This window comes from Oreochromis aureus, linkage group 17 (assembly GCF_013358895.1).
Source record: "Oreochromis aureus strain Israel breed Guangdong linkage group 17, ZZ_aureus, whole genome shotgun sequence".
NCBI lineage: Eukaryota > Metazoa > Chordata > Actinopteri > Cichliformes > Cichlidae > Oreochromis > Oreochromis aureus.
This window is the reverse complement of record NC_052958.1, coordinates 23,709,183-23,836,628: the sequence shown is the minus strand read 5'-3', so window position 1 is coordinate 23,836,628 and position 127,446 is coordinate 23,709,183. Positions and strand designations below refer to the sequence as shown.

The 127,446-nt window shown below is 38.4% G+C and overlaps 4 protein-coding genes and 1 long non-coding RNA gene across 6 annotated transcripts in view; 2 read left to right on the top strand and 3 right to left on the bottom strand.

Moving 5' to 3' along the window:
* Positions 1–9,310: 9,310 nt before the first annotated feature.
* Positions 9,311–26,202, bottom strand: LOC116313792 (desmoglein-2-like). Its single transcript, XM_039601231.1, has 14 exons — positions 26,078–26,202; positions 22,166–22,294; positions 20,794–20,949; positions 19,578–19,719; positions 18,931–19,094; positions 18,030–18,164; positions 17,393–17,578; positions 14,392–14,801; positions 14,167–14,309; positions 13,841–14,062; positions 13,409–13,651; positions 12,710–12,843; positions 12,280–12,579; positions 9,311–12,034 (listed from the first exon to the last, which is right to left on the bottom strand). The coding sequence occupies exons 1-14, from the start codon at positions 26,120–26,122 to the stop codon at positions 11,024–11,026; spliced, it is 3,420 nt and encodes a 1,139-aa protein (XP_039457165.1). The 5' UTR covers positions 26,123–26,202; the 3' UTR covers positions 9,311–11,023.
* A 20,912-nt stretch (positions 26,203–47,114) lies between these two features.
* On the bottom strand, positions 47,115–49,079 carry LOC120433808. The gene is made up of 3 exons (XR_005608770.1): positions 48,942–49,079; positions 48,362–48,550; positions 47,115–48,259 (listed from the first exon to the last, which is right to left on the bottom strand). It is a non-coding gene; the product is annotated as an uncharacterized LOC120433808 (long non-coding RNA).
* Positions 49,080–49,276: 197 nt separating this feature from the next.
* On the top strand, positions 49,277–109,993 carry LOC116313794 (ephrin-A2-like). Its single transcript, XM_031731598.2, has 5 exons — positions 49,277–49,438; positions 49,639–49,828; positions 96,793–97,085; positions 101,468–101,533; positions 105,997–109,993. The coding sequence occupies exons 1-5, from the start codon at positions 49,303–49,305 to the stop codon at positions 106,119–106,121; spliced, it is 810 nt and encodes a 269-aa protein (XP_031587458.2). The 5' UTR covers positions 49,277–49,302; the 3' UTR covers positions 106,122–109,993.
* A 12,676-nt stretch (positions 109,994–122,669) lies between these two features.
* Positions 122,670–125,909, top strand: calua (calumenin a). Of its 2 annotated transcripts, none has more exons than XM_039601311.1 (7): positions 122,670–122,803; positions 123,077–123,308; positions 123,765–123,958; positions 124,051–124,217; positions 124,291–124,351; positions 125,030–125,229; positions 125,310–125,909. In XM_039601311.1, exons 1-7 carry the CDS (start codon positions 122,794–122,796, stop codon positions 125,412–125,414), a joined length of 969 nt encoding a protein of 322 aa, XP_039457245.1. In that variant the 5' UTR covers positions 122,670–122,793; the 3' UTR covers positions 125,415–125,909. The 2 variants fall into 2 exon arrangements, with proteins under 2 accessions (XP_039457245.1, XP_039457244.1); XM_039601310.1 differs by having other exon boundaries at positions 122,696–122,818.
* A 22-nt stretch (positions 125,910–125,931) lies between these two features.
* The window catches only part of opn1sw1 (opsin 1 (cone pigments), short-wave-sensitive 1), a 1,691-nt gene continuing 176 nt past the window's right edge, over positions 125,932–127,446 (bottom strand). The window contains exons 1-5 of the mRNA XM_031731553.2: positions 127,283–127,446; positions 127,038–127,206; positions 126,802–126,967; positions 126,383–126,622; positions 125,932–126,262 (exon numbers count right to left, since the gene is read on the bottom strand). The exon at positions 127,283–127,446 is cut by the window's right edge and continues 176 nt beyond it. Coding sequence (XP_031587413.1) covers positions 126,170–126,262; positions 126,383–126,622; positions 126,802–126,967; positions 127,038–127,206; positions 127,283–127,446 — 832 coding nt within the window. The 3' untranslated portion in view covers positions 125,932–126,169. The remainder of the gene's footprint in view (positions 126,263–126,382; positions 126,623–126,801; positions 126,968–127,037; positions 127,207–127,282) is intronic.

The following is a 127,446-nucleotide window of genomic DNA, read 5'->3' as shown; positions in this document are numbered from 1 at the left end:
ACGCAGCGGGAGTATCCCTCCAACTGTATTGTTTTCGTTACCTGTCCACAAGTTCGCGTCACACCCTAATAAATGTGGGTCAGTGGCGGTGAAGTCCACTACACGTTTCTCACAGGAACGCAATGTTTCCCACCTACAAGGGTGCAAATAACTGTAAATCTCTGCCAAACAGCCAGAACTCAAGTGGTACATTTTTCTATAACCTACCGTTCTAACAGAAGGCTAGGGGGCCCGCATCAAACTTTCATAGGAAGAAGTTAAAAGTGCCAACTTGCCCGGCTTGGACCAAGCGCTTGCAGTTTCAGGTTTGCTAGAGAATACCTAATTGCCCATACCTGAGCTTATGAATAGGACAAAGACCAGCTCCGCCTACCAGGGGCGGTTCCCAGACTCAGGTCTCACCTGTCACAAATACATAGCATGTTGGATGACAACCCTGGAAGTTCTCTGGAAGTAAAAAAGGGAAAAGGGTTCAGACTCCAACTGACAGAGGAGCTCCAAGGACAACGTCTTTACTTCAGTCACCTTGGCAGAGGAACTCCTCAGACGAAAACTGGCACAGGGGAAACAACCCAGAGCTACCTCCCCAGCTTCTCCAGTTGCAACAGAGGAAGATTTTGTTGTCTGTCTTTGGCTTCACCAAAACTACCACGGCAATATCCCACATGCCAAAGCAATGGAGGAATGTGGTTCTTTTGACAGCAACACACAGGGAACCAGCAGTCAGTGATGGGGAATAGAGGAAGCCTGGAAGCAAGAAGCAATCCTGGACTACAATAGGTACAAATACAGCTTGGATAACTTAGAGAGGATGTTGGCACCCCGAGTTGTTGAAGGAAAATAACTGATGAGCTCGGGCACATGCTGGTGACCTCAACAACTGCAAGACGGCCGTGTCCCCGATTCTCAGCCACTTCTGCCATTGATCTCAAGATACAGTAGACTGAACCAGTGTGAACCACACCACCAACAAAATGAGAAGAAGGTGCAAACGGCGCACCTCCAGGATTGGGACAGCAGCCCCTCGCACCAGGTGTAGAAAGTGTGCCTACAAAAACCACTCTACTGTAGTTAGCACATCTTGCTGCTAATGAGGATGCACACAGAAACACACACACTGAAATATACATTTTGATCACTAACACACCATGTGTGATTTTCTTTTAGGCCATTCACCGTTACTGGTACTGACCTGCAATGATGATAAAAAAATATATATATATTAGGTTTCATCATTCATATGCTAAAAAATGTGAACTTCATTGCTATTTCCCCCCCCAAAACGTGCTTATTTAAAAAATCAAGTCAATGAAAGTAGAAAAATGTTTTAATATATATTAATTTTATAGCATTTTGTAAACATAAACAGGGGGTGGCCATTTTTGGCCACGAACAAGCTGAGAGGGAGTGTTTTTGTTTTTCTGTCACTGCACAAAAAATAATAATGCATATATAATCACTCATACTTTTAATTATTGCTATGCATCTAACCTCCATCATGATTATGAAATAAGTCAGTTTGCATGTATTATTTAGAAAAAAAAATAGGGATTTTATGCTTTTATCCCTATGTAAATCATTATAATTATGTGATTTAACTGGTATTTAAAGGGTTAAAATTCTGAATTTGAATGAAATTTTGATTTTCATGAACAGCACTGATGCTAATTTAAAAAATCAAGTCAGTGAAAGTGGAAATGTTTCTTAATATATATTAATTTTATAGCATTTTGTAAACTAAACAAGGGTGGCCATTTTTGGCCATGAACAAGCTGAGAGGGAGTTTTTATGTTTTTGCTCTCCCTGCACAAAAATAATGCATCATAATCAATGTTGATGTGAATCAATTACATGTCCCAGACTTAACTATTAATAATACAAGAAATTCCAATAGCAGTGCAAATATATAAAATTGTGAGATTTGAGGTTGTCTTCCAGCTAGTGCAGTGGACAAACAAACTGGTGTTTAAAGGGTTAAAAATTTAAAAAGTAATAACTATTTTATATTTAGTTATATTTAAAAGAACTGAAGTTAGTTAAAAGCTTTATGCAGAAAAAATGGCAAAAAAACATAAAAATAATAAAGATTACAGACTTAATCTGTTGGTGGCCACTTTTGGCCATGAACAAGCTGAAAGGGTAGTGATTTTGAACAAACCCAGAGGGTTAATGCTCATAGAACAAGATTGTTACAATAAATTGTTCTAATGCCAACAGGAAAAAAATAATCAAGTAATAAAGTTGCATCTAAGAATCTATATTCTTTATTATTGATGCTCATCAGCGAAAGACATTACATGCTACTGGGAAACTTTAGACCCTCCCACTGTTAATGCAGAGAATTCAAAAGGATCTTCCAGAAATGGTGACCCTATTTTTCTTGAGTATTGATTGGTTGGTACCAGATTAGAACTTAACCTGCTCCAAAGCAGGTTAAGTTCATAACACAAGTTACCATGGTGCTTTACCCCGGTAAGAATTGAACCACCTTCTTAGTACCCAGATAACCCTGAAGTTACCTGGGTGAGCTGAAATCCTGCTTCCCATTATAGGCCTCAGTCATCTGGGCCCAATACATAAACAGTTTTTTCCTGTCTTGATCCTGTCATGGTTCCTGGTCCTCCTGGGCCAACTAGCCCATTCTTTCTGTTTTTCTCTCTCTATCTCCCTTGTCAGTGTGAATGCTTTGTCTTTCAGAGGCAAAGTGTGGTTGAGGTCTCCGTCCAGCTAATCACACACCTTAGCCTCATACCTAAATATGCACTCTCATGCAGCTGGGCGTATTTCATCCTAGCACAGATAATGGAAAGCATATAGAAATTGTGCTCCTCATCCCTCTCTCTGTTATTTCTATACCTTTTGAAGTAATTGGTGTTGATATAGTCATACCAGTTGAATGCAGTCACACAGGAAATGAGTTTCTTTTGGTCATTAGTGACTATGCAACCAGGCATCCTGAAGCCTATCCTTTTGAGAGAAGTCTTAGCTCAGCGAGTAGCTAAAGCAATGCTAAAGTTTTTCAGTCAGGTACAAATCTCCAGACAGATTCTGACAGATCAGAAAGAAAAATTTCTTAATAAACATGAATAGTTACTAATACTCTATTTTTCATACAATCAATGTCCAATCTTTAAAAAAATATTGTTCAACAGTTTTAACATAAACATGTCTGGATCTCCTCCATACCTGCTTCATGCTCTGGGGGACGGGGCTATGGCTCCCCACACTCCCTAGCAGATCGTTACATGGAGAAACCTTCTGAATACAAGCGTGCTGTTCCACACAGGTGTACACACAGGTGTTCACAGACACAAACTACACCTTTCTTGGCTGCTACCTCAAAGCACATTGTGCGCTGTCACAAATGTTCATTTCTCACATATCCATTGAGAAATGAACTTTTTTGCCAAACCAATTGGATGGAAAACTTCAACGCTTCATTAGACTTCATCCAGCCATCACTACTGGAATGTTGGGAGGCTGCTTTGCTCCATGTTGCCACTATCTTGGAGGTACAGAGCATCAAACACGAAGTGCCAAGTGCCAAGTCTTTTTATATTGGATGGATTTGAAAGCTTACCAAGTAGTTAAAAAAGAGAGGGGAGTTTGTCAGTCTTTTGTTTGGTATTTTTATCATTGTGAACTAACTTCTATATTTGTATAAAATCATTAGAAGTAGTAAATAGAATATCTTTGTCATGATAATAGATAAAAATATTGATTAATGTTAGTTGATTGATGCTTGAATGGTTTGTTCTGGGGAGGGGGCTTAAGCTTTAATATGTCTTTAACCTGGCAAGGTGGCACTGTAGGATTCAAGTTTTGACTCGTAAGGTTATTATCATTAATGAAAAACAACAAAATAACTAGAACTAAATAAACACTTTCGTTAACTCAAATAAATACAAACAGGGGTTTGTGAAAAAAGGAAAACTAACTGAAACTGTATTGAGCGTTCCTAAAACGAATTAAAATCAACAAAAATAATCTAGAAAATGTGCTTAGTTTTTTTTTTTAGTTCTTTTTTTTTGTGTGCATCAAACAATAGTCCACGGTTAATGTGAAGTCCACTTTCTATTTTTGTTTTTCTTGTTGTCCTGCATTATGCCAGCAGATGGCAAGTGCATCATCATGTCAGGAAAAGTTGGGAGAAAGTGCCTAAAGAGTCTAAATTGAGATTACTTTGAATATGACTGTTTTTCTTAGATAAAAAACAAGTGTCTTGTAGTGGAATGAGATAAAATATGTGGGACATTTCTAAAGGAAAAATCTCAGAAACCCTTAAGTCCATGTGAAAAGCTCGCACAAGTAGGTTAACCAAGCCAACCTTGAGAAGGTAAGGGAGCAAGCACAACCTTCATCCCAAGAACAGAAACTAACCCCAGGCAAGGCACCGTGATGCATCCCGAGACAACCCCACAAAAAACAGAGTGCTTTTTTTTTTTGTTTAACATTTTATTTATTTATTTTTTTAAATGCAGTGCTTCTAACAGCAACCCGATTGCTACTGCTCAATTCGTAGGAACATCACAAGCAAGCGGAGGCATTGAGGAATATGTTTATTGAGACTGGGATATCAACATAACTATGTGAGTCAATTGCCTTCAAAAAGTTCAAAAAACACTTCACTTGAATCAAAATTCACAACACTCGATGCTGCATGAATCAATGGTCTCATAGGGACTAACATTGATATTGCAAAGCAGAAATAAAAAGAACTAATAAAAGAGGCAAGAAAGCAAAGCCTTTGTGTAGCTGGCTGAAGCATAAGTGTGATGATTCTGGGTCTTTGACTCAGTGGTTTGTGTTTGTGGACTTCCTCCATTGTGCCTGTGGCTCTCTTACAGTTATGGATTAAGAAGTTACACAGTCAGTGATGTGGGGAGTTCCTTGGAGAGGTGGCAGAGATATTGTAAGTTGTTCAAGGACACAGAAACACACACACACACAAACACACACAAAACACAAAAAACACTTAAGGTCAAGGGGTTACAGAAACACAAAGAGGTCTACACAGAAAAAGAGATTATTCCAAGGCTGAGACTAACAACAAAACATGACATGAGAGTAGAGTTGGATGTCTCGAGACCGGTCTTGGTCTCGAGACCACTTTTACGTGGTCTTGGTCTCGTCTTGGTCTCGACGGACTTTTGTCTCGGTCTCGGTCTTGGTCTCGACGGACTTTTGTCTTGGTCTTGTCTTGGTCTCGACGGACTTTTGTCTTGGTCTCGGTCTTGGTCTCGCTGTTTCGGTCTTCCGTTCTCAAATCGACATAGTGTTCGGGAGATTTGGAGTCAACCACCAACGGAGCGAGGGGGTGGCTTACTGGGCTTAAGCCCGGGTCATTTTTTCAGAAGCATGGGGTCTTTTGGAGTGTAATTTGTTAGTTAGATGCCTGGCTGACAACTGTATAAAACAAAAACAACACACGAAGCGCAGAGCGCACCGTCGTAAATTCCCCCTAATTTTGGTATGATCCGAGCTCAGGCAGTAGGCGACTGAGCACAGCACGCATGTGAGCGAGGGGGGAGAAGCTGCTGCCTGCAAGTTTGCTGCAGACAGAGGAGAGCTTAAGTTTGACCAGGTACCAAAGCAAATCATTCGTACTGTACAAATAATGTAAATATGATGGTGTATCACAAAAGATTGATATCAAACTGATCAGTTGGTTGCGTTACTTACTCTTCGAGTGAATCAACAAATGGATAAATAAAAAGCCGAACGACAATGCTGATTTTTTTTAGAGAGTCTTAGCTTACATTTCATATTTTCAGTTCTTACCCTCCACGGCTAAACAAACTCTCTAAATCGGTTTCAATTGTGTACTGATGAACACAACAATGGACATAAGGAGCTTCTTTCAAAGAAAAAACTCAGGTAGATGTTATTTTATATATTATGCTTTGTATGTTGTTCAGTATATCTATGCAAAACAAGAGGAATTTGAATACACAGCAGTATATTCACAGCTGAAACCAGATATTTACACTTTAGGTAGAAAACATAAAAACTATTTTTTACTGTTAAACATCAATTTAGAGTAAACTTTTGTTTTAGATAAATAAATGTTGAAATATCTTTTGAATTATTTAAATGTCAGAATAAAAAGAGGGAGCTGTCTATTTTAATCACTTTCATCAAATTTAGGAGTACATATACAAATTTCCCACGTGTGGGACTAATAAAGGTTATCTTATCTTATCTTATCTTACACTAAGTTTATTGTTAATTAATAAGAAAACTCCAGACGATTCCATTCTGAGTTGACGAAGCTTCTGATAGGATAGTAGAGTCCATGTGAGTAAATTGGTGGCACACCTGTGGATGCATATAAGGCAAAACACAGAGCCTGTTTCTTTGACATGGAAAAATCAAGAGATGTCAACCAAAACACCAGGAAAAGAATTGTGGAGCTCCATAAGTGTGGCTCAATTTTGAATACAATTTGGTGCCATTTGCAATTAAGAAATACAGATAGTTTCTCTCTTTACTCTTAAAGTTAACAAATATGTTTTTATATTTATCAATCTAAAAAAAAAACAAACATTTAGTCTGATTTGATGTTACAATTAAATAAGTGTTTGTGTTTTTATCTGAAGAGTATGTAAATATCTGGTTTCAACTGTATATTTGATGATGTTGGTGTTTGGCTTGATTGTCAGCACAAAGAGGGAGAGAGAGGAGCAGAGAGGGAGAGAGAGGAACAGAGAGGGAGAGAGAGGGAGAGAGAGGGGCGAATGAGGACAGAACAGAGATGGAACAAGAGCAGGTGAGACACATGCTAGTCAAATGGTTGTTTGCCAAAACTCATCAGAACATGTATCTCGTACCTAGTGTTTCTTTTTAGATACCATTTGTTACTTTTCAAATTCTATATTTATTAAGTTATGCAGGCTTGTTTGCACAACAAGGCTAAATAATTATATAAACTTTTCAGAATCTAAATCGTGTACTTTGGTAGAATTAAAAAATAAGTGTAGTGCAGGTCTATGATGATTTTCAGTGCTACTATCATCTAGTTCTGATTCTGGTTCTGTCTTGGTTACTGTTGTAGTCCTGTTTTAATTCCGGATCAGTTCTGGGTCTGGTTGAATTGGGGTTTAGTCCCTGTGTCTTGATACAGGCCCGACTTTGTTCTGCCTTGCTGCTTAATTAAAAAAACTAGTTTAAGGTGTCCTGCATATGTATATAGAAGTAATATATATATATATATATATATATATATATATATATATATATATATATGAAGTCATTCTTTTTGAACAAAACTCAAAACAGAGCCTAATAATCTTTCAGTCATTTCTACCCTCACTTAATTTCCTTTCGCTGCTCAGCTCTCACACAGTGGCTCAGTTATGCTCCAATCCCTCCATATTGTGGCCAATCACATGCGAGGATATAGGATAATATCATTATGTGAAAAACAGAGAGGGTGAGAGACGCGACAGTCAAGTGGAGCATCTGTCTGTCCTCTCAGTAAGTGAGTGAGACAGTAGACAGCGGTGAGGAGGGCTGTGCGAAAGCAAAAACACATAAATATGCCTGACACCCGTAAACGAAGCAGCATCTGGCTGCAGTTTAAAGACTTTTTTTGTCTCGGTCTTGGTTTTGGTCTTGGTCTCGTCTCGACTTGGTCTCGGTCTTGGTCTCGTCTCAACTTGGTCTTGGTCTTGGTCTTGTCTTGGTCTCGATACCCTCTGGTCTTGGTCTTTGTCTTGGTCTCGATACCCTCTGGTCTTGGTCTTGTCTTGGTCTCGGATTAGGCGGTCTTGACTACAAGTCTACATGAGAGACAGAGAGAAGAAATAAGGCAGGCCAGCATGAGAGCACTCAGGGACAGTGACATAAAGCAATGAAAAAATAAATCCCCCACTCGCCCTTGCTAGGTTTATTATGAGAAAGAAGACAAATATGCTTCAGTTATGAGTTTTCACAATTTTATATCAAACGGTTAGAATTTTGAATTTTTTTCCATGGCACCATGGACTTCAGTCTCTCTGGTTCAGAGTGTCACTCTCAGCAAACACTTTTACTGCGGGCCACAGAAACAAAATGTTAACGTAGTTTGATGGGCTTTAAGTCTGGAGACTGTGCTGGCCACCCCGTGTTTTCAAGCTTACCTTCTTGTTCTTTTTCCCTGAAGTAGTCCTGGCATAGCTTGGACTTATGTTCTGGGTTATTACCTTCCTGTAGGATGAACCCCTGGCCAACTAGGCACATGCCAGAGGTATTGCATGGCGCTGCAGAATGCTGCAGTAGCTGTTTTGGTTCAGGGTGCCTCTCACTCTGTACAAGTCACGGACCCTGGATCCAGCAAAACAGGCCCAGCCCATCACACTTCCACCTCCATGTTTGACAGTTGAAGCCACACACTGTGGAACCATCCTTTCACATTTAAATTTTGCTTCATCAGTCCATAATAACATCTTCCAGTCCATGGCGGTGTTTCAGGCTGCTCTGTTGCAGACCAGGGAGCAAAATAAACAATGTGCAGACCGTCTTTGGACCCCTGAACCCTGTTATTAACCTGATCACAAAGTATGGCTCTCTATCAACTATGTTCCCTTACACACTGAATAATGCAAACTCTCATCTAACCTTATTAGACCTTTGAAATAGAGGCTCTGATCAACCCTGACACTGTGCAGCTGAATCTGTCACTCAATATGTGCATTCCAAGTGTTTTTCATGTATCTCAGTTAAAACTCACCATTTCCAGTCTCCTGACTTCATCTGACCTGCCCGGCTCATTGGCGGCCCCCCAGTGTACATCGTAAGGAGGACTGTGGACAAAAGAAGATTCCTGGAGTCCACAGGCAACTGCTCTGGACAAGGCCATGCTCTGGGCCTTTCACCGCCTCCACATTGATAAACATGGTTGCCAGCATGTTCCCGTTAGGAGAAGGGGGTTCCTTCATAGCCCACCAGTCCTCCTGTGTGTGTGTGTGTGTGTGTGCGCGTGTGCACATTAGTTAACCACACTTTACTTTTACTCCACCTTCTTCCCATGCATACCTGTGGTAATCAACCCACCTGTTTGTCACCTGGTGATCAGCTGGCTCCTTTGAATGCAGAGGGTTTTCTTTCAGTCTTAGACTGAGAACTTAGACAATGTAAAATAATCAGTGTGTTCTAACCCACTAAACGGTTTACACTGAATCAAAAATTTCAGTTTAAATGTAAACCCCAAGCTGGCCAGCTGTGGTGAGCTGGATGACGCTGGAAAGCAGCAGGACAGGAGCCCCTTCACCACTTCCAGCAGAAAGGTGGCACAATTCCCTGTAAAGTATAGGCTTTACAACACTGGTCATAATTTAGAATTTTATATGTTTTTATTGGCAAAAATATTCTTCACAATCACATAACACCCCAGATATTATATATCAATGCAGCCACAAATCCTTATCAATGTAATATAAAACCCCCAAAATTTAAAAATAATTCTCTGACTGGGGGGTCAGCCCGGAAATACCTATATCACCAGAAGCAAACCTATTTTATTAAGCATTGCATGAATGTTTTAAAGCTCTCTTAATCACAGTGTCTTGTTGCCTGCACTGGCATGATGGTATATATGGCCACACATGATTGTATCTGTCAAAGGTCTATTTGACCTTTGATAGGTCAAGGTCACCAAATTATTCAAGTTCACTGTTAGTAGTTATGCCTATGGTATCAATTTGAAAATTGTAAGTAACTTTTTTCTTGAGTTATAGCATGCACCAGATTTTCAGAAAAGAAATCTGCGAGTTTTAACAGATGCAACTTCCATCCATCCATCCATTCGCTTCCGCTTATCCTTTCCAGGGTCGCGGGGGGCGCTGGAGCCTATCCCAGCTGTCATAGGGCGAGAGGCGGGGTACACCCTGGACAGGTCGCCAGTCTGTCGCAGGGCCAACACACAGGGACAGACAACCATTCACGCTCACATTCACTCACACATTCACACCTAGTGACAATTTGGATTATCCAATTAACCTATCCCCTTAAACTGCAAGGGGACAGATGCAACTTATGGTATCAATTTGAAACTTGTAGATGACATCTTTATCAAATTGTTAAATTTGCAAGATTTTCCAAAAACTTGACCTCTGTCGCCAAGATCTGAACTTGTCCGAGACTTTCAGTAGACGCACCTATGGTATGAATTTCTAAATGCTACATCACGTCATTCTTGAGTTATTGTGTTCACAAAATTGGGTTGTCCATGCTGCAGTATCCATCAGTCTAGGCTGAGCAATAACAATCAAATTCAATGACCTAAAAGATTTTAATGTTTTTCTTTTATTAGTGTAAAAATGCACAGATTGTATATACGTATAAAAATAAAACAAGACAATGAGAGCAGTGATGAGCTAAAATATAACATGAGAATATAACAGTTGATATCAATTATACCCACACACATAATGCACTGTTAACTTGAGAACAGAGAAGATCAGGTAAAGTTGATAGTTACATGATAAGATGATTTCCTGATATTGTAGGGAGCATTTTGTTGTCATGGTTTGGGTCCACTTGTCTTCTTAGAGGCAAAGTTCATTCCAAATCATAACCACATTCTGATTTATCAGCTTTATGATGTGATGAGTAATATGAAAGTAGTCTCTTCGATGACATAAATGCACCATCCAAAGGAGATTATGGATTACTGAATGGATTGATTATTCCCACAGGTCTAAGTGCAACTGTTTTGCTTGATAGTAGCAACATTTCAAGGTGCAACATCTACTAAAATACTAAAACGAAATAAGGGTATCCTTTAATCTGTGAAATGATTATATTTCAACCAGGAAAAGCTGCACAAGCTGCATATCCCTCCAGACACACACATGCGCGCGCCACCACCCTTCACCACCACCATTTGCTCTTACAGGCTTCCCATGAAAATACTGAAAGCACAAGATTAATACACTATTTTGAAACTAAAAAAGGCCATTGGTTGTCCAGGAATTCATCTGCCATTTAATGATTTTCTCTTGTCACCTTAAAAACCAGTAGGTGGGTCACTATAGTGAATGCTCTACTGATTTGCCTTTAAGGCAGTAGATTGGCTGCTCCTGCTGTAGATGACCTTTTCAGAGCCAAAGACCTCACTCTTCTTTGAAAGACCTCCCTCTTGAACCAGCTGCTTGTTGCTGATAGTTGGCATGCCAACTGTCAGCACTTTCTTAGATCCTGAGACCCCTTCTGACAGTAGAGTACTTCCCTGAACAAGAAGACCCTGGCTCCCCTTTAGCACTTTCATTGACCCTGAAGGGGCCTTGCCTTTGACAACCATCATGGTCTGGGACCCAGACAAGCTCCCAGCTTGGATCAAGCCATCACTCCAACTATGGGTGTCACCATTCTCCACCAGCACCATTCCAGGGCCCTGGGCTTGTCCACTGGACATTAGTGTCTGTCCCTGAACAAATACTCCTTGGGCAGGTCCAGTCTGTGGGTTGTTAACCAGCACCATGCCTTGAAGGTTGGTGGTTGGCGCCTCAGCCAGCAGCACAGTGTTGTGGACCTGTGGCTGGACTACATAATGCATTGGCTGCAACACAGGAGTGGTGGTGTAGTACACAGGCTGCTGCTGCTGCATCAGGAGCATCTGGCCTTGATTTGCCAACCCTGCTTTCATTGTGTTTATCTCTTCCTTCACCTTGGCTGTACTTTCCTTTACAATTTCAGAATGCTCAGTTGTCTTCATGACCACACTCTGCTCCACTTTGGAGATGGCAGGCTCCAGTTTGGGTGGAGGGGAGAGCTTTTGTGCACTCATCGAACTTGATACTGAGGTTTGAGTATTGATGTAGGCATTAGGGGTAGGGGGTAGCACTTGTTTGTCATCACAAGAAATTGTCTTGCCTCTGCACACCTCTGCGAGAGTCTTGAACTTTGGTCCGAGGTCATCGAGAAACTGAAGGTCATTGTCTGACTCCAAAATGCTGCTGCAGCCTACTGAGCCAGCAGAGGACCCTTGGCCCTCATAGTCATACACCAACAAACCGTCCTTCACGCCAAGGTTGTCATCTCCACTGGCTGTCTTCTGTATTTAAAAAAAAAAAAAAAAAAAAAAATCAGTACATTTTCAAAATAACGAAAGACATATTTATTGACGACAATGACAGCCAATAAAAAGTGAATAATATCCACATAAACATTATTAGTTGCAACATTAACACATGTGTTCACATAACATCATAAGTAAAGCTACTACATATCATGTTTAGTGTTAAAACTTTCCATTTAATTGGATTTAGTTGTCCATTTAGTTGTCAGCTAATTTCTCACCTGAGAGTAATACTGTGCCAGGAAGTAATGTGGCAGGGCCATGCTATCAAAAAGTCCACCTTGACTTGATTCTCTGGTGTTAAACTCAGAATGGAAATCAGTGAAACCCCTCATTTCTTGTCCGTAGTCAGTTGAAAAACCATCTTGATAGGTGCCCCATTTCATCCCATTAATGTTAGTGAGAGATGCCTCGTAATCCAAAAAACTTCCCGCTGGTGCTGCTACATTTTTAACTGTGCCAGTAGTCACAAGGAGGGGATTCCTATCCACTTCTTGGAGTGAATTCACTAGAGGCACTTCCTATAAAAGTCATACAATTGTTAGAACAGTGAACAGTTTAAAAATCACTTTGATGGAGCTTTCACAAAGACATCATCATCGATGCCGAGATTATTCTGGTTTTCAGGACTTAAGGTAGTTGCAGTCTCACCGTATTTTCTCCCGGCCCTTCGGTGCAGTAGTTAATAAGGTGTGACTTGGTCTCACAGTCAGGCATGTCACTAAAGAGGTCTGGAAACTGTTTAGTGGATCCACATAGGCAGAAGAACAATAGCAGAGGAATGACTGTAAAAAAAAAAAAAAATGTTTTATTTCAAGTTAAAGCTACAAATGTGGTGTGAGGTCCAAAGAAGGAGCAACAGTTTTTCAAAAATGTGTAAAATCCCTAAAATATATGTAATTACTAGCGATTCCTTAAAGCTTTGGTAAGCTTTGGGGGATTTTAAATTGTTACACAAAGCTAATCTGTTTAATTTTTGTAGTTATTGCTAGCAAGTGTAGAATAGTTTGGTCTGTAATTACTTTTGGCTATGTATTTCCTATTGGGAGAGACACAGGGTTTATTAGGTAAACCCTGCTAGTACCAGTTTATGCCTCTTCCTCACCTGCCTTTATTCTCCATAGATTCCCCATAGATGGTGTTGTGATGTGATTGGCTTATTATATATTTATATAATTAAAAGCTGACCAAGTCTACCGATAAAGTAGTCAGTACCTACCTATAAAGATTTATTTAAGTTTTTAGGTAAGAGAGTTACATTTTGGTATGGTTCGGGTATCAGTATATTGATTTCATTGTCCTTTTTTATCTGATCAAAATTCTAAAATAAAATAATCACATAATGCTTACTTAAGAGCAGTAGTAGGCCCGCTAGTATTAGCCCAATGGCCGCAGGTCCTAATGATGTTGTTTTGCTAGCATGACCATTGCTGCCTCGCTTTCCACACACAACTCCATCCTCGCAGGTGCAAACTTGGACCCTCATTCTCTGAGGTTCAGGGCAGGCGTGTCCCTGCTGATCCTTCACCACAAATTCCACTTCATAAACACCAGGCCAAAAAGCCTCCTGAGACCGCAAGATAGCTGCAGTGTCTGTCAGAAACCAGAAAAATGTGATGTAATGCATTACTCATAGATTTACTCTTAGTGTGTATATGACAGATTGTAATCCACATTTTTATCTCAAAATAAAATAGTTTTCTTTATTTAACTACTATATCTAAAAAAATAATAACCCCAACAAAAACAAACATACAAAAAAAACGGAAATCATCATCTCACCATTTAGATGCTCCATGTTCCATTTCCCTTTTGTGTTTTCTGGGATGATCTCAAACTGAAAAGGGGGGCCATTAGGATATGCGTCTTTATCATTAGCATTCACAATTACAGCATTTGCTGTGGTGCACAGAGTCTGGAAGTTGCTGGTCAGGGTGGGGCAGTGGTCATTAGAATCTTCCACTTGGATGGCTATCGTACCAGTGGCTGTTTTGCCAGGCATGTCTGTGGTGTAAAACCAGAAACAAACATATATAATCCAGTATTTTCTTTTCTTTTTTTTTTTTTGCTTTGATATTTCTCCAGAGTGTTCAACATTCATGCTGTACCATCTGAAATGCAGAGTATTTTGGCAGTATATGTCCCATTGACCAGGTATGGAGATTCCCTGTCAGGCATCTTGTTCAGTTTGATCTCAGCTGTCTCCGGGTCAATAGTTAGCCAGTTGTCAGGGTCTGAGCCTTTGGCATATCTACAGCAGAAATAGACCAGTTATTAGCATCACTATTATTGTGCACAGAAAGAGAAGCTGACACATGTGTATGTGGACTGACTTGACTGCTTTAGCTGGTTGTCCAGTATCCCCATCCACTGCAGGGTAGCTTGCAATAACATTTTTAATGTTAAAGGATTTCCCTCCCTCTGAGACGGGAATAGCTTTGACTTTAGGATTGAAACGTGGCCCCTCAGGCTGGTTCTTCACATTGATTTTGATAGGATAAGTTTTAAATCTTCCACCGCTTCCGCCACTTGCTCCACTGGCTCCACTGGCACCACTGGCACCACCTCCACCTCCACCACCTCCACCTCCACCACCACCGCCTCCACCACTACCACCACCACCGCCTCCACCACTTGTTCCAAATGCTGCACTTGCTGCACTGCCTCCACTTCCAACTAATGGATTCTTGTTCCTGACGGCTAAGCCTAGTTCAAGGTTCTTTACATCCTCATAATCCACAGCCTGTAAATGACAGATACAAGAACATATCTTTTAGCTCAAAAAATAATTAAAATGATTGATGACACATAAGAAACAGTACAGTGTTTTATATGCATTTATAATTGGAGTGTTGCTATTGTTGTTACATTTTTGCTTATTATAAAACAAAAGGTATTATGGATTTTATATAAACTAACCTGCAAAGTTATGCTCCTGTGCTATGTGTTATGAATGTACTGAAAAAAGTAGTTAAAGTAATGGGCAGTAGTCATATAGCAATGCCCAGTAAACCTCATACAGTGGTAATAGTTTTGTCTTCCAGCCAAGTACTACAGGGTAGTACTACAGGGACTTGACGCAAGCTGAATAAGCAAGTCAATGACAGCTTAAAATATGTAAGGCAAAAATTAACGACTCCGGGCTTTAATAGATAAGAGACACTTATCAAATTTTGGAATACTTTCAGTCTAAGTTCTCATTGTAGGGTGTAATGCGTTCCAAAGTAACAGATTATTGTAATGACATTAAGTAACTCTGTAACAAAGTAATGAAATGTGTTATTGTACTAAATTCAATAATTTGATTAAAATTTAATTACAGCTACAGTTATGCTGTTGCTTGCATTACAGAGGTGCATCAGTTATCTGAATGACAGTTAGATAGAACAAAAAAAACCAAAACAAAACAAAAACAAAGCTGAAAAAAACAAACCAAAAAAACCCCAGAATATCTTTTGCTTCCTGTGTATTTATGAACTTTGGACATTACTCTTATTTTTATTGCCTGAAACAATAAGAGCACAATAGTAATGTACAAACTGCATCTAGGACAGAAACAACTACATTACATTCCTAATACAACGTTTTCTTTTTGCAAGCATCTCCACAGACAGTATACTAAAACAAAGCTAACAAAGAATCCTGAGTGATGTTAAAGCATAACATATGCTGACCCCAGGTCAGGTTGATCTTCAGCAGGTAACAAAAGAAGTGATTATTACATGTTTATGTTTCTAAAGTAGAATCACTGTGGCATTCACTTTAATGTGTCTTTGGGGTGACATTCAGCTTTGCAATTTGTTGTCATTTTTGTGTTCATATGAGACAACAAAAGAAGCAAAGTATGTGTCCTCATTAGGATACATATTTGTGTCAATGTGTGGCACTCTAGCCTCTGGTTTATATTATCAGCTCAGATAGTTATGTTTTTTATTAGTAGGTTTATATAACATAATTATTAGGTAATTGCACGGAAATACATTTCAGTATATGTTACAGAGTAACGCAAGTAATGTAACAAGTTGGGTTATGAAGTAACATGCTGCATTACTTTAAAAAAAGGTAACAGTAATGTGTAATACATGATTTCTTTTTAGAGTTATGACCCCAACACTGGTCCCCATCTACTAGCCAGATTAGGATTTGCAAAATTCAAAGCAAAATGTTGTTTTCTTATATACAGTTTAAATTTTAAAAATTGAATAACTAATCATATACTAAAGCCACTTAAATCTCCTCATTTTTCCAAATTTGATAGAGCAGAACACAACAATGGTTCATTTTAATCATTAAGCATTAAAATTCTAATCAATGACTGTGACTGACTCAACTTTTATAATTGTTGCACAGTCCTGTTGCAGAGATTGATTTTGGGAAGTGTTTTCTGTGTTTCTCAATAAAGGGTTTTATTTAACTTGAATTATTGAATCATTTTCTTTATGTAGTCAACAAGAGCTCATATTCCCCTAAGAGAAGCAGCAGTATTGAGAATAGTGGATATATTAGTAGGTGGTGCTTAGGAAACACAAGGTTTTTGTCTTGTTCAGTGAAGGGGCTTTGTTCCACATAGCCCTCCAAGTTATGCATGTGCAATAAATGCAATATCGACTAGATGAGTCCCTAAAGCTGATTAACTGAAAACTTAATCAGTTAATCAGTATAGTGAGACACACAGGGCACCTTTAGTGTGGGGAAATGTGGGTATTTTTTTGTCAAACATTGATTATTGACTAGAATGTTTAATTTTATTTTTTTAAAACAATTAAAAACTTAAAAAGAGGTTTTTTTGGCGCTTATTTAAAATATTCTGCTAATAATTTTAACCCTGGTTCCTCTGTCTTCTTTAGGGCTTCCTGGTGGCAGCCAGTGTGCCCCTAGGGGTAGGCAGGGTGAGTTGGGGTGAGTAGTATTTTTAATAGCAATTCACACTTCACTTTCATTTTCTAACTAAATTACTAAAGGAGCAGTGCATTTGTCTCTTTGTTATTTGATTTAATTTTTATGTTTAATCATATGTATAATCAAGGTTGTAACAGTGTTTCTTTAAAATTAAATTAGTGTCCATCTCTCTGCAGGTTCACATTTAATTTAGTCTAATGTCCACGGGTTCATTTAAACCAAAGTAAAACAAATCTTCATATATGTGAATAGCACTCTTGTGAATGGCAGCATAGTCAACTATAGGAAACAATCATCATCATGCAGTGATCAAGGTTCTGATCCTTACCTCATTCATAAGAGGGCCAGTTGCCACAAAGTTTGACTTTGCACTTGCCAGATAGTAAAAAAGCAGAGTAACAGCACATAATTTCTTCCCAATTAAAAAGACTGTACCTTGTCAAGCATTAAGATGCCTTCATTGGTGTTGGGGTCTGTTTTAATGCTGAAATACCCAGCCTCATTGCCTTTGACAATGTCAAACACAGCTTCCCAGTTGTCTGTGCCTTGTAGATCCATGTCCTCTGCTTTGATTCTCATTACCTCCACACCTTGTGTGTTCTCCTCAATGCTTCCTTCATACTGTAAGTGAAACACATAACATGAAATTAGAGTTCAGCTGTGTGCATGTGTCTTCACTCTACACTAATCTCCTCCTGTGTATATACTGTCTGCATCACTCTGTTCTTGGTCACGTCCTCACTCATGTTGAGCCTCTGTCAGTCTGTTCTGTCAGTCCTATCCTGCACATTACTTGTTTTCAGTGCCATTTGAAATAACTTTTTGATCTCAGCCAATAAAAACAGTTATTTCACTCACTGACATGCAAATCAATTCATAAATCTAAGTAATGTTCTTTTTTTCTGGATTTTTGGTTGATATTTTGTCTCTCCCATTAAAATGAAACCACCATAAAAAATAGATACTTTTCAGTTCTTTCTAAGATAGGAAACTCACAAATTCAGCAGGGGGTGAAATAAGTATTTCCCCTACTAGATATGTTAATATAGAGGAATGTAAGGAAGAAAGGTACCTGCTCTTTTTCCAGTGTGGGAGAATTATCATTCACATCAAGGACATTTATGATAATAGTGGTAGTTCCAGTGTTTCCACGGGGGTCACCATTTAGATCTTGACCTTGTATCGTCAGAATGTACTTACTACATGTCTGAAATTAAAAGACATCAAAATAGTCATTGAACAAATAGGTTTGTACAATAATGCAGTTAGAACAGAGAATTGGGATGTTATCAATATGTTTCATCATTTTTGTCATAGGATCTAACTGAATGGTATATTTTCAAACTGTGTAAAAAAAAAATAAAGAAAATGAGTATAAAAAATAGAGTTTAGCTAGCAAAGAGGATGTTGTTGGCAATTTTCCTGTGCAACCAAAGGAAAATAATCAGTGTTATCTTGTAATTACTTTTCTAAAATTGGTTAAATGATTGCAATTTCATTAACACAAGCACAATAGAGAATATTGTTGATGAAATGGTCAAAAAGTTAAAAGATTTGTTAAATAGGGTAAGATGGACTTCACTGTATCCTGAATATTTGTGCTTGGATGTTTGTTTGTTTACCCCAGTAAGCTCGTTCAATAATAATAATGGCTCTAAAGGCCCATTCTGAGGACACAGAGACCGAGGAATGCATGCAACAGGTCATCGAAAAACAAAATAAAAAACAAGCTCAATTGTATTGAGGGCTGTGGTTTACTGTTCCACCTGCCCCTTCAGCTGTCACTGATCTCTATATGCTCCAGTGTATCATCAATATGTTTTTTTTCTGATAAATAGGAAGGTTTTTTTTCTCTCTATTTAAAATGTCCTTACGATTAATATCTCACCACTATCCCGTGTTATTAAAGAACTTTCTTGAATCACATAGCCAAACATACAGTCTAAACTGAACACTGTTAGTATAGTTCATACCTCTCTGTCCAGAACAGGCCTTTTAACAAAGATGGATCCATTTTGTCTGTCTATGTAGAACACATCTTGCGCTGGATTCTGAGCTATGATGCTATAAGCAATCTGAGAATTGACATTTCCTGGTTCATCAGCATCAAATGCATCGACTGTCGTAACAAAGGTACCTGTAGCATTAAATGAAAAAAGTCACAAAACTTAATTTCACGTTCATTGACACTGTACATAAGAAAAACAGACATGTGGATCGTCATATTGATATTGTTCAGTGTCTTGCTCTGGTTTTAAAACAATGATACAAACTTGTTAAGAAGAGCTCCTAACTGTTGTGTGCCATTGTAGTCTCAGTTTAAGTAGGTTATTATGCTATTTACATAATGGTTACAAATGTTTACAGAAAATTGTTATTTACAAGGTTAGACAATAAATAAATATATAAATAAATAAATAATAATAGTGAAATAACATGAACTACAGAACGCAGGCTGTCTGTAACCTCCAGCAGCTCATTGGAAAGAGTTTACCAATTTGATCACTTTTACACAAACACTATTACAAAATCAAAATCCTTTCTTTAATTTATAATTCAATCATTTAGTTTTACACCGCTCACTACTATTACAAATTTGAATGAGATTCACACAACTGACCTTTAGGACTGAGTTCATCCACGTCAGCAGGATCAACATCTGGAAATACTGGAGAGTTGTCATTCTCATCTACAACCTTGATTCGTAAGTCAATTTTTTTTTCTGCAATTGTGCCATCATTGAACGTAGCAACACCAGACAACTGAAAGAGTAGTAGATAAAAATGTAACCATTGTTGTTCGTTATTTAGCTTGACATAAACTACAACACCTTGCAGTTTGCATTTACCACCAGTAAAGGTGTATTTTACAAGCTTAGGTGACAAAGGTTAGTGAAACCAATGTATCAGAGCAAATACTATATATTACAGTGAGCAACGGAAAAAATATCTTTATAGAACATTATATTATCATGGTAAAGTTGGTCTTTCTTCTTTTCTATAAAATGCCATCACTTCATCTTTCTTTACACTATGTCACTACTATGACTGAAAATGGTATCCTGTAACCTTTAACATGTTTCTAATTGGCCACTGATGTAGTCGACAGCTGTGGTCACACGTTCACATACATTCATCATAGGCATGAATGCCAAGGTAGTTTGGAACTTTTAATTATTTCTTTTAACTGGTCCAAATTATATATACAGGCTTTTAAGCACAGTCCACAAATTTTCAGAAATCAGTGGCCTTTTGGAAGACCCAGGTGCGCCCAAGCTTCATTCTTACTGATGATTTGAAGTGAAAATGAAGAATTTGACGTTAGTTTTTCTTCTTTATTATTCCATTCAATGTATCAGCAGCACTGGGAGCAAATAGTTCCAGAACATGGTGCTACCACCACCATGCTCACCATGATTGCACAGCCGAAATGCCGTACAATCATTTGGAAAATTATTAGTCTGTTTTTACCTGGTTAAATAAAAATCTAATTTCCAAGAGATACCTGGCATCATGGCAGCAAAAGTCAAAAATACATGTAACACATAAGTACATAAAAAGAAGAGTTCAAAGAAATGACCCAAAATTGCCATGACATTCATTCTGATGATGAGCATTTGCAAACGTCCACCACAGCTGTAGATAATTCTTAAACTATGTAGAATAAAGCACCGTATGAATGTATTGCTTAATGTTTTTTATAGTCTGAGGTGATCATTAAGACTAGGAAAGGGGTATATAAATGGCAGTCCATTTTCAATTATCTTAATATTTAATGTATTTAGGACAGCTGTTGAATCTTATTCAGTACCAATGAAGAACTACAGGAGGACTCACGTTGTAAGTATCGATCTCTTCCCTGTCAAGCAGTTTAGTGACACTAACATCACCAGTATTGGGGTCAACCACAAAGACATGGAAAGGATATTTGTTTGCCCCAACACCTTCCAGGGAGTAGCGAAGATTTGAGCCAACTTGAAAATCGGATCGAATCTGAAACACAAGGTGGACGACTTCATTATTTCACCACATATGCACCAACAAAACAAGAGCACTAGTAATTCAATCTAGTGACAAGTGTCACCAGGTCTATGAAATGATTATTTCTGTCAAACAAATTTAAATATTAAACACAGATAACGCATGTAAACACAAAATGCAGTTTCTAAATGGTGTTTATTATTAAGGGGGTAAAAAATCCAAACCTAAATGTCCCTGTGTGAAAAAGTGATTGTCCTCTAAAGCTAATAACTGGCTGTGCTTCCCTTAGCAGCAACAACTGCAACCAAGCTTCTGAAAACTGGGAACAAAAATGGTGACTAAGTTAAGAGATAACTCTATAACAACTGTCACATAATTGAAGTTGTCTATTTCATTAAATAATTTGTTTTTAACATGAATTCTTATTATGTGTGAAACTGATTTATTCTTATTCTTACAGCTGGTGGTGTTAAATTGTCAAATAATAAAACATTTTTTAAACAGTATGCTAATCATCAGAATCAAAATATTTCGATACAAAAAGGAAACTAGGGGGTCACAGGTGCTCCAAGACAGTAAGAACAGTAACTAACTAAACTAAATTAAATAATACAAAAAAGAAATTAAAGAAAATAAGAAAGAGAGGTTAAAGCATCCACAACTAAAGCAGGCTGCATGACGGTTGACACATGCACACTAATTATAGGTAATAAGTTTATTACAATTCTTCAGTGTTCTCTTCTATATTTTTGGTTGCATAACTTTCAAATAATACTCTGAATGCATTTAAAATCACTGTCAGCAAGCAAGAAAATAACGGGGGGTTAAAGATCCCTTCATAAACAATAAGATAGTCTTTATATTTCATGAAAGCCCTCTTACAATTGGCACACCCAGATCCAATAGGATCCCTATTTTGACCCAGCACCTAGGAATGCTAATGCTATTCTTCAGAGAACTGATTGCCCAGTGGTTTCTTACAGTCAACGCCTTATCTATGACATAAAATGTTTCAGAAAAGTTTAGGCGATACCTGAAGAAAAACCATCTTGGTCGCACTAAAAAGTCATGGTTAAACATTAAGTTACTTCACTAAGGCAACACTCACATATATGATTTATGTCAGCACTTGATGACAGCCTGATACATGGGTATGTTTTGCTTATGACAGGCGTTTATGCTTAATAATCAGCAGACAAAATTAAAGTAAAAAGTATCAGTGACTTACCTTAGCAATCGACTTCTCTTTAGTGTAATCGAAATTTTCTTTAAGAGGTTTTGGAGGAAGAACCCATTCTCTTCTTTTTCTTACCAAACTGTCTCCAGAGTTGTGACTCTCTACAGCAAGAGCTTGGAGCTATAACACAACAGATGTTATTATGTCAGCATGATGGCTTATTTAACTGAAAATCTACATACAATTAAATGGTGCTAAATGGTGTTAAATATCCTTACATGGGAGATCTTGGAAAAAATATTTAAAAACAAAAAAACTTCAATGTTCTTACATAATAGCTTTTAGAAATTTAAGGCCACCAATATGTTTCAAAGGAGTTAACTGAACATGACTGTCATGGTCCTGTGTCTGTGACCCAGCGTTTATGTTTTGGGCATTTTTGACCTTGTTTACTTTTATTGTAGTGATCTGTGATTCTAGTTTGCTGGTGCTTCCTAGCTTCCTTATGATTTTCTAGTTCTTAGTTTCTTGTTCGTTTAGTCTCGTCCTTTTTGTGTCATAGCTGTCTGTCTCATGTGTTCCACCCAGCTCGTCACGCCTCCCTCACTTTCAGTCTCTGTGTTGTGTTTCCTGTTTTATTTTGTCTGGTTCTTTCTGATTGGTTCCTCGTTCCACAGCTGCCTCCACTTCCCTGATCATTCTCCTGTGTATTTACTGTGTGAATTTCCCTTTGTCCCTCGTCAGATCATCTATTCATCTCCTCTCATGTTTCAGGTCTCAGGTTTCACGTTCTTTGTTCAATCGTTTAGTTTTGCCCCGGTTAGTTTTTGTTAGTTCTTCATTTGGGTCCACTCTCTTTCCACTTCACACGATCGGCCACTGCAGACCGTGACAATAACATTTAGGGCAAAATTAGAGTTCTAACTAATCAAATCAATATTTAGTATGATCACCTTTAGTTTTTAACTTTCTTGGGCAAACTTTCTTGTAATTTAAGTAGTTTTCAAGAACAATGCTTGTCTCTTTTGCCTGCTAGCTGCCTTTTGTCTCATTCTCTGTTAAGATGGTGTTGAAGTCTCTAACCTCTTAATACCTAGTTTGACATATTTCAAAAGTTCAAGAGTTTCAAAACTTCTACATTATCAGTTTGATTTTTTCCCCCCTGAAAAACCTAAACAAGTGGCACAATACACTTTAAGTAATTTTAAAAAATGCCAGATGTAGCAAATACAATACAAATTAAAAGTCATATATGGAAGTTAAAGTCTTATTAATTTTTAAACAGATTTGTCAAATGGTTCAATAAACTCGCAATTTTCCAAAAAAGTCAACTTTTCTGGCAATTATTTCATCATTTACTGTGGGTTTTTCTATCCAGTATCATATTTTTTTTTATCATATTTTCTATCCAGTATCATATATAATATATTATATTGTATCATTTTAGTGTACTGTCAGTACACTAAAATGATACAATATAACTGTCACACAGAAAAGTGAAGCCATTCAGATGGTCCTGGCTTTACTTCTGCTCTGTTTTCATAATTCCATCAATTTTGACAAGAGCTTCCACCATGTTTAACCATGGCTGTAGACACTCACTGTTCTACTTCTGTCCTGACCTCCTCTGTACGTACAAAGATTTAAGACAGAATTTTCAAATGTGGATCCATCATTCCATGACCTGTTAACACTGATATTTACTTAATTCCTTGTGTAACTTGGAATACCTCAGCCTTTTCTCCCTGTTTTCCTATTTTAAGAATGACTTGTTAACAGCCACCCTTCCACTAGGACCATTTCTGAAAAGGCTTCAGTGAGCAATAGATAGACCAAATGGAGTGTGAGATTCGTCTCCTAAGCCTTGCGTCAGTTTTTTCTTGAGTTTTTCCTACTTCTTTAGACATAGCTTTAAGATGCTGTCCATGTACTGCACATATTTTTTTAGGCTGGCTACATTATTTTTTGTCCTTCACTTTTCTAGCTCCTCAAATGTGTTAGTGACATACTACTGATATATATGCCAGCACTCTTAGGACCCAGTTTTATATTGATATAGTTTATTTTTGTTCTCACGTTTACACAGACTTGTTCTTTATTAGTCAGGATATACGTTAGAAAGCCTTGCACAAAAAAACTGTTTGTCTTTGAAAACATATAGAGGACTTCTGCCTTGTTTTAATCATCCTAATATGAATGATGCATCACTTCAAATTGCAGTCTTGGATTACAGAATCTGTCCTCGCTTGTTTTTGTGGCTTTAAAAAGTTACATTATAAAAACATTCTAAATTCCTTTTTTTTTATTGCTACTGATACACAGTAATTCACAATAATTATCACTGGTTCATATTCACAGATTAAATAAAAGTGGCATTGGGTCATGTTCCTTTCTAACCTTATTGATGTCTCTAACTGAAATAAATAAATAAATAAATAAATGTTTTTAAAAATTGCTACTTTTGCTGGAACCCCATTGATAACTATAGGGAAAATCAACCTCATACCTTGTGACATGCGTTCGTTGTCACAAAGTATGTTGATGACAAATTACTTTTTGTTACAATTAATTGCCAAAGAATGTAAGGATCGTCATTTTGAGTCAGCACCTTAAGCTTTGAGCTAATGAGTTTATAAAAAGATGATCAGTGAAAAAGTTTTAATTTTTATTTGACTTACAGAAAGAGAGAGAGAGCGCGAACTCACTGCCACCATGATGATGATTATACAGGTTTGTGAGCTGTAGCCTAAATACTGTATTTTATCAACATCAAGCTGTGCCAAACTGTGGTGACTGAATTTGGCTTCTATACCCTGTTTCCTATACAGCTTCACTCTGATTGCATGTTTATGTACACTCACTGTTCACCCCTCTGTTACGGACTCTCTAGCCTTAACTGGATGTGGGTTATGTCCTCCAATACTGTGTACAATCGAGATTATTAAGGATTACTAACTTCACCATTTTTATATCTTTACCACTAAAGGTGTATCACTTGTATTGCCTCCGATATGTGCTATTATGCACAATTAACAATATGAGTGTAATTCTAAACATTAAAGTAATAAAAAGTTTCATTACTTTTGTTATAATTTTGCAAATTACTTTCTAGATGTTTTTGAATAGATAACACAAATGGTTAAACAGAGAGACAGACAAGGAAACCTGAACAGACATCGAAAAGATAATGAAACCAAAACGAGAAAAAAAACATTTTAAGTGTATCTGATATTTGTGTGTTTGTGTTGCTCCTGTAATATGAAAATAATGCTAGTTCAGGCTCATCATTGCATTTTATGTTATTAATGTTGGTTTACTAGTGATAGTTTTTAAAAACGATATCGTCATTATAGTACTGGTCCAGGATCAGCATCACAACTGACCAATGGCAGTAAATAATAGAAACAACACCAGCACACTTCATCGCATACACCCCTGTATGTCATACCTCTCATTAATCTAAATGGAAAGCAGCTGAAAGTAACTTTAATATAAATGGCACAACCTTTACATTTTTGAATCTAATTTTTTGAAATTAGAATCACCAGTTAATCTAACATAAGTAGGTAAACAGCTTTCTAGCTGGTAAATTATTGGCATCACAGGAGAAACACACCCAATCACTCCATCTAGAGAAAAATTTCACATGGAATACTTCAAGCTTCCAGAGAAGGGAGTGCCTTCACAATTCTAAATAGAAGATGCACAGCCAAGTATGCAATGACAGCTAAACATTTTCAGTTACACTTAGTTATAACTACTATCAGTGAGTTGGATGAGAAAATGATGTCGTGTTTCTATATAATAGCAACAGCTCATTTGCTGAAACATCTTCCAGAATTCAGATAACAGAAAATAAACAAAGACATTTCAAAACCAGTTTGGTTAAGTGGTGAAATATCTTTTTCTTTTTTGTTTTCTTCTTCTTTACTTTTTAAATTAAAAAAAAAGCACTGAACTCACCGCAAACACCAACAACACAAACACAGGAAAAGAAGCCCGAGTCATGATCGGGGAAAACTCCAAACGAATGTTATCCGATCAAGTGAATTCTGGAGGCTATGCTTCCTGAATGTGACAGTTGGAACGAGATGAGGTGGCTTATCACAGAGCGTATCAAGGAGGAGGGACTCTTTCTTCCTCTCTCTATCTCAAATAGACAAAGACACACACCCCACACAGTATCAAATTCAAGAGGAACATAGATAGTCGATCTTTAACATGACTGTTCGTGTAAAGATGCCTGTTTAGGTATGTGAAGTGAGGGCAAAGCCAGGGCCTTGTAATATGAAGCATGTTTACCATACCCAAGCTAACTTTAATGCCAGCTTTATCTGGATTCATTTACCACAACATCAGCAATCAATGGTTACATGTAGCTGGATAACAACATGCTAAGTTAACCCAGGTTTTATTGTAAGCATTTACATGACAGTTGGCATTGGCAGCATGTGGCCATTCACAACTATAAATAAGTGTTGTGCCAGCAGAGCAACTGATTTTACAAGGGCAGATAAAACTTTGTAGCCATATAAAGGTCTGTAATAAATAATAAAATTATTAATAATAAAAATGTTGGACAGTAGTTTAGTAATAAAAGCCTTTTCAAATGTTTGTGTGCTTTGGTCAAGAACGGAAAAGAGCTACTATTTTTGGCCTATGTGTAAGTTAACAGACTTCAATATGACACTGATATAGGCGACACCTTCATAACATATACCTATCATAGGTTTGAGGGATCTTTCAGCAATGATGGCACTTTTTTCCAAAGAGATCAATAGATGTAATTCTGTACCTGCTGATTGTTGATCTGAAACTTCACCTGCTCTGGAGCAGGTGAAGTTTGAGAAGGAGACTGCGACACTGAACGGAGGGAGACAGACAAAAAGGGCGAGACAAACAAACCTAAAGACAAGAGTGACTTAACTGCGAGATGGAAACTAGAAATACTGATCAACTCAAGAGTGCAACCTAACTGAACTAGGAAATAGAAGACACACAGAGAACATAATAATGAATAAAATAGACTCAATTGTGTAAACAGAAAACACTGGGTCAGTGATCCAGGTACCCTGACACCTAAAGCATGGGATTTTTAATTAAATTTTCACTTGGACCACAGCTTATTAATTATATGTATTTATTTGTATCTATGTACTATATGTTGTTTTCCATAATACGTCAATATAGTGAACTTGGAAAGTGCTGACCGAGGTTCCATGCAGTCTGATTTTTGTGTTTATTTTTTGCACCATGACAAGTCAGACCCTTCTGAAAGAAAGCAGATTTAATTCACTGCACACACTTACATTAATTATTAATCATTTCTTCGACTTTTCCCATTCAAGTTTGAAAGAGTTTTTCTGTGGGCTTACCGGTCAAAATGTGAAATTCTTTTTGAAAATAAAATCCTCTCTAAAGATAGGGACTGTCCATACTATGAACTATTTGTTTTTAAATAAATGGTAAATGGTCTGGTTCAGTAGCACTTTTCTACAACTTTCCTCTTTTTTTTAATCTTTTTTTTAAGTGCGCTAACATTCCCACACATGCATACTTTGACTGACGCATCACAGATGGTGCAGCCAGGGATTGAACCACCAACCTTTTGATCAGTAGATGACCTGCTCTACTACCAAGTCATTATTGTTTATCCAGGTCTAAATTAATGAATGTGTCGAAAAGATTAGAACAAAATGCATGATTTTAAAGCAAACCTGAATTTGTTGGATGAAAATATTAAGCAAAGAACAACAGTGCTCACTGTTGGGTTTGATAATGTGTGCCACACCCAGACAAGTGATGTAGTCTAAACATGCATGTCATTGTTTTTGGTTAGGGTGGGGTTTTTTTTTTTAGGTATATACCTTTTTTTTTGGCATTCAGATATATATCCTTATATGCTGCCATGAGTATTTCCCCCTCATGATTTGGATTTCTTCTGTTAGTGTACAGTATAGTGGCCTTTGTTGAGTGTGATCCTTGTTAATCCTTGTTTTTATTTTAAGCCTGTGTTCTATTGTCATATATTCACCATAGATATGGTTTGTTTGTGTAAAGTGCTACAGCCTGAAGATAACCTCCTGGCTTCTTCCAACAGGAAGGGGTGTGCTGATATATTCACACAATGTATAGCACCATCTATAGCTCAGGTAATAGCATTTTTCTAGTCTTAGTAATCACCCAAAGCACTCCAGACTAACACCCAGATTTTACCCATAGATTTGGATAGCACTTCTTTCTGTACATTTCTACTTTTTCATCTAACTCATATGATTAACTAATTCAGAATCACCAGTTAACTCAAGACATGGCTTAAGACATGCATTTAGACTGTGTGAGGGAGCAAATCCCATACAAGTGCAGGGAGAACATGTAAATTTTTTACTTCTTATATTTATCTAATGGAAAAAGCAACTGAAATGGGAGAGAAATTCTGTGGAACTCCATAATCAACTGAAGTGTTTGGAACCGTCCAAGACTGTCATAGCCAGGAAAGGTGTGGTGTTTTTTCCACTTCAAAACAGGTGTGTCTCTATGAGTCATCATGCTACAAAACCAGTTTTTAATGGCAGTGAGTTTCCATCTTAGGGCAGCTACTGCCGTTGGCAATTTGGATTGGTTTAGCTAGGGAAAAAAAAAAGAATGTTGGCTGCAAAATACAGAAATAAAAGCAGCAGAATAAATGTTTTTGGCATGGTTAGATTGTTTTTGTCAAAACACAGGGAGGGGCCAGTCAACCAGATTCAGTGTTCTCACGTCCTGTTCCAGGAAGTTTCACAGTGTTTGTAGATTTTCAGTGAATACATTTGTAGTTTATTGTATGTTCATGTTATAGCTTTTAAACCTGTTGCCAGAAGCGTGTATTTTGACAACAGGAACACGATGACTAGGTACAAATTTCAATCTTGAAATTTTTTACACTATGATGAGCCCTTGCATGCAATAAGTTTGTTCCTGTTCCTGTATGTTCCTGGTATAAGTGCAGTAGAAAAACTGGGTGAAGTAGAGAAATCACATCATCAGTTGCCTTGTATTGTAAGGTAAAGACCCTGTAATGGGAAAGGCATGGTTAGCAATCATACTGAGCATAATACTCCGAAAGACAGTGACATTTAAACAATACTTAGTTGGTAACAAGAGGCCTGAAGTGTGCCAAGAAAGGATCCCCTACACCAGTATCACCGGTCTTCTGCTGTCCAGTTTTGGTGAGCACATATTGATTGTGGCTTCAGTTTCCTGTTCTTAGCTGGTCAGAAATACTCAGGTGAGCATATCTGGCAAAACAACCACACATTCAAAGTCCAGTAAATCTCCTTTCTTTGTCCTTTGTACCAGGTTAGATCATTACACGCGTGTTAGCTGGCTGAAGCAATTATAAGTATGCATGTAGGTTTCTGGCAGTGAATTATTCTGTTCTGTTCAGGGGCTGGTTGAAGTGGGTCAGAAATCATTGGATAGAGTCATGTGTTTCAGACTGGTTGAGAAAATGGTGCTTCAGTTGGCTGGGTTTTAAAGGGTTCCACCTATCAGTTGGCAAAGAGCTGTTTACTGTCATCAAGGGATAGTACCACAAACAACAGACTGGTGGGCTACTTATGCTTGTGCTGTGGTTGCTCCCTCTGTGAGTTCTGGAGAAGACAATAGTTATAACATCCAAAAAGCTAAAGTGAAACTAAGTTAAAGAAAAGTGAAAAGATGCCACTGCAACCACCATTTTTTGGAAGACTGCACACGTACACATTTGCGTAGGTTGCACGCTCCTTCACTCCAGAGTGCTTCACTCTGCATAGCCAAATACCTATGCAAATGACACAGTCACAGACAGAGACGGTGTGGTGTTTTCTTTCACTTGAAAACAGGTGTGTCTGTATGAGTCATGGTCCCAGAAAATGAAAGTGTCTATAACGTCAGTTAATGTCTATCTTAAACATCTATTTTCATGAATTCTGCATGAAAAATAATTTAAAAAAGACTATCAATAGGAGTAAAAAACACTTTTCACTGACACATAACAGGATGGTGAACGCATTAGAAAGTCAACTAGGCAGCCAGAGTCTGGAATGTCTGCTAGTGACTACCCATCAAAGCAATGTGCAAAAGTGAATTTCTTCCTGTATGGACATGCTTTTAGACATTCACTGTTAAATGAGTGACTAAATTAAAGGAGGGCGGTTCTTGCTGTCAAAAGGTCCACTGAATCTTTGGGAAGACCTAAACAAAAGGTTTTTGTGCCAAATGATGATCACACACTGAGTCAAATAGTCAAAAGTAGGACAAAAAATGTCTCAGAATCAGTTTCCTCACCAAATCCAGATTTTGTGCCTCCATTAATTACACTAAGATTGTTGTTGCTCTTTTGCAACCTATGGCCATTGGTCTTTGTAATTTATAAATATTTTATCATTATTATTTATTATTCATAATGGTCGTGATCAGAAGAAGAAGAATTTATTAATTATAATACATTGGGAATCTGCTTTATCACAGTAGCTAAAACATGAAAAACAATGAAATAAAAATAAAGAGACTGACTGAATAAAATAATGTGTAATTAAGTGACTTACTGAGAAAAAGTGATGTTCAAGTACATCAAGTAATGATGGGAACATTTTAATGGAACCAGAATGGTTCTACAACAAACATGAAAACACAGGGTGTAAGGACTGTGAGGTGTGTCTGTCTGGTTTTTCAGGTTAGGCCTTCTCTGTTACGTCCCCGATCCTCTTCCTTTGTCCTCTGTGCTTAACTAAGCTCCCTCCCCACTCGAGCTTTTACAACATTGCCTCTACAGTTTAAAGAAACCTGTTGTACATTACCATGTAAAATTACATATGCCACTCAAACAAAGATGATGTCTTTCACAGAAGACCTTTAAATTTTGTGTGGTTATGGTAGTCTTACAACATTATTTGAAAACAATGAAGTGATGATTTATGTAGAAATATACTTTACTGTAGCCCAATTATAAAACACTTACTTCTGCTCGACCACATTATCAATAAAAGTGCCATGTATTTTATAAATGAACTATAATGGCAAAAAGACAAAAAGACTGTAAAATATCTGTGTATGTATATAAAACATTATAAATAAATGCATATGTTAGAAGTTTTTAAAAGGCAAGGACACTGAAAAGTCTTATTATTAATTAATTATTAATCCTTATGATTAATTGCAGAACCCACAATATGTTTCTGTGTCATGTTACCAGCTTGTGTGGACTGAATTAATGTGATGTTTAGTTACACAACCACAGAAATGTTTGGACACATCTTCTCATTTAATGATTTTTCTTTATTTTCATGACTATTTACATCGTAGATTCTCACTGAAGCCATCAAAACTATGAATGAACACACATGGAATTATGTAGTAAACAAAAAAAGTGTGAAATAATTCAAACCATGTTTTATATTTTAGATTCTTCAGAATAGCCACCCTTTGCTTTGATTACTGCTTTGCACACTTGTGACATTGTCTTGGTGAGCTTCATGAGGTCGTCACCTGAAATGGTTTTCCAACAGTCTTGAAGGAGTTCACGGAGATGCTCAGCACTCTCCACTCTAGCAGTGGAGAAATTATATCCTTAAACTTAGTTACAGCACTTTCAGAAAGACATTTACTGTGATGGGTGAATGTATTGCCCACTGTTATGTAATCCGTTATTGTAAATTTAAATGTTATTAGGAAATAGACAGAAGTGGGTTTCAGGGAATACTGTTAAGTGTTCAGTTTTTATACCATATGTCAGAACAAGATCTAGAGTGTGATTGAAGTGGTGGGTGTTTTCTTTTACATACAGAGATAAGCCAGTTGTGTCTCATAATAGATTAAATGCTCATTTTCAGTATCTAAGTGAATGTTTGTGCACCCTATTTGTATATTATCTGCTGAGCACCAAATCAGATAAAACGTCTAAGAAATCAGATAGAAGCTCTGAGTAAGGGCCACGTGGATTATAGACAAATAATTATTGCATTTGTTAGGTTTTTAATCAGGGTGCAAAAGTCTAACCATTAGGCTTTGAAGTTAATTGAAACTCTGTCTGGGTCTTTGGTTGATTAATAAGCTGGAGTGGAACATTGCTGCCACCCACCTTTCTTGGCCTGTGCTTCAAGACCCAGTTTTCCCCAGAAAGTTTTTCAAATATCTATAAAGCCCACATCACTCTTTGTACACCACTTAGACAGACAGCAATTTAAGGAGAACATGCGGCTCCTGGCCTGATTGGAACTGTTTTGAGTCCCAGTTGTTTACACTGGGAATCATTAATGGTATTAAGACAATGATACCTGCTAGTTAGATGGCATGTATGTGTATGTATATAGATGTAAGCGTGTATGTGGAAATATGTGTGTGTATGCATGTACGGATGCAAATATGTATATATACATATATGTATGTATGTGCGTGTATGTTTGCAGGTGTATGTATAACTTGTACATATCTTTCTTGTGTAAATGTAAATTTGTCTGTTATTGTGTAAATACTTACGCAATTGTGTACTCCACAGACATGGACAGATGCCAAACTGCCTTTCACTGTTCTTGTAACAGTGACAATCAAAAGCTATTCTATTCTATTCTATTAGACAATGCTTTTTGTTTTTGTTTTCAAAAAGAAAAATACTAGTGCTAGTGCATACTAGCATTGTTGATACCAATACTGATACCTTTAACCTATAAATGCAGCTTATATAGGGGAGGACAGTGTATCACTCTTATCATGCTAGTGTCAATCCAGTACCAATACCAGCATTACTATTGATATTTGGATCAACTACCCACGTCTGTTCTACACACCTTTACCTCGTACAGAAGAAATGAAATTATTTTGTAACTTGTGTTTTTGATGTTGCCATAATCATTGTTTCCTGTGTCTGAAAATAAGTTCTGAAATAAGGCTAAACTTATCTGAATAAGTGAGGGTTAATTAGTTAATAATAAATATGTAAATTAACAACTATCTACTTACAAACAAGAATTAGAACTACTTTATTTCTATGAATAATTGGTTATGTAATGTAATGAGAATAGGTGGGTAGACTTTACATTTCTTTTAGCATTTCATAGCTTTTTTTTTTATTTTTTTAAAAAGGTACTATTTACTAAAAATATGTCCCTCTGTGAGTTCTGGAGAAGACAATAGTTACTTAAAATAAATAAATTGATGATTGACTGACTTGTTGATAGACTTATATATACTATATATATATATATATATATATATATATATATATATATATATATATATATATATATATATATATCTCATCATAGAAAAAAAAGTGTTCTTATGGCGTTTATTTGAGTGGATATAAATTGAAGTAATTTTGGACTAGGATACGACCTTCAGGGTGTAGACTAAACAAACATTTAAGACTGCTTTCTTTCAAATGCACAATAAAAAACAAAACAACCTTTCCACTAAAAAAATAGTTATTCAGCTACCGGTCTAGGTGGAGAATACAAGACAAAAAACAAAAAAATATATAGATAAGCAGAAAGCTATTTTTTACTGTAGTAAAATGACGACCACACTCAACCTACTCTGCTCTCCTCTACTCGACTAGACTCTGCTCCACTGGTGCTCCTGTGTAATCTCCCGTTTCTGTTGTGTTCTTCTTTATCATTTTTCTCTGTCTCCTGGCTGATACCTCGAAACTGCCTCCAATTAACTCACTTATGAGCAAATGACCAGTAACCTTCCTGCTGTTTAAGCGAGATACTTAAGACCAAATCAGTTGATGGCAGATTGCTGCACCAACTGTGATAGTGTTGTTTGGCTCCTATTGTTCTGTAGCTTAACACTGTTTCTTTGGATATGCTTACCTTGGACAATTTTGTGGACCAAATTGTAGAGAGATTTCTGTGGACTAACAGTCTGCCAGCTGCACTCTGAAAAATACCCACTTGGAATATTTCTATGTTTTGTTTTGTTTTTTCAAAATAAATCTATTAAACTTTTACTTATGTGACAAGTGTTTGAGGTTAGATCTGAATCTTGACAACTTTATATTTGTAATGTTGTCTGCTAGTAGGCTCATTGTCTTATTGGCCATTGTTGAAAATGTCCTAGCTTTTACTTCTTCTATATTTTTCTATATTTAAAGCTATCAGGCTATAATAGTATTACATTTATTGTTCAGACAAATTTTAATTTATGTATTCAAACTATACTGTATGTCAGACATAAGGTGTCTGAAAACTTGAGGAGTGGCCATATCAACAGTACATTTTTAAAAGAGTGAATTCAGTGGCTTGGTGAATAACACCAAAAAGGCCTGAAAGACTACAGAAGACACCTGAAGTATATGATTAAATAATTATTTCCATGGTTAAGAAAAACAATTTAACATCTGACCAAGTCAAGAACAATCTTGAGCAGGTAAGCGTATCATTGTCTACAATCAGTGCCATCTACAATCATTTATGTAAATAACAAAGGTTTCCATCTATGTAAGAATCAGCCCAGTCGTGGAAAACAATCTTTGTGCAGCTTGAGTTAAGACAAGGAGAAAAACAACTCAGTATCTGAAATGAAAAACATAATCCTTAAAACACGGTGGTATGGGCATGTATGGCTGCCAGTAGAACCAGGTCAGTAGTATTTATTGATGATGTGACTGTTACTAGAAGAATGAATTTGGAAGCACACAGACGTACAGTCTCTGCTCAGGTTGAGCCAAATGCTGAAAAAGTCATTGGATGGTGCAGAATAACCTAAAGCATATTGCAAAAACAAACCAAGAGTTTCTCACAGCAGAGAAATGGGATATTCTTCAATGGCCAAGTGTCTTGTTCTCACCCCAATATGCTATTATGCTATTATTTATTAAATAAAAAAACACAATGTAGAAAGACCCACAACAACCAGCAACTTAAGGTGGCTGTGAAAAAAAAGACCTTACATGACTGAACATGTATTACTTGTTTGGAAACCATTCAGGTGCCATGTTAACAGTTCACTGGAATTCTCTTCAGCGGAAAAGAACAAAGCTGTGACAGGTTGGTTGTTAAGTCTTGTTGCTTTTATGTAACATAACACTCATTTCCAAGAAGGAAGTGGATCAGCAGTTAATTTCATTTAATTATAGCTCTTCTGTGGAAGCCACACCGTCAACTACATCAAGAGATAAGATATAAAAACACACAAATATAACAACACTCTGTGGGTGCAGCTGAAACATCCTTAACCAGTACATATATGTATGTGTCATCAATGGAAGTCCCCCAGTATTGATAATGCCCTCGTTTAACCTATTAACTCTTCCACAGCATGCATTTTTAATTTCTCTTTGATATTTGGGCTGATTGGGACCCGATGAATGTAAAAACAAAGAATTACCTGATGTTTTTTAACCTGATTTTTGTTTCTAAGAAAAATGTGAGCTACATATGAGGGTATTTGTTCAAAATTTCGATAGAACAGTGGCAGTATAATGTCCTCGTAAGTGGATATCAGGCCGTTGTAGCGCAAATTGAGTATTTTGGTCTAAATAACCCAAAATGTGATGTCCACATATGTGGACGCCAGGTCCTAGGAGGATAATGATGAAATAATATTGGCAATGAATATTAAGTCTTATCTGTACAACTATATATTTTTTAAATATACGTGTAAAAATCTTTATGTATGTTATTCTTTTCAGCTCCATGTCTACTGTATAAATACATGTATGATTGCATAGATATATATACAAGATTGTGTCTGTGTGTACTGTATATGGCTGAGTCTGGGTCTGAGGTTTGCTGTGCCTTGACCCCTGTGGGACATTGTTATGGAGGGTGGAGGGTTGCCACTCCGTACCAAGCTCATCTGGTTGTTGGTGCTCTCCCGTTTCTTTGTCTTCTCCTCTCTTATTACGAGTATGACTTTTTTATAATCTGGATGGTAGGACATTGCTAAAAACTTTCATTTCTGTACAAATGTAGAAATGAAAAACATGAAAAACATTTTCACTTTGGTTCTGAATGCTGAAATGAACAAGGGAGTTAGGGGAGGGAACATAAACCCTGCATGTATTAAGTGAACATTTTTAGTGCGTGTATAGCACCATCTTGTGCCAGTACAAAATGCGATGTCACTGGATTTGTTTGGTGCACCAGTGGTACACTGGACTGGCAAGCTGGAATCAGACAGTGTTTGATTTTTCAGCAGGAAACTGACTGAATTTTTGATTGGTAAATTTAGATATCCCTTCATTTTTCTACTCATTTATTCACTGAGGTTGTCAACCAGCAAACTGCTCTTTAAATCCATTTTCTAAATTATTGTCCACAATAGGATCAGATATGAGAATTAACAGGGGATACTCATTGGCTGACCACAAGCAAATGCCTTCCCAGTGAATTCTAAAAACAGATATCAGTCTCATAGTGCCTACTGACATTGATATTTTACATTACCGCCATCTTGTGATTGTCTCTAGAAGTCAGCTAGACCAAAAGCTGTGGGTGTGTCTGTTCCCTGTTAAAGGCTGGAACAAAGGCAAGGTGAGAGGGGAGCTGCATTTTATGTCTGCTTGCATATGCCCATTATAAATAAACCTGTCCTCTTTAACAAGAGGCTGAAAAGAGACCAGTGTGTTAGAGGTTGCCCCTGTCTCTGCTTTCACTGCTTTGACATCAGTTACTATTTGTGCATTATCGTGTACATGCGCAGATGTGTATATGCAAATGCAAGTAGAAGGACAAATTACTCTGTATTTTTTCATCTCAGGTAATGCAAACATGTCAACATGCTTAAGAACAGTGTTAAAAAAACAGTTGAATGTACAATAAAATACTTGCAGCTGTGGTTGCCAGAACATCACTGTAAAAATATTTTACAACACATAAGAATTTACAGATGGCTGGCTGGCATAGGTTTTGCAGTCAACAACTGCTTATGGCAAATGACAGTAAAAAACAGATAAAGCCAACTGTAAACTAAGACACATGGTTAAACTTTAAGTTTTTACATTTACATATTCTCTCTAAAACATATTCAACTGATCCAACTGCTTGTCCAATGCAGATAAGGATAAATAAGTGGTGAGGTTTTGTTTAAAACAACATGCCTGCAAACATAATAAACAAACATGACAAAAACTAGCCACTTGCCAAGGAACAACTGGAAGAACTGATCCAAGCAGTCCTTCTTCCAAAGAAGGTGGCTGTCATGAAATGCAATGAAATGAAACTCAACACTTGTGGCTAAAGGAAATGAAGCAGCTGACCAGGCAGAAAAAATGGAGGTCATGGTGGAAGAATAGTGGCACCAACAAAACTCTGTCAGCTTTTAATCAAGCAAGTGCATGTCAATAAAAAGCTAACTCAAAGAAATATGGAGGAGTTGTGGCAGCACATTGTGGGTAACTGCTTAGCTGAGTGTGTGTGATTTTTAAGAGACTGTGAGGCCTGTGTTTGAAAAACACGCAAAGGATTTCAGTGAGACATCTGCAACAGTCTAGTTCATCCACTAGCTGTACAAGGTATTTGTTATAATTGTCTTGTAATATTGCACAAATTTGTAATCTATGGTGTTCTAATTATTTTATAAGTTAATTTCGAATGCACAAGACTATAAGGTTATTCCTCTAGGATCTCCTAAGTGGCAGGCGGCCAAGAGGTAATTTTTGTTAAAACACATGTTACTTTTAAATGACTGAAGTGCCTAAAGCGTTTGTGTTTTATGTTTGTAGTTTTCACAGTGTTCAAAAATAATAAAAGCGAAGCGCCCTTCTTGAAGAAGCAGTGCTGTGTTGTCATTTTGGAGATACAGTGAAAACTCGCCCTAGCCCGAGCTGGTGAGAAGCTCATTAAGACGATGGCAGCAGCAGTGAGTGACAGTACAGCGGTGCGACACAAGAGGGCGCTCACTGTTCACAAACAGCCAAGCACAGCAGCAACAACTTTGTGTAACTGGATTGAGGTGGAAATTAACAAAGGGCAGTGTTTAAAGTAGAATAACAGTGGTTAAATTCAAGTTTAAAGATCCACAATAAGTTTCTATAACACATTTGTCAAAGGTTACTTAATTTCTACTGTATTTCAAAGTGATGCTTTGTAGTTTAGGAAAGAGTTTTGTGTGTTTGCTTAAGGTCAAACTACATGTGAAGTTTACAAAGTTCTTTAAGTTAAAGTACATCTGCATTAAGAGTGAAGCTCATTATAGCTAAAGTATACAGTAATAGTAATCCTAAAGTAATACTTGAGTTACATATAATAAGTTAAAAATTTAAAGAAGTATTTTGAAATCTAAACATAATGCATTGACTGACATTTAACTAGACTAACAAGATGGTTGACAATGATCATGAGGAGCACTGTGCTGCTCCACTTACTGAAGTGGAAGAAAATGATGCTGAGCAACTTACAAAACGGCAGACCGTTTTGTAAAAGTGAAAGAGTAAGAACTAACTGAAAAGGGTAAAAAGCTTCAAGAGAAGAAACTTGAAAACCTCCAATACAGATATGCTGTTGTTTTTGGAAAATGGAGATATGAAGCAAGATTGAGCAAAGTAATATTAAGAAAAGAAGTTTCAGAGAACGAATTGAATGAGCTGATTAACAACGCAAATATCACCTGCGAAGATGTACAAACCATTTATGAACAAATACACCAAATACAAACCCCTGATGCAGACGCAAGGCACAAAATAGATGCATGTACATCACTTTCCTCATTCATTGTTAAAAGAGCTGAAAAACAGTCAAAGGCTAGATGTTGGGCTGTGCTTAGGATCTGAAAGTATTAAAGCAAGGTCAAAATCACGAAAGTCTAAAAGTGGTTCAGGTCAGTTATACTCACAAACAATCAAAGCAATGGAAGCAGAGGTTGAAGTAGCTGCATTTCAAGGAAAATTAGAAGTTATGCAAGAGCAAGAAAGGGAAGCAGCTGAGCTACAAAAATCGGAACATGAAAACTTGGAAAGGCAGCAAGCAATGGAAAAGCAGTGCAGAGAGATCGAACGCTTGGAAGACGTTAAAAAATTTAATGCTACAAGAGCTAAAGCAAAAGTTTATGAGGAAGCTGAAAGTATTTCTGAAAGTCAGACTTTGCTGCACAGCATTAAAACAGAGAGGGAATCCCAGCAATCCCTGTCCCACCACACATTCGTTTTCAAATTCTAAATACAACCCAAGTTCATAATACTACAAGCCCATAATACTACAGAACCTACATTGTTCACTGATGACCCTCTGAAGTCCAAAGACTGGCACTTGTCATTTATAACCTTGATTGAAAGAAAAAACAATCCAAAGAATGAAAGACACTATTATCTCAGGAAGACTCGTGGCTGTTGCCTGAACCTGGTGAACACCATTCATGTGGGCATGAACTCGAGGGTCCTTGGCTGCTTGAGCCTGAGAAGCATCCTGAGCTGGTTGTGTGTGCTGCGCAGCTACAGCTAGCTCTGTCTCTCCCAGAGTTTTCCGCACCATCTGGTCCTGCTTTGTCTCCGCCAGAGGTCTGCGCACAGCCACCTGGTCCATCTCTGTCCGAACCAGTGATTACCGCACTGCCCTGTCCAGCTCTGTTAGAGGGTTCCTGTCATTGTCAACATCGGCCTCAAGCCAAGCCACCCGAGGGTCTCCAGAACTGATTTGTCACTGCTGCTTTCAGTGCAGTTAGTCTCCTGAACTGTTACGTCTCTGTCGCCGCCTTCCTGGTCAGCCTCCAGAACTGTTTCATCGCTGCTCCTTTCCATGCAGTTGCCCTCCTGAACTGTTATGTCTCTGTCAGTGGCCTCCCAGTCAGCCTGCAGAGCTGCGTCTTTTCCGCCACTGGCCATGTAGCTTAATAATTTGTATTTCTAGTTCTGAGTTTCTTGTTCACTTAGTCTGTTCCCTTTTGTGCTTCACTGCGTAGTCTGCATTGTAGGGACTAACCCGTTATTAAGGAACGCGTTACAGTAACTACGTTATTATTGTGGTAACGAGCACGGTAACTACTTATTATGCCAAAATCAGGAGCGCGTTTATCGTTGCTGGGATTTAGATAGGGTTGTTACTTGTTACTTCGTGTGTTGCGTTCGACTTACCTCGGAAATCGGAATACGGACCTGGGAATGATGTGTACTCGAGTAAACGGCACTCTGGTTAGCTGGACTTACCTACATCTTCCTACTCGGAAGGCAGAATTTCCGAGTTCCAAGTACAATCGAAAGCACCATGATGAACACCAGTTTCTGTGTTGGGCATAAAAAGCGCACGTGACGCTGTGACGTAGGCTAGAATCATGGCGGCAGTATACGACGGTCCAGGTGTGGGATTTTTTTTGTGGAAATATGCACATTCAGTTAGGGAAGCAACACATTAATACAAGAATTCTGAGTAAAACTAAAGTTACTTTCCCTAGTAACTAGTTACTTTGAAAGTAACGAGTAACTTGAAGTAAGTGAGTTACTTTTGATAGAAGTAACTAGTAATGTAACTAAGTTAGTAATTTAAAGTAACTGTCACGGTTTGGCAGGGCAAACCGTGGGGATGTGGAGAAAGGAGGACCCAGGCGCGGAGCTCTGTGTATAAGCAGTGCGTTTATTTACAGAGTTGTAAATATTAACACAAATAATCCCCGTGCATTTCCCTGACTCCCGTTTCGTGTCTTCCTCCCCGATAAGTCCGTCTTGTGCTCTCTGCTCCCGTGTGTCTGCACTCCCCGTGCTCGCTGCTCTTAGGCTTTCCACGCTCTCCCTGCAGGAAACAGTAGAAGCAGCCGTTAGGACACTCCACAACAGCAGGCATGCACTCACTGACTTCACCTAAACTGGAAGACTAACGTGGAGTCTCACGCAATGATCCCGCGTCGGTGGAGGCTTCACCACACCATTAAGTAGCTCCCTCCACCGACGCTTATCCGCTGCAGGTGTGTGGCATCCTCCTTGGGCGTGGCCAGTCATCCACAGGCCTGACGGTGCCTGTAGCCCGGCCTCCTGGCCACAGCCACAACCACACACACACACACACACACACACACCTCCCTATACATAGACACATGGAACAAAACCCCCAGACAGCGGAACAGTGCACACACATACACCAAATGATAATAATAATAATAACAATAACAATAATAACAGTCCACACTGCTCATGGACCCGAGTCCTCCAGAGCTGGGTCCGTGACAGTAACTTACCCAACACTGGTAGTCTGTCATGTCTATCATGTATGTTAAGTTCTTGTTGTACACGTGGATTAAAAGGAACTGAAACCAGTGTAGCTTTGTGAGTTTGCCTTTACTATATCTGCAAATATATAGACATAGTACATTGTTACACATTTGTACACAGTCTCACACACCTCTTGTGAGTTAGGTGCACTGCATTATGGTGAGTGGCTGGGCTTGTTTTTAAACTCAAAACACTAATAATTCTTACCTTAGCATAAATGAAATAAATGTAAACAAAAGATAGTGTGATTCCCAGTCTTCATTCACTGTGATTGCAGCCCGGTACAGGTATAGATCCACTACAATGCCACAAGGTTTCAACACGAACTGACGAATTAGCTCTAGCTGCTAATCGTTAGCTTCATGGCAATTGCTACCAATGAATATACACTAATGACACGTAATGGGAATTAACGGCCAACTTTCCTACATTCTCTGCAACCCTGTGGACTTATCTTTAGACACAGCTTACCTGCAAATATATAGACAAAGTACATTATTACTAGTGCTGTCAAAATTAATGCGTTAAAGCTAATTAATCCACCATCACGGTCAACACGATTACAATTTTTAACTCAATTAACGCATCTGGAGTGCAGAATGACTCAAAATCCCTGAAATTTTTCTGTCAACGCATTTCAGGCAGCTTGTCCAAGTAGAGTTACCTTCGCACATGCGCAAATGGGCAGTTGATCTGGTAGTGATGGGCAGCTGAACCAATAAACTCAATATGGAAGATGATAAATGCACATTGGCTCTCTCGATGGGAAATCTGAGTATTAAAAAAATAACAAGATAGAACAGTCGACCGACATAAATTATGCACATTGTGCACATTGTGTAAGAAGGAATTTTCTTCCTGCCTAAGGAATTTTCTTCCTGCCTAAAATGTCACATTGACCGAAAGCATAAGTTAGTTGAGGATGTTGCTAGGACTTTGGCTAAAGTGTCACCCAGCTTGCGACAAACCACTCACGAAGCATCGGGGACTCAGTAAGTCTACCTCGGAAATACTGACTGATCCAAGTGGATTGCAACAAACTGCAGACCTATTAATATCGTTGAGAACATGTGCTTTACGTAGCTTTAGCTCCTCGTTTCAAAGACTTGAAGTGCCTCCCCAAGAGTGACAGAGAGAAAGTGGATAAAAGTTTATAGAGTTTTTTTGTTAACATGAATGTTCAAGATGTTCAATAAACATGTTAAGTGCGTATATTTTCCCTTTTCTCTCGGGTCTGTTTGCTCATGCAAAATAAAATGCGATTAATATAGAATAAAAATGAATGACATTTAATCGTGATTAATCAAAATTAATCCACAGTAACCCTGTGATGAATCTAATTAAACATTTTAATTGTTTGACAGCACAAATATATATTATATACTAGTCTATACTTACCTATTAGTATATAGGTTTTTAAAAAAGTTGTATTTCACGGGAGAGAACCTGTGTTAAAAGACTGAAGAAAACTATTCAAATTCTCTTTGAATTTAAGCATACATTCTTTGTGTTTATTCTGCATTTACTTCATTGTATTGCATAAACGTCAGTTACAAGCTTAAATATAAAGTTGAAAAAATGTAATTGCAACCAGGCTATTCATCAAGTAATTGCAATTAATCACGATTAATTACAGAAAATTGTGTGATTAATTCGTTCATTTTTTAAAGTCTATTGACAGCACTAATTATTACACATTTGTGCACAGTCTCACACAACTCTTGTTAGGCACACCGCATTATGGTTATTGGCCGGGCTCCTTTACTCCCGCTAGAAATGCTCATTTCAGGAGCTGATTGTGGTGTAACGAGGAATAACTACCCTTCCAGCACTATGTCTTATTGGAGACTGGGGCACACATTATTTTACAACAGCCAAAGAATATAACACATTTTAACGAAATATAATAAGATTATGAGGGGTGTCTCGTTTTTGTCAATAATGGCTTTCTTGTCCTTACATTCTGTCTCTGTGGTGATTCATCTGTGTTCCAGTCATGTCGCTTGTCCCCTCTGTTCCCTGCGTTCAGTCAGTCCATGTGTTAGTGTGTGTCTCATGTTTCTTGCTTTATTTTGATAGTTCTTTGTCCTGTTTTCAGTGTGTTCAGTTTTGCTTCCTCCCTGTCTCATGATGTCTGACTAGTTCCAGATGTGTTTCCCTCCTCTTTCCCATCCCCTCTTTATCATCTGTTTATTTAGTCCTCTGTCTTCCTCTACCTGTTGTCATGTCGTCCCTTGTTGTGGTATGTTTTTGTGTCTTGATGCATTCTCAATCATCCAGGAAAGTAAATCTCCAAAAGTTGAATCTGTTCATCTGGACGTAGCGTTTTGTGGGAGAAACGTTTCGTCACTCATCCAAGTGACCAGCGTTCCTCCCTGTCCAGGATGTGTACCTCCTCATCATTGAAAGAGTGTCCACTGGCCTGTAGGTGTAAATAGACTGCAGAGTCCTGGCCTGATGAGGTAGCTCTTCTGTGTTGTGCCATCCGCTTCGCTAGAGGTTGTTTGGTTTCCATGTGTCAGGAGTATCGGAACAGTTGAGACGCATTTTTTCTAAACACCGTGTCTCTGTGGCTTTTAAACCCCAAAACACGCTGCGCCAAAAACTGGTCCACCCCAAGGATCGGGTCCCCCGACACAAACAGAGTAACATAGTGTACGCTGTTAAGTGCCAGGAGGATTGCCAGGATTTATACATCGAGGAAACCAAACAACCTCTAGCGAAGCGGATGGCACAACACAGAAGAGCAACCTCATCAGGCCAGGACTCTGCAGTCTATTTACACCTACAGGCCAGTGGACACTCTTTCAATGATGAGGATGTACACATCCTGGACAGGGAGGAACGCTGGTTTGAACGCGGAGTCAAGGAGGCCATTTACGTGAAGAGGGAAAGACCATCTCTGAATCGAGGAGGGGGCCTAAGGGTACATCTTTCGCCATCTTACAACGCTGTGATTGCAGCCATTCCCCAACTCTCTGTGAATGGTACTCATGGCCATTGATCAGTGTTCTTTGATCAGTGGGTTTTGGTCAGTGATTGTCGATCAATGGTCATGGGAATTTGCATAATTATGATTAAGGAACTGACCTCACAGCCCATTGTTCCTTCAGTGGGCTGGTTTCAGTCATTATGCAAATGTACTGTTTATAAGGTTTGGGGAAACCTGCAGTCAGCTGAGACTGAAGAAGTCACTTGGATGAGTGACGAAACGTTTCTCCCACAAAACGCTACGTCCAGATGAACAGATTCAACTTTTGGAGATATGTTTTTGTGTGTTCCTCACTACTGCCTGCTCCTAGTTTCCAGTTTCCTGGTTTCTAGTTTCAAAATAAAGCTGCCTTCCTTAGTTAATCCCTTTGTGTTCGAATCCTGCATTTGGGTCCAACTTCTGACTGCTTCACAGCTAGACCTTGGCACACCTAGCCTACCAAATAAAAATCAACATCTCCATGGGTATCAGTTTCTGCACTTTTTGGCTTTATTTTTCTATCTTACATTTATTATATTAGATTTATTTATAAGAAACTTCTGTGTTATCTGTGATATTTATCAAGTTGAAGTGCTAAACCAAATAAACCTCTTCTTAAATCACATGAATATGTACTGGCACTTATATGGGTCAAACCATTCAAAGAGCCACTCACTCACTCAGAGCAACATTTTATTGTTATAGCTGGCTTGTAAGGCTGCAACACAAGGAGGACCATAACCCCCGTTTACTCTCTGATAAATGTCATTTATTAACAAAAAAAGAACAATAGGAAAGAAAACATGCAACCAAAAAGAACAGATCAAGCACAAAGGCTAGGTGGCAAAAAAGAGAGCAAGGGAGTGGGGGAAGTTACTTATATAGCCACACCCCATATATTTCACAAGGATCCTGTGTCTACCATCAGAAAGTATATGTTAGGGGTTGAGAGTTGAAGGTTCAACTCTGCAGGGGAAACCTCATTAAAGTCCTGGATACCTGGACACCTGAATTTAGAGCAAATCTGAAATCTGGAATATATTTATCCCATTGTTTATGTCAACGGAAGAGGCAATTGTGGTTTTTTAGGTGTACAACCTCAACTCTGGTGACAAGCGATCTGCATTGGCTTGGGGTCGTCCTCCCCCAGAGGAGTGAGAAGACACATAAGTGGGTGGAAGTGCAAATGCGAAGGGAAAGCCTACTCATGGACCACTTGAAGTACAAGGCTGCTGGCATCTGTAGTTTTTTTCTCCTTAATTTCTCCTGCTTTGTGGAGCCTTTCATAAACTGTTCATGTTGAGTCAGACCACATCAGGATTCTCTTCAATTTGCTTACCAGCCCCATCTCTGAACTGAGGACGCCATCATCTACCTGCTCAATCGTGTCTACACCCATCTGGACCAGCCGGTGAGCATTCTGAGGGTCATGTTTTTTTACGTTTCCAGTGCATTCAACACCATCAGGCCGACCCTCCTGGGTGATAACCTAACAGCGATGCAGGTGGATGCTTCTCTAGTGTCCTGGATTGTTGATTACCTGACAGGAAGACCACAACATGTGTGTCTTCCACATTGTGTGTCTGACAAGGTGATCAGCAACACAGGGACACCACAAGGGACTGTCCTCTCCCCCTTCCTCTTCACCCTCTACACCACAGACTTCAGCCACTGCACAGAGACCTGCCATCTTCAGAAGTTTTATGATGACTCTGCAGTGGTTGGATGCATCAGCAAGGGTGATGAGTCAGAGTACCGGGCTGTGGTTGACTCCTTTGTCACATGGTGCGAGCAGAATCATCTGCAGCTCAATGTGGCAAAGACCAAGGAACTGATTGTGGATTTTAGGAAGACCAGGAAATCCTTGAACCCTGTTTCAATCCAGGGGGTCAATGTGGACATTGTGGAAGACTATAAATACCTTGGAGTATAAATAGACAATAAACTGGACTGGGTTAAAAACACTACTGCACTTCACAGGAAGGGCCAGAGTCGTCTCTATTTTCTGAGGCGCCTGAGGTCCTTCAACATCTGCTGGACAATGCTCAGGATTTTCTATGAGTCTGTTGTAGCCAGTGCGATCCTCTATGCTGTTTATGCTGGGGCAGCAGGTTGAGGGTCGCAGGTGCCAACAGACTCAAGACTAAACTGATCCGCAAGGCCAGTAATGTTGTGGGTATGGAGCTGGACTCTCTTAAGGTGGTGTCAGAGAGGCGAATGTTGTCCAAGATAAAGACAATGTTGGACAATACCTCCCACCTACTCCATGACGTGCTGGCTAGCCACAGGAGCACATTCAGTGAGAGACTGAGATTACTAAAAAGCACCACTGAACCCCACAGGAAATCATTCCTGCCTGTGGCCATCTTCCTGTACAACTCCTCTACTAATACACTGTAAACACATACACTTTAATCACATCTGTCAATCCTGAATATTCATTATTTGGTGATTTGTATACATTCTACTATTCCTTGTATCTTAACACAGGGGTAGGGAACTCCAGGCCTCGAGAGCTGGTGTCCTGCAGGTTTTAGATGTGTTCTTGATCCAACACAGCTGATTTAAATGGCTAAACTACCTCCTCAACATGTCTTGAAGTTCTCCAGAGGCTGGTAATGAACTAATCATTTGATTCAGGTGTGTTGACCCAGGGTGAGATCTAAAACCTGCAGGACACCGGCTCTCGATGCCTGGAGTTCCCTACCCCTGTCTTAACATATTGTATTGCTAATAATCTAGTCTGTTTTTGTTTTTGTTCATGTTACTGTACCGGAGCAACTGTAACCCACATAATTTCCGTAGGGATTAATAAAGTATGATTTAGTGTTGCTGATTCTGATTCTTACTTTGTTTGTGGAGCCGGTTATCTTATCTTAGCAGATTAACCAAGGCAGATGAGATCTCCAAAGAAAGAGGGCTCATCCCTTGACACTAGTTGGTTTTTCATTTGATCATTTTGACAGTTCAAAAACACACCATGAAGCACATAAGCTGGCCAACCTCAACTGGCATGTTCGGCAACAAAAGTCCCCTTAAGCGCCTTAATAAACAATTCGTAGGAATACACAGGAATTGGCTGAGACAGTAAATAAGCTTCTCCCCATATCAAAGCAGAAACCCTCCGCAACAACAGTCCTCTCCTGAAAATGCTTTCGACGTAGGGGACACAGCATCACAGAAAGCAGCCCCCATAAAAGTCAGGGCAGCCGGCACCGCCCCTCTAAGCTTTGGCGGGAGAGGCAGGGGCTGCAGCAGGGGAGAGGACAGTGGATAATTTTGACTTAATCGATTCAACTACCTGAGCGACACAGTCGAGCCTCTGAGTCATGAGCACATCTTGGGTTTCAACGAATTGCAGGGCAGCTGTGTGTTCTCTTAAAAGACACCCCTGCTTATGCAATGCTGTTCTGACCAGGTCTGCTGACAGATGGATAGATTATATAGTCAAGTTTGAGCAAACAGCGAGTGTAGGACTCAAGTGCCAGACGCAAGCAAGACAGAGAGCAGTTTGAGATTCTTCATTCACTTCGAGAACATGAATTAACTTAGGTGAGCTCTACTTACTTCAAAGAAACGTAAACATAGAAACAAATTTTACTTAAACATAAGGCTGAGCTCAACTGAATCCAATTAAAATGGAGAGAGACAGGCATGAGGAGCAGAGGACGGTAGCGAGAGACCAGGCAAGATCTGTGAGAGGAGATTACAAGTTAGACTGGGCAGAGAATCCAGGAGATGAGTTAGGTAATTGTTACGTCCCTCTGCAGGGACGTAACAATTACCTCTGATATTCGTCTCTTTTTTTATGTTGCGGCTTTGAGCCGGGTCGTAACAGTAATATTATCCAGAGGATTTTCACGAGAAAACCTTATTTGAGATCCAAGCTAGTGGGGAAGGGGAGGATGCCAGAAAACCTTGAACCTATGAGGCAGCTGGTGATGGGTGAACAGGCAGGTGAGCATGGGAAGGCACCGAAGAGCAGCAACAGTAATCCAGGAGGTGAGTAATAATCCTGAGTAGCAGCAGAGGAAACAGCGTTCATGAGAAGTACGAAATTTCTCCTCAAAAAAATATGAGAATTAACTGAAATGGTTTTATTTTGGACCAAACCCACCTTTCCCCTCAATGCCTCATGCCGTGCCCGGGAACTGTCCCAGCGCTGTCAGCCTGGGCTGTTCCCACCACTCCATCAGCCACTTTCACTTGGCCTGCTTCTTCAGCTCCCTCCATTTGGCTGCTGTCTCCTGGATCTTCTGACCCTCCAGAGCAAGCCTTGCCATCACTTGAGCCATTCACAGGTGAGCTAGAGAAAGCACATGCACACAATGTATGCATGTTTTTAAGCAGTTACAGAAAATAAATGCCACTGACTTTGGTCATACATCAGATTTTTATCGTTAATAGTTTTTTAGAGCATCATGTTCAAACACTGTCTCAGATATCAATGCAGCATTTTATAACCGAACCAATGAAAGAGTGAGCTGTGAGTAGGAGAACGCTGTGAACCAGAAGCTCCGCCCTCTGGGAGTCATACCGAATAACAGTTAGTAGTTGAGCCCCGGTAACCAAACCGAACGCTCCTCCTGCCGCTTCATCTAAATTTTCGCTGGATTCTCTCGCTTCTTTGTTCTTTTTGTCTGGTCCAAACCGTTCGACACGGCTCACTGTGGAGAGAGCGAAAGGAGAGCGCTTACCTCGAAAAGTTTGCTTTGACGAGAAAGAGCGGGTCCAGTACTACTGCGGATTGACGGGGAGGTCTTTAACTTAAAGCAGCTCCAAACAAACCTAGAAAACTAGTGAGGTCTTTGCAAAGGACGCAGTGGATGAACAGCTCCTCTGTCACATTTCAAAGTTTGTTAGACAGCAGCAGACTGTAAAAGTATTCAGCATTACATAAAAGACGCAAAAAGGCATGAATCCTTAATGAGAACTCCGGGGAGTGAGCAGACTCTCCAGACTTGCACTGCGCAATAAAGTGGGACTGAGTTCCAAGCAGAAAGCTGGAGACCAAGACGTATATGGACTGATTGGCTGTGTGCACGCTGCCCTGGTGTGATGCTCATTTGGTTCTGTTTGAGTGAAAATGAAACTTTGGGACAGTTTGTCCCACTGGACCCGAATTTGGGACAGTTTAACGGCTTTTGCGGTCAAGCTTTAGCCGTGGACATTTTTTTTCTTCCTCAAACAAGAGGTAGTTGATGTCGTCGCATATCTATATGAAATGGATTATTATTATTGTTTTCTTGGAAATAAATTCAGTTAAAGCTTTGAGAGAGGGAGTATGAAGCCAGTGAATATTGAGTATTGATCTTACGTGGATATAAAGTGCACAAATTCTCTTTGCTTTTCCTTGAAAACCCTGGTTCGGGGAATTCTCTCTGCGGGTCACAGTGCGCTCAGAGCTCAAAGAAGAGACGCGGATGTTCGCTGGGGCGCAGCGTGCAGCGCCGCTGCACATGGGGCGCTCGGGGCGGCCGCCGCTGATGTTGCTCGGTCTGCTGCTCCAAATCTGTTCCGCCGTTACCATTGATCGCATCAACTCCGACCGGTACGCGGTCTACTGGAACAGCTCCAACCCTAGGTAAGACCCAGACTGGGCTTGTACACAGAGTGGGTATTGAGTAGAATACGGGAAGTGTCAGAAATCATCATTAAAGGAGGGAAAATAAATGGGACTCAATATTATAATGATCCTTTGCGCATTCAGCGGACATACTTTGTAAAATAAACAAACAAACAAAACAAAACACTTAAGTTATACCAAATATTAGCTTTGTTAATGAAAGCGAGTAGCAGCAGCAACATGGCAGGGCTGCATGTTGAACTACCGGAGGTCACACAGCCAGAAAGTGTGTCCATTATCCGCATCTGAAGACTTTCTAGGGCTGTAACAGAAACGTTTGTCAAAAGGGAGCAAAAACGGTTAACATTTGTCTCAAACAAATGACGCTTTTCACGAGATCAATATTTTTAATAAATAAACCGCAGGTGCTGCGTCAACATCCATAATGAACCAATGAAAACTATAAAAAACTGAGTAAGAAAAAAATGAGTGAGTAGGTTTAATTCTCCTAGTTTTCTGACAGAGAGCACAATGCCAAATGAGCTACATAAAATATATAACAAATAATTCGTGTATGCCGAGAGTGAAGGCTGAGCTGATAAACTAAAGGAATTTTGTAGAATGTGCACTCGCAATTTCTAGTTTAAACGACTGTCCATGAAACTTAATATAAATTCTGTTGCCGCAATGTCAGCAAAATCAAAGAAAAGAAATGCCAGTGAAAGCTATTGTCGGTTCTAGGAGTCTCCAAATTTCCTTGTTTTTGCTTTCGTTTTATTCAATATTCAGTTTACAGAGGAATCAAACCATTTGAATCTGCAATAACAAGATGTGTTCTGTGTTCTGCTGAGTAATCAGCAGCTATTTTGTTAATGGTGATCTTTTCTTCTGCAGGATTATACAGATCTCTTAGATCGCTTTGGCTTTTCATCAGTTGGTTGGACAAAATATCTGAACATATTACATGTTTTAAACATTTTCTGACATTTATTAACAGCATGATTCATGATAATTGTTGTCAGTATAACTTTTTTCAGTTAGTCATTTGTCAGTGAAAAACAAGACAAGAGAAACAAGAGAATCCACTGCAGCTTTGCAGTTGACAAGTTAAAGTCGACACCTTGTAATCCAAATATTGGATTACAGTAAACATGGTAACCAAAAAACTGAAATTTTGGTCAGTATTTAACAATTTTGTTTTAAAGATGTGAGGATTAAGTAATGATAAAAGTATTATAAAATTCTGCCTGTGCCATAAACAATTTTGATGAAGTTTAAATAATCACAGTTTCTGTTTTCAGCTCCTTTGATGTTTTGCTTTCACACATGAAATTACATGTGAACTCATATCTTAATGTGCTTTGCACTGGTGGCTGTACAAAAATTACATTTGAAAAAGAACATTTGTTATATAATTTAGAGTTTTGAAAAAAATCTATGGACTGAATAACTTAAAATGAAAGTTGCTGACAGCGAAATGACTTTCTCTGAGAAAGGTCACATAATCCTAATGTTAGTAACTGCAGCAACCACAAAATACAGAAACAGAAAAGAAACAGAGATCCTAAATGAATGTGTTAAATGTCCAGAGTGGTAAAACTGACCCTGATTTGACTAACATTTCTCAAGTTGTTTTTCAGTAACATTTTCATTAGACTTAGGTGTATTATGTGCCTGGCAGCAGAGCATTGATGGCTGTCCATTCTGTCTTCTGATTGGCTGAATGGTATCTGAACAAACCAATAGCAACGTGCAGTGTTCGCAAATCATCGTAATATTTTAGGGATTTATTATTTTCATTTTGAGCTGTAAGAGAAAGCAAAATGTTCAGATTTTACTTTTGTAAATTAAAAAATGAAGAGTTAAAGAGATGCTGAACTGAAATGTTATTGAAGAGGAACAATGTCTCACATTTCAGTTCTCAAAGAGAGCCTGTAGCAGGAAAAGCTCTTAGATTCCAGCCTCATAACATGTTTCCATATGCACATGCTGTTTGCATCTGGAGGACCACATCTCAGGTTTCCAAGTGCATGATCTGCGCTTTAGTGTCCTTATAGTATTCCTCTAATAACTGAGGAGTAATATTGCAGTTTGGCCAGTTTATTATAATTTATGCTTTCACTTGAATACCAAAATATTTTAAGTGATTCCTTTAATTTGAAAGGTTTCAAAGCGTACAGTTCTGTGAATTTAATTTTGATCTAAATATCACTTAAACAGTTGAGGTGTAACCGTAAACATGATACCTGGGAGACAAGGTTGGCCAATGACAATATGGCATGTTAACGCTGCAGACAAAGATTTCAGTGACGATGGAAAATTGCAGAACAAAACACCATCACCTCTTTCTTTGTGGAAGGGAAGTTATTACATGTACAAATATGTGCACTTTTCCCACATGTTCCAGATGTGATTGAAATTTTACAGAGTTGATACTCTGGCATGTTTTGGGGAATCACAGCTTTGCTGAGCCAAAAATGACATCAAGGCTGTTGTTTAGTTTTTTGAAAAGACATTCCCAAAAGTTCCACATCTTGGGGGCAAGAATCTGAAAATGTTTGAGAAATTTCCACAATTTTATAGGAAAAAATAAGAAAATATTCCTCATCATTTCCTCTCTTGGCTCTTTTGGTTATTAATAACCAAGTGTTTTAATCTCCAAATATCATCCATTATCAAACTTTTAGTTTTTTAGAAGATTAAGTCATATTTTCTGTTCTAGTAATTTACTAACAGTTCACGTTATTAATCTCCTTTTTTGTTTTTCTTTCAATTAATTTTTTGTAAATTAAACATCAAACCAATAAATGTCCAGTGCAACCTTGTTGATGTCTTTTCATCCATTCACAATTCCCAAATCACAAATATTCAGTTTACAATAACATGACACAAAGACAGAAGAACAAAGAAAAACAGGAAATTGTGTCATCTGAGAGGCTGGAATACCACAATATTCAGTCTTTACTGGCTAAAAACTGATGGAAATAATCAAATACTTTTTTTGTCAACTGATAAGTTATATTTTTTCATCAAATAACACTTGCCGAACGTCCCTTGGTGTAATTAGGAAACGACACGAACGCTAAAACAAAGGTGGACGTCGAGGCGACGACATACCTGCTGCTCAGTCTGTGACTTTTCGTCAGACTTGGGGACAACTGTGTGCTTCTAAATTCAGAGAAAATTGAGATTATTGTACTTGGGCCTAAAAATCTTAAACATGTTATCTAAATAGATACTGACTTTAGATGACATTACTTTGGCCTCCAGTAACACTAAGGAATCTTGGAGTCATTTCATGTATTGTCATGAAGATATGTCCTCTAGCTGACCGAGGGACTATTTCTTTTAACCACTCACAACCAGCCAAGGGAATGTTCATTTTCCTTTGGCAAGCAATAGTTGCCAAGCAGTCACCAACTGGCCTCTATGCCTGTGTGACAGAGGCCTACGTTCAGAGTCAGAAATGGAGCATGTGGAGTGAACGGGCGACCAACTCTGACAGGGGGGCTCACATCACAAAAAAAAACAAAAAAACCCACATATGTGACAGTAACCCTTCTTGAATAAACCTGTACACTATGCAACCTTTACAGGCTACATAACAAATTTAAGGATAAAGAACCAACTTTAAATGGCATCATGAAACAGTTTACATAATTACAACCATACACTCAGTATGGAATTAGTAAGTGAGGGCAGCTATGAAGAGAAGTGGAAAGACAGTTGGTCCAGATGACATACCTGTGATGTGAAGAGGTCTAGGAAAGAGGGCAGTGGGCTTTTTAACTAGATTAAGACAGTCCAGGAGAGTGAGAGGATCCCTGACGAATGTACTGGTATAGAGTTTCAAGAACAAGGATGATGATCTGAAGAGCTATAGTAACTACAGATGCATAAAGCAACTTAGGGTTAGTATCTTGCCCAAGGATATTTGGCATGCAGGGATCGAACCACCAACCTTCCTATTAGTAGATGACCTGCTCTACCTCAGAGAGGAGACTGTCGTATAGTTTCATGTGGAGAGAGAACAAGAACTGTGGCCAACCACTTGTGTTTAAATAGTGTCTATATGACATGAGGGGTACTTCTGAAAGTCTGACCCATGCAGGACAATAAGCTCCAAAAGTAATGTCATTCTCAATCATGCTAGTTACCTCGATTGCTGTAGAAGCACTAAAATACTGAACCATTAACTTGAGCTGCAGTAACTTATTGGCAATGTTGGTCTTTAAACATTTCTTTAACAAATGTAAAGTTGTAAAAATGTATCAGTACACACTTTTTCAACAACAGTATGCAGCTGATGAGGTGCAGTCACCAGGATCCCCAAAGCTCATCAATAACACCCGTGCTGCCTATGTTTATTATTAGAAAAAATATTTTTTTAAAAAGGGAATTATTATTAATATGAGATATGTTAAAAGAGGAAAAATGAATAATCTCAAGATTAATCCATTAACGTTGTTGCTGGATAAGACAAGAGACAAGCTCCTCTTGTTAAACATAGAATATAACTGCTATGAAACTTTAGATGCTAGTTGATGTAAAAAAAAAATTCAACCTGGATTAATAGTTGTAATTTTCTCAGCTCACTGAATCATTTTGTGTAGATTTGCTGCAGTTTTCTTTAACCACACTCTCTCCTCACACTGATGTGATGAATAGCATATATATAAGTTGTATGCAGTTGTCATTGTCAACCATTGGGAAACTTTGAAAACCTCTGCCAAAAATAATTAACACGCAAATATTTACTAAATGTGTACATTTGTAGGCATTCTTGTAGTTATCATACTATTATTTCAGTTTGTGCCTACAATGACATCATTCCTGTATTAATGTCTATTGACTCCATCGCCAAAGTGTGTATTTTTATTTACACTCGATGTGAATGGTGTATGAATGTGTGTGATTTCATGAGTGTAGTGGAAAGCACTTTCAGTGCTCAATTAGAGTAAAAACGCATAGATTATCTGAGCACCAAGGTTCTTTCCTTAATTCACATGAATACTCCCTCATATCTTTTTTCATGTTAGGTTTTCCATCAAGGTCAAGAACATGTTTGGGTTTTTTGGGCACAGGAGGAGAAGCTTTTTTTATTTGTAAATGTTTACATGTGGATATCTGGGACTATGTCCCACTATGTCTAACAATGTAGTCATCACCTTTTCACTTGTCAGTGTCTCACCTAATTAAATGGCTTTTTATGTGCTTTACTAGAAAAACACTACATAGATTTTTCCAGTTTGGTGCCTGTTGGTCCTCCTCTCTGCTTGGTGGAGGAGAAAGGGGAGGTTTTGTTCAGAGAAACAGAAATGTATTTCTGCAGAAGCCATTTTCTTTTGTCACTTAAGTCTGGGCTCAGCCCCTCTTCCTCTCCTTGTCTCCCCTAACTCCTAGCTGTTGCCTTTACCCCAGTGTCCAGGAGGGGGACGGCGGCAGAAATATATTTTCCACAATGAGTAAAACTGCAAACTTCCCCAAACTCCATTCTTAACAGTAGTAAGCTCAGCATATTTTACAAATTCAGTAAAATAGAACCGGGGAATCTGCAGATCATGTTCTGGGTGTCAGTTTTTGACAATTCCCTCAAAATTCAGCCGGACACATAGGTGGGGGTCATGTTGCTTGGAACACTGGAAAATTAGTGTAGGTTTAAAAAGGTTTAGAATTAACAAAATAAAATCCTAAAACTTCAGAATACTGGAATATGTGGACATATTCAATATGCTACCAAAGGAGACTGTAATTGTAAAATATTTTACAATTTGACAGAAGATTTTACGTACACATATATTTAAGACTAATTACATTTGTAATGTTTGGCCTGTGAATGCTAAATTTAAATTGTTCTAACTCATCACTCACATCAAAGTGCACCAGTCTGTTCCTTGTTCAGCATTCAGAGTCTAGGATGCTTAAGCTCTGTCTAGTCTTCTGCGTTTCAGCTTGCAGAAACATTTTACATTACAACAAAGACTGACAAATAGATAATATACAGCTTTCTTTAGACTTTATCTTTGTAAAGTGCTTTGCTAATTCAAATTAAGTGAAAAAAAGTGGCTTCCGTGAAGAAAAAGTAATGTAAATACACTGAAAAGGTCAGTATTGAAGCCACACAATGACACAGCATAATGTGATACTACAAAATACAAAATAACAAAATAGTGAGTTTGTCCTAACGGTGCCATCTAAAGTGATGTCGCATAATGAGATGGTGTCGGTACAATGGGTCTCATTTGGCGCTTTATAGGTACTCTACTTTTTCATCTTCAGTAAAGGTTGGGGTTGTGTTGCTGTTTGTCAGACAGAAGTGTGTTTTACTTCTAAAATCATTTGTTGTACTTAAACATTTTAGTTACGCTCAGTTTTTAATTTGATCGGTGGACACTTCTCTCCCCAAAAAAAAAAATTGTTACCTCCTACGTCGGGGTCTCATTAGACCTTTGCAACATGAAAGATTAAAGCTTGGTGTTTGGAGCCCTAATAATAAAAATGCTATCGTTTGTTTTGTATGCCAGGAGATTGGCATACTTCTTCCAGGTTAATGTTGAGGTCTGTCAGCAGTGATGAGAGCGTTGCCAACTGTCCATGCAGCAAGAAACATGCCTCAGTTTTTTTTTTCTCTCTTTTGGTTGGTTAGTTGTGTGGACCAATGGCATGGTAGTGTGGCGTCAGCAGGGAGAGGCTTCTGTCAACTGCTCCTCCAGTTATTTTTACATTCTATCCTCTTTGTGTCTCAGCACTTCATCATGCTTTCTGCTCCCAGCTCATGCATTTTAATGTCTGACCCATATTTCATAGGATCTGCACACACACACACACACACACACACACACACACACACACACACACACACACACACACGGGAAACTTTGAAGTCCTGGCTTGGGAAAAAAAGAAACAAGGTTGTGGGTGAAGAGCTGCAACCTTTCACTGTTGCTGATTAAATTTACACTGAAAAGCAGCAGAAAAACAGTGGATCAGGCTCAGATCAGGAGACGAGCAACCAAAACTGAAGATTTTGGCTTTAATTGCATCATTACTTAACAGCAAATGGGTTGTAGAAAAAAATTTTAAGAAGCAGATGAGTTTCATCTCTGTTTCTGGTGGATGACTCGGTGGATGAGAGTCCTGTCCTGTAACATCATTTACACATTCTGTCTTTGTGTATGAGCATTTACAAGAGAAAAAAATCAAATGTTGTGTTTTTACCAGTCAGAATACCAAAAAAGTTCTTATTTTAAACAAATGAAAAATCATCAGGTGGCATAGGATTATTTCTTACTGAAGGGAGAATTCCTTGGCATCAGTCTCTCATTCGTCTCACTGAGGATTATCTACTTTTATATTGTACTGTGTTTCATGTTAGTGGAACAGAACCAGCCGCAGCTTGATATCTGTTGGATAGGAAAATCTAATCATTACTACCATTAAAAATAATCTTAAAAATGATTTCTATAAAATCAAATGAAACATAAATGACTACTCCAAAGAGAGAAAATCTGGCATTTGTATAGACTTGGATAGGGTTCTGCGGTGTAATGCAGAAATTGTTTCTGTAAATCCAATAGTACAAAATATTTTTTGAGCTGAAGAATTTCTCCAAATATTTCCAAATAAATAGTTCAAATCATTTTCCCTAGCCTGGCAGATGCTCATAAATTCAAAAATAAAACTACATTTGATTTTGATAAAGTAAAAAATAAATCCTCCTTCAAAACGTCAGTTTAGAACTAAAGTTATTTCAATAGCTTTCATTTGTATTTATCTCCATGTCGGGTTTGGCTATGTGGCAAGTACGATATGACCCAATAGCACGACTCATGGACAAAAGGATTAATTAAAGAAGGCGGTTTTATTGCTTGTTTTGCTGACTCAAAAAATTCAGGCCGGGGGAAAAGTAGTAAAAGAAAATTACGAGTAAAAGACGGGAACACACAGGACATGCGCCTCGCGAGGAAGGCTGAGGGTGCGCTTCAATAGTCCGTTTTGCTTATGAAGGTTCCTCACTGAGAGACATGACCCAGATGTATCTGTGTGCCGGCCATAATAAGAGCTCTTCCAGTTATCCAAATACTAAGGAAAGGCGCTTCAGTGCTTCCTTTAGCATAGGATACATTGGACCATCCTTTATGAAAGAGGAGGACAACACGCCGTCCCATAATTCATTGCAACAGACCATGTGACCATACATGAAAACAATCGACATAATAAACAAAGTTGCACTGATAAAGTAAATTTTTAATTGTAACTGCATTTTCTATTTCATGCCATAACCTGTTGACATATTTAGAATTTTTAACAGCTGTTTGTTAAACTTGCAGCTGAATTCTGAACAACTCACATTTTCCTTCTTATTTAAAATTCCAACCTTTGTAGTGGAGGAATATTTTTGACATCGTGTTGTTGTTTATAAAACAACAGGGTTAGAACTATGGTGAAGTAAGATACATGTTTTTTAGTCCATCTCCTGTACTTGTGGTTTTAACATCTGGTATCACATTGTCAAGGAGAGACCTCATGTAAGGCTGTTCCCATTCTCAGCACACAGCTCTTCTCTTTTCCTAAGTCCTTAGCAATTCTCCTAACTACTTTTCCTTGACCTCAATGACATTTTCATCAGGGTCACAGAAAAGAAGTTAGAAATAGGAGACAGGATGTACTTTAGGAATGCACCCTGAGACATTAATATATAGAGGAGGCGATTAGGGCAGAGTGGACACACCAAGAGAACACAGCCGAACAGAATTTGACTGACACGACAGGAGAAGGAAAACTGAACATCTCACACACAAGACAGGCGAGTTTAAAAAAAACAAAACAAAACAGGATGTAACACAAACGGAGAGATTCGAATACACAAACTTGACACTGGGACTGAAGGATATGGTGATGACAGACTGGAGAGACAAAGGGACAGAATGCAGATAAATGAACATGGGAATAGGAACTGAGACAAAACAAAGACATGACTACATGAAAAGACAGAGGACAGGGAATGCAGACAGCCACAGAGACAGAACAGACGGACCAGACATGCATGCATGTGTACATGACTAGGAGGAGAACAAAGCAGGGAGTCAAGACTAGGACAGATTGGACATGAAGGAGAACAAACACAAACAAACAGAAATCAAGAAATAAAATTAAAAAAAACTCAGAGGCACTTAAAAATAACATACTCAGGAACTAGAACATAATTCTTATACTTTCAAAGAAAGAAACAAGTCCATAACAAGACCATGACTTTACATGACTATAAAAGAGTTTCATATTATTATTGTTCAACTGTATATAAATGTTTGAATTTTCACCTTCAAACATTTTCATCTTCAGATCCACCGTATGTTAAATACATAAGTAAGTTCATATTGATTTATCTAGAACAAAGACAAAAAGGGGGGTGAGGATGTTATCGAGATATGGTTGAGGTTGGTTAAACATAAACTCTGAACTGTACTGTTGGATTTTTAGGATTGTATGACCTTTTCTTTTTATCAGGTCAAAGTCTCGACTGACTTGATATCAAAATCACTTTTTCTTTAAATTAATATAAAATTAAATCAACCCAGCTGAGAAGAACTGATAGAAACTCATTAGATTTTCCCAAAGTATTAATAATATACAGAAGATCTTTTCCAAGGTTACAAGTGGTCTTACAGCCTCTGACAGTGGACCTGTCTGTCTTTGCCCTGTAAGACCTGAGTGCTACATTCCACACTGTTGACCAAAATATTTTATTACAGAGATTAGAGCATGCTGTGGGTAATTACGGTACTGCACTGATGTGATTCAAATTATAGCTATCTAATAGATGGCAGTTTGTTAGTGTGTAAAGAGGACCCCCTATTTACACTAAGGTTAATTATGGAGTTTCACAGGGTTCAGTGCTATGACCAGTTCTGTTAACATTATACATTCTTCCCTTGGGCAGTATCATTAGAAGGTATAGCATACAATTTCACCGATATGCAGATGACATACAACTTTATCCATCCATGAAGCCAGGTAACACACACCAACTAGTTAAACTGCAGGAATGTCTTAAAGTCATAAAGACCTGGATGACCTCTAATTTCTTGCTTCTAAATTCAGATAAAACTGAGGTTATTGTACTTGGCCCTAAAAATCTTAGAAACATGGTGTCAAACCTGATAATTACTCTTGATGGCATTGTGTTGGCCTCCAGTAACACTGTGAGAAATCTTCGAGTTGTTTTTGACCAAAATATATCTTCAGTGTGCATATTAAACAAATAGTAGAACTGCTTTTTTTCATTTACGCAAAATCCCTAAAGTTAGAAACATCTTGTATCAGAGTGATGCTGAAAAAATTAGTTCATGTATTTATTTTTTGGCTGCACTATTGTAATTCATTATCATCAGGCTGTCGTAAAAACTCCTTGAAAAGCCTTTAGTTGATTTAAAATGACTCAGCGAGAGTAATGACAGAAATCGCTCCCTGTAAAATCTAGTATCAAATTTAAAATCCTTCTCATCAGAGCTCACCCTTATTTGGCCCGAGGGTGAGCTCTTGGGTTTTCTGGAGTAATATCCATCACCCTGCAGTCAAAGCCAGATATTAAGATCTGTTTTTTGTTTTAAAAAAGCAGCAGCACAAATTAAGTACAAATTAATCAAAAGCTTGCTCCAAATGTATTGAAAATGTAAGAAAAAAATGTATTGAGAAATTTTCTCGATATATCTCGGACAGCTCCAAACACCTACCTCCTGTTTGGAGCTGCTGTAAGATGCATATTAAAACTCTCTCAGTATTTTTTTTTTTTTTAAATTATTGAGCACTGATTAGATCTGACTTGCTGGTGGGGTTCACAAAATATTATGATTAATGGGATTAATGAACATCTGTGCAATTGACCAGTCTCTTTTTGTAATGTCACAATCCTGCATCGATGAATGAAACACTAAACCTACATATAAACTTTAAAAAAAGAAAACTGTGTAAAACCAGCGTGATCAGTTGGTATAAAACGAAGTGACCAGTGAATTTAAATTGGGGGAGATGTTGATTTAAAAATTCTCTGGCTCTCTTTCACTGCATGTCTTTTGTCTTGTTTCCTTCCCTTCCCCCCCGAACTGGTCGTGGTAGATGGCTGCTCCTCCCTGAGCCTGGTTCTGCTGAAGGGTTCTTGCCATTTAAAGGTTTCTCCCAGTATTATTTTTAGGGTTTATCTTACAGTCTAAAGAGTCATGAGGTGACTGTTGTTGTGATTTTGCACTATATAAATAAAACTGAATTGAAAGTGAAAGTGAGTTAAATTTTGCTTGATCAAAAAGCATGCAATATCTGCTGAACAAACAGTCAAGTGTGTTGTTTTCACATTTATCGTAGAAATCAAATATTCTTTTTATATAGGATAGGATATATTTAAGATATAGTTTGATAATGAAGGGAAGCCAAATGCACTCTCTTTCTAGTCCCTGTCAGTACTCGTGCTGCAACATTTTGGATTAACTGGAGGCTTTTCAGGAAGTTTTGGGACATCCTGATAATTACAGTAGTCCAGCCTAGAGGTAGTAAATGCATGAACTAGTTTTTCAGCGTCACTCTGAGACAAGATATTTCTGATTTTAGAGATGTTGTGCAAATGTAAGAAAGCGGTCCTACATATTTTTTTAATATATGCATTTCAGGACATATCCTGTCATCCAGGTCTTTATATCTTCAAGACATTCCTGCAATATAACTAACTGGTGTGTGTTATCTGGCTTCATGGATAGATAAAGTTGTGTGTCATCTGCATAGCAGTGAAAATGTATGCTGTGCCTTCTGATGATACTGCCTAAGGGAAGCATGTATAATGTAAACACAATTTGTCCTAGAACTGAACCCTGTGGAACATGTGCTCCATTTACATGAACAAATTGGAGTCTATTAGATAGATATGAATCAAACCACTACAGCGCAGCGCAGTACCTGTAATACCTACAGCATGCTCTAATCGCTCTAATAGAATATTATGGTCCACAATATAATAGTGGGGCATAAGATACTAGCTGGCAGGGCATGCATGGAACAATATAACCAAGTGGCTGGCATAGAATACAGGAACATTTGTTCCGAGTGTGACCTGGAAGTCCCAAGGTCCTTATGGTTTCGGTGAAGGGAACGCCACGCGTCGCAAAGTCCGAAATCGCTCATGTACTGTTGAACTATATTTGTGGACTGCCAATTGCACTGAGTTCCTGCTGTATTGAGCTTGTTGGTTTCTTCATCCAGTTCATAGTGAGCAATCAAAGTGTTCAGAGAGTCACTAAAAAAGCGTGAAAGAATGAGGGGCCATATACACTTACAATACAGAACTTTAAGTATACATAATTTAATGTATTCTTAAGTTATGTAAGCATAGTTAAAGAGGAAGTGTGTATGCGCTTTTGCTCATGTGTCCTATATGTCTGTGTGCGCTGTGAGGCTGTAGTGGATGTGCTGACGCTGAGTGCCTGTGTGTGATCGTGTAGATGTGGTTCTGATCTAGCATAACTGGTTGCCGGTGGAGCCTGTGGGCTCGTTGCTGTGGCCCCCTGTGGCTTCTGCACCGTTGCTGCTGGGTAACCGTTCGGGGGCTCTTGGATGTCTGGGAGCTGGGTGTCTTCCATGCCTGCTTCATGTCCTGGGAGGCTATGGTCCACCCACTATTAGTCATTTACAAGGAGAAACCTAAACACAAGCGTGCTCACAGACAGAGGTGTGCACACGAGTGTTCACACAGGTGTACAAACAGGTGCGTCTGTGCATGATGCACATGTCATGTATTATTAGTACTGTGTGCTGCTCAGTAACATTTAATATTTATTATTTACTGTTACTTTTGCATATGTTGGTTGTTGCTGTGGTTTCCCTACCGTTTCCCTTCATTTTTCTCCCCATTCCTGTCTATTCTGGTTGTAATAACTGGAAAAAAAACCTAATAAAACTCTAATAAACTATGACTATCAAGGCAAAAACCATAATGGTCCACTTGGCAAAGTAAATCAAAATAGGACCCGCCCCCTAGGGTGGTTGACAATGACCAAGCTAAGATCGTGTGTGACTTTCAAATACAGACAGACAAACTTGTGATGGCTAACCAACCAAACTTAGTCATGGTGGACAAGCAGAGAAAGACATATTGATAGATGCAGTGATACCAAGTGATAGCAACATCAGGAAAACTAGAAGCTCGAGAAGTACCAAGGGCTGAGGGAAGACGCTGTGAAGATGTGTAGGGTGAAGGCATCAGTGGTCTCGGTGGTAATTGGAGCACTCGGCGCAGAAACCCCAACCTAGGTGAGTGACTCCAGCAGCTCCCAGAAACAACATCTGAGATCCCTGTCCAGAAGAATGCAGTCTTAGGAACAGCAAAGATACTGAGCAGGACCCTTAATCTCCCAGGCCTCTGGTAGAGGACCTGAGCTTAAATGATAACGACTGCCCGCAGTGCAAGTGAGGAGGTTTTTTTTTAAATGTATATATCCTTATATCATATATCCCAGTGCAAGATGTATCCATCAGAGCATAAATGTCTGTGGATGTCAGATAGAAAGCACATAGAAAAAGTACTCGTGTGAATGGGTGAACCAGGCAAGTTGTAAAAAGCGCTTTGAGTGCTTAGAGTAGAAAAGCACTAAATAAGAACCAGTCCATTTACCATTATAGCAAATTGTCACTTTTCAAATTTATTGACTTTCACATTGAGGAACATGATTTCCAAGTATGGTTCTTTTCCATTTCACATTAAAAGCTCAAACATCGATTTTAATTTCTGACTTTTTAAAGGACTAAATTCAATTCAGAATGCAATGTATCAAAAACCTCTGCAACAGTCATGAACCAGCATAGAGCAGACATATTTTACTTTCTTGATCTCTGTTTGACATGGATCCGAAGGTGGATTTTAATGAGGAGCATTTGAATTTTAACAGCAGGTTGGGGAGAATGAAGGCGGTAGGTTGGGGGATGGGGAGATATCTAAGTCAGTTAGTTTTTTTACACAGAATTTCTTTTCATTTTCATGTATAACTTTCCATCCTTCTACATCTTTTAGCTGTCTTGACGGTTAATTAATGTCTTTGAGTTTATCTCTGGCCAGTCTGGATCCAGCCTCCTCCAACTCTTCATTTTTATTATTTTCCATTGACAACATTTAGCAGTGCTGCAAACGGAGAATAAAATTTTATAAATAAGCACATTTCATTTAGCTTCAGGATTCAGTTTCTATATTTACATTTTAGAAGGAACTCTTACAGAAAGTCAGAAAAACTGAAACTTAAATAACAAGTCACAATTAGAAGTTAAAAAGGGGAAATAAGGGAATCCTCTACATCATGTGTAGCAGTGCAGTGGGGAAAAATGGCTTGCCTCAAAATTACTCCTAAATTGCCTTGTATACTTTTTTGGGCAGGTTGCAATCAGCTATTGTCCTACTGTTTATGGATTTTGCCAAGTGAATTCTTCAAGATCTATAATGTTATCTCATCTTGCTTACAGCATGAAGGTGGAGTTTTAGAAGGGATACTGAAGAGCACCAAGAGCTTAAATTCCACTTGACGACAAACTGATCAAACTAACCTAATTGTGAGCATGAAGACTACTGTCTGTGCTACACCTTTGCCATTACTGTAACCTCTACCGCAAAACTTCAAATTACCTCCACAAGATACAGTTATTTAAATCTATTCACTACTTTTGCAAATAATTTGAATTAACCCCAAAATGACTTTAATTCACTTTACTACATCTCAAAATGGTAATTAACTGGAATATTTGAACAATATCCTCTAAAAAAAGATCTGAATTTTATTATTTATTTAAACTTTAAATTTTGTCTAGTTTTTAACCCCCTAAAATAAATCTTTTTTCATTTCCTTCTTATTTCGAGTCCTTCTCCATGTTGCAAAAAATAAATACAAATTAACATCAGGGTTTCAGTCCATGCATTATAAGCCCAGGGTCCCACGTAAGGATGTTTTAAATACAAAAGCTTTTCTATGACCTGGATGTTCAGATCACAATAACACAAACTATGGAGGAAATTCAGGATTTTTATTAGTCTTCCTAAGAACGAGCATCCTGGTCATCACACCAAGAGAGGTACAGTCCCAATTATTCCCATAAATCAAAGCTTTGCTTTACTGTATTTTAGCCTATGTGTGCTCTGATACAGAAATGATCTGTGCACACATGACATCGATTTTAACCAGGGGAAATCACCATGGTAACTAGGTTAAATGAACCTATTTCAGAGCAGGTGATCTGAGGAAGAGATCACAACAATGTGTTTTTATATCAGTAGGATGGTTTTATGTTGTTTCACTCTTATGTGTCTTTTTGTCGATGCGTGTTCATGCACGCAGCTAGCTGGACTCAACTGATTCTGTGTAGTTGTAATCAGTGTTAGTGCTGTGTTTACATATCAGAGTAAACAAATGACGCGTTGTTGTCCTCTTTTCTAAGGCTATGTAACCACAATGATAAGTTTATATGCTGTAATTGAGGACATGATCAATTGTTGGACTGATTTTATGAATAGTCTAAGGAGCTTGGAAAGGAAGCGGCTGTACTCCTTTAAATTAAAGAAGTCCAGTCGCTTTTTCCAAGCTCCTTAAACTACCGGGACCTGGATGACTGAGAACTTACACAGACAATTTTATAAATAGTTCATAAGTAGTCTATCTCTTGAGGTATATCTCTGTCAACCATATTTCTTGCTGCACTCCCTAGCTATGTCCCATTATTTATTTTTTCTTTCCACGAGTTGTCACAAGCATGATCCACAGTGGACTCTATATTTGATACAGAAAATGTTAGTTGCATGTTAGCTATCATTTTAACAGAGCAGATGCTTATATAAAAAAGAGAAATTGAAATACTAATCTTGGTTTTAGTTAAGATTTACTATTTTGACAATAAAAAAAACACTATTCAAAAAACACTATTATAAAAGCTATTTTCTGTATTTTCTACTTAATATATAGACTAGGAAAAAAAAACGTTCTCAACCAATGCTAGCAATAACTACCACTACACACTGGTTCTGTGTAGTAGAATCAGTGTAACTAGTTCTGATTGGTTCTATGTAGTTTTATCTATTGGTCTACCCACTGTCCGGTTTACTCAAACAAATTGGTTTAATTGGTTGCACCCAAACAGTCTGAGCTCTCCCTTCTTGTCTCCCAATGTTTTCTTGCAACATGTTCTTTGGTCTCTCAGGTCACTATTTGTGTTATTTTAGTATTTCTTCAGAGCTTTGTGAGTTTGAGACAGAGCAGAAACCTTCTTTAATGTTTGCTGTTATTCATTATGAATGATCTGGAATTCCTGCTCAGAGATGACTCATGAATCATTGAAAGCAGACCAATCAGAGCAGGAAACATTCTGAGTGTGTGTGTGTGTGTGTGTGAGAGAGAGAGAGAGAGAGGGAGAGAGGGAGAGAGAGACTGTGTGTGTGTGTATGAGAGAGAGAGTGTGTGGCTGTTTTCTACATGTCATCAGGACTCGAGGCGTAGTCTATGAAACAAGTTCAACATGGCCAGGTTTTCTTTGTGTTGTCCAACTTGACGGAACCTAAAACCCCAGTCATAAGTAATGAGTATCACAACAGTAATTATCAACTTTCTCAACCTTATATGAGCTCTATTAATTGCAATTCCACCGATGTTGAAGACCTATTTAGCTCATGTATAAAAACATTTCTAAATTTTCTGTAACACAAAATGTATATCTCTAATAGAAAGTTAAAGTTTACTTGTCTGTTCTGTTGGTCCATCCTCTGCCACTTATCTGGGGCCCTGTCATAGAGGCAGCAGCCTAAGCAAAGAAACCCAGACCTCCCTCCAGTTCATCCGGGGAGCACCGAGGCATTTCCAGGCCATCTGAGAGATGTAATCTCTTCAGCATGTTTTGGGTCAAATGCCCGAACCTGCCTCACTCAGATGTGGAGGATCTGTGGCTCTATTCTGAGTGCCTCCTGAATGACTGTACTCCTCACCCTGTCTCAAACAGAGAGGTAAATCAACAGCTTCGCTTTTATGCTCAGCTCTTTGTTCAGCACAATGGCCCTATGCAGCATCTGTATCACTGCAGGTAAAAAAAGAGCTGCCTTCACCTTCATGACACTGAAAACTCAGCATACAGTCCAATGAAAGTGATAAAAAGAAAGTTCACTCTCTTTTTATTATGTATCAGGACATAATAAAATAATCTAGTCCTAAGCAGGTTTAAATTAAATAAAATTAGGTAAATATAACCTCAGATGAACTACAAAACATGACATATTACACCATTACCTTTATTTCTCAATAAAAATTAGGTCAACATGCAGAAGCAGTGTGTAGAAAAACTCTCCAAACACTTACTGCTTCCATAAGAGTTGATCACAAAAAGAGATATTTACAAAGTTATTCACATTTTGAATGAAAGCCACATTATAAAGATAAGTATACATGTTCCAGCATACAGACACATAGTCAACCGCAAGGTCTTAGATTTATCACAACCTACACACTTCTATACATGCATTAAAAAATAAACTAGAGCAGACATTAATGTGAGAAATATTAATAAAAGCTAACCTACAGACGGGTAAATTGCAGCCAGGTACTGCTAATCAAATCCACCTGAATAACTGATCATCAGCAGAAGATCTGGCAGTTTGCTGGTCTGGAGCATTCAAGTGTTTAACACAATGTCAGAAAGAAAGACGTCAACAATAACTTTAAATTAGGGAATTGTTGTTGCCTATCAGTCCGGGAAAGGTTATGATGGTATTTACAAACAAGTTGAGATCATTCTGTGGCAATGCGAATTTTATTTATAAAGCACATTGCATTATATATAAACTCAATTTGCCAAACACAGAAGATAAAATCATAAAAACCTATGCAGGTTTACAATGTCTTTAAGCAGTGAAGGCAACGAAAAAAAGAATTATTAAACAGAACCGTTTAAGTGTAAGCTTAGGTAAATATAATGGCTTTGTCTCTGTTTTTGTATCTATGCACAGATGTAATTGATCTCAGGTCAGCAAGCAGCTTGTTGCAAAGAACAGGACAAGTCAAAGATCTGCAGGTCTGGTAGGATATGATTCTTTATAACAGTACCGATTAGGAGGATGACAAGGTTAAAGAGTAATGGACCAAACCTCACCTGTTAAACCAGCTGAGTCACTAAGCTCATGATGAATGTCATGATCAAAAGTGTTGAGTGCAATGAGATCAAGAAGAACTAAAACTGAAACTCTGTGAGTCAGTGTTGATGTTAAGGTCTTTAGGTAAAAGCTCTTTCTGTGCTATGGCCAGTTCTAAATCCTGATTGGTACTTATCATAAAGCCTGTGGGATCAAAGATGTTCTTTCATTTGTTTGTAAACATTTTTTTTTCTAATAATTTTTGAGGAATGAAAGATTAGGAATTGGTCTATAAATATTAATTAACAAGGGGTCTAAGTTATTTTTCTTGAGTAGTGGTGTGATTGCATCAGAGAGAAAGAGAGTAATATTTAGTGAGATATATGTTTGAACAGTTTGGTCACAATGGGATTTGAGTAAAGAGGTACAAGGCTTTAACTGATTACTATTTTTTTTCCAGATCTTTAGAATTTTCGGGTGAGAATGAGGTTTTCAATTTCAATTTTATATATATAACATCAAATCACATAAAGTTGTGTAGTTGTGTATTGTCTATAAAACAAAACTATTGTATTTATTTTGTGTACCATTGTATTTATTTATTCTCACTCTTTTCCATTTCTTATTCTATTTCTATTTAAGTACAACACTGGTGTACTTATTCTTAGTTTCTTATTTCTGTATATTTATATATGTATATGTACATTTTTTCATTTATAATTTACATTTCTCACATTTGATCCAGGAGGATGATATTCAGTCCACATACTTGAGTGTATATTGTTCAGTTGACTATAAAACTTGACTTGACTTGACTTGAAAAGTCAAGACCCTTTATATTGTAAGGTGAGACCCTACAATCACATAAACCCTGTATGAGCATGCACTTTGGTGACAGTAGGAAGGAAAAACTCACTTCCAACAAGAAAAAACTGACATTAAGAAGTGTGAGTTTGTAATTGCAGGTCTCCGGTCTGCTTATTGGCTTTCTGTTGGTGACTGGTCTGTTATTAATTATTACTTTAATATCACAGAGATTTGGGGAAATTATGTAGTTCTGTATTAGTGTGCAAGATTATAATAAAATCCAAAAATATTCAAGACTGGTTGAATTTTCCCAGTCACTCATGATGAAGAGAGACCTGCTAAAAGTGATGTCAGTTTCTTGATCATTTATATCCAAATTGTCATGACCACTGCTATCACAACACTGTGACGGTGAAAGATGTAACCTTCGGCCTCCTCCTCAATTCTGAGACGGTCTTTCCCTTTTGACCTCACAGCCCATTGATCGCCAGTGGTGGTAGTGTCAGTCATTATGCAAATGTAGGCTTAAACGGTTGGGGAAACTTGCAGTCAGCTGAGATTTGGATGAGTGACTCAGCCTTTTCAGTGGGAGAAACATTAAGTCCAGATGAACAGACTCAACTTTTTTGGGATTTACTTAGTTGGAAGATTGAGCATGCATCAAGAAGTTATGAAAAGGTTGAAATAAATATGGTGTAGCACACCTCGTGCCCCCCTTTAGACTCGTCCCTGCTTGCTGCAGGTATGCTTTCATGTATGGCTGTTAATAGTTAACAGTTCATCTGCATATTTTCATGATTCTGAAGGGCTACTGCAGATTTTTTTTGCTGTGTAAAACAATTGGTGTTGGATAGAGCTGCGCAGTTTTGTTGATCAGGTGTTTTGATGAACAACTCTGTGTTTTTTCGGGGGGGTTTTTTTGTTTGTTTGTTTGTTTTTCCAGTAAAGGTTTTTATGGTGGTTACAGGAAAAGCGCTGCTCTTTTGGATGCTAGAATCACGTTTCTAGCATCCAAAGCTCACCATCTTGTGCAACATCTTGGTAACGGCATCGCCTCTTCGCTCTTTGCAGTGTGTAAACCGAATCCGGCTCCATGTTAAACTGTGCTAGCCTCATCATCACTGCTGCTCTTCACTTAACACAGTTTTTGTTTAAAACTGTGTGGGTCTAAACAATGTTTCGGCTGAAACGTTCAGGTTCGTGTTTTCATGGTGACAGTGGCGTGCCGCAGAACCGTGCATTAAATGAAGCATCAAAAGCATCATTTTGTGTCGAGAATTTTTTGTAATCGAATTATTCTAAATGCTAGATGAGTCGTTGCAGCCCTATTACAGATACAAGCAGCACAAATTAGCTTTCTTCTCAGGGTGGCTGGCCTCTCTCGTAGTGATAGTATTTCCATTTCCTTACATGCGTTTTTGTGTAAATTCTGAGCATCTTTTGGTTTATGGTGTTTTGGAAAACCGTAAATAATGACAATATAATAAAGACAATATAATATAATAATACAATATAATAATAATAATAATAATGATAATAATAATAATAATAATAATAATAATAATAATAATAATAATAATAATAATAATAACAGCAACAATAATAGCAATAATAATAATGATAACAGTTGTAATTATTATATTTAATTAGTGGTAGCTGTAGTAGGAGTAGGCCTATTCATTTTATATACTTGTGTTTTTAATTTCCTAAGGCAGCCCGGCTTACATTTGTTTGTACTAATGATCAGAGAGAACTTTAAATTTGTTACTAAAGTATGAACAAATTCAGGTACAAAAATAAATCAGGGAATTTTGTGCGAAATGTTTGTATACACAATTTATACAAAACATTTTTGTTTACACACTGTTAGTAAATGAGGCCCAGTGTCCTTAGAACAGATGATGTCAAAGTGGGGATGTTTGGCCATAATGCACTGCATCATCTTTACAAAAACCATCACCGTGTCAACCATGGTAGAAGAGAGCAGAGTAACAGAGTAACAGCCATCTGCAATGGCTATCTGACTTTCAATTTTAGCGCTTGTAATCCCATTACAGTGGAGATCACACTGCATGGGCAGGATGACCATGATCAGAGTGAAAATTGTGTCAAATTATATCAGAAAAAAGCTAGAAATGCTCTATACCTACAGAGGTGAGTTGTTCCACCATCTTATTAAATTGCTATGCATCAGAGCTGGTGTCTGCCACGTGCTGCAAAAATTAAGTGCATGGTTTGTTGACTTTGTCTGATGGTAAACCTGCTGTGATAGGCTGATAGGCAGGAGATAGGGGTATTGGCTGTAATCCCCCCCACCCCACACACACATACACACCCACCACCACCATTTGTATATATTGCCAATTAACCTCACCCCATGCATGTCTTTGCATGTCCTGTGTGCGATCAAACAACACACAGAAAATCTCCAGCCAGCCAATGGATTCAAACTGAGGCTCTTTTTATCATGAATTAGCGCTAATCACCACACAACCGTCCTGCTGCCATATATATTGTTTTGTACGGTTTACTTCATGACTCAGCATAATATCTATTTTATTTATTGTAATATTGGATATTACTGGATTTTCATGATGAAGTTATAAAGTATCAACTGAGGCAGTTTTGAGGCAGTTTTTGTATTGATTTAAGAGAATATTTATTTATTTCAATTCATTGTTATGTATAAACTGCCAGTTCACACCAGCAGATGTTTTAAGGTGCTTTATGAAACCAGTTAATGTAGAAATTTGAGTATAGTGTCTGCTTCTAGATGCACAGCAGGAACACTTAGTATTTATAATCTGAGAAAACGTTTTAATGTTTAAACAATTCTGGATTTTTTAGACACTATAGAGATACGCGGATGCATCCCATAATTATCTATTAGTGGTAAATGCAAAAAAGTGCTAAAATAGTTTTTTGTTGATAGTTGGAAGTTTTTCTAGAGTGTGTGTGAAGTTGTTTCCTGAAGAAGAAAAAAAAGTCATATATTTTAAAAGGACAGGCTGTTCTTGACATATTATTGACCTCTATTAACCTTCAGAAAATAAAGCTGCAAAAAGAACTAGTTATTTTTGCTCAGTGTGGTTCATTAGTGTTTCCTCTGGATGCCTCTGTGGTTTATTAATCACTAAACCACTTTCCGACTTTTCGTTAACCTTTCGATCTGTGATAAATCGTTTTGTTTGTTTGTTTCTGGGCACTCAGGCCTCTCCAGGATCTTTACTCTCTGTTCCTCTGCTGTCTTTTGGAGAAACCTTTAAACTTATTTTGGCTTTGTTGAAGGGGCAGGTATTTCGGAGGTTTTCCTTTTCAGATTTGCTCGGACTCCAGCGGAGTTGTTTGATCAGACAGGTTTTTTTGTTTGTTTGTTTTTTTAATGAGTGTCAGCACAGCTGTGAAACACCCAGATATTAGTCCGAATTTAAATCTGACCTAGTTTTCTTGTCATCAGAAACTGAATCTGTTTTTCCTTCTCATTCATCAGAGTAGGTGGAAAGCAGAGATAGGAAACTGTGTAAGTGGACTTTTCCCTAGACAGAGGGGGAGCACCAACGGATTTACATCAGGATGAGGTTTTCCGATTAAAAAGATTTTTATTTTGTCTCCTTTGAGCAGATTTGGCTCAGCCTCCATTGCCGCCTTAAACTGTCAGGCTTCTCCTTTGCTTGTCTTTTATTCATTCAAAAACCTGACACTAACTAAATCTGCCTTTTCTATTCTATTTTTTCTTTCCACCTGAGCTGGAGCTCCTACTGGCTGCAGTGGCGTTGTCTTGGCTGTGGTGCTGCAGCTCCAGAGTTAATGGGATTATGCAGATGGCAGCGCTCTTAAAGCACCGATTTGAAGTGTTTAATGGAGATTATGGAAATGGTTGAGCAGCTCAGACCTTCTCTTACTGAATGAAAAGAGGACACAATGACAAGAAAGGAGCAGATGAACAGCTGTTGAGAGTCCACCCGGGGAAGTCGGGGTGAAGGGTCAACCTGGTGATTGACAACTCAGTGGCTGTCTCTAAAGCCAGGCAAAACAGACACATGAGTTTTTGGACTTTCTAATTTTGTTTATTTAAAGAGTCTATGATTTTTCCAGGTTTGCGTAATGCTTATATTACTTCTTGTATTTGCAATTTTAGTCTATTTAGTCTTGTTCGAACTTTCAAATTACTGTAGAGTTTAATTCCTACCCTAGTGTTCCTTCCTCCTGTGTCAAGTCCATTGTATTAAGTTGATTCATTCATGTGTCTGTCTTCCCTGTTTAGTTATCACACTAACTCTTTTACCTAGAAAGTTAGTGTTTTTGTGCTTTGCTTTTAGTTTTGCTGCCTTTATGTCGTACCCTTTGCTTTACTTGAACAGTGTCTCATTCTCCCCAGCTGTCTCCAGTTCCCAAAATTAACCTTCTGTGTATATACATTATTACTGCCTCCCCTTGTCCTTTCTCTGTTCTCCTCATCCCACTGTTTATGTACTAGTATGTTGTCCAGTTTTTATGTTTCCTTTCTCAGTTTATACTTTTCGGTTTTGTATTTTTCTGCCTCCCTTTGCATCCTGCATTTGGGTGCTCGCTCTTTACCCTCTAAAGTCATGACAAATGAACCCATGCCTTCCTGTAAGTAATCCAGGTTGGTTTAGATATTATAGAGGGTACTTGCTTTTCAGTAACCTGCAGCCAACCTCGGGAAGAGAGTGTCCTAACTTAGCCATACGCATTCTTAAATATGAAAAATGTGCTATAATCTGATTGGTCAAAAAGCGGTTGGGGACGGCCATGGTTTAGACTTAGCCCCGCTTATAGGCGCTCAGGCTTGTCCCAACTTCTTGGCGCTCTTCTTCTCCTCCATCTTGGGTGCAACTTCACCTAGGGATGGAAACCTGCCTTCTCCTGTCGCTGCCTGACTATCTCCTCTCACACACAAACACACACACACACACTGGGGGTGGCGAATTTTCTTTAGTTAGTGCTGTAATGATTAATCAATTAATGATTATCAATTAATCAATTAGTTCTAATGCAGGGTATACAGCAGCATCCACAGCACACTAATAAACCAGCAAAGCAAGCCATAGAAATCATTATAATCATGACTAACTCCTTATACTTTCCAAAATAACTCTGCATCCAATCAGTCGTTTATCCCAGAATTCTCTGCCAATTCTTCCAACAACGAGGCCAGACCGGTAAGAGCTTTTGTTATGCTTCCATTGGGTGCAGTGTTATTTGGAATGTATGTGCAACAGTAATCCTCAAACATTTTACAAAAGCCCCCCCCCTTTCAGCTGAAAGCATGTCTAAAGCCATTCTATTTTGCCACGCCATCAGTGAGGTGGCCTGGAACAGCTCAAAGAGCCCCTTCAGGTCATCCCTTGTGCAGTTTAAGAACCTCTGCTGATTATAGTACGAGTAATTAAGCCAATCTACGTTTTTGTTGATTGTTACCCACCAGAAAAGTGATTCAAACCCGGCAGCTATCTGATTTCTTGCTTTAAACTCATCAGGCATCCCACTGGGTACTCCAATAGCATCTATATACACTGCGGGATCAAATGACCCCCCTAATCCACTACTTCTCTTTGCTTGCATTAAACCCACTATGAGTGTTTCCCCTCACCCTCACCCTTACCCTTTGTGCACTACAACCTAGCTAGGCATGTCAGTGCGCTTGATTGCAGGTTACAATAGACTTAAAGTTTTACAGAGTCCCTCCCTCGGATTTGGGTTCTTCCCAAATACGTCAATTACACAGTCCAACCCAACTGCATCATTGGTTTTATTTATTCTAAATGGCACAGTCCCCAGAGTTGGACGTTCTATACAATCAGATTTACCTGTTTCTATTGCCTATGCTTCTTCAGTGGTTAGGCTGGCTAAATAAGTGACCTGTGGTCCTACCTGCCCCGGTTTTCTTTCTGCACCTTCTATGATATATGTTTGATGTAGGGCTGGGTATCGTCACTGATTTCTAGAATCAATTCGATTCCGATTCACAAGGTCCCGATTCGATTTGATCCACAACTCAAACTCAGAAATATTATAATTCTGATCATTTATCAGTACTGACACTTGTGATACATCATCACAGGTGTAAGCATCACAGCAGATGAAGTAACTGAGGATAAAACAGAAAAAGATAGAAGGTAAAACAGAGAAGGAGATTTTCCTGGCCTGGCTTTTTATAGCAGACAACCACCTTAAAAATATTCTGAAGTAGAACAAAAATGGAAGAAAACCATGACTCAGCTTTTGAACATTACCTGCTGCTGCTGAAGTGAAGCAGGGCAAAGTTACAGCGGTTTTATTAGAGACACAGCCAAGCGTTTTGCAATGTGGCATAATTTTAAAAAGTTTAAATATCTTCGGTGTTGAACATCAAAAATTAGGCTTCCTTGTCAGAAGTTATTTAAAAATAAATAAAACAGCGGCTGACAGCGCTGTAAACAACGGTGGGTAATAAGCAAACGCATAATGGAGAAAACTGAGATTTGAGATGGGAAACTGTTGGTGAAGTACGCTGAGAGAGAGAGAGCTGTGCAGGAAATGTGATTTTTATTGTGGTGGAAGCGAAACAGCAAAAGTAAGAGATTAATGACGATATTTATGTGAAGCGAAATGTGACGTGTAGTTTTGATCTTCTTTTGCTGCTGATTCAGTCAGTTTTGGTTGGAGAGTGATGAAACCTGCAGCAACAGAATCTGTGAGCTGTCGGCTTTCAGCCCCGACGGCGTGTCTGTGTGCGTCCCGTCAGCTGAGAAAAACCGAAATCTCACAGATTATGATGCGTCGGGTTCGCGCTTTGTGTTTACGTCTTTTTGCGGAATCAGTTTACCTGCTCTCATTTACTGCTTTAACTGTTTATTTGTTGTTGAAATCATTTTGTGAGGTTTAACCTGAGATTCTGGTGTTTCTGGCAAAATACATTTATATTTGAAAATCAATTCAGGATTTAATGAATCGATATCGCTTTATTCAAGCTAAAATCGATTTTAGTTGGAAAATCGATTATCAAAACCCATCCCTAGTTTTATGTCTGATAAACTGCCCCAGTGGATAAGAACCCACCTGGTATGTTCCCAACACATATATTACCAGTCAAAAGTTCTAGACGCCCCAATTTTTCCTGTTATTTATTGCAATTCAAGTTGTTCGAGTCTAGTGAATAACTTAAATGGGTGCAAACATAAGTGGTGAACTGCCAGAGTTTAAAAAACAGGTAAGGTTACCCAAAACTGAAAAATAATGTACGTTTCAGAATTATACAAAAAGGCTTTTTTCAGGAAACACAAAATAGGTTAGCAATTTAAAGCTTTTCTGGAGCAATCGAGGTTGATCAAGCCTTGACAGCTGGTGTTACTAATTCTTACAGGTGTTCCAACTTTTCAAGGTTTCTTACAACCCCCTCTGTCTGTATAAAAGCAGTGTTGAAGCACACTGTGGTACCATACCCTCGTGAGCATCACTTGAACACTACTGTACTGCAACAAGTAGTATGCTGCTACAGAAATGGCGAGAAAAAGGCAACTAACAATGGAAGAGAGACAGACCATCATAACACTTAGAAATGTAGGTCTTTCCTACAGAGAAATTACAAAGAAAGTCAAGGTGTCAGTGAGTATAGTTTCCTTCACAATTAACATGGATAAAAACTAATTGGGGCTTTAAAATCAATATAGGACGGATTTATCAATTTGCAATTTCGCAATTTTTTTTAATCTGGTGAAGTGAATTAATGTTTTTTTTAAACCAGTGTTTTTTTGCATTGAAATCTAATATCCAGATCAGATAATTTTTAATATATTTTTTAATTTGAACTCAGTATGACCAAAGTGCTGTACGACTAAATGGGATAAAACAAAACACTGAAATATGGAAAAATAGAAAAAGACAAACTACAACAAACAAAGAACAAAAGGAAAAGAAACATGTCAAAACTGAGTCACATTTAAATGCTAGGGAAAAAAGATGTGTCTTCAAGTGGGTTTTAAAGATGCTGAGTGTTGGAGAGGTCCTAATTTGAAAAGCCAGACTGCTTAAAAGTTTAAGCACAGTAATAGCAGGTCCAGTCTTCTCTGTGCTTTAGACCAGCGGTCCCCAACCTTTTTTGTGCCACGGACCGGTTTAATGTCAGTCAATATTTTCACGGACCGGCCTTTAAAGCTGGGCATACACTGTGCGATTTTTGGCCCATTTTGAGCCGATTTTTCAGTCGTGCGACCGTTTTGGGGATCGGCCCGAGTTTCGCCTTAATCGTGTGTCATGCATCGTGTAGTATACATGGGGTAACGAGAAGCGATTAACACCTCACGATCATCAGTCGTTTGGTCGCAAGAAAATCAAACCTGTTTGAAATCCTGTCGGCCCTCGTGAGGGTTTCAACTGTCAAAGCCCGGTACCAAACGACTTACAGACCAGCACCGGTCCGTGGCCCGGGGGTTGGGGACCGCTGCTTTAGACTGCTCCTCTGAACAACCAAAAGCATCTGACCTTAAAGATCTCTTAGATATGTGCAATAGTTAAAAGACCAGAAAGATAACATTGTTCTAATCCATTTAATGACTTAAAAACAAACAAAATACTGGAAGGAAGGAAAAACAGGAGAAATATGGTCTTGTTTATGTGTGCCTGTCAAGAGTCAAGCCATCACATTCTGAACAAGTTGCAGAAGAGAAAGCAGATCCTGGCTGATTCCAAAATAAAGGTTATTGCAATTGTCAGGCCTAGATGAAATGAAGGCATGAATTACTTTCTCGAAGTCAACAGACGAGAGAACCTTCTTAATCTTTGTGTTATCATCTTTGGCCCAGTTTCTTTCTTGTTATTCACTAAAAGAGCCCAGTTAATGTCATATACAGAATATCAAGCGTCAAAATAACTTTCTCAAACTTTAATGAGGCTTAGGAAAGGATTACTATATAACTGAAAATACCCCGTCTTATATCAGAATACGGAGTAGTCTTTTGTTTTTCATTTAATACAGTTTTGAGTACAAACCTTTTTCTTTTAGTTTTAAGAACACATGACAATTTGTGTTAAAATTAACCACACACTACTGGTATTTCTCTTTTCTTTTTTTCTTTTTTTTCTGATGTTACCTAGTTGGCATGGTAAAAAGTACCACCCTCTAATAATGTTTAACCTTCAAAAACACAGCTCACAGTTTTATTGGTTTTATTGTTAAAATAGATGGTATCCTATAAGAACTATAAAAGAAAGTGTAAAAAAAACAAAACAAAAAAACAAATAAAAAATGGCAAGCACTAAAAAAGTCTCTGGATGGCCAGAGTGTGCCAACACAGGCATGACTCTAGTCAAACAGAGGTACTCTGATATGAAAGGAAGCTTGTAACTTTTCTGGAGTTTTATTTTTTATTCCCTCTCTGTTCATTTGGATTAATTATTATTCTTCTTGATAAAATAAAAATTATTATTCTTCTTGATAAAATACAACACAAGATAAAATCTTGTGTTGTATTTCAGCAGCATTTTCTGGTTCTCATTTTATGCTTGAATTTATGTGTGAAAAAGAAGAACGGGTGGGAAGCTTCCAGCTCATGATATCAAATTTAGAGGAAAACCATCAGGAATAAAATCTACTTTATTAATACCTTTCATTCGACAGAAACTCAATGTGCTTAACAGAAAACATGAAAACCTATGCAGGCTCTATGTCTTAAAGCAATACAAACATTTTTGTAGAATTGTTGTAGAACTTAATTTTTACTTTGAATACTGCAGGTTGCAGAGTGTCAGAAATATTTTAGTATGTTAATGTACTCTAAACTACCATTATTTGGTTTTATTTTCAGGCTTGAGGAAAGTTATTTATTCTGACAGCGAGAGTAATACAAATTAAATAATGTCCAAATTATGATTTGGTGGAATTATCGAATTGCAAAAGTTCTGAAATGAAAATTTCTTTCATAATTTTATTTTAACATTCCAACTAGACCCACACTGATTTAGAAACACCAAAACGATTGCGTGACGTGTGCTGCTATATACAGTAGTTTGGTCAGTTTTTTGCAGTTTTCAAATGATTTGTTTTGGATCACTACTTCATATCAGCAACATTATTGTATTTAATTGGATGTTTGACACAATTGTTACTATCAATATGCAATAATTACCTGTATAGCAAAACAGTGAAGCTGAATAATGAAGATACAATTACTGTGTGTCTGTATTCTAAACTAGCTGTTCATTTTTCCACAATAATCCAGATGATATTAGAATTCGAATCTGAATCATAAATTACTTAAAATACTGCTATGTATGCAGTGGAAATTATTTCATGAATAAACACAATAATGTCCAGTGTACCAGTGTTTCGTTTTTGTTTTTTTTACATATTAAATGTCATTCATTGTTACATTAAAGCAGTTTCAAGAACAGCAGCAGTTCCTCTTACTGTCTGACCAGATTAGTCAATAAATTAATAACATTCAGTGTGTGGTTCTTTGTTTCTCCATCCCAATCATCATGGAAATCCACTTCCTGTTATATTAAGGAATCGGCAGAGCATGGCACCTTTCACAGTGTTAAATCCTGTGAACACAGCCCACTGTGAGTCAGTTTACCAGAGAAACAAGTGAGCGTGATCTGAAACAACCAAGGAGTGCCAGAGCTTCTTTTATGAATAAAACAGAAGAGAAACAGACTGAAAAATACTAGCATATTTTTAAAAATGTGAATATTGTGAAAAAGCTTTTATTTGTCATTTCAATAAAAAAGTCATTTTTTTAACCTTCTTCCACTGACCTGTTTTGTTTTCTTCTGTATAATCTATATAATCCTGTATAATCCTGTAATCTATCTAATCTTCAGATTTTATTATGAATGCCAGATTGTCTATGAAATCCAGTCAATTTACAAACTTTTCAGACTAAATACAATTCACTGACAAGGATATCAAACCCAAATATGAATGACAGACGTTTTTTGATAATGAGTCAACAAGTTAGGCCAGAGGATGCAGTTTGGGGAATAATTCATCGAATATTGGTGGTGATTTCTGGACCTGGCAGATGCTCAAGTTGTCTTTTGAGAGAGGTTGGCAAACAAAAATAAAGAAGAGGACAGTTTTGGCACAGAAACAAGAACAAACTAGTGTGTGGCATAAACAGGTATTTGCAGATCTGTGACGAGGAGGGGGGTAAAGTTTTAGGAACAGAGTTTTGGCGCTGTGCTCAAAGCTTTGACTCATCCAAAGTACCGATTACTCAATTTATCCGATCTTCCCCTCCTAAAAACAGTTCTTCTACTCCTTCTTCAGTTCTGATTTCTTTTCATTTTCAATAAATTGCATGGCAGAAACCTTTCAAATCACGTTTACATCACTGATTTAAATTCTTCTCCTGAAAGCAAAATACATAAAAATTTAAATTCCAACCTTTTTAATAAAGGGATATTTTAAAAAGGTTGCTCCTGTTTAACGACCTGCATAAAACAACAAGTCTGGAATATGTCATGAATTAAGACGTGTGTTTTAGTCCATTGTTTCAATATGGTAGGCAGCCGGTGTCACAATGTTAAGGAGACTAGTGTAAGGTCGTTCCATTTCTGATCGCATAACTTTTCTCTTTTCCTTCTCTTCTCTTTTACTCTATCAATTTTCCTGCCCATCTTACAAACTGGAGATAAGAGGTACTTTTCGAAGACACCAACTATCTCAAATTAAACCCACCTGTCAGAGAAACTGGCAACACAAACCGATTTAAGGGTTTTGTCCAGCTAATCATTCCACACCAGTTGGATGCTGAATAAATTACTTGCTGTTTTTAGCTGCTGTTACAGCTAATTGTAGAAAGTTTTAAACAAGTTCAGCTTTGTGAAAACATCATAAAATCTAAAAACAGTACATCACTCTAACCATTTACAACGTGATCAAATATTCTTCACAAAAACTTTCTAAGCTAGACAAACAGCACAGGCCCTTCTGTAACTGGATGTGAGTTGAGTGCACAGGGATTTTCTAGTGCACCACCCAGAAAAAACTGAGACAATGCAAAAATACAAAGTTACGACTGTGCAGTGTCACAAAAATAATTCCACAAATCACTGGTTTCCCCTTGGCTATCCTACTAACTTGGTTCTTGCCTATTTATCTGCCTATTTATCTTATCCTATTTATCTTGCCTAATATATCTATATCACTAAAGCAGTTCTGGATGGATGCAACTGCATTTCGTTGCCCTGTACCTGTGCATGTGCAATGACAATAAAGTTGAATTCTATTCTATTTAAATTTGTTAGGAAAATATTTACAACCTCACACATCTGTAGTCTATTAAATATGATCCAAAAACTAAATTGTCTTAGGTCAGGTGAGTTGGATGGATAATTTAAATTCTTCTCCCTATAAGATATTCAGCAAATTATTTGATTGTACTTTTGACACTGTGAGTAGGTGCTGGTGGAAAAGGAAATCGGCGCCTGCATACAGCTAGTTACTGGACAGAAGCATGAAAAGCTCTAAAATGTCCCAGTAAACAACTGGGTTGAATTTGGACCTGATAAAACACAATGAGCAAACACCTCCATGTGCAGCAGATGGCACCTTAAATCATCAACAGACTGCAAAAACGTTAAATTGGACTTCAAATATCTAGTGAGTCAAGTTTGTTCCAGTGCTCTGAATGGCAGGTTCAGCTCATTTGATGCAGCAGAAGAAATGCTGCATTAGATTGGCCAGTCAGTGGGCCAAACAATGACAATGGTGGCTTCAACCAATCAAGATGCAGTGCAGAAAGAGATGATCTCTAGCGTCTCAGAATTAATTCTCTTTTATTGTGTCCCCTGGCAGAATTTTTGTTAAATGTTAATGAGTAGTCAGATTAGCAGAACTCCCAGCAGCCACTGGGCAATATAATCCAGGCTGTGTTGGGGTGATGATAAGACCATGGCAAGTGACCGTGGAGGACCCATTGAGGAGCTGACGAGGTGTTTGCTCCCTCGGTCATGGACAGAGTCAACACTATCAGTAGTTTGAAGAACTGTGTTTGCAGCGGCAGCACTTATAAGAAATGTTTTAGGACAAAGACTTTTGGCACTGCGCTTACAGTCTTGACACATCAACAGTACTAGTTACTCATTAAATTATTATGCACAGCTTTTCGTAAATTGCTTGGGTTAAGATTTATTAGCTTTTATTTCATAATGCACTTCGATCACTAAATTTTAGTGTAAGGGACATGTGAGATGATGATGAAGTAAACTGACTCAGATAATTTATACATATTTAAATAGTTTTACAGTAAAAAGTAAAATTATTCCAAAAACCAAAAAATTCATTACTTCCTTTCATTCTGATGTGGGGGTCCTGGCATCAGCTTGTTTCTATAGAGAAAAAGTGGTTCATGAGATCTATATAACACAAATGTAGCTGTCCTAATTATTGGCTAGTTTACAAGCCAATAACATTTAAAATTACAAGCTTACAAGGTAATTCTGTTACTTTTCAATGAATATTGGATCTTAAATGTTCTTTCGCTTCTTAATCTTTTTTCTTTGTCTTCTGGCTGCTCCCTTTAAGGGGTTGCCTGTATCAGGCTAGGTTTTTTGCTGTATTTTTAAATGAATCAGAGAGAATAATAAACACCTAAATATATGGACTAATAATCCTAGCTATAATAAAAGGGCTCACACATGTCACTAAATTCTTGGAGGGAGACTGCAGAAACTATTGGAATGGAGTTTATGAAACATATAAAGAAGTGGACAAACTTGAGTTTGCCTCCAAAACACAAAGACAGAAAGAAAGATACTGAATATTGTGGCTGGTAACATACAAGGGTGCCACCAGAGACTTGGGGCCTCATGAAAAAAAATATCACTTTGGGACCCACCAACTTAACATTATAAAACATGCCGGCCTTAAAAATATAACACTGCACTGGAAGCTGGAAGGAAGAAGCTGCTCAATGTGGCAGCGAGGTGGCTGTGGCCCATCAGAAGGAGGTGCTGGCTCTGGTGGTCCTAGAGCATTTCGTGGAAGGGCTGCCCAGAGAGACAGCACGATTCAATTCAATTCAATTTTATTTATATAGCGCCAAATCACAACAAAAGTCGCCTCAAGGCGCTTTATATTGTACAATAGATCGCACAATAATAAATACAGAGAAAAACCCAACAATCATATGACCCCCTATGAGCAAGCACTTTAGCGACAGTGGGAAGGAAAAACTCCCTTTTAACAGGAAGAAACCTCCGGCAGAACCAGGCTCAGGGAGGGGCGGCCATCTGCTGCGACCGGTTGGGGTGAAGAAGGAAAACAGGATGAAAGACATGCTGTGGAAGAGAGACAGAGATTAATAACAGATATGATTCGATGCAGAGAGGTCTATTAACACATAGTGAGTGAGAAATGTGACTGGAAAGGAAAAACTCAATGCATCATGGGAATCCCCGGCAGCCTACGTCTATTGCAGCATAACTAAGGGAGGATTCAGGGTCACCTGGTCCAGCCCTAACTATATGCTTTAGCAAAAAGGAAAGTTTTAAGCCTAATCTTGAAAGTAGAGATAGTATCTGTCTCCCGAATCCAAACTGGAAGCTGGTTCCACAGAAGAGGGCCTGAAAACTGAAGGCTCTCCTCCCATTCTACTTTTAAATACTCTAGGAACAACAAGTAGGCCTGCAGAGCGAGAGCGAAGTGCTCTAATAGGGTGATATGGTACTACAAGGTCATTAAGATATGATGGGGCCTGATTATTTAAGACCTTGTATGTGAGGAGCAGGATTTTGAATTCAATTCTGGATTTAACAGGAAGCCAATGAAGGGAAGCCAAAACAGGAGAAATATGTTCTCTCTTTCTAGTCCCTGTCAGTACTCTTGCTGCAGCATTTTGGATTAACTGAAGACTTTTCAGCGAGTTTTTAGGACATCCTGATAATAGTGAATTACAGTAGTCCAGCCTGGAAGTAATAAATGCATGAACTAGTTTTTCAGCATCACTCTGAGACAGGATATTTCTAATTTTAGAGATGTTGCGCAAATGAAAGAAAGCAGTCTTACATATTTGTTTAATATGTGCGTTAAAGGACATGTCCTGGTCAAAAATGACTCCAAGGTTCCTCACAGTGTTACTGGAGGCCAGGGTAATGCCATCCAGAGTAAGAATCTGGTTAGATACCATATTTCTAAGATTTTCAGGGCTGAGTACAATAACCTCAGTTTTATCTGAATTAAGAAGCAGAAAGTTAGCGGCCATCCAGGTCTTTATGTCTTTAAGACATTCCTGCAGTTTAACTAATTGGTGTGTGTTACCTGGCTTCATGGATAGATAGAGCTGCGTGTCATCTGCATAGCAGTGAAAATTTATGCTATGTCTTCTAATGATGCTGCCTAAGGGAAGCATGTATAATGTAAATAGAACTGGTCCTAGCACTGAACCCTGTGGAACACCATAATTGACCTTAGTGTGTGAAGAGGACTCTCCATTTACATGTACAAATTGGAGTCTATTAGATAGATATGATACAAACCACTGCAGCACAGTACCTGTAATACCTACAGCATGTTCTAATCGCTCTAATAGGATATTATGGTCAACAGTATCGAACGCAGCACTGAGGTCTAGCAGGACAAGCACAGAGACGAGTCCACTGTCAGAGGCCATAAGAAGATCATTTGTAACCTTCACTAAAGCTGTTTCTGTGCTGTGATGAGCTCTGAAACCTGACTGAAACTCTTCAAATAAGCCATTCCTCTGCAGATGATCTGTTAGCTGTTTGACAACTACTCTTTCAAGGATTTTTGATATAAAAGGAAGGTTGGAGATTGGCCTGTAATTAGCTAAGACAGCTGGGTCTAGAGATGGCTTTTTGAGTAAAGGTTTAACTACAGCCACCTTGAAGGCCTGTGGTACATAGCCGATTATTAGAGATAGGTTGATCATACTTAAGATCGAAAAATTAATTAATGGCAGGACTTCTTTGAGCAGTTTTGTAGGAATGGGGTCTAAAAGACACGTTGATGGTTTGGAGGAAGTAATTATTGAAGTTAACTCAGAAAGATCAATTGGAGAAAAAGAGTCTAACTTAACATCGATGGTACTAAAAGTAGCTGTAGATAATATTACATCTGTGGGATGATTATTGGTAATTTTTTCTCTAATGATAAAAATTTTATTTGTGAAGAAGTTCATGAAGTCATAACTAGTTAACGTTAAAGGGATTGTTGGCTCAGTAGAGCTCTGACTTTTTGTCAGCCTGGCTACAGTGCTGAAGAGAAACCTGGGGTTGTTCTTATTTTCTTCAATCAGTGACGAATAGTAAGATGTTCTGGCTTTATGGAGGGCTTTCTTATAAAGCAGCAAACTATTTCTCCAGGCTAAATGATGATCCTCTAAATTTGTGACATGCCATTTCCTCTCCAGCTTACGGGTTATCTGCTTTAGGCTACGTGTTTGAGAATTATACCACGGAGTCAGGGACTTTGGATTTGAGGCCTTAGTTTTCACAGGAGCTACAGTATCCAGAGTCGTGCGTAGTGTGAGAAGGTAAAATTATTAACAAGATAATCGACCTCTGTTGGAGTAGCGTTCAGATAGCTGCTCTGCTCTATGTTGGTACAGGGCATTGAAGATGATAACAGTGGGTGGATTATATTCTTAAACTTAGTTACAGCACTTTCAGAAAGACATCTACTTTGATAAAGTCTACTCTCCATTACTGTGTAATCAATTATTGTAAATGTAAATGTTATCAGGAAATGATCAGACAGCAGAGGGTTTTCAGGAAACACTGTTAAATGTTCAGTTTCTATGCCATATGTTAAAACAAGATCTAGAGTGTGATTAAAGTGGTGGGTGGGTTCTTTTACATTTTGAGAGAAGCCAATTGAGTCTAATAACAGATTAAATGCGATGTTGAGGCTGTCATTTTTAGCATCTACATGGATGTTAAAATCACCCACAATAATTATTTTATCTGAGCTGAGCACTAAATCAGATAAAAAGTCTGAGAAATCAGAGAGAAACTCTGTGTAAGGCCCAGGTGGACGATAGATGATAACAAGTAAGACTGGTTTCTGAGTTTTACAGCTGGGGTGGACAAGGCTAAGCATCAGGCTTTCAAATGAATTAAAAGTCTGTCTTGGTCTTTCGTTAATTAATAGGCTGGTGTGAAAAATTGCTGCCACACCGCCCCCTCGGCCTGTGCTTCGAGGTTTCTGGTAGTTAGAATGACTCGGGGGTGTTGATTCATTTAAACTAACATACTCATCCTGCTGCAACCAGGTTTCTGTAAGGCTGGGCCCACTGTGATTGGCCACCGCTGGGAAATGATTTTTCAGGTGGTTCATTATTACCTGATGGCAGGGCATATGGGATATGACAAAACTCTGGAAAGTGGATTATGCAACACGATATCCAGAAGCAGTGCTGCCGTGCAACATTTCTGCAAAGAGTGTGGCACAGGTGCTGTATTAGGTCATCTCCCGAGTTGGTATCCCGAAAGAGACTAACTGACCAGGGCATGTGTCTCGCGCACTTTAAAGAGCTGTTTTCGTTTGAAAACGCATCGTTTTCTCTCTGTTTTGGCCTCCCATCCACACTGAGGCGTTTTTGCTCATGGAAAACGCAGAGTTTTGAAAACGCTCATGAAAACGCATACATTTGAAAACGGTGCTTTCGCGTCACAGTGTGGACAGCAAAAATGGAGACTTTCTAAAACGATGACGCATGTTAGACATATGATGCAGTCATGTGACCAATTAAACTAAGATAGCGGAGGGCATTATACAGCAGTTGTTTTGTTTGCTCTTAATTTTGACAGCCCTGTGAAACGACTGAAAACGCTAGTGTGGACATGGAGCATTTTCAGACAGAAACGCCGTTTTCAAATCTATCCGGGCTAATGTGGACGTAGCTTAAAACCCATTCTCTGGTGAGCCTGGTTAAGGAGAGATGTAAGTTGGGGCTGGAGGTGCCAAATTCCACCCTTCCTGCCTCCCTCCATTGTGATAACCATCTCACACGGCCCAGAGAGCGTTTTGCCCAGCTGTACAAATCTCACAGAGCACCATTTCGAAACCCAGCCTGGCCTGGTGGGTAGTTCACTGCCCTACAGGCTACCTGGACATAAAAGACCATTTTTTTCAGAGAGAATTGACCATAATGCCTAAAACTGGGGTGATAGAAATGAACCACAGCATGTGGTGTAGCCCCGTAGTTCTTCTAGTGAAGAAAGATGGATCTATACGGTTCTGTGTCAACTACTGCAAGGTGAATGAGGTGTCACAGTTTGATGCCTACTACATGCCTTGGATTGATGAGCTCCTGGAGTGGTTAGGCACAGCACAGTTTTTTACGAAACTGGATTTAATCAAAGGCTACTGGCAGATCCCCTTGACTGACCTCACCCGAAAGGGTGCCCCAAATCTGGTCCAGTGGACGGAGAAATCCCTGGCGGTGTTTGTGTGGGTGAAAAAGGCCCTCTGTTAGGAGTGTGGAGCAGCAGCTCCCAACTTTTCCCTCCCTTTTATCCTGCAGACAGATGCCTCGAACAGAGGGCTGGGGGACGTTTTTTCCTGGCAGGTAAGGGGGGGTCGATCACCCTATGCTGTACATTAGCTGGAAACTGACGGAGCGATAGAGCAAAAAGAGCACAGTGGAGAAAGAATGCCTGGCAATCCGGTGGGCGGTCGACTCCCTTCACTATTACCTTCTGGAACACTCATTCACCCTCTGCATCTGATCATGCCCCACTGCAGTGGCTCGACCACATGAAGGATGCCAAGCCCGGATCACCCAGTGTTATCTGGCGTTACAGCCCTTTGAAATCAAGACGATCCACAGGCCGAGACAAAAAAAAACCCAAAAAACGAAAAAAACGTGGCAGTTTTAATAAATATTAAATATCTGATGTGAGCCAAGTCAACAGTTACATGAAAACAAGTAAAATTAACCTTGTTTGCAGCCCAAAAGTGAAACAGATCAAAAACAATCTGAAAGAGCTGTAATTATGTAAGGTGCAGATTTTGTCTTCCAGAAAGATAATCATAATAACCAATAAAAGGTTTCAGGACCAATGTTGTTATACATTACTAAAGGATAAATGTTAAAAAAAAAAAAGGGTATGATAAAAATTGGCACGTAATGTTTTTATGCCTTTTTTATGCTTTTGTTGTGTAAAAACTGATGGTTTTAATAAAGAAAGAAAAACACACACACACACACACACACAGATTAAGGAAACTACAAAATATTTATTTCATTATATGTAAAATTTTTATTTTTACATTTTAAAACTATAATTAGCAAAGTTGCAGGTGTTGAAACTATATAAAAGACATACTTCTGTTAAGCCCACACAATTTACTGACACATACTTTGAACAATTGATGATTTATATATTATAACATTTACACAAGAAAAAGTAAGAGAACGGTGAGAAAAGTAAGCAAATATGGAACAGTTCCTTTTTCTTCCCACAAAGAAGCACATATTCACAAGTCAAAGAGTAAAACCAGACTTCTAAAATTATTATTATTTTAAAAACTCTTGAAAAAGTGAGGGTACTATAAAATAAATTACACTTTTTAAAAGCTACTAAAACCAGGAAGCAATAAATACACTAATAAAAGTAAATTAATAAAATATCAGATTCTAAATGTTGTATTTAATGTATTGTTGAGATTTCATTTTATTTAACTGACATTCAGGCTCAGCCAGACATGATTTTTTGTTTCTAACCTGAGGAAAAATTGGGTTTGGGCTTGAGAAAATGGCTGGGCAATGGTCCACCATGAACCACCCCTCCCACCCACTGTCTTTGTGCCAGCTGTCAGCAGTTGACATGCTCCACCAATCACACTCTGCATTCAACAATAGCACCATCATTCCCCAAAATCCCAGAGATGAAGGAAAACTGGACGACTGTCAGTCCTCATCAGATCTCAGGTTCGATTTATGCACAGAGGGCTGTGGTCATTTACTTTTTGTGTGAAAACAGTGAGAATGTTTTTCGTAATTACCCAAATTGAGCTTCAAACTATTTCATCTGTTTGTGTTCCAAAAGTCTAACTTAATCAAATAAAAGCGCAATAAATAATTTAGGTTTATGCAGCCCTAATTCCAGTGAGCGAAAAAATGAAATATATTTTATGGACTTCATGACAGACTGTTACTTAATAAGAGTCCTCGCAATTAATACAAGTAAATAAAAACATCAACTGAAATAATGAAATGAATTATTACATTAACAGTCTAAAATTTATTATTATTATTATTAAATGTTATTTTTTCAATACTTGGAAAAAAAACTGAGAGCTTACATTCATATTTTTAAGGGATTAACTTGAATGTCTAAAAACTCAAAGCAAGAAATTTATTTGAGCTAAAATCTCAGTTAAAATAAAAAAAAATTCAAATAGTTTATTTCAAATAAAATTTTCCTGCATACAGTATTTAGAATTATTTTAAGTATTACAGTTTTTCAAATAATTTATTTCAAATTGTTCTAAATACTGTATCTGGTCAGCTTTCAAACTTAAAAATTATTTTTTTAAATTCCGTAACTCTTAATATATTTTGGATTTGAAATATGATCTCACAAATATTAGTAATAAAAAGGAGAAAATCTTGAAACTGTTGTCTAATATCAAAGTTACTGAAAATTTTGATCATTAATTATTCAGATTATTAATATGTTTAATATGTTAATATGTTTATAAAAACTAATTAAACCAGAAGCTAAACAGAGCCATAACAAAGAAAAACAATTGTAATCATTTTACTCATTTTACTCATTCAACATATATATTATATATATGTTATATTTATATCTATGTATATGTGGTTTGGAGATTTATAGCAACTGATTCTGCAGAAAGTTATTGTCATTCCCAGTCACATAATAATTCTACTAACAGCTGACTGTGGAACATTTAGTAGTGAGGAAATTTCATGACTAGTGGCATCCTGTCACGGGACCACTCATTCCATTCAAAGCCATTCTTTCATAAATGTTTATGGAAGCAGTCTGCATGCCTAGGTGCTTGATGTTATACACCTGTGGCCACAGAAATAATTAGAACACCTGAATTATTTGGATGGGTGAATATTTTTGGCAACATATATCAAAGAAAATACCAGGAAAGTTAAAGTGACTAAATATGCCTAAATCTGTGATTTAACCCTGAATCACTTTCTGCATCACCTGCTTTGCGTCTGTTTCCACTTTCTTCAATTTAATCACATGAAAATATCACCAAATCTGATTCTTAAATGAAAAACTATTGCACACACATGCATGCTTGGTTAATTGAATTATGTTCTTAAGAATATATAACATTTAATAACTTCAAGACGTTTTTTATTTCATGAATATAAGTAGACAATAAATCTCAGACATTTGTATGCAGCTTTCAATTTTGTTTCATAGCAACTTGTTTCACATGTAAACTAATTGTAAGACTCTAGAATTTTATTTTAATCAACTATAATAATGACACCATAGCATTGCTTCATTCACACCTCCACACTCCTATTACTTTTTTTACAAATAGATGAATAGACAAATACAGGCACATGGAGGCAGGATAAATGAATAAAAAGCGAGCCTCTATTTTTGCTGGTAAAAGTGTACGGTACACTCAGACAGGCCAGGTCCATCTACCAGGAAAGCAAACAAATTATAATATTATATAATATTTTTAACCAGTTTATGGAACCAAATTTGTGTAAAGTAGCAAATAAAAATTTCCAGTTAACTCTATCAAATGCTATTTCTGCATCTAGAAACAATATTGTAGCTTCAGTGTTTTTGCTGCATGAATAGTTTATCAAATTAAGTAATCTGCGTGTATTTGTTGATGAGTGCATCCTTTTTGTGAAACCAGTCTGGTCAGTATTATGCGGGTGGGGGTTATTTTCTCTAATCTTCTTGAGACTTCTTATAATGAATACTGGACAGTAGCTGGTGGTGAAATACGAGGTCTTTGCATGCTTTTAGAAGGAGACTAATGTTAGCAGAATTCATATGTGGTGCCATTTTCCTTGATTTCCTGCAGCATTCTGTGGAATACTGGTGCCAGAATTGTGCAGAATTCTTTGTAGAATCCTGCTGGAATCCATCTGGACCTGGAGCCTTATGATTGGGGATACTTTTCAGGACTTCCTGGATTTCACCTGATGTCAGCGGTGTGACCAGTGCTATTGCCTGACTTTCTGATCATTTATTTATTTGTCTGTTATCAAGAAACTGATAAATTTTGCCTTTAGATGGGTTCATCTATAATAAATATAATTTTTTTCAAAATCCCTGAAAGTGTTGTTTATTCTTTCAGGGTCATATAGTGTGTTCCGATATAAGTCTTAAACGGCACCTAGAGTCATTTTTTCTTTCTTTATTTTTAACTGGTTGGCAAGAAATTGACCTGTTTTGTTACCATGTTCAAAATTTTACAACTGAAGTCTTTGTACTAAGAATTGAAGTATTTTTTTATTGATAATGTAATTTAATTCTAGTTTTGCTTTATGTATTTTGCTCAGTATTTTCCTGTCCCCAGGAGGACACATCTTCTTATTCTATGGTTTGATTATTTCTTCTAATTCCTAAATACGATTGTTTTCTCTTTTCTTCTTCTGTGATGAGAATGAAATTATTTTACCTCTTATCACAGCTTTTCCTGCTTCCCAGAGAACAGATGCTGCTGTTCCAGGCAGGTCATTACAGTCTAAATATAAAGCCCACTATTTTTTAAAATATTTAATAAAATCTTCATTTTTAAGCAATGATGTATTAAATTTCCAGTTTTTACTTGGCGGAGTGACCTTCTTATTTACTAAAGTTAAAGACACAAGAGCATGATCGCTGACAGCTATTGAGTGTATCTCAGTGTCTGAAATGTCACTCAACAGTGAGCTGCTGACTAGGAAAAAATCCAGATGAGAGTAAGAGTGATGGAAATGTGAGAAGAAAGTATATTCCCTATGGTTGGGGTGAAGAGAACGGCATGCACCGTAAAGTCCAAAATCGCTCATGTATTGTTCACTATATTTGCAGACTGCCAATTGCGCAGAGTTCCTTGCTGTATTGAGCCTGTCCATTTCTTAATTTAGCCCAAACTTGAGGTCTCCCCCATGTCTATGTGTGCCGTGAGGCCGTAGTGGATGTGCTGACACTGAATGCAAATGTACCTGATCATGCCGTGCAGACGTGTAAAGGTCAAGGGTGTTCTGTGTGTAACTGACTAGGAAAACAGCCAATCGGTGCAGTGAGAGAAGGGAGAAGTAAGAAAAACATGCAAAAGTGCTGCAGGAGGGATGAAAGGGAAAACTTGAGAGCAAATGAGAACATTGTAATCTACACTTTTACACTGCTGAGATTGACTGTGTTTTATCTGTTATGACATCACGTTAAATTAGCGAAATGACATGTAGTTGTTCATGTAGAGCAGGTCCATGGCATGACAGCATGGGAGCCCTTCTGAATGAAGCTGCTGGGAACAGGACCTTATGTCGCTCCATGATCTCTGGGAAACTGGTCGTTTACACTAAAGTCCATTCCTTATATCTCCCTGCTGTGACTCGTCAACGGCTCCTTCTGCTGAAATGTCTGAATTTGGCCACAAAAGGATGTGGTTTCCAGGCACCAGGCCCATGTTCTTCACGGTGTCCTCCGGAAGTTTCGGGTGGGTCTTGGTGAAGTTTTTACAGTAACTTCTGTGTCCCCCCAGCAGACTCTGGGATACCTGAAAACACCAGGTTATCTCTCATGCTACGGGGCTGAAGATCGATGGCAGTCTCTTTTAATTTTTTATTTCCTTAACTGAGCTGGGTGACATTCTCACTTAGAGACTTGACCGAGTCCTGTAGCAAGGCGTTTTCAGAATTCACGGTTTAGAATCTCGACCAGAGACATGCTCACGTAGAAGCTGGACAATCGCTTATCGATTGAATCCAGTCCTTTAACGGTCAACGATGTTGTTCCGGGGGAATCTGCCGGGCGATTTCTTTGGATAGATATCTTTTCTGCTTTTGCTCCTATGTTTTTGGCCTTTTTTAAATTAAGAAATTAGTGTTAGTTGTTTTATTCTCTATTCACTACACTTTTAAAATCCATAGAAGCGTCTAAGCAAAATATGGTGGGTGACTTGACAGTGAGCAATGCCAGCTAACACACAAATGAACTTTACTAATCACTAACTTCAATGAGCGACTAGCAGCCCAGACTCAACAAAAACTTCTCATGAGAACAGCAAAGCAAACGCCATCAACATGCTTTGAAACTTGATGTGATGTGCAAGGAGCGGAGCTTACTGAGAAACCAAGGACATGCATACTAACTGGCTAATGACTTTTAATTAAAAAATATAGCTCTAAAGTGCTTTATGTGGTCAGTAAAAATTGAAAACTGCTATATAAACATCAGTACATTATCATTTATTATGACCTGAAACTAGTTCATCTGGGGAAAGAAAGTGGTTGAAAGCTTCACGACACAAGAGACGTGTCTTTGTCTATCCAGGTGGACTACTTTACAAATTCCCTTCCTGATGGTCATTACACATGTATTTACTGCACAGTCGACATAAAACAGACATGAGGCCAACAACACCAAACAAAGATGCAATGAAGCAATTTACTGGTTTCAGCAGTGACCAGTGTCAAAACAACAAACAAACTTCTTATGTTTTTTATTCTCGCCTAACCTAAAATAAAAGGCAAACAAAGGCAAATCTCTAACCTAGGCTCCTAACTAATAAATAAGAGAAAAAGGGTTTCAACAGTTCCTCAAAATTACACACACAATTCCCTGTAATGACAAAGTAATGTCAGCAATCTATGCTAGGATCTGCCGGGATCTACTGATGAATCTTTGCAGCTTTGGTGATAATTAGGGATCCAACCAAATAGAATTACTTTTTAGTTACATTCTAGTGGGATTACTGGGGATAAAAGGTTTTGGATTCATTTACATGACAATTTCCATATTCTTTTGTCTTGCATATTGAGATGAAATATTTTTTCAGAAATCATCATCTTGAAGAAAAAATCACATCACAAAATATTCTGGATCCTGATTTGAGAGTTAATCAGTCTCAGACTGCCTGCTCTTGTTCATTTTGTAATTATGGAATTTATAAAACAAAACTGTCAGAGTTAGAAATATCAAGTTGTAAAGGTTGACTTTACAAAGACATCTGGCCATAACCCTCCCACTATTGTGCTTAAAGTTGCTGTAATGTTTGTTTGTTTTTTTTTAATAATTTCTGATGATTTTTCTATCCGTTTTCTAACCAATTAATCCACTAATCATTGGCTTTTAAGATAATGCTGATGATTGTGGTAGTGACCCCAGTGATCACATTGGGACAGACCAAGAACCTTACTCCATTAGAGAGATAAGTGATGATGTGAGAGCTGCAGGGGCACAGTTCCGCGAATGAATTTCCTGCTCTGTGAGCTGTTAGCGTCACCTGATCCTTCAGCTAAACGAGTTAAGCTGCACTTTGCTAATAGTGTTAGAAAAGACAAAGAGGGTGAGGCAGAGGAAAGTTGCCTTCCTCTCTGCAACAATAGCTGCTTTTATGCACCTCCCAAATTTAATCAGGATTACATTTTGATGCTACTTTCAGGTGATATTGGAATAATCAGTGCTATGATTCAACTTAAGTCATTGAACTCTGAAGTGACCCCCTAAAGTGCCTTAAACAATTATAATGCCATGTGTTACAGGTTTGTGACATGTAGTCCCTAGATAAGAGATTACACTAGCAATAAATTTTTGCCATTGAAAAGTCTGATTATTTCCCTTAAATGGTGGCACATTTGTAAAGAAAATGCATTTTTGGGTTGAACAGCAGAGTTGAGTGTGTGGATTGCACCCATGAAAAAATTGCCAAATCTTCTTTGCCAATGCCAAACAGCTTATTGTGCTATTGCCTCTTGTTCTGTCTCCATTGTGTGTCTGCATTTAAATAAACCATACAAGTAACAGATTAAAAAAGCAGTTGTGTTTGTGGTAATGAATCATCTCAGTTCAGTTCAGTTTTTTATATAGCACTAAATCACAGCAACAGTTCCCTCAACGCACTTTATATTGCAAGCTCCACAATAATACAAGATCGTGTTCTGTGATCATCAATACGTGATTTATGAAGGCTTGGTTTTGTTGCAACACAGTAGCTCTACATTGAATCATTAGTTTCTTTTAGTGATAAAAGAAAAAGAAGCAGTGTCTCTAGACTTTCCTTCAGTCTGCATAGATCCTATTCACTAAAAGCAAGAGAAGCCTGTAGCCTGAAATGCAAAACTAAGAAGAGAGTATTTTGGATTAAATGGAGGCTTTTCAGGGAGTTCTTAGGACATCCTGATAATAATGAACTACAGTAGTCCAGCCTAGAATTAATAAATGCATGAGCTAGTTTTTCAGTGTCACTTTGAGACAGGATGTTGCTAATTTTTGAGATGTTGACAAATTCAATAAAGCAGTCTTACATATTTGTTTAATATGTGTATATAAAGGAAATATCCTGGACAAAAACAACTCCAGGATTCCTCACAGTGTTACTGGAGGCAGGGTAATGCTATCCACCTGTAAGCATCTGGCTAGAAACTAAATTTTTAGATTTTTAGGGCAGAGTACAATAATCTCAGTTTTATCTGACGTTATCCAGGTTTTTAAGTCTTTAAGACATTCCTGCAGTTTAACTAGTTGTTGTTTTTATCTGCCTTCATGGATAGGTAGATAAATAGGTAAGTTGGGTGTCATCCGCATAGCAGTGAAAATGTATCATATGCCTTATAATGTTAATGCCTAAGGGGAGCATGTATAATGTAAACAGAATAGACAAGGCAGAAGAATTGAATTCATCACCGGTTTTTGGTGGATTTGCCATAAAACTGAATACCTGTCAAAAACCATGAAAAAAACTTGAGGTCCACACACTTCACGTGTCTCTTATCTGTCTTTAATGGCATGGTAAAAAATGCATTGAGCCTTGTACTTCTCTAAACTACTTGCAGTAGGAAAATAAGGCTCTCTTTGATACAGTCAATAACATAATTCCTCCTCCAAAATAATGTACACAAGTTTTCTCAAATAAGGATTGATATAACTTTTTAAAAATTTTCCATCCCTAAGCACTATATGGATAAAGTTAACTTTATTCTTTGACATTTTATGTCACTCTCGTTCTTTCTGATAAAGTTCTCCCACTTCAGTTTTTGTAATGTTAGCCCAAATTTAAATAAAAACTTTGTCTCCTCACTTTCAAGCAACATGCAGTCCACATATGCCGGGAGTTTTGTCTCATTCTTATCTCTCAGCTAGGTTGAGAGTGCCTTGGGTGTCTCCCAGGACACGACAGGGACCTAAACCTGGATGGGTTTTTTCTAATTTGTATATCGGATACTGAAATAATGAAGCATGAATGGTTAGCAAATTAATTGGTTTGTTATTTGTTTAACAAAATATTTAATTTAAAACGTAAATATTAAATTTTTTGTCAAGAATTTATTACGGTAATTAAAAAAACTTGTTTGCTCACTGTTTAATAACAAAATGTTTTGATAACTTTATTAAAACTTTACTTTTAAATCTTCAGTAAAAGTATTTCAAGTATTCAAAATACTGTCCCTAAATACACTGATTTTGAAATGTTCAGACTGTCCCCATTGAGTTACAGATTAAAGTTTCAAATCTTAAAGACTAAAAAAAGTGGTCTGTTTTGTTTGTTGGCTTGTTTATGGCAAATTTTACAAATAAATCACTTAACTATAACTCACAGTTTACTGAGTCGATTTAGACAACAATTCAATGTTTTTTATGTGTGTATGGAACAAACATTTGTAACTAATCCTAAACATCTAAAAAAATGTTCAGATTGTAACAATCTCCAAAAGTTGATTAAATCAGTAAATAATTAAATAAAGTTTGCTGTCTAACTGAATGCTTAAATGATGCTTGCAGGTTGTAGTTTGACCGTTACAGCTCTGTAAGTCATGTATTATTCATGTCACGTAAACATGTATTCTGGATTCTGTGTTCTTATCTTCTTAAATAAAAGAGCAATGACCAAATGTATTCTCTTCCTCAGGTTTTTTCAGGGTGATTACACAGTGGAGGTGGCAATCAATGACTACCTGGATATCTACTGTCCTCACTACGAGGCGGCGGAGTCAGCCGTGCACATGGAGCATTATGTGTTGTACATGGTGAACTATGACGGATACATGTCCTGCGACCACCACAGAAAAGGTTTCAAACGCTGGGAATGTAACAGACCACAGAGCCCCAATGGGCCACTCAAGTTCTCTGAGAAGTTTCAGCTCTTTACACCCTTTAGCCTGGGCTTCGAGTTCAGGCCAGGACACGAGTACTACTATATCTGTGAGTACATGGCAGTGTACATACTGTCTGTTTTATTTTGCTAAACTGAATATTACTACTTACTGTGTTATTAGGGTCAGGTTTACTGTGCAAAGTAGATTGATTTCTGCTTGAAGTTGCCAATCTGAAACTATTTTGGAGTCTGAATTATTATTATTGCAGGTCAGATCAGCTGGAATGATTTACTATCAGTGACAGGAAGAATCAACTTTAGCTTTGGGGAAAAGGCAACTCTCAAAAATATTAACGTAGACACAGATTTTGAATTAAAACTAAGCCAAAAACATAAACAACAGAAGAATTTTTTGTTATTTAAAATAAAGTTAGATACTAACTACACTTACTGACCTATTGCAGTGTCTAAGAATAATTCATAATGAATAAACACAGACGTCAATGTAACACACGAGTTTTATGGTGGACACTTTAGCTTTCAATCCTGACCAGAATTTTTCAAACTAAAGAACAACTTGTACAGCATTTTTTCAGTCTCTTAATCGTTTGCAAGCAGTCGAACAAATCATAACGCACTTAAATTAGCATTATTCAGGCAAAATAGTGAAAAATCACACTGCCACTCCATACACCTTGACAAGAAGCAAACTGGTAAGAGAGCTGCTTTTAATTCATACAAATACTTCTTTTAATGTGCAAACTCTGTGCAGAGCATCACCATGTATCCCAAAATTCACGAATGGAGAATAGATTTATAGTCTGTGACATCAATGCAGTTGCAACTATCCTGTTTACGTCATGTTTAGAGCGATATAAATCCTGTCAAAGGCTACTATTCATATCAGTGTATATGGTCTTTAGAACATCCACTGATATGTTTAAGTGTGTTGCTGGAAAGCACACAAGTGCATATTAACTTATTTGGTAAAAAAATAACTGTTTTCCAGCTAACTTCACTACCTGCCCATTTACTCACCTGGTTCTTCCTGCTCTTGTACAATCGCTCTGGAAATGGGCAAAACAGAAGCTCCAGTGTTATAATTTTTTGCTGACCTTTGTGCTGTCTTCATCCTGCTCTCTGCCTCTCTGTCCTCCTCTCTCAGACTTTGTGTTTAGACTCAAATGTTAAATGTAACAGTGATACAGAATTTACAAACCAATAGAAGGCAAAAACTAATCCAGATCAATTTATAGCAATATTTGAAATGAACACAGACTGCTGCTGGACATTGACAGGTAACATCCATTTGACTTGTTACTTGGAACTGGAGCCGTACTGGAACGGTGATGCTAAAGATCACAACAGATGATGTGTCCCTAATACCTGCTGGTGACTCACTGAACAGTAATCTTGTGCAGAAGAACTTCAGAGTTTATGGTATTATTATTGTCTTGTCCAGTTTTGAATTGTTTAATAAGCACTGAAGCCCAATTTGACCGGAATAGAAATTGAAATGTTTAACGAACTGAAATAATAAAGTAGCTCCTTTGCTGGCAATTAGAGATATGCCAGCAGACTAACGGCTCAGAAAACTAAACTTAGCTAATAATCTCTAGTAAATTAGGCTTCCTTTGCTAACATTGTTGACACGATTTAAAGAACAAATAAAAATAAGCAGACATTTTGTCACAGCCACGTCCCTGCGTTATCAGAGCAGTCTGCATGTTTTCTATGTTTAAGTTAAAGTGTTTTAAATCAGGATTACTGATTTGTGTCATAAAATTACTTCTTGATTCCTCTTTATGATTTTTATTTAGGCGATTAGAAGACAATGTTCAAAGATTTTACTAAAATGCATTAGTACTACTGCAGCTACTGCAGTTATTTGTAAGGGTGCTGTGATAAAATTCAGGAGTGCTTGAGCAGCCCCAAAAAGAGTCTAAACTCACTTATGCTGCTGACTATACAAAAATGCTGAAGGAGACTGACCAGCTATCAGGTTATACCCTGAAGCTCAAGTGCAGTTGACTAACTGCCATATTAGTTTGAGCCAGAAGCTATATTTGGAACGAGATTGTGGAGTGGTAATTTAACTGCTACTGCTAACTTGGAAACTTGCATTCATATATGTGCAATGCTCACTTACTGGTTGAAATCATTTGTTTTATTAATAGAAAATTCAAATTTCAAAAAGTGACTTAAGACCATTTTTAATACTATAGAACTCCATAATACTGGGGCAGATTAATGAAGCAATAGAAATTTAAACAACATAAACTTCTAGGCTGTATACTAAAAAATAACCTGTTGGATTAAAATGAAAGAAATATGTAGATCAAGCGCACAAAGTGAAATTATGTTTAGTCAGCATTAACTTTATGTTTTATAACTTTACAGCTGATAACATAACATGATTTTTATGTTATTTTTATTTTTCATTATTGTGAAATCTTTACAGTTATCTCATGTTAATATAGCACAACAGTGCATTTTATGTTGAGTGTTTTTAGTTACCTTATGTTAAACCAATATAATTATTTCATTTTAATATTTATTAAATTTATTATCCGCTAAACTGCCGTCTGAACATGTTTGAAATATATGAATTTGTCTTGGTAATCTCAAATTACACTTATTTATACACTAAATATTTGTTGGTCTACAAACAGACATCTGCCAATGATAAATGCATTTTGGACATCTTTATACTTTAACTAAGCATATCTAAAATATCAATTCTAAACCCTAAATAAACAAAAACATACTTCTTTAACCAATTATCTGTATTTTCTCAGTATGGCACATTTAAAAACTCGAGTTACATTTAACACAGTAAGTATGTGATGCAATTAATTGAACTGTAAGATAACAGTACTAAAAACATACTACTGATCTCAAGCAAGATAAGGTGCAACAGTGAATTTACAATAGTAAAATTACTAAAATGTTTCATGTCAAAGTAGTAAAGTGAGACTCGGCCCAAGCAAAGTCTGCATTTTAGCTCTTCATTAAACAAAAGCTCAGGAACATGTAACAATCTAGGCCAAAATTTCCTTTAGCTGGATAAGATGGATGTCTCAGAGTCTAGAGATAGAGTGGGGTTATTCTTAATTGCCAGTGTTGGTGTCAATACTATCAATAGTTGGATTGATCTGCTCACCTCTACTTTGTAGTGGCTGAGGCAACGTGCTAGTAATGTTACTCCTGACACACTTCAAACAGAGCAGCCACACTAATAGTAATAAAAATACTTTTTAGAAAAGAATAAAACAAAATCTATAGAGAAGTAAATACCCTAAACATATGACCTTACCTAAAAATAAATTTCCTTTATGTTGTGGCTGCAGACAAATTTCAACAAGCTAGTTTTTCCCCACATGTTACATCACCTTGTGTAATTGCACCACCACTTACTACAGACATTGGTGACAGTTTGTAAAGATCTGTTAATTTAGGTTTAACACTATACAAACAATCTTAACTGACATTATATTTGATTATAAATAATTTGATTATGACAACATTTGATGTTAGCTAACATTAGCTAACTGGAGCCTTACATGTGTGTTTCATGTTGCTCGATAACCAGCCAACATACCAGTAAAAAAAAAAAGTTTAGTTTTAGATTGAAAAAAGCAAAATCCCTTCATGGAAAAGTTGTTGTCACACTAATAGATTTGAGGTCATATAACTTCTGTCATGCTCCCATACCTTGTGTGTTTGAGGACCTTTGGGTCTATGACGTCTCCATATTCAACATTAGGAAAACTCAGCGGATGCAATTTCCACCACTGGCCAGGGTTACAACAATGCAAATAAATAATCCACACAAGCACTTTGAAAAATAGTTCAACAATCTTAGAACAATTTTTACATGTCATGTATTGCTTCTGCTTATGGGATTGCTCAAAAGCCAAATAAAACCCAGAATGACAACAGAAAAGCTTTAAAAATGAATCAATATACTCTGGAATGGTGGTGCTCTGCTGTGCAGTGCTGCAACACCTACAAATGTGACCAGAATATCATGGAAATCTTAAGAAAACCTTTTCTCTATTGTCATTGGAGAATTCGGCATCAGGAGTTTGCAAATAAACATCTAAACAAAGCAGATTCCTTTTGGAAACAAGTACTGCAAAGTTAAAATATGACTTTGACTACAATGAGCAGTTGTTTTATGCGTAGAACTGATTTGGGGAGAACACCCATTGCTTAAATACTTCAAAAACAGAGTAAAAACCTGAATTAGGCCTGGGCCTGTACATAATCATATATGTAATCATCAGACTAACTGCTATGAAAACTATTTAGAATCTGCACATATCAAAGAGATTGACCCAAAACTTTTTCATGACCTATGACTGGAGAAGCCTTTGGGGGCTTTGGAGCAGTCTTCTTACTAACCAAATCTGGGGTAAAATGTTTGTAGTTTACCTCATGACCATAAATTGTCCATGATTCTCTATCGCCTGTGTTTCCTTCGCAGCATCACCGCATCCAAACTTGGGTAGGAAGCCTTGTCTGAAGCTAAAAATCTACGTCAAGCCAACAAGTAAGTTTCTTTCCTTTTTTCTATTTCATATTTCTGTATAATTTTACACCTCTTCTCCCTGATTTGACTATGAAAGTAAAGAGATTTCTCAATTACAATCACAACAAACCTTTGTGAGTTATTAAAAAATAATAACTCACAAAGTTGCAATTCCACAATTCAGTGGAATTGTAACCGAACTCAAGTTTCATATTTAAAATGCAACATGTACACAAACTCACTAAGCTGCTATTCTTTCCTCTAAAGCTCAAGATGTGAAACATTTTAAAGTGCTTTAAATTCTGAATAAATTCACAAATTAATGAGTAGCTGAACTGTGTGTGTGTGTGTGGGGGGGGGTGCGTATGAGGCCTGTGTAGTGTGTAGTAGGGATCAATTGGCTGGAAAGATTAGACACATTCACGGGGAGGTGTACAAAGACATAGTGACTGACAAACGTGACTGAAGAAGAAACACCTAATGCATCATGGGAATCCCCCAGCACCCGGGGCCTATTGTAGCATAACTAAGGGAGGATTCAGGGTCACCTGATCTAACCCTAACTATATAGTTAGAGTTGGTTCAGGTGACCCTGGTGATGTTTTAAACCACTGCAGCACAGTACCTTTAATACCTACACCATGCTCTAATCGTTATAATAAAATATTATGGCATACAGTCTAGCAGGATAAGCACAGCGATGAGTCCTCTGTCAGAGGTCATAAGATCACTTGTATCCTTTACTAAAGCTGCTTCTGTACTGTGATGAGCTCTGAAACCTGACTGAAACTCTTGAAATAAACCATTCCTCTAAAGATAATCAGTTAGCTGTCAACTACCCTTTCAAAAAATTTTGAGATAAAATTGAGGTTGGAAATTTGCCTATAATTAGCTAAGACAGCTGAGTCAAGTGATGGCTTTTAATGTAACTACTGCAAGCTTGAAGGTCTGTGGTACATATATGAGATCTAATAATAGATTAAATGCCGTGTCAAGGCTGTCATTTTTCTATCTACATGGATGTTAAAATCACACACAATAATTATTTTTATCTGAGCTGAGCACTAAATCAGATAAAAAGTCTGAGAAATCAGACAAACTCTGAGTAAGGCCCAGGTGGACGATAGATAACAAATAAAACAGGTTTTTGAGTTTTCCAAGCATCAGGCTTTCAAATGAATTAAAACTTTCTGGGTCTTTGGTTGATTAACAAGCTGGAGTGGGAGATTCCTTACACCCCCCTCCCCCACTCCTTGACCTATATTTGGAGGATTCTGACAATTAGTAACTCGGGGGTGTTGATTCAAACAAACATAATCATCATGCTGTAACTAGTTTTCTGTGAGGCAGAGTAAATCAATTTGTTGACTAACTGGGACTTAAAAGAGAGAGGCCTAATGTTTAACAAATTTGTCCAGATTTCTAGAAATTTCTAGAAATGAGAGCTGCTCCATCCAAAGTGGGATGGATGCTATTTCTCCAAACAAGACCAGGTTTCCCCCAGAAAGCTTCACAATTATCTATAAAGCCCACATCGTTTTTTGAACGCTACTCAGACAGCCAGCAATTTAAAGAGAACATGCAGCTAAACATAAACGCTTAAACGCGTCCTCCTCCCAGTCACTCAGCCATCCTGTTTGGGGGCGGCTACGCTACGTTGGGCTGGACCAGCTACAGGGGCCTGGCTAGCTACGGGTTTTTCAAGGGTGCAAAGCCAATTTATTGATCCTGGCCTCCAGAGCTGCAAACAGGCTACATTTATTACAAGTATCATTGTCACTAAAGGGGGCAGAGAAGTAACTAAATATCTGACACAATGAGCAGGAAAGTGCAGGAGGGACAGGTGAACAGGCACAGTGAGTAAATACTGTGAATATAATTAGTAAGTGAATCAATAGAGTGAGCACTTTGGATATTGCACATGAAGATTACACTATGAAATAAGACCTTATGTATAAGTTTTTAATTAAATTGGCTACACAGATAAGCTACACAAAAACACCACTGTGCCTTTTAACAGGAGCAGAAAGTGATACTCTACCAACACCAAGGCAGATAGAGCCGAAACCAAACAAGGAAGTGCTTAACTACCTGGTATAACTCAAATGTGCATCTTAAAGCAAATAATCTGTAAGGTGGAGAGGAAAGGCCATCTCACTAATTAGGAAAATCTTCATTTGGAAAAAGCATTTATTTCTCTGTTTTTGAAAATGCCCTCCATAAAACTATGACATCTTACCATCATTCATTAGTGGAAAAAAAAATAAGAGCCCCGGGTTTCTCTTCAGCATTCCAGCCAGGCCAACAAAGAGTGAGAGCCCTGATGAACCAAACATTCCTTTAATCTTAACTATTAATGACTTCATGAATTTCTTCACAAAAAAATGTAATTATTAGAGGAAAAAAAATCAGGGCCATCTCATATATATACAGTTAAGCCCATAATTATTCATACCCCTGGCAAATTTTGACTTAAAGTTACTTTTACTCAACTAGCAAGTTATTTTTTGACTGGAAATGACACAGGTGTCTCACAAAGATAATAAGATGATGTACAAGATGCATCATTGTGGAAAAAATATTTCTCAGCTTTTATTTACATTTGAGCAAAAAGTATCATGTCCAGAATTATTCATACCCTTTACAAACTGTCACAGTCTCTGGGAAAATCCAAAGTTCCATACCATTCCAAATAGTCAAAGCTGTTCTAAAGCATCCTAATTACCCTGATTAATTGGAAATAGCTGTTTTGATCAACTCAACAGGTGAAAAACAGCAGCTCTCTGCAGGTGGTCTGTGGACATTCATGGCTAAGACAAAGGAACTCAGTGAGGACCTGCAGCTGTGCATTGTGGCTGCTCACAAGTGAGGAATGGGCTACAAGGCCATATCCAAATGTTTTCAAGTTCCAGTGGCTACAGTGCAAAGTATTATTAAAAAATACAAGATGTTCCGCACTGTGGAAAATCTTAGAGGACGTTGTCGGAGCTCAAAAGTGAAACCTGTGTTGGCCAGGAGGATAGTGAGAGAGGTGAAAAAGAATCCAAGGATCACCACCAAGGCCATTCTGGTGAATCTGGGCTCTGCTGGTGGCAATGTCTCAAGGCAGACAGTCCAACGGACACTGCTGGGTTCCACGGATGCAGACCAAGGAAAACGCCACTTCTCCAGGCACTTCTAAGGCATGCCAAAGCTCATTTGGCCTTTGCAAATGCTCATCTGGACAAAGAAGAAGGTTTCTGGTCTTCAGTGTTATGGTCAGATGAAACAAAAATTGAATTATTTGGTCACAATGATGTTGCCTTCATTTGGCATAAAAATGGAGAAGCCTTCAACCCAAAGAACACCATCCCCACTGTCAAACATGGTGGTGGGAACCTAATGCTTTGGGGGTGTTTTTTTTAGCCAATGGACCATGGAACCTAATCACAGTAAACAGCACCATGAAAAAAGAGCAATAGATGAAGATTCTCAACATCAGGCAGTCTGCAGAAAAACTTGGCCTTGGGAACCAGTGGACATTTTAGCACGACAATGACCCAAAACATACAGCAAACGTGGTGAAGAAATGGTTAGCAGACAACAACATTAACGTTTTGCAGTCGCCTAGCCAGAGTCCTGACTTGAATCCAATTGAGAATCTGTGGAGGGAGCTAAAGATCAGGGTGATGGCAAGAAGACCCTCCAACCTGAAAGATTTGGAGCTCATTGCTAAAGATGAATGGGCAAAAATGCCTGTGGAGACATGCAAAAAGCTGGTCTGCAATTATAGGAAGCGTTTGATTGCTGTAATAGCCAATAAAGGCTTTTTCTATTGATTATTGAGAAGGGTATGAATAATTCTGGACATGATACTTTTGCTAAAATATAAATAAAACCTGAGAAATATTTTTTCCACAATGATGCCTCTTGTACATCGTCTTATTATCTTTGGGAGACACCTGTGTCATTTCTGCTCAAAAAGAACTTGCTTGTTGAACAAAAGTAACTTTAAGTCAAAATTCGGCAGGGGTATGAATAATTATGGGCTTAACTGTATATATTATATACAGTAACTTTCAAAACTACTGATTTATTTTTTTCAGTATTTACTTTATCCAAACAATCAGTGTGTCTATTACACTCCAGTCCTACAAAACCGCTCAAAGACGTCCTTATTAAGGCTTTGATCTTAAATATAATCAGTCTTTTGCTATCAATGGGCTGAACACAACAGGCCTTTAATGTGGCAGTAATTAACCCCTTACTTAAAAAGATATCACTTCACCTAGCTTCTCTAAGCTAATTATAGGCTAATCTCTAACATTTCTTTTATCTAAAAATGATTGAAACAGTAATTGCAAAACAGCTAGAAAGGCCCCATCCCCACCCTGACGTAGAAAATTGGATGGATGGAGGTCTGTGAATAAATTAAAATAATTTTGTGATATGTTTATTTGCAGCTCATACTAATTAATGTTATTCTGATGTTAACTTATTTTCAGATGATTCGGTGTACGACTCTGCGGAGCCCTTCCTGACTGATGATACCACCGGCGGCTGCAGCCTTGCTTTGCCGTCTGCCATGTTGCTCACCCTCCTTCTCATACTCCTCATCTCCTACTCATAGCAGCTTTCCGAATCAGACCAAGCACCGCCCCACCACCACTACCACTCTGAAGAGAACTTGATGAAGGAAACTAATCTAGCTTCCTCTTACTGAACTTTGACCTTTACCTCAATAATACTCAAAGGCTCCAACAATCAGAGGAGGCAAGAACAGTGGTGGGGGGAGCTTCAGGCTGCATATCAACTCTATGTGGAATTTCTGGGATCATCCCTGCTCTTCTTTTAATGTTTCTGTCAAGCTGTCATATAAAATTGTGTTACAGATCCACAAGTCAAGACTTTAAAGGATCTCGTGTTAACATTACCAGGTTCCATCTCTGAATATTGGTGCATAATGCTTTATTTTTAAAACTGTGAGGATGATTTATTGTATTTACATCCAACAGCCGCTTCCTGAGTTCTAGACATTGAGATTTATATCCTGCTTAAGACACTAGAGATCGTGTCCTGGTGCATGGTCAATAGTCCAAGTAAATATAAGGTCATAATGACCAAAACTAGCAATATTGCCTTACAATGAGCCATGACCTCAGTTTCACAATCAACCATTGATCAATGGCATAAGTATCAATCACAGCTAGCTAGGAAAAGGCTGCAAAGAAAGCAATGCAAGATGGTGAAAGATGTATTCTTAGGCCTCTTCCTCAGTTGAGCAATGGTCGCTCACTTTTCACTTTTCAGTCTCCTTGACTACCTGCTCAAGTCTTCCTCTTTGTCCAGGATGTGCTCATCCTAGTCTGTCTAGTTTAATGAAACTGTGCACCTACCCTTGTTGCCACAATGGTGTTGCTGTCTTTACGGAATAACACGTGTCTTCCTCTTCTTCATGCTTGTATTGGATGTTAGGGGCTTTGCATTTCTGAGGCAAGCTGCAACTTTCATCTGAAGTTGCTCCACATTTGCCAACCACAAAAATTGTTTCACAATGCATATTTTATCCCTGTTATTAGTTTCACTAGCTGGATTTGTCTTGCCATGAAAGCTCAACTCTTTCTTAAGAATGGCTTTCTCTGCTTGAGAGAGTTGTCTGTCAGACACATTCTTCACCCACTAGTCAAAATGCTTGGTGTGAATTTAGCATACATCTGTCCGTTTCCGCCACGCAGCAAGTAGCTCAGACTTCTGCTGTCTCATCTGTGACTATTCATGCTGTTCTCATCTAGAAGCTATCGGTTCCTGGGTTTTGCCTATTGTGCCTAACTTTTATATGAATGAAATGGAGAAAAGCTCTGATATCCTATCCTGGAACACCACTGAGCCTTTGGTCCAGATATAAATGACAATCTGGTGAACAAACACATCAAGTTCATCGGTCTAGATATAAAAATATTATAGGCAATCATTGTCAGGCTGTGAAATTACTAATTCATACCCATGCATACCGATCAGTAGTTTGACTTTGTTTATCCGCATGATCACAATGTGGGTGTCATCAGAACAATACAACAGAGCAAACATTTTCCCCATACACACCGTGGCCAGGGAAGCTGAAGAACATCATAACAAAGAGACCCTGCGTAGATTTGTTTTTTGTGATTTGGTGCTATGGAATAAAATATAACTGAATTGAATTAAATGTGGTTGTCCCAGTGGAGCATTTGTCAAAGCCAGCAACACGCTGACCAAACAAAAACCACTGATGAACTGGTGTTTGTTAGGATTGGACAGCTTTTCTTTTTCTTCTTCTTTCTTTCTTTCTTTCTTTTTTTTTTAAGAACGACCACGGTGAAATCAAACTCTAAAACATAATACACCAAAAATGAAACGACCATTGCTGAACCAAGGAGGGGGCATAAGAGTCTGTTAGATGTCTTTCACCATCTTAAAACGCTGTGATTGCAGCCATTTCCCAACTCTGTGGTAGTACTCATCTGCTTTGATCAGTGGTAATGGCAGTTTGCATATTAATGGTGGTACTTGTTTTTGTCATGTAACTGCACTGTTTAAAGGTTGGGGAAGCCTACAGTTAGCTCAGACTGGAGAAGTCACTTGTGTTGCAAGGTTTCTTCCACTGAAAATCATTTGTAAAGATCAAAAGAGTAAAGTTCCTGGCACTAAATATCTTAATATCTTGCTGTGCAAGTGGTTTCAAGCTAAAGTTGATAATTGAAGGATTTTAGACAAGACACTGGATAAAAATCCCAGCAATATAGGTAACTTTCTTTTGCGATTTTAAATGAATACTTTCATCTGTAATTAAACTCATGGTGTTTAGGGATTATACAGGTTACAGACAGGTACCTTATTTTCCCAGTAAACTCCCAAAAACCAGGCTATTAACTTTGTTGTAAGTTATTATTGTATTTACAACAATGACCCACACAATTACTAACTGCAAACTGTAAAATAAATTGTTTAAGTGTTGATAACTACACTATGAAGTATTGGCTTGTTATATTTAATGCAATTACATTTTATTTGTTGGGACAGAACACAATTTTACCTTCCCTGCGAGCAGCACTATGTGACAGCAGGGAAGACAGAATCCCTTTAAAGCAGAAGAGCAATCTTCCAAAAGCTAGATATAAGGAGGCGCAGCTTTCTGCCATAACTTTACGTAACTGTAACTTAGTTTTATCTTTCAAAAAAAGTGGACATTTATTAGGAAAACTTACTGTGAAGTAACGTTAGATAGGGACTCATTTTCAGGAAAGTATATGAGCAAAATAACAGTTACCTTAAAATCAACCAAAATGTTATTGTATTTTTTTTCTACTGTTCTAGGCAGCTGTTGGTTTCTGCACTTGTTGGTAACAAAATTAAACATATTATGTATCAGATTTACACATTTTAATTTCTTTGTTAAAATGTACAACTGCAGGTACAGTTTTGAACATTTTCAAAATAAAATGCTCAAGAAATTACTAGACTAGTGGTACATATCTAAAATTAGAAAAGTCCTTTCTCAGAGTGATGCTGAAAGTCACATTTATTGCTTCTGTGCTGGACTACTGTAATTCGTTATCAGCATTTCCTAAAAACTCCCTGAAGAGCTTTCAGTTGATCCAAAATGCTACACCAAGAGTACTGACAGGGACTAGAAAGAGAGGATATTTCGCCCATACTGGCTGCTCTTCATTGGCTCCCTGTTAAATCCAGAATCAAATTTAAAATTCTTCTCATCACATACAAGGTTTTGTATAATTAGGCCCCATCTTATTTTAAAGCTCTTTACAGGACTGTATCACCCCAGCAGAGCACTTCACTCTCAGACTGTGGGCTTATTTCCCAGGTGCTTGCTCATAGGCGGTTGACTGATTGTTGGGTTTATTCTGGGGTTGGTTATTGTTATTCTAGGGTCTTTACCTTACAATATATTACAACAAATTTATTAGACATATATACACTACCAGTCAAAAGATTGGACGCACCTTGTCAATTAATGGTTTTTCTTTATTTTTGCAAATACATACTGAAGACATCTATTATATGAGTCAAGATATATGGAATTATGCAGCAACAGAAAAAGGATAAATAACTTTATACATATCTTGTGTTTTAGAATTCTGAAAGTAGCTACCATTTGCTTTGTTGACAGGGCTGCAAAGACCTGAAATGGTTGAAATGAAATGGACCATCAGTTGTGTTGTGCAGAAGTCAGGTTGGCACAGAGCTGACAGCCCTATTTGACAACTGTTAGAATTCATATTATGGCAAGGACCAATCAAATAAGTAAAGAGAAACAACAGTTCATCATTACTTTAAGAACTGACGGTCCATCAGTCCGGAAAATTTTGTAAACTTTGAATGTGTTCCCAAGTGCAGTCACAAAAACCATCAAGCACTATGATGAAACTGGCTCACATGAGGACCGCCTCAGGAAAGGAGGACCAAGAGTCACCTCTGCTGCTGAGGATAAATTCATCTGAGTCACCAGCTTCAAAAATCACAAGTTAACAGCACCTCAGATTAGCGCCCAGATAAATGCCACACAGAGTTCCAGTACCAGACACATCTCTACATCAACTGTTCAGAGGAGACTGTGTGAATCAGGCCTTTATGGTCAAATAGCTGCTAAGAAACCACTACTAAGGAAAAGCACCACGCAAAAGAGATTTGTTTGGGCCAACACAAGGAATGGACATTAGACCAGTGGAAATCTGTGCTTTGGTCTGATGAGTCCGAATTTGAGATGTTTGGTTCCACCCTGGGTGTCTTTGTGCGATGCAGAATAGGCAAACGGATGGTCTCTACATGCATGGTTCCCACCGTGAAGCATGGAGGAGGAGGTGTGGTGGTGTGGGAGTGCTTTGCTGGTTGAGGATTTATTCAAAATTGAAGGAACACTGAACCAGTATGGCTACCACAGCATTCTCCAGTGACATACCATCCCATCCGGTTTTCGTTTAGTGGGACCATCATTTATTTTTCAACAGGACAATGACCCCAAACAGACCTCCAGGTTGTGTAAGGCCTATCTGACCAAGAAGGAGCATGATGGAGTGCTGCTCCAGATGGCCTGGCCTCCGCAGTCACCTGACCTAAACGCAGTTGAGATGGTTTGTGATGAGATGGACCACAGAGTGAAGGCAAAGGGGCCAACAAGTGCTCAGCATCTCTGTGAACTCCTTCAAGACTGTTGGAAAACCATTTCGGGTGACTACCTCATGAAGCTCATGAAGAGTGGCTATTTTTAAGAATCTAAAATATAAAACATGTTTTGAGTTATTTCACACTTATTTTTTACTACATAATTTCATATGTGTTCACTGATAGTTTTGATGCCTTCAATGAGAATCTACAAAGTAAATAAACATGATAATAAAGATAAAAACATTAAATGTGAAGATGTGTCTGTACTTTTGACTGGTAGTTTATTTACATACATACTTGTATATAGTCCCATAGTTTTCAGTGAATGTAAACTGACATGCACTGTGAACTAATAGACTAACCAGGCAAAGCCATGAAGTCCAAGGAATTGTCTGTAGATCTCCGAGACAGGATTGTATTGACAAACAGATCAGGGAAGGGTACAGAAAAACTTCTGCAGCATTGAAGGTCACCAGGACTCTTCCCAGAGCTGGCTGCTCAGCCAATTTGAACGGTATTATTACCAAAAAGCACTATCCAGGTGACTCTCAGAGCATGAGAAACAAAATTCTCTGCTCTGATGAAACGAAGATTGAAATCTTTGGCTTGAATGCAAAGTGTCATGTCTTACGTAAACCTGGAACTGCTCATCACCTGGCCAATATAATTACTACAGTGAAGCATGGTGGTGGCTGCATCATGCTGTCAGGATGATTTTTGCCAGCAGGAGTCAGGGTGGAAAACTGTAAGACCAAGTTTAGGGTTAAGGGAAATATTAATGCAGTAATCTACATAGAAATCCTTGATGATAACCTGCTTTAGAGCACTTTGAACCTAAAGGGTCAAGACTCTAAGCACACAGCCCAGATAACAAAGGAGTGGGAGTGGCTTTGGGAACAATTTGTGTCCTGAACCAGAGGCTAGACTCGAAGCCAACTGAATGGTTGTTCACCAGTTCTCCACATCCAACCTGATGAAGCTTGAAAGGTTCAGCAAAGAAAAATGGGAGAAATTGTAAGTAGGTATGTCAAGATTGGAGCATCATACTAAAAAAAACAAAACAAAACAAAAACCTGAGGCTGTAATTGCTGCCAAAAGTGATCCAACAAAGTATTTACCAAATACTTATGTACGTTATATTTTTGTTTTTTCTTGTCTTGTATAACTTATATATCTTGCATTATGTTGCACGAGATATTGTACAAGTAGATGATTATCCCACAAAAGCCTTTAAACGATTTTTTTCAGCAAGAAAGTTTGAATAGTGAGATCAATGGGACCTAAGGAATTATATCTTGTTAGAATACTTGTGTTGTTTTTAGTACAGCATCTTAGCCGACATATCATACACACACACACACACACACACTTACACAGACAAATGCTGACATACACTGTTAGGATTTTGTTAGGGTTAGGTTTAGACCTTTGTCTGTACAGTTTCTGATTCTTATAATCAGAAGAAGCGGTGGTATAATCAGGTCACTTGAATGTATGTTTGATTTAGCATGACCTTTGTCTATGGCTGAAAATGCTGAAAGTAAGCGGACAACATGAGGTAAGACTTTATTAAAAGTTTACAAAGCTCCCATGTATGAAAACAGAGGCCAATGTGGAAGTGCCTTGAACCTTCATTCTTTTTCATGGCTAGCAGGGTGTAACGCCATTAACCGAAAGAAATGAGATTTGTATACAGCCTCAATAAATATTTTCCCAATTAGGTTATTAGTCAATCACTACCTTTAAGTTGCCTTCAGTACAGCATTATGTTTGTCAAATAGAAAAGCATGTCAAAAGAAAAAGCATGATATGCTTTGTCACTACCAGTGACAACAGGATGTCATTTAGAACTATTGTGTGCCCTTCAGCTCATTCAAATTGATAACTTTGGTTTCACAAACAAGATGACAGTTACTTAAACCAACACTTGACTTGACAGTATATATGTGTACTCCTTTTATATACTCTATGAAGTTTCATAAACTCACAGAACAAGCTAACATTGTGTCACAGGTAAAGTAATTTAAAGTAACTTCACTAACTGACAAATCAAACTAATACCTGCATCTACAAGACAATATACCTTCACAAGCGTGAAATTGTGTTAACTATTGTATTTAATAGTAAGTAGTCACTTTTGTTAAAGTGTTAATCTGAATTAACAAGATAATTAGTTCAGAAATTCATACTTTTTCAATAATGTAATAAAAGTTCTCTGTAATCACGCTCTCAGTTATAAACCCCAAAAACTTGATTTTGTTCATCTGGATGGTCTCACGGCCAATGATGAATGGTCTTTGATCATATTAATTATCAAAAGCTGACCTCACAGTCCATTCTTCACCAGCGGTGTTAGTTTCAATCATTATGCAAATGGACTGTTTAGGTTGGGGAAACCTGCAGTCAGCTGAGACTGAAGAAGTCACTTGGATGAGTGACGAAAAATTTCTCTCTCTCACTGAAAACGTCCAGATGAACAGAATCAACTTTTTTGGATTTCTTTACCTGGATGATTGAGCATGCATCAAGATATCAGTTATATAGAAAAGAGTAAAGTGGAATAAAGTGGCTGATTTCTGTCTCACATTATCAGTGTTAAGAAGAAAATGATCTATAGTTCTAACTTTTCTAGTCAATGGTCTTTTGTTTCTGCCAAAGACTCTTGTTAAATATGTCTAATGGATAAATCTTTGCAGGGTCAGTTAAAGGGGAGGAGTGTGTTTTATTATTTTCTGAACTGTGATGTTTTGTTGTTTAAAAAATGTCCTGTGCAAAACACAAATGAAGAAATAGAAAAATGGCCTTTTACCTCACTGGTGCTGGATTTTTCATGACTGATAAACAGTGACACAGTGTGGTTTTAGATGTAGCCTCTCTTTTGTTCTTCCCATCTATCCATACCACCCCCTTTTTTTGCTGATGGCTGGACAGTGTGTCCTTGGAAGTAAATAAGCAGGGACTTGTTGAGAAATGCAGTATATCCAATGAACACACTGAGATAGATTCTAATGACGACAAATCACTTGTACTCCAATGAAGAACTAACAAAACAAGGATGTAGACGCTAATGTCTGTATCAACAACACGTTGTTTTTTAAATTTGTATTTTATTTTTTTTCCATCTTTGTGTTCATGAATTTATTGGTAGAACTGAGAAGTGATCAGTCTGATGTTTGTAACTGTTTGTTGTTGTTGTTGTTGTTTTTACATGCATTGCAATGGTCTCTTGTCCTGTGTGTTGGTAAGTAATAGATTTGATTTCTTTGTTGAGTTCAGTAAGTATGTAGCATAAGACAATGTGATGGAGGGGAGGAAAGAAATTTAGAGGAAAATAGTTCTGATTGTGGTTTTTGTGAGTGGGAGTGAGAGTGAGCTCGCTCTGTCGTCTGGTTTACAGCGTCTGAGAAAAAGATGTTTTTCTACACTCGAGTGTCTGAATATTTTATTCCTTTTAAGAAAAAGTAATAAGAAAAGTTCTTGTATATTTTCATATTGAATGCAAATGAAATCCTGTTGTAAAACAGGCATCTATCTGATTAGAGAAAGAGCTATTGAAAAGTTAGATGTCATCAGGACTTGTGCTAGCACTGCAGGAAGAATAAAACTTCAAAATGCATTTATTTAATTTAAGTAATCTCAGAGAGAAAATGTTAAGGCCTGTGTGAATCTTTGATAAACTTACCACACATAAAATTAAAATAAAATCCACTAAAGGTGCATCTTCCTTCATTGTTGCATTTGACCAATTTTTGACAAGTTCCACTGGCATACAGGGGTCTGTGTGCTGTCACGTATCACACACCCTGTATAAATGTGTAATTAAAGGGAACCCCCCCTCAGATATTCACTGTTCTTCCTCCAGACAAATTATTTACTGTTATTTCTGTACATATGATAGTGAACTTATCTCTATTTACAAATAAAGACGTGTTTGCATGCAACACACTACCCCACCCTCTCCCACCCTGTGTTAAGCCTATCTAATAATGATAGCAGTTAAGCATCTCTTAGTCAAGCTTATCAGCCCACGTCACCCCTACTTGAGGCCTGTATATTGATGTGAAGAAATATAATGCGATTTTTCCCTTGAAGTTACTTTTTTTGTTAGGGAGGATTTGTTTGTTGGTGAGTGCAATGTTAAAACGAGTTCTTTAAAAAGCAAAAAAATAATTTCATACGAAGGCAATATGAGCAGAGAGTTCAAATATGCTGAGGGATTGGCTGTGTTTGTTCAGTTAGTTAAATACGAACAAAATTATATCAGAAGTGCAGCCACGTGTCCGGCCAGAAAGAAAGTACCAGTTTGTTTATTTGGTAGTTCAATGAAAGGCTTCAGTTAGATAAGAGTGAGGGGATTTGTATTTATTTTATTTTAATTTTTTGTGGGGCGAACCCTACACAAATAATGTAGCAAAGTCGATTCTCTCCTCCCAGCAAAAAGAGCAAGAAGTACAGAAAAAAAGAGACTGAATTATGCTAAAGATCATAGTGAACCGGGAATATGAAACCCAGAGAGAAGTTGCCTAATCACAAGTTTAACTGAGAGAGGCAGCCTTAATTGTGCTGTGAAAACTCAAATACTAGATACGAGGAACAAAACATAATAACAAACAAAACATAGCAAAACTGAAAACATTCAGCAGTTTGACGCAAGAGTGTCAAAGTAAAACAGGAACCAAGAGACATTCACAAAGAGCAGACTTGATACTGGGACGTGGAGACATGATTGACTGGGGAGACAGGGAACATGGACACAAGGGTGACTAGACATGAAACGTGGAACTCGGGGAAGACAAAGGCAAAAACAATAAAGAGAACCAAAACCATGAAGAACAACCAATCCAAGAATAAAACTTAAACTTCAATAAAACCCAGTACCTTGACACTCCTACATATTGTATTCCACACTTCTTACAAGTTATTGAATATACACAGTTCTTAGAACGCTGATTACCCTTACATTGTGAGAGGAAAACATTGTCATTTTAAAAACTGTGCAACCATTTACGGTGCTGAAAAATTGGCCTCTGAGGTCTGGGTCTAGCCTCAGAGAGTGGTGTGATTTTGGCCTTTATAAGATCATCTCTCAGGTTTTTATTTCTCCTAAAGGCTGCAATTAACTTATAATCTCAAAACATTTGGGTGTCCTGAACAAGTTTCTGAAAGTGGTTCCTAATTCATCTGGTGGGGATGGGGCAAACATGGTAGCCACTGGGAGAACAGGAGAGACATCAATGGGCCTGGTTTGTAAAAAGGATTTGAAACACTTCCTTAAGAAAAGGCGACAGGACCCTCTTGTGGACAATGCCGAGAATTGAATTTTAGTAGCTTTCCTGAAATCAGTCTGCTGAGTTCAGATCCTATGAAATCTCAATAATTGGAGATTATTAAGATTTCATGAAAGCTTGTCTTAAACAAGGGGGCATGTGTATCTGTGGGTTTGAAAAATACTTTTACATCCAGTCTATGGTTATTTTTGAAAATTTGGCCCCTTAAATGTGGTTGTATCCAAGAAATCAATTGAGGTTTTTTTAATAGTGGATTTAAGCTTAATTGAGGCATTATGGTTGTTCAGAGTCCTTAGAAACACATCAAAATCTTGTTCAGAATGTTGCCATATTCCCCAAATATCATCAAGAAACCGATAAACCGATAACAATGTAACGTTTTTTTCTCATATTTTTCTAAGACAGAGGTCTCCCACTCTGCCATGACGCATGGCATATGCAGGGGCAAACTTTTCACCATCACCACCGCTTATATTTGCAAATAGAAGTCCCTGTTGAATTCACAATCATTTTTCATTACTTCTAGCAGTTCCAGTAATAATTTGTCTTCTCTTGTAAGAATTTCTGATAAATTCTCCTTACTGCATTTATCCCTTCTTTAATGTCTATATTTGTATAGAGTCTATCAATGTCAATTGTAAACAGAAAGGATTCAGTGGGGGCTTTTAGTTATAGAAGAGCCTTGCCCTTTACTCAATAAATACTTCCTGTGCTTCTTCTGATACAAGTTATTAATTACCTTTTCAACTACTGGTATTGTGTCTAAATAAACTGGTTTCTTTAACTTGAAGTAGTATGTTTTGCCATTCAGCTGCCTGTAGCCTCCCAAAATCACTACAGCACTCGCCTTGTCTGCTGGTTTTAGAATAATTTGTTTTCCTCGATTTTTTTTAAAGCTTTTGTTTCTTCTGTAGTTAAGTTAGGTTTGATGCAACTTATTCGAAAATAGTTTTGGAAATAATCCCAGTGCAGCTTTCACCAGGGTGACTACCTGGGGCGGATGCTGACCTATGTGGCGAGACCAGTCAGATTTCAGGGTAAAAGGCTGAAGTTCCGAATCGTTTTTATTCCCATAATATATAGCCAATTTGACCCTTCTATGATATTGTTGGATATCATATTTACATTGGCACCATAGATTTTTATTGTAGCCCTGTGTGGGAATTAAATTGCGACCCCTATTCAGCTGAGAAGTGGAAGGCTGAAATTCTTTAGAATGGTTTACTACACCATTCACCCCCTCCCACTGCTTCAAGCTTATGGGGATGTTCAATTTACATATTCATTCTAATGCTGTAACGTAACACAGATATTGCATTTATTTTTTAATCCAATTAATACTGTCTCAGTGCAAAAGTTAAAAGCAGGCAATGCAGGAATGTGTTCTTTCAAACCTTAAAATTAAGTTATTTAAATGGAGAAGGGAGGTTTGTTCTTTGTGGGGAAGGGCATTGGAGAAATTGATGATCGGGATGAAGATTTCAGCTTCCGGAAATCTCTTTTGGGCTGTCTTCAGTGCCCTTTTCAGCTCAGTCACTGGCATTTTTTTATCCTTCTGTGACTTGTTGTTCCAGCCAAAGGATAAGACAAATTTCTCCATCATCATGTCGCAGGTTGCTTTCTCCAGCACAGCTTCTGCGTGGCACCATTTTGCCCCTGCAAAGCTGTCAATCTGCACTCCCTTTTTGCAAAAGGTGGGAGTCTGGCAACACGGAGTCTCCGATGAAGGTTTTGGTGAGGGTGGTGAGGAAGGAGGAGAATCCTCTGCTGGTTTTGTTTGGAGGCGGGTCTGTACACTGGACCTCAGTATGTTTAGCTGCTCCCACGGACACTTTGAAATATATGTTTAGTTCAGTCTGTTATTGTCTTGGAGCAACTGTAATCCACATAATTTCTCTGGGGATTATTCTGATTCTGAAAAACACACACACAAAACAAACAAAGCAATGCAATAGACGAGCCTCCATTAACATGACATGCCCAGGCCTTACCGAGAACTTCCCCAATTCTGTACTTCAGCTGAAGTTCCCTCCATCTGTGGTAGTAGGGTCCGTAGTATGGAAAACCAGTCTGCACACTAGTGATAGGAAGTTCTGCTCTTTTCAGAGAGCCGGCTCTTGTGGCACAGCTCCCAAAGAAGACCTGGCTCTTTTGGCTCCCAAATGGCTCTTAATTTATTATCATCTGTAGCCTCATATTTTGCTTTGTGTGTTGAGAAACCCTTTTGCATTTAATGTTTTTATGAGAAGCCTTATAATTGTTTTGATGCATTCTCAACCATCCAGGTAAGTAAATCTCCAAAGGTGGATTCTGTTCATCTGGACGTAGCGTTTTCAGTGGGAGAAACATTTCGTCACTCATCCAAGTGACTTCTTCAGCCTCAGCTGACTGCAGGTTTCCCCAACCTTATAAATGGTACATTTGCATAATGACTGAAACCAGCCCACTGAAGGAACAATGGGCTGTGAGGTCAGTTCCTTCATCATGATTATGCTAATTCTCATGACCATTGATCAACACCTACTGATCAAAGACCATTGATCAATGGACATGAGTACCATTCACAGAGAGTTGGGGAATGGCTGCAATCACAGCATTGTAATATGGCAAAAGATGTACCCTTAGGCCCCCTCCTCGATTCAGAGATGTCTTTCCCTTTTCACGTAAACGGCCTTATTGACTCCGCACTCAAACCAGCGTTCCTCCTTGTCCAGGAATCGTGGACAGTATGTACAATTGGGTACTTAAATTGCTATGATTGCAACTATTCCCCAACTCTCTGTGGCAAAGCTCTGCCTGGGAGAATTAATGACCATCTCAAATCTGGTTGGGGCATGGAGCTCTTTTCCAAACACCCTCGCTCCAGCAGCTCTACGGTCCCCCTAAACTTGCACTGAGCCGCAAGCTCTCACACCAATGGTTAAAAATTCTCGCTGATGTCTCTTTTGTCTAGTGCACCCCATCATGTCATGTGGAATTGATGCTAGGGAATGCAAGTTAGATAGTTAAAACGAAATTGCTTATGCCTATGAAATTGGTAATTACTATGAGGTTGTTTCTCTATATCTTAGTGAGTGAATTGGAAAAATGAATTTGCACCATAAAAATATTTCTTTCTGTGTGAACAGGGTGGAGGGCCTCTACCCGTAGCGGGTCATGCAGCAGCTGAAGTATAGTAAGTAGGTGAGCAGAAGGAGAGCTGGAAAAATTGTTTTGAGCACATGTGGTACAGACAGACATTAATGTCCTTCATTAAAATTGGCCACCAAAACAAACTCCGAAAGAGAGTGATGGTGCTATTGTTACCAGAATGGCTGGTGTGAGCACAGTGGAAAACTTGTAAATGGACACTAGAGGAAACATACTGTCGGTTGGGGGTTACGTTAACTGCGTCGAGCTCATTTCTCTCTGTGTTTCTCACCAGAGACTCAATCTCCCAAGTTAAGGAGCTACAGATGCAGGATTGTGGCGTTTTCAGAGGCATAGTATCAGAGGTGTAGAATTGTTGTGAACGCTTTGTGTTGTGAGAGGCATGACTGGAACGATAGTGAAGTTAAATTGAGTGGGGGGAAAAGGAGCCCATCTGGCTTGAGCATTGAGTCATTGCTATCTGTCATGTAGGTTTGTTGAGTTTGGCTTCAAACTTTCACTTCACTTTCAACACACATGGGAGTAAAACACAACTGGAAGAAATTCAAATCAAAAATTGTTGGTTGTGATTATCTAACCCATGGCAGTGATGCTGGACAAGAGCAAATGTTACATGCTGAAAATAAGGGGGAGTTTGGGGATGTAAGTGAAGAAAACAGTGAAAGTCTTTGTGAGTTAGAAAACAGCTACAGCGCAATTTAATATCTATTCTGTTAAAGATGCAAACTGTTCTGCACATACCAGAGAGTAATCATATATACAGAAGTAATGATATAGCTTTGTCAAATCAATAAGCTGTCAGAGTCACTTCCACAAAACTGAGTGAGGGCCGCATTAAAAAAAATATGAAAGAAACAGTGCTAAAAGTCACAAATATGACTTGATGATACTTTGTGCCAAAGATGTGCAGAGTTTAGTTGAACTGAGCAGGAGTCCAGATCCTCAGGTCAGTGGAACAAAATAAACATTTGGCAGATTGTCATGTTTCACCAAAAATGTACCTCTGAGGACCAAATCTAAGAAGTAGGAAACTTGGTTCATTGGCACATTTGAGGTGCTGTTAATTATTAACCCAGTGACTGTTCGTTTGAACCTTCCTAGTAATATCAGGATTCATAACTCATTTCATCTGTCCCAGGTGAAGCCGGTCTGGACCAGCATGTTGTGTGTATGTGTTTTGTGTCTTGTTAGGAACCTGGAGATGAGTGTCGTGGGAGCGGAGCGTTTGTAAATATTGAGTGTTGGAGTTGTTTACCTGTCACACCACCGACCACAAGAACTGAGCGGGAGTCAGGAGCACATTTACAGAAGCCACGTCTGTGGAAAGTCTTTCAGTATTGTTCACATTCCCACTGTAAATAACAGAGAGAATTTACAAAATCCTCCATTTTGGTCCCGTTCTTGCCATGCACTCTGAAAAACGACTGGAAGCATTAGTGATTGTTATTGTTTTATTTTAATATCACAATTTAAAAAAATCATTGTTTGTGTCAAATTCCTTTAAAAAAAAAAGTCATTTCTAAAATGTAGCATGTTTCTAAATTGTAAAATGTAGCATTTTTGGATTTAGAACATCGGTTGGACTACATGTGAAGAGAGTCATTTAACAGCACCACCTAAAGAACACCACTACACCTGTCTCAGCAGCACCAATAAGGGTTTAGATCTCTGCTCCATTATTAACATATAATAACTCCAGCGTCTCCTTGCTGTTGGGTAATTAAAAAATTATAATTACCTATGAAAGAGAAAAAATGTGATGTAATCTTCATGTACATAAAGTTCAGAATCTCAGGTTTCCAGAAATGACTTTTTACTTTAAATTATTTGGACTCATTCTAATCATTGTTGAGCTTTTGGTTTTGTTCAAGTATATGCCAAAGGTCTAATTGTGATGTATATGGAGGTAAAAGGTGAGGTAAGATGGGTTAGTTCCCCTTCCAACTTACTCAACAGTGAAGCTTGGGAACAATCCCACAGCTGAAAACATGGGGTGGTTATATTGATTTATCCTCCCGAGCAGTGCGGAAGATGGCAGTGTTGAGGGCATGGTGATGGATAATCAGTAAAGCCATCAAAATGTACTTTTGCCAACACCTGTGGAGTGCTTTATTCCAAGACACTGACATTGTTTTAAGATGTGTGGATAAAGTTTGGCATTCTAGGAAAACCAGCTCTCTGATCCAGCGCAGAATCAGCACAGAGCTGTGCGTCTCCTTGTTGCAGGGCTGATAAGATGAAGGGTTAGTGGCTAATTCTGCAACACTGTTGTCATGTTGTGAAATGACAGTGAAAGGAGAAGTATAATGATTGTGTTGCTCCATGGTGGTTTGACAATAGCGAGCAGTTTAGTGCAGGCTGGAAGAAATTTCAGACATGGGGTGCAGTGCCTGGGCATGGCCATGAGGTGGTGATAGAAGGTGAGGTGGGTCATGGTTAGTGTCTGATGAGGGCTGTGATGGGTGACTTTCAGTCCAGTTGGTGTTGTGTGCCTCTCCTCAGACCTGGCTGCAGTCTGCTGATTATAGAAGAATCTGCAGTACAGAAAAGCAAGAACAAGCAGACCCCAGACCCACTGCAAACACTAAATAATGAGACGACTCCATGTGGGTGCCAGACTTAAGAAAATCTTTGTGCAGAAGCGAATCGTGTTTCTGTCCAGAGATTCGTGGGATGATGTTTGCATGCTTCTGCTCCACCCTGAAGCTCTGAGTCTGCCACTGGATTTTACCATTCACTGTGAACTCTGATGGAGGGCGTTTTTAAACACAACACAGCACCACCTTTTGATTACAGTCTCTCACAGAGGGCCTGCTCACCTGCTTACCTGCTCACCTATTACTGCTGCACTTTGCTTAAGTTTAAAACAACTTACAATATCAGATCACAGGATTTTGCATTAGCTCATCATTTTCATACTAAACTTGGGAAAAAAGGATGTTATGTAAGAAATGGACTGTGGTCCAAGAACAAATGTTTGATTTCACAAAAATTAAAAAATTAAAAAGTGAGCGACAAACATGTCATAAGACACCTCAGCATCATGAAAACCGGCAAAGGTCATGTGACTACTTCCTGTTTGTGTGACGAAAGAAACACAAAGATGTGCTGCTGGCTGAGTGCAAGTGGAGAACTGTGTGATTAATAATAATCAACAGGCGGTTCCAACCGGAGCCTGAGATTATAATCCCCACAGATTATTTTATGTTCCTATCAGACAAACCTCTTAAAACTGAGGGGTTTTTTACTATTAGTACTTTTACTTTATTTAAATGTCGCTGTTTGTACGTGAGATTATAGATAGAGTTTTATTGGGGATGACCACAGTGGGGGTCTCGTGTTAAGTTAAATAAACGTGAACGAAAGAATCTGCAGGAAATACAGTTTCATCTTTTTTAAACTTCATGCTTTTTCCGCCCCGCCCCCTTCATGTCAGCGCGCGGGTCTGCGGACGTGGCATGAGCGCTTCCTTCTTTCCTCTCGTGAAGAAGAACCAATGAGAAAAGAGTCCGCGGACAGCAACCCTCTGACATCATCGAGGGAGCATGACGTGTAAGTGAGGTGGACCAATCAGGTCGAAGGAAAAGTCTGAGGCGGGCTCTGATTGGCTTCGGAGGCCCGGAGGCGGCTCCGTGGGGCCGCTGGCAGCTGGGCTCGGTGTGAGGAACGAGCAGAGCAGCGGTCACCCGGTGTAAGAGTATCATGCGCACAGGTGAGAGGAGAGCAGGTGAGCTGATGCTCCAACAGCTGTAGCGAGTTTGAGGCAATCTGCAGTTTTATGAATATCAACAGTAAACAGAAACTGTGATGTTTGTAAAAAACAGAGTTTATTATTACGTAACTGACGTTTACGAGAGAAGCTGACTGTGAGTGAAAATATTCAAAGAGGAATTTAAAGCTTAAAACGTGAACTTTGTTTCTGTGTGTGGGGTGTGGAATTGCGTGCGTGCGTATGTGTGTGTGTGTCTCTGTATGTGTGTCACAGTGTATGTCAGGATGGTGCGTCCAGTGTTTGTGTTCCTCATCCTTGCTGTGGTGGTCAGCAGCAGCAGTAAGCCCACAGAGAGGAAAAGTCGGGTCCATCATGAGGAGCCTCTGAGCGCGCTTGAGCATGATGACCAGAAAAACTTCGACTACGACCACGAAGCGTTTTTGGGACAAGAGGAGGCCAAAACCTTCGAGCAACTTACTCCAGAGGAGAGCCAACGCAGACTAGGGTGAGTTCAGGTCATCTGAAGCTTCGTCTAGTTTTTCTGAGTGATGAAGAGAAGCAGGCCGGCCTCGGCTTTCCACATTGAAGTACAGCCCGAGCAGACTGTGGCTGAGCGCTGTGCAGGGACAGGGTCCACAGAGCATAATGAGAAATTCAGATAATCACTTCCTGTAGCTGCGTCATCCTGACCGTGAGGAAATAGACGTCCTCACTGGTCGTCTCCACCTCCAGCTGCTGCAGACGCAGGAGAAACTTTACATTTTCAACTCACATACTCAGCTCGGCTGTGTTCACAGAAAACTCAATACAGTTAAAATAAAGTCCAGTGTATTTCCTGGACCTGTGAGCTCAGTTTGGGTACAGTTAGGTTTGATATTTCTCAAGTCCAGTCTTTATTTTTGTTGCCTCTCATTAAGATGTTGTTTTTGGCTTTGTGCTCTGGTAATTCGTGTCTCTGCAGCATCATCGTGGATAAAATTGACACTAACCGCGATGGTTTCGTCTCTGAGGAGGAGCTGAAGGCCTGGATCAAAAACGCTCAGAGGAAGCACATCTCTGGCAGCGTGGAGCATCAGTGGAAAGACTTCGACTTGAATGGCGACGGCCGCATCAGCTGGGAAGAGTACAAGAACGTGACATACGGCAGTTATCTGGGTCAGTACTCCGTCTGAGGTTATTAGGTCTTCTTTGATAAACGTTAATGTGCTGTAACCGATCTGATCAGGTCTCTCATTGCTTGGCTCCAGATGACCCTCCGAAGGAATCAGAGTACAACTACACCCACATGATGTTGAGGGACGAGCGGAGGTTCCGGGTCGCAGACAGGAACGGAGACCTCATCGCAGACAAACAAGAGTTTACCGCTTTTCTTCATCCTGAAGAACACGAGTACATGAAGGACGTCGTGGTGCAGGTGAGACTGATGTTGTGGGGTCATGTGACCCACTGTTTTGTTTCAAATATTTAACTTTCTTTTTTTGTCACAGGAAACGATCGAAGACATCGACAAGAATGGAGACGGGTTTATCGACCTGAAGGAGTATATCGGTGAGGTTTTATCGATCAGGTGGAGCATTAGAGGAAACAGGAAGCAGCTGATCTGAAGGTCAGGAGGTCAGGCCTTTACCTTCTCCTGACAGACGGACTCAGCAGTGATGGTCTCATGATGAAAATGGACCTTGGAGCCTATGCATGCTTTTTGTGATGTCAGGCAGCAGGGGGCAGCACTGTGACGAGCTCGCTGCTGAATACCACGAAATTTACCTGCAGCTGAATTTATTCTGTGTGCTGTAGCTTTCCCTTTTATGATTAGCCAATCAGAGTGCTTGTTAGGTGGAAGTGTGTGTGTGTGTGTGTGTGTGTGTGTGTGTGTGTGTGTGTGTGTGTGTGTGTGTGTGTGTGTGTGTGTGTGTGTGTGTGTGTGTGTGTGTGTGTGTGTGTGTGTGTGTGTGTGCGCGCGTGCGTGAACAGACTGTAACCAAACAGATAAGTTTAACTTCCTCTTCTAAGTATGGTCACTTCCTGTCACGTCCAATCGCCCCTCCCTGAGCCCGGTTCTGCTGCAGGTTTCTTCCTGTTAAAAGGGAGTTTTTCGTTCCCACTGTCACCAAAGTGCTTGCTTATAGGGCGCCATATGATTGTTGGAGTTTCTCCTTATTATTGTATTGCCTTGAGGAAAATGTTGTTATTTGTGCTATATAAAAAAACTGAATTGAATTGTCGTAGGTGACATGTACATATCTGAGAACGGCGAGAAGGAGCCTGAGTGGGTGGCGACAGAGCGTCAGCAGTTCTCGGAGTTCAGAGACAAAAACAAGGACGGGAAGATGGACAAAGAGGAGACGATGGACTGGATCCTTCCTTCTGACTATGACCATGCCGAGGCCGAAGCCCGACATCTGCTGCATGAGTCTGATGCCAACCAGGTGAGGCTGAACCAAAAACGCCCCTCGCAGCTTTCTGTTTACCTGCTTGCATGTGTAACAGCTGATTTTTGTGTCTTCAGGATGGAAAACTGAGCAAGAAAGAGATCCTGGACAAGCATGAGGTGTTTGTTGGAAGTCAGGTGACAGACTTTGGAGAGGCGCTACTGCGACACGACGAGTTCTAGAAGGTCACATAATTGAAGCGTCGCTGGAACAAACGGTTTCTGAATTTTGGTGGAAACTTTATGGAGATAATTTATTTTTAGAGCCAAAGAACAAAAACAGTTTTGATGTTCAACAGTTACTGCCAGGTTGTTGGGTCAGACTTTACGAGTTTTTAATTTTTCGTATGTGTTTTTGCTACTCAGGAGTTTCTGCAGTACAGAAGTGTAAAACACTGAGCCGCCATTTCACTAAAATCCACATTTATTTCATTTAGCATTGAAGAAAATTATGTCATTGGGACACAGGTGGACTAAAAGGAGTGCTCATGTGAGTTCAGGTGAGAGCGCTTTACTGTCGTACTTCGTACTTCAGAGCGTTGCCACTTTTGGAGCAAATAACAAATGTTTTTATAAAGATTTAAAGATGCCTTAAAACTTAAAAAAATCTACAGACAAAGTCTGAGTTATATGTCACATTTTTACCTGTTTATCAATAAAAAAAAAGTGAAACTCGGAGTTTGGTTTCGTGAACGTTTTATTCAGAAAGTCTAAAGAAAGACGCTTCATTGTTTTTAATGTTTATTTTTGCCTTTTATCTAAACACGTATGTTCTACAGGAACATAGATATCAGCTGATCGTGTGTACGTATAAACTGTATTTACATGTAACGATGAGTATACAGGAAACATTCGTCCTCCAAACTCTGACCTGTGAAAGTCCTCTTCAGCTCAGTCACGCCCTTTTAAAAGTCCTCAGTGTCACTTTGGTGTGAGCATTAAGAAGCTGTGGACACTTCAGTCTTTGTGGAAACTTCAGAGGATTCGTCCATTTTCTTTCCAAACACCATCTCCATGATGCAGCCATTAAACTAAGACCAGAACAGAAGAACTCGTCATCACTTCAGCGGCAGGGCCAACTCAAACTGTCAGAGAAAAGCTGCGAAAAACTAAACCCTGCGTTCTGCACTGTGTTATCTGAGTGTGCTCACCTGTTTGTTCATGAAGACGTAGATGAGCGGGTTGTAGACGCAGGAGCTCTTAGAGAAAAACGCCGGGATGGTGACAAGTCGATAGTCTTTGTTTTCATCTGTGGAGTAGGCAAAGTAAAGAGCTGCCAGGGCGTACGGGCCGTAGCAGGTGACGAAGGACCCCACCATAACGATGATCATTCTTGACACCTCCTTCTCCGCCTTCTGGGTGGAGGCCGACTCAGCCTGTTGGGCTGCAACCTGCAGAGGAAACAGCAAGGCTAAGCTTTAATGGAGTGAAGTTCTCAAGCTCCAAACACACAACCAGCACAGAGACTCAGTTAATCACTTAGTGTTGATTGATTGATTGATTGATTGATTGATTGATTGATTGATTGATTGATTGATTGATTGATTGATTGATTGATTGATTGACTCACTGCTCTCAGAGCACCCAGCAGCTGGGAGTAGCAGAAGATGATGATGGTAAGAGGAATGATGAAGCAGGTGATCAACAGGAAGTAAATGTAGCTGGTCGTGTTGTACTCTTCGTTGTGAGTGTACCAGTCGGGTCCACAGGAGCAGCCCAGACCTTCAGGGATGTACCTACCAACACAGACAATCAGTTCACCTGTGCAGCACACACATGGGCAGAATCACCTGGTGCCTACAGTACCTGCTCCAGCCAAAGAAAGGTGGGCAGGCACAGCCAACCCCCATGAACCAAGTGAAGGCCACTGCAGCCAGAGCGTGATTTGAGCCAAACTTAAAGGCTCCGAATGGTTTACAGATGACCAGGTACCTCTCAAAGGAAAGCACCGCCAAAGACCAGGCGGTCACCAGACCTGAGGAGGAGGGAGAAACACACCATTACACCTGCACACATCTGTACGTATCCTGCCAATGGATCGGGTGGTTTACCTGCAATTGCGCCCACGGCAGCCTCCATAGCACACAGCGTGTGACCCAGGAAGTAGTAACCTCGCATGGAGGCTAAGAACACCTGGCTGACGGAGAAGGTGACAAAGATGAAGCCAGAGAAGGAGATGTTGACAAGAATGAAGTTGAGGGGAACTCTGAGCTTC

Bases quoted from the DNA above. Each gene is read 5' to 3' on its own strand.
- LOC116313792 (XM_039601231.1), bottom strand. From the start codon at position 26,122: ATGACTCGGGCTTCTTTTCCTGTGTTTGTGTTGTTGGTGTTTGCG. The intron at 18,165-18,930 runs GTATGAACTATA...TTTTAATTTCAG, and splicing joins GGCCTGTTCTGGACAGAGAG to ACATGTAGTAAGTACATTCT. The intron at 12,844-13,408 runs GTAAGCATTATG...TTTTTTTTACAG, and splicing joins GGGCCTACTACTGCTCTTAA to TCATTCCTCTGCTATTGTTC.
- LOC116313794 (XM_031731598.2), top strand. From the start codon at position 49,303: ATGCTCATTTGGTTCTGTTTGAGTGAAAATGAAACTTTGGGACAGTTT. The intron at 49,439-49,638 runs GTAGTTGATGTC...TGCGGGTCACAG, and splicing joins TTTTCTTCCTCAAACAAGAG to TGCGCTCAGAGCTCAAAGAA. The intron at 49,829-96,792 runs GTAAGACCCAGA...TCTCTTCCTCAG, and splicing joins TGGAACAGCTCCAACCCTAG to GTTTTTTCAGGGTGATTACA.
- calua (XM_039601310.1), top strand. From the start codon at position 122,794: ATGCGCACAGGTGAGAGGAGAGCAG. The intron at 123,309-123,764 runs GTGAGTTCAGGT...GTGTCTCTGCAG, and splicing joins GAGAGCCAACGCAGACTAGG to CATCATCGTGGATAAAATTG. The intron at 123,959-124,050 runs GTCAGTACTCCG...GCTTGGCTCCAG, and splicing joins GACATACGGCAGTTATCTGG to ATGACCCTCCGAAGGAATCA.